Source organism: Squalius cephalus, assembly GCF_949319135.1.
Source record: "Squalius cephalus genome assembly, chromosome: 16".
NCBI lineage: Eukaryota > Metazoa > Chordata > Actinopteri > Cypriniformes > Leuciscidae > Squalius > Squalius cephalus.
The window spans coordinates 4,593,002-4,701,888 of NC_137137.1; the positions used below are offsets into that span (position 1 = coordinate 4,593,002).

Consider the following 108,887-nt stretch of genomic DNA (forward strand, 5'->3'; position numbering starts at 1 on the left):
AGATAGATAGATAGATAGATATTGACCAAAAGTCAATATACCATTCCCATATTTTATTTATTTACTTATTTATTAGTACATGGTAGCCTACTGGACATCTACCATACCATGGTATAATTCATGATACATGAATTTCAGTACTATAGTATTTCCATCACTAAGTATCCAAGTACCAAGTATCACCAACCATACATCAGGTACCTTATAGTATTACTATTTTATATAATGTAAAAACTACGATTCTGCCATACTCGTGGCATCCAAAACGTGGCATAACCATGGTACATGTAGTAATACTATCATATAGTAATACGATTGTGGTACGTTTTCTTACATCTAGTACTAGCTATCGATGAATTCATAATTGCCCTCCCACTCTCTTCTCTCTCGCACACACACACACACACACACACACACACACACACACACACACACACACACACACACACACACACACAGAGAGAGAGAGAGAGAGAGAGAGAGAGAGAGAGAGAGAGAGAGAGAGACTCTCACGATCCTTGGCTTCAGCCATTAGAGCTTCAGGATCGTCACTCGAGAGAGATCATCCATCGCGCGAGTCATCATTTCATCACAGAAATGGGTTTCCATCGGTCTGTCGGGTGGACGACGGGATCGGCTGATTTCTACACGAACACCGGAGAAATGTTCGGATAACTGGCATCTGTTTTCATGTACAACATCTTTCTGAAGTGCTTCAGGTAAACGCTACAAGTGAACGCTATCACTGTCGCGCGCTTTAATTGTCTGTTCTGTTGATACAGTGTGACAAACCTAAAATCGTGATTTCACCTGAGACAAGGTGGATCTCACGAAAATATGTTTAGGTCACATGAAAAATGTTTTTGTAGCATTAACATTTCTGAGTTGTGACATTATTTTAATGGCAATTAAGCACATTTTACACTTTTGGCATTGCCTAGATGAGTAGATGTTTGATTCTGAGTGATGATTCTCATTGTAATGCAGTAATGAGAACTATTGTTTTAGCTTTACTAATTAAACATAAATTAAATAATTTATGCATAGGCCTATTCTACCTTTTACATTATTTATGTCTATAATATAAATATAAATGTAATTTAAATGGTAAAATAGGCCTATGCCTAAATTATTTCATTTTATATATATTTTGCATTATGTAAATAGGGGTGCTTGCTTAATTATCATGTATATCATGCCAAAAATGAATGCAAAAAAGAATGTAATGTTTCTTTTCTTTCTTTTTTTACTATTCTTTTAATTGTGGGAAATACGTCATTTTGATTTTGAGTTTTTCTTGTCAGTTGGATGATAGACTATAATTAAACACTATTGGGAAGTTGGCGAGGACAGCAGATTTTCCTCTACATGCTGTCTACGTGTCTGAACTATATGGTACAGAGAAGGAACAGAGATCTAGGGGTGTTGCATTGATGTACAAAGTCTTATAGGCCTGCTTGTACATTACATTTCAATTTTCTACATTTGGAAATGGAACATTTATCTGAACTTGTTTGAGATCAAACAATGATTGATTTGTTGAAGACCCCTGATATTGGGATATCGCAGGAGATGTTTTTAGGGAGATGACAAGATGAACTTATGTTTGATGATTAGTAATTTCACTTAAAGGGATAGTTCACCCATTAATTAAGCACCAAAGTGTTAGTTGCGTAGCTGTCAAAGGGACAGAAAGCTCTCAGATTTCATCAAAAAGATCTTCATTTGTGTCCCGAAGATGAACAAAAGTCTTACGAGTTTGGAACGACATGAGGGTGAGTAATTAATGGCAAAATTTAAATTTTTTGGTGAACTTACCTTTTAAAATCTTAAAACTGAGAAACGTTTTATTTCTTCAAATAAAACTGGAAAAATATTTAAATATTACATTGAAAGAAAAACTTAAATTAAAATAAGAAATATTGCAGTAACACTGTCAAGAACAAGTAATGACATTTCATAGATCAACCCTTGTGGGGTTTGAAGTTACCAGCCCAGCATAATGTTGGCATGAGACAGAAGTTGGGTTTCTTCCCTATGTATAACGAGGGAAAAAACTTCTCAAACAAGAAAAAATGTAGGTCGGGGCTTGATTTTGTAGAATGGAAATTGATTGGATGTTTGTGGTTTGCTATTGGTGGATGTTATGTGAGTGACAGGTTGCTCCGCCCTCATGCCAGTAAACACGTCATCAGAGAAGAGAAGAGATGTTGCTGTGAGTGGGAGGGGAAGTTATTTTGATCATGAGGGCACATTCATTTTTTTTAAATAATGATGTGCACAGATAAATCATTTATGATAATAATTACTGCAATATTCCATAAAAAAAGAAGAACTGTCCATTCTGATTTCATGTTGACTTTAACAGAGCTGCATCCCGAAATGACTTTACTGTATGATGGCTCATTTATGGCCACAGGAACTATGGAAATAAAATGTGTCTTTCTGTGTTTAATGTCTTAGGGAGAGTTTCACAGCTTTGCATTGGAAGACCTGTGCAATGAAGACATCAATGATGGATCTTAAAGTGGAACCTATGGACATTGATTACGACCAGCCGCCTCCGCTGCAAGTGTTCGCTCACACCTCGACTCTGCATGGCATCTCTCATATCTTCTCTTATGAGAAGATCACGGCCAAATGCTGCCTCTGGCTGGTGTTTTTCCTCAGCTCTTTGACCTTTCTCATGTACGTCTGCGTCGATCGGATTCAGTTCTACCTGGAATACCCTCACGTCACCAAGCTGGACGAGATCTCGACGCCCGTGATGGTCTTCCCCGCAGTGACGATTTGCAATCTCAACTCCATCCGCTTCAGCAGGATCACACGCAACGACCTGTACCACGCGGGGGAGTTGCTGGCGCTGCTGAACTCGAGGTTGGTGAACGCGTGCGTATCAGTCAAACGGCTGTGGTTAAGTTTTAAAAATGAGCATGAGTCACTCGCTCAGTAGATTATGCTCTCGTATTCCCCGCATGAACGCACAAGCACATTGGAGTGTAAATGATTAGCGTGTTTTTATTGAACTTGAGGAGCGGAAATGAAAATGCAGAGCTCCGGGGAGTCCCTGTTACTGAACTTACATATTTCCTGCATCTCCCTCTTGTCGTATGGAGTCCATAAGTGCTTTTCTGGCTAATTGAAAGATGCAGTCTGATTATTGTTCCATTTTAATCGAGGAAAGTGACCTGTAGATTTTGAAATGGCAGATGTGACAGGTCTTTTTTTAGATTGTGGAGGTTTAACATTATTAAAAAAATGAAATCTTTGGCTGTAGGAACAGGATCTGTTTCCATCTGGCATCAGGAAGTCGTGATTTAGTTACTGCAGTGTTGTAACACCCAGCAGCTGTGATGTGATGTGGGTTTGAATTGGACTTCAGTCATTCCTGCTTCTGCATTCCAAGTGCTCACACACACACACTGTCTCTTTCTCGGTTTTATTCTGTATTCGGTCCAGTGTGGCACTTTTCGACATGTTTACAGGGAATTAACCTTGACTATTCATCATCCTGAAAAGAACATGCACAGCTGTGCTGCATCAAGGGCACAAAATAAATATTGACATTGTGCCATTATTTGGGCTCAGTTATGAGTGTAGTCAAATTGAGATTTAATTTTGAGATTTTGAGTTATGCATGTCTTTATATGTTGACACTGTTGCTATTATAATTTTTTTTAAAGGTAGGGTAGGTCATTTTTTTCATAAACACTTTTTGTTATACTGCTTGAAACTCTCTTCACATCCTGATAGCAATCAATCATAGAAGTGGTCTTAATATTAAAAAATAGGTACTAAATATGTTTGTCCAATCATTGCATTCAGTCCGAATGCAGTGATACGAATATGATGTCCTACCTGCCTGTTAACATATGTATTTCCATAACTCCACACACACTGCTCACGCAGACATCACACGTCATCAGTGTGTTCTGTAAGGCTATGCAGAGTTGTAGACAGCATCACAAACAAACAGCAGCCACCTTTTACAGTTTCTCCTGAACCAAAACAAGAAGCATATGCTGCATTCATGCCATGTCGTAACTGTAACTGCAAGATGGCAACCGGTGATGTTCTACCCGGAGCTGTTCACTTCCTCAGACTCAGATTTATGTATTTCAGTGTCAACATTATCAACGTCGAAATTAATCTGCAGCAGTCAAGTGGTACATGTAAGAGCTCTGTAAGTTTTTTATGTACATTATTATTGTAATGTTATGTGCTTTGAGACATGAGGTAATTTAACGCCATCTCTCGTGACGCTTTGCAGCCTCTGCTGTGTGTGTTCATGTGTTTTGAAGGAGGCGTGGCTTTGCGTTCACTCTGAAGGGAGGGTGGGATCTAATGCTATTAATGATAATAAGTAAATAATACATTAAAACATTAGCATGTAGCCTTCAAATATAGTTCAGTTAAATAAACATTGCAAAAAAAATTGCATGAAAATTTAGTAAAATGAAAATCAAAAACACACATTACAGGTAACAGAACAAGTGGCAGGTCTGTTTAAGACTTAATGCATGTATCTATTTTCAAACATCACAGTTTCAGATTCAATCCCTCATTTTAATAAGGTTTTATCTCCCGAAACTTTGCAGTGTGTACTTTTATTCAAATTATGAATGGGTTACACCAGAAAGCAATCTAAGATATAATCAATGAAGCTGATATCTTTCCAGTTCAATGAAAAGTGTTAGAATTAAAAAAAATCTGTCTGTACTGCACAATGGATCTCTTATTTACATCGTCTTACATTTTTGTACTTTGTTGTTTATAACGAAATGATTCGCGAGCATGCAGAGCTAACGCTGAACTCTGGCGTATTGAGCAGATTCTGACTAACCTAAACATCTCTAATTGGGCATTTCTGGCAAATTCACACGCTCAACAAACATGTCTGTGATTGGCTGCAGAAACATGTTGTAAATAGAAACATTTGCAGAGCAAAGCACTAAACAGACGAGAGCTCCTCTTTTCAAAAATATATTTTGAAAAATGCCTTTATGTCCATACAATAAATTCAATGTGATCCAGTCTTGTTTTAGACTCCATTGAACTTCCACTGTATAAAAAAACCCCCAAAAAAACGGTTCACTGATTGGTTCTTTGGGGAACTTGAAATGGTCCTTCAAGGCATTGCTGCAATAAACCCTATTTGGAACCTTTATTTTTAAGAGTGAATTCTTGGTATTTTTGTGTCTGTCTCTTTAGGCATGAGATTCGGGACTCTCACCTGGTTGAAGAAAGCGTGATGGAGGTTCTCAAGAGCAAAGCAGACTTTCGCCAATTCAAGCCACGACACTTCAACATGTGGGAGTTCTATAATAGAACAGGACACGACATTAAAGACATGCTGCTGTCCTGCCAGTTCAGAGGCTCGCCGTGCCGACCCGAGGACTTCAGCGTGGTGAGAAACTCTAGGAATGCACAGTGATAGATTTCTTTGAGCTCTTTTCACTTCAAGCCCCAATACTGCAGCCCTGGTGTATTTATTTGATGCAAAGATTTATCTGGTGTACTGAGAGAGCCGGAGGCTTTTTCTAGGTTTCATCCAAATGCTGGGGTGTGATATTTGACAGTCCAATCATTTACGCTGCTGGAATGAAGTTTGTAGTTCTCGAGATTTCCCAGGGTTCACATTGTGCTGTTGAGTTGTTTTATGGCTTTCATTTCACAACACTAACAAAAAGTACTGAAAAATACCCATTTTCTTCTATGTATCCGGTAACATGGTAAAGCCAGGGCTCAACTATAATGATGGCGTGATGGCCTGAGGCTAGTGTGTGTGAGAGGTTTGGGCCAGAGAGCTGTCAATTCATTTGAGTTTGCATGCATTTAGAGCGGCTGTTGTGTGAACGGGGGAGTCTACACACAGGACATGCATCCAAAACATTATAGCAGTTTAATTTATACACTACGGTTTACTAGTTTGGGGTCAAAGAGTCTCTAATGCTAACTGCAGCTCTTATGCTGCATGTTTTGATTTTAAAAAAATACAGTAAAAACAGTAATATTGTGAAATATGATTCCAATTCTTTTTCTATTTTAATATATTTTAAAATGGAATTTATTCCTGTGATGCAAAGCTGAATTTTCAGCATCATTACTCCAGTCTTCAGGGTCACATGATCTTTCAGAAATCATTCTAATATGATGATTTGCTGCTCAAGAACACATGATCCTTTCTTTATAATCAGACAAGATGTAAACCTGGCATTGCAATATATATATGTTGATTATTGTAGGCTTACCATAGTGAATTGATGTCAGGCAAGAACACAGGAGAAAAAGAAGGATTACTTTGAAACAGTTTTCACTCATAAATTGCTATTACAATACATTTCATGAATAATTACAAAGAAACGCAAGTAACATTGAATTAAACTTGACATTTTTGAAGTAGAAAGTATGTAAAACATTCCAATCCTTTAAAAGAATGATTTTTTTATGGAAAGTATGGAAATACCATGATACATGCATGTGGTAATCATTCATGATATACAGTTGCAATCGAAATTATTCAACCCCCATTGCAAATCAGGTTTATTGGCAAAATGTACAGACTTTCTGCTGTTTGCAATGAACAAATAAAACAAAAAGTATTTGAAATAGCTCAACACAACAAATGTTTCAAGTGGTTTCCCCAAATTCAACCAAAAATGCAACTTTTAATGACTTCTGCAGCCTCAAAAATATTCAGCCCCATCAAGGGTTATTTCACCCAAAAATGAAAATTCTGTCAGTAATTACTCACCCTCATGTTGTTCCAACCCAGTAAGACTTTTGTTCGTCTTCAGAACACAAATTAAGATATTTTTAATGAAATCTGTCAGCTGGCTCACTCCTGCTAGGTAATCATTATCTGCCATCCCAGAAAAGTTAGTAAAGACATCGTTAAAATAGTCCAAGTGACTAGTGGCTCAACCTTAAGTTTATCCAGTGCTGAGAATACTTCTTGTGCGCAAAAAATAAATAAATAAATAACGACTAGTTACAATATACAAAAAGTATTCTCGCCACTGGATAAACTTAAGGTTGAGCCACTAGTCACTTGGATTATTTTAACGATGTCTTTACTAACTTTTCTTGGATGGCAGATATCGATTACCAACGGTGTCTCTAGGAACATTTAGTGCCTTTGCTATCTTTTTGTATCATGTTCCTTTGTGAATGGCGATGATATCTTCTCTTAACTTTTTGGACCATTCTTTTGACTTAGCCATATTTCTAACATGAGGTCAAACGTGACACTCAACAAACCTAGCCAGTTCAGATATTTCATGTGTTCTAGCTCAGGCACACCTGGTGCAACTAATTAAGCCCTTGGTTTGTTGCATCAGGTGTGCTTGAGACAACACCTGTTTTGCAGATTCGTGCTGTTGTGAGGGATTCTATTCAGGGGGTTGAATAATTTTGAGAATGCAGTCATTAAGTCATTAAAAGTTGCATTTTCAGTTGATTTTGGGGAAACAACATTTGTTGTGTTGAGCTATTTCAATTTCTTTTGTTTGAATTGTTCATTGCAAACAGCTGAAAGTCTGAAAATGTTGCCAATAAACCTGGGCCCGTATTCTTAAAGCTTCTAAGAATCCTCTCAGAAAACTCCCAATTTAGCTTAAAAACTTCCACGTAAGAGTCTTTAAGAGCAATTCGGGACCGATTTGAGAGCAACTCTGAGCAAGGAAAAGATAAAAACTTTCATCTTAGTGAGGAGGTGGGGCTGACCCCGTTGCTACGTATGACACAATCTTTTGAAGACTGTGATTGGTTGGTTGTCCAAGAAGGGGAAAAAAAATGTGATTTTAGGGTCTTCTCACACACACACACACACACACACACACACACACACACACACACGCACACATTATATATATGTATATAAATTTTTTAATTTTTAATTTTTTTACCATGCTGTTAATTTCATGTATTTGATTGGCTTAGAATGATAAATCGTTCCACTCTTTCCAATTACACTGATTGCTGGCATATCTATTAAAGTGGTGGTTTGAATGTTGGTTTTAATGTAGCAAACATGGAATCAAAAACAAGAAGGACGAGAAAGCCCAACGGAGGAACATGGTTTACTGTTAGCCCAGTTAGTGGATGAACACAAGGCCATCCTTAAAGGAAAATTCGGGCCGGGTGTCACAGCATGGGGCAAGAAGCAGACGTGGGAGCTTATAGCGCAAATTATTAACGTTTCATTCCCCCTCATTGTGCGCACCAGGAAAGCCTGCTATATTCATAAACGCAGTTTTTTGAGCCTGCAAGGTGGGAATGTCCAGTGGAAACTAAATGAACTGCGACACAATAAGAGGTTCTGAAAGTGCTGTAATTGTTTGTGTGATCACTCTGCTTACAGAAGGTTGTGACAGACCCAAATCATCAATGCTGCATTGTTGCATTTTCCCAGTTGCCAAATATCTTAATGTAGTGATTACTTTAATTTCTGGCGCTATTGCATTTCTGCTCTGTGTCGAAGATGTTAGCGTGTCTCTAATAAGATCTGTCACAAACATGATCCCTATACGATCTAATCTATAGCGTCTTGTTAACTCACTGTCATCCATTATCTGCAACACATTTCTTCTCCCTCTTCATCTTTCTGCCATTTTCTCCTCTGCTAAAGAAACTCTTAAGCCTCTTAAAAGTCCTCGTCCGTACTCCAATTTTGACCTTAAGACCTCTTTTAAGGGTTAAGATGCTTTCTGAATTACTTTTTTCTTTAATAGGATTTTTATTTAATTTTAAGAGTAAACGCCCACATTCCTAAGAATTTTCTTTGAATTTTGTCACTATAGGAGCTACTCTTTGCGTTAAGATTTTTTATGAATACAGGCCCTGATTTGCAACGGGGGTTGAATAATTTCGATTACAACTGTGTATCATGGTTGTACCGTCTGAAACCACTGCTACAGTATTGTTTTTGCATGAGAAGCCAGTGACTCAGACCTACAATTTTAACTGTAAGCGATGAGAGCAGATGTGAGCAGCAGCTCATTACTGAAAATGAGCATTGGAGCAAGAGTTCACTATGACACTATAAGGGCTGTGGTGCTGAAAAGGTTACTTGATGATGTAACCATGTTACTCTCCAAGTTTCCATGGCGACATGTTGAACTGACTCCCCCATCCCCGTCGGAAGCATCTGAAGTCTTTTGTGTGGTGTATTGGTGATAATGGCCTACTTACCCAAATGCCAACATGAGCGTATTGTACAGGGATTTTTCCATCTCTAAATATAAATGCTTGTATAACAGCATTAGTAGTTCCCTGATGTGCAAAGAGTCTCCCAAAAAACCTCTGCATGTTTCTTATTCCCCGATGATTTTATCTTCACCTTCATTGCCAGGCTTTTGAAGAAAAGCAATCCCATTTGCTTCAGGCTGCTTTAAACTCCCACAGAAGGGAAAACTCCAGCAGGCTTTAAAATAGGTCAGTGTTAAATATTAGATTTGGTGTGATGTGTGAGAGAGCGTCTGGGACATTTTATTCTTTATCTCTGTCTTCACTGACTCAGTGCTTTGGGAAAAAATAGCCCTGTGAAGTGCACCAGACTTTTTGTAGGCTAATTGTTAATGGAGTTCGAGGGATGGCTCTCCTATTCACGGCCAGCCTGCTCTTATTTTGTGCTTTTGATTTTTTTTCCAGACCTGTGTGGCTACAATTAAATGCTTGGTGGGATTCGTTCTGGGAGGGGAATTGCTTGCTTCATTGGCCTTGATGACTGAAGTCATTCGGCTCGAATGCTGTTTATACACTCTCCAAACTGCTTTATTTGGCACTTTCCACAGATAGGATGTGCTTGGTGATGCATTACTTTTTTCTGTCGTGAGACCTATTAAAAAGTCCTCGCACAAGTAGCTACTTTTAAAACAGTGGATCTCAACCTTTTTGACTTGAAGGCCACAACAATATTTGAAGGCCGAATAAGAAAAATCTCGATTGTTTGTTGGTTTTAAAACACATCAAATATCTGGTGAGTTTTTTTGGCATGTCAGAGGTCTTGACTTTCTCTTCTGTGTCCAGCATGTCATAATTTTTACATTTTATGTTGAATTGATATTCAATTAATTGTAGTATAAAGCTATTTTTAATTATTATATTTTGTATTATTTTAAAACAATATTTAGCTGCACAATATTTTGTGCACAATAATTGATCTCTGTTATATAACACACATTTCCCTCCATTTCAATAACTGTAAAATGATAACCTCTTAAAATTCTATCCCAACAATTTACATAATTTGGACTCCATTGTCTCAAATTCTCACATATATTGTTTTCTTAACCGAATTTGTCAAGCTCAATAGATCAACCCTGTTAAATCAGTTTAATTTATCCTTAATTTTTTTATTTCTTTTTTTTTTAAGAAATAATCCTTTGATTCAGCAAGGATGCATTACATTAATCAAAAGTGACAGTAAAGACCTTAATAATGTTACCAAATATTTCTGTTTTAAACTTTCTATTCAGCAAAGAAAAAATGAAGCAGCACAACTGTTTTCAACATTGATAATAATAATAATAATAATAAATGTTTCTTGAGCTGCAAATCATCATATTGTCATCGAATGATTTCTGAAGGATCATGTGACACTGAAGACTGGAGTAATGACGCTGAAAATTCAGCTTTGATCACAGGAATAAATTACTTTTTAAAATATATTAACATAGAAAACAGTTATTTTAAATTGTAATATTATGTCAAAATATTGCTGTTTTTACAGTTTTTTATTATCAGATACAACCCCAAATCAGAAAAAGTTGGGACACTGTACAAATAGTGAGTAAAAAAGGAATGGAATAATTTACAAATCTCATAAACTTGTATTTTATTCACAATAGAATATAGATAACATAATATGATTTGATATTGATATTTGATATTATCAAATGTTGAAAGTGAGACATTTTGAAATGTCATGCCAAATATTGGCTCATTTTGGATTTCATGAGAGCTACACATTCCGAAATAGTTGAGACAGGTAGCAATAAGAGGCCGGAAAAGTTAAATGTACATATAAGGAACAGCTGGAGGACCAATTTGCAACTTATTAGGTCAATTGGCAACATGATTGGGTATAAAAGAGCCTCTCAGAGTGGCAGTGTCTCTCAGAAGTCAAGATGGCCAGAGGATCACCAATTCCCCCAATGCTGCGGCGAAAAATAGTGGAGCAATATCAGAAAGGAGTTTCTCAGAGAAAAATTGCAAAGAGTTTGAAGTTCATCTACAGTGCATAATATCATCCAAAGATTCAGAGAATCTGGAACAATCTCTGTGCGTAAGGGTCAAGGCCGGAAAACCATACTGGATGTGTGATCTTCGGGCCCTTAGACGGCACTGCATCACATACAGGAATGCTACTGTAATGGAAATCACAACATGGGCTCAGGAATACTTCCAGAAAACATTGTCGGTGAACACAATCCACTGTGCCATTCGCCGTTGCCAGCTAAACTCTATAGGTCAAAAAAGAAGCCATATCTAAACAGGATCTAGAAGCGCAGGCGTTTTCTCTGGGCCAAGGCTCATTAAAAATGGAAAACTGTTCTGTGGTCAGACGAATCAAAATTTGAAGTTCTTTTTGGAAAACTGGGATGCCATGTCATCCAGACTAAAGAGGACAAGGACTCTTTCAGGGAAGACCTTGCATTTTCCAACATGACAATGCCAGACCATATACTGCATCAATTACAATATCATGGCTGTGTAGAAGAAGGATCCGGGTACTGAAATGGCCAGCCTGCAGTCCAGACAAACATTTGGTGCATCATAAAGAGGAAGATGCAACAAAGAAGACCTAAGACAGTTGAGCAACTAGAAGCCTGTATTAGACAGGATTGGGACAACATTCCTATTCCTAAACTTGAGCAACTTGTCTCCTCAGTCCCCAGACGTTTGCAGACTGTTATAAAAAGAAGAGGGGATGCCACACAGTGGGAAACATGGCCTTGTCCCAACTTTTTTGAGATGTGTTGATGCCATGAAATTTAAAATCAACTTATTTTTCCCTTAAAATGATACATTTTCTCAGTTTAAACATTTGATATGTCATCTATGTTACAATATTGAAATTTGAAACTTCCACATTGCATTCTGTTTTTATTCACAATTTGTACAGTGTCCCAACTTTTTCTGATTTGGGGTTGTAAATGCAAACTTGTTGAGCATAAAAGAAACCACAATATATAAGCATGCAACAAAATATAGAGCTGAGTGAGATAAAGAAAAGATACAAAAGCACAGTCACACAAGTCCTTCAATAACCACTGCCAATGTTTCAGATCTTAAGTTGCCGATGAATAAATTATTGTGCAGTAAATAAAATAATCACACATGATAATGAGACCGTGATTAAAGTGCCTTTGCATGCCGTCTGTGCTCCCACCCCACGTAAATGATGTTTACAGCTAATCATGACGGCTAATTGGACTCCAGAGTGTTGCCGAAGGAAGATGGTGGGGGGTCGTACGCATAAAGAATGAAGACCGTTGAGAAGACCATTGATAGTCTTTCAGTATTTGAAAGACTATCAAATACTAACTGACTAATCTAGGCATCTTTAACTCAGTTAGCCCATTAAAATGTTTCTCAGACGTACTTTAATTTGTTGATAATGACAAAATAATAAGGCAAAGACAATGTTTGTTTCTTTTTAGCATGTTTTATGCAGTAATTCACGCAGAGTTTGCATTTTTTCAGATATGAGTGCTGCTTGCTTGTACTACATTGTTATAGAGTTGCTAAGATGTTCTGAGTGTTGATATGTGTGTTCTGAGTGAAAATATCTTGCTTCCGGCAACGGTCGACGCGTTCACGGGAGATGGATGCCGGTGTATGACGTAGGACGTAGCATAGGAAGCGTCGTGACGTAGAACGAAGTATAGCTAAATCAAACGCTACTTCCTACGTCATACACCGGCATCCATCTGCCGTGACCGCGCGTCAACCGTTGCCGGAAGCAAGATATTTTCATTTATAAAGTTTTAAATATGTATATTTTTACGACAAAACCGCACGGATTACCCTCAGAAGGCCTTCGTTTATCCCCCTGGAGCCGGATGGATTACTTTTGTGAAGGATGCATGCACATTTTGGGACTTGAAGGAGGTGGACCCCATAACTTCACATTATAACCACTGAAAGATCTAAGACATTTTCTAAAATAACTGAAAATGTGTTCGTCTGAAAAAAGATTGACATATGCATCTCGAACGGCTTGAGGGTGAGTAAATCATGGGTTAAATATCATTTTTGGCCGAACTATCCCTTTAAATACAATCCTGTCATGAAACTCTTGCTGGCACAGGCTGATAGGTCAATCTCAATCTGCTTGCAATCACATCATTCTCTATAGGGCACTGCTGATTGGTTAATGCTGTGTCAGGAACCAATGAGCTCGCTGCTCAAACTTCAAATAATGTACTTGGTCAGCATTTTCTGTAGCAGGGCAGTGCTCTTTCAGAAACCCTCCACCTTCCCCAGCTCCACCTGTATAGATCTGCTACGGGTAATTCATGTATCCTATATTGTACATAGCAGCATGTCCCACTTGTTCACAGAAGCGTGTCCTGTACTTCCTCTGCAGCCGCAGCAGCGTAGCAGATCTATTGCACCAAGACCAAACATTGTCATATCCATTACCATGCCAGACAAGTGCTGTCATGACAGAACTACATTTACTTAGCCTGGAAATCCAGACCTAAATCTGAAAGATTAATGGTCTGGCATCGAGTAATGAAAATCGGCCAGCTCGAGGGGCGGCACCAAGCATGCATTTGAAAATCTCACTGCATGCAACTGGATAACACTACGACCAATCACAACAAGCCCCATACGCTTAGCTACCAGCGGAGCTAACTGGTAGATTAGACTCTTGCTGTATCTGGTCGGCAAAACAGCAAAAACGCCCTTCTTGCAAAGGAACGATTCAAGCGCCGTCTTCTGTTCCTCTTTTAGATAAAAAGCCAAGTCTAACTCGTTCATTGTAGCGGCCAAAGCCGTTTCAAACAACTGGTGTTCATCCATAGCCATCTTACAATTTACTAATGACTTCGACGTCGCAGCGCTGTTGTCTTCTGTTTAGCTCGCCTCTGGCCCGCCTATATCAGATAACCCGATGTGATTGGTGCAGCTCGGATATAAGGGCATAATTAATGAGCATCGTTACTCGATGCCAGAGTAAACTCGTTGAGCAAATTCAACTTGTGCTCTCGCAAGAACTCTGGATTTCCAGGGTAACATTTACTAACAGTGATCAAACATAAGTTAGTAAAAATACATTACAAATACAAATACATAAGATTAACTAATATTAACAGGTACAACTTTTGATTTTAATGTTGAAATTAACAATAACTAAGTTTAATAAATTCAGTGTTAGTTCATGTTCACAAATGTAGTCAACTAATGTTAACAAATGGTACCTTATTGTAAAGTGTTACTGAAAAATCCCATAGAGCAACCTAGTATCAAGCAACACTTAACAACCACCCAACTGTATAACAACATGCTGGCAACTTTACTGAATCAGTTCTGACATGCTCTGATTTCTGTGGATATTCCCCATGCTTTTATTTATGACGCAGTGTGTCGTATTTTCCGTTAATCAGCCATAGGACATGATTCAGTTCAATTCACATTTATTTGTATAGCGCTTTTCACAATACATATTGTTTCAAAGCAGCTTTACAGAAAATGCACGTCTACATTACAATTTAGAGTGTTATCTGCTATCAGAGGTGACTGTGTCCAAGTTAATGTACATATTCAAATCACACAGTCAGCTAATAATGTATTCATTTAAACAATGTATTCATTTAGCAGAAAGAATTAGCTAACTGACGTAACGAATACACATTTTTTAACAAATTATTAGGATATATAGAAAAATGTAGCTTTGGCTCATGTTGATTCAGAGCTTGCTTCATCTGAAGTCCTCGCAGGAGTTGGCACTCTCTCTTCACAGGTTTTGGGGCGTCTGAAGTGGATCATCCAGATCAGACTGTTTTTCTCCTTGCCGATGTCCTCCATTTATCTTTCTCTCTCTCCTGATGGAGTGGTACAATCATTTCACCTCACAGCTCCTGCGGCACACACATCTGTCATGCAGCGGAGACTTAAATCAGGCAGATCTGTCGGGCAGACCTGCCCTCATGAGGACCCGCAGATCACAGCTAGCCATGAGTCAGTCACAGATTGGAATGTGAAAGGGTTTGTGGCTATATATGAATGACAAAGCTGATTCCCTTCCTGGTGAACAAAACTGCCTACAGTGGTTTGTGCTGGTTTTGCTGGTCTCCCAACCTAGCCTAGCTGACAAGTGGCCAAAACCTTCTTAAAGTCACCATGAAATCAAAATGGACCATTCTTTTTTTAATGGAATATTGCAGTATTTATTAAATGATTTATCTTGTGCACATCATTTTTTAATTAATGTACCCTTGTAATCTTTAATCAAAATAACTTCCACTCCCTCTTGCAGCGACTTCTCTTCATAGACTGTAAAAGCTTCTCTTCTCTGATGATGTGGCACGAGGGCGGGGCAACCTGTCACTCACATGAGATCCACCAATAGGAAACCACAACCACCCAATCAATTCCCCATGGACAAAATCAAGTCCCGCCCTACATTTTATTTAGTTTGAGAAGCCGTCATCTCATCTCCTTTTTTATGCTGACTTTAAAACCAGCAAAACAGAGCAGTTTTTCAGAAACTATCATGAGGTAACCACCTTAGGCTAATTTTTTTTAGGATGATCTAGTCTAGAAATCAGTTAGCTGACGTTTTAAGATGTTGGTATACAAAGGTATGCAAAACGTGATGATCTCGCTGTCTTCTGCAATGAATGCTGTGTTTCTAGATGTGTCTGTAGAGTTAAAAACACTGCTGTTTTGCTCACTGATTGCTGTCAACTTTGTTCATGTTTCCCATAAAATTTCTTAGTAAAAATAAAAATAATTTTGATTTTGAATAAATTGAGTTATCAAATAAATGTGGATACGATAGAAGCTCAAATCATTTTGTCTTGGAGAGATCTCTTAAAATTGATTGCTGGCATTAGTTTTTTTGAAAGGGCTGGGCACAGTCTGAGATGTTTTTGTTTGTGACACCAGAATACTGGGGTCTTTTTCTCTCCAGAAATGCTTTCATACACTAGCGTTCAGAAGTTTGTGGTCGGTAAGATTTATAATGTTTTTGAAAAAAGTCACTTATGCTCAATAAGCGGTTCTACAGGGTCATTGAGGCTCGGTGGACGTCACACAGGGATGTTTTTGTGGCAGGATTTGCAGTATTGATGCAGAATGTTTGTGTAAGGCACACCGGAACACTAATGGATGCTGATATGGACAGCAGGGTGGTTTGATCAGATCTGACGGGAAAAAATCTCTCAGGATCTCTCCCTATGTTTTCAACACAAACAGACAGATGCAGTTGTGCTCAAAGGGAAATGTCTTGAAAACACTTTAAATGTTTAATTAACGTATCAAAGAGAACACAGCAAGAGGACAGAGCCTAGTGTGTGTGTGTGTGTGTGTGTTTGTGTGTGTTTCCGTTTTTTTCACACTTGGGTCTTTGTTTCCATAGGAACAGGCTCCCTTTAATAACTCTCAGCAGGTCTACAATGAACTTTTCTTTTTTTTTTATGCCTCTCTTGCTCCGTCATTGTTTATGTCTCAAGTCAATTTGGAAGAATAGAGATTTTTACTACTAAAGAATTGCTACAGCTCTTGTAATATCACTTTATTTCGTTCAGATCATTTCAGTCTGGCTGCACGTCTCTTCTGGCAGCAGGGAAAAGAAAACTGAATGAAAATAATAAAATGCTACCATCTGTGCCATGTTAACAAGCTTTAAATAATACATATTAATTATGCAAATATGAATGAATTTCAATGGTTCACAAAATGAGAAATATATATATATATATTTATAAACATCTCAAACTGTGCCCAGACCTTTCAAAAAACTAATGTCAGCAATCAATTTTAAGATATATTTCCAAGACAAAATTATTTGAGTTTCTATATAATATGTATATATATATTTCAGCAAGGATGCATAAATTCAATTGATGCAATAAATTGCACAAATTTTAATATTTAAAAAAGTGCTGTTCTTTTGAACTTTCTATTCATCAAAGAATCTTGAAAAAGTGTTATAGGGTTTCCACAAAAATATGAAGCAGCAATGTACTAAACTTTGTGAAACTAAATTGATGTCTCTGCCAATACTTTTGGCCACGGCTGTATGTATGTTAAAGGGTTAGTTCACCCAAAAATCAGTTCACCCTCATGTTGTTCCAAACCTGTAAGACTTTGTTCATTTTGGAACACAAATGAAGGCTTTTTTAATGAGATCTGAGAGCTTTCTGTCCCTTCATTCTCATGTTGCGCAGCACGTTTGAGCTTCTGCAAGAGGTTTGTTCTCACACATTAAGCAGGTTTGGTTGAGCTTCTGTGTATGTTTGCTGATCAATGTTTATGTGTGAGGTCTAAATTCAACCTGTTCATCATATAAAATGATCATGTTTCTTCAGAAAATTTTGACTAAAATTTCAATTCATTTGGATTAGTTTTACATTCTCTTTATGAAATGTTTGAAGTGTCAAAGTGGTTGTTGCGTAGCTGTCAATGGAGGGAAAATATCTTCATTTGTGTTCTTAAGATGGTCTTCCGAAAGTCTTATGGGTTTGGAACATGAGGTTGAGTCATTTTCATTTTGGGGTTGAACTATCCCTTTATTACACTATGTTTATGTTCCTCCTAAACTGATGTGACTATTTCACAGGCAATTCATATCCATTCATATTATTTTCAGAGTATGTATGTAAAAAAACATGTAAAAAATGCTACATTGAACACCGCATGGGTCTGGTACAAAGCATCTGCGCAGTAGAAATAAACAGCACATTTAGATACAAAACAGTTTTCTTTTATGTGTGTTTTCAGGTGTTCACGCGTTACGGGAAGTGTTACAGCTTTAACTCTGGTGACATCAGCCCACCGCAGATCAGCGTGAAGGGAGGGATTGGAAACGGCCTGGAGGTCATGTTGGACATTCAGCAGGATGAATATTTACCTGTGTGGGGAGAGACAAGTGAGACCACATGATTAAAACACCAGGTACGCGCCACTCTCATTCTCGATCTCACTCTCGGTCGTTTTCTCACGCAGATGAGTCGTCATTTGAGGCGGGAATCAAAGTTCAGATTCACAGTCAGGACGAGCCTCCGTTTATAGATCAGCTGGGCTTCGGAGTTGCTCCAGGATTCCAGACGTTCGTTTCCTGCCAAGAGCAGCGAGTAGGTGTGGTGTTAATATGCGCTTTAAATTGATCTCTCTTTTTTTGACTCGTGATTTTTATTTTTCAGCTGGTGTATCTTCCTGCTCCGTGGGGGAGCTGCAAGTCGGCCCCGCCAAGCTCGGATTACTTCAAAGCGTACAGCATCAGCGCCTGTCGAACAGACTGTGAGACGCGCTACCTGGTGGAAAACTGCAACTGCCGTATGGTACATATGCCTGGTGAGTCACTGCACCAATTACAGCAGCTCTTGACATTCACTTTGCATGGGCAGTACAAAATCACAAGTATTTTACTCTAATGCCGCAGTTACTATAATGACAGATCAAAAGAGTCCATCAGGTTTATGAAAAAGTGAACAGGATCCTTTATTGCCTGTGTTGTGAAATGAAACGTTGTAATTGCTTTATCCACTGTCTATCAGTGTTGTAAGGGATATTGCATAAAAAAGTGGATAGAAATGGCGAGATGTGCATTAATTCTACAAATGTGCATAAAAACGTATGCGCTCAATGGAGGTGGATAATTTTTTTATCCCATAAGAAGACTATTACCATTACAGATTTGCACAAAACTTTTGTGTTTGCCTTACCTTGATTGACTATGGTAAGCCTATTACAAGATGTCTATATTTTAGACCTGACGGGATGGTTTTTGCAGGAAATTGCGTACATGCATCAATTGTCCGTGCGTGTCTCGTCATATTCGTAAATAGAGAAAAATGACTCCGGCTACTGGTGTGGGAGAGGCAGAGGTTAGCTGTCACAATGAGTGTGAAAGGTTGACAGCCGCTAAATCCCCAACCTCCGGAAAATCACCCGTTTAAACAAACGGCGAACAGAGGAGAGTCTGCTGGAAAAAGAGAACGAGACAGAGCTCGTAATAAAACAAGAAGCAACATCGGTTTGGCTTTTCTGAGATGGCAAGTCTGCTGGAAAAAGAGAACGGGACAGAGCTCGTAATAAAACAAGAAGCAACATCGGTTTGGCTTTTCTGAGATGGTGAGAACTGAGGGATCTGAAATGTAAAAGTGACGTGGAGATGATGGTGTTTTTATTACTCAACAGGAGAATAAGGTATTTTATTGAACAGATAAATTCCCATATGTAGCTCTCTAACAGAGTTCATTGTAAAGCGTTATCTATTGTGAAGGCTCATTTCATTTACCGCTGTGCTGGAATTTATTTTAAGGAAGTACCGTGTCTATTGGGTAATATGGGTAAAGCTACAGTAACTTCTTCAGTGAGTCATCTTGGGATCCTTTCCATCTAAACTGGTTATATCTCTTAAGCCTAGAAGTGAATGTTTTATGAGCAGTAGGGTAATCATATTCATCCGCACAGTCACGCAGAGCCGAAGCACAGCCAAAACAAGGTTCTTCCGTAAAATGCATGCAGTTTTGTTTTTTAACCACTGGAGGGCCACTATGAAGTTGAAGTTACATAGTGTACCTTTAAAATGAGAATTGAAAATATAAAAATAAAAGCTAATTCCAAATATGAACACATACTAAATAATACAAAAATAACACTGATGTCTATCTTTTTCCCATAAGGAATGAGCACTTGATAATACCAAAGTTGATTTTCAGTCTCTTTGTTGTGTTTATAATGGGAGTGACACCACAGATCCTCATTTTCACGTTACAATTTACAATTACAATTAATCGTCTTTAATGATTGTGCATACACTTGATTAAAGTTACTATAATTGTGTTTAACAGTCACATTTGTAACATACTAGCAGGTATTTTATTGGTACTTTAAGTATCTCCCTCTTGAAAAGTTAATCAAGCCAGTGAAACCAAATGAAACCTGCTCCTCTTCAACCGCCACTGGCACTGAAATGTAATTTAGTTAATTACAAAAGGCTAAATGATCAAGTGGGATTTTAACCCGAGGCAATTTATATCTGCCGTAAGGACTCTGGCCATTGAATATTCATTATGACGCACATGAACATTGTAAGAGAATTTAATAAATCTGAGTGCTTGAGGTTTTTAATATTAAAAAGAAATTAAGCAGGATTGTGTGTTAATAAAGTTTTGATCTTATCTGTAATAATCACCAGTGAGAGTGCCCGGGGATAACCATCAGAGGGCACTTCAACCCGGACCATCACCACACATCCACAAACTACTTCTCCCATAATTCTCTGCCTGGACTCATCAGCACTCATTGTTTTCACCTGTGTTTCATCTTCTTGTTTGCTCACCCTATATAAGCCTGGTTCTTTCAGTCATTCCCTGCAAAGTCTTGTTTAGTGTTTGTACCGCAGTTCTGAGTGTGTTTGTATCCTGTTTCTCCTGTGTCCTGGTTACCTTTATTCTCTGCCTGTTCCCTCGGATTTCTCTCCTTGCCTCCGCCCTTTTCTGTTGTTGTTTGGATTGCTTGTTTGTGTATGACCCTTGCCTGGATTTGGATTACATCTTTGGATTACCCTTTCAAAATAAATACTGCATTTGGATCCTCAACCTTCGTGTCTCAGAGCAGTCCGTGACATTATCGTTTTACTTAGCATGTTACATTGAAGCAAAATTTCTAAATGTATTTGATTTTTCGTGTGCATTTATCAACCAGTGTTATTTTAGTATTATTTATAGTAAAGTATTTATTAATATTTTGAGTTAGCTCTTATATTGTTAGGTTTCATTTTAATTTCAGTTTAAATTTTTAGCAATTTTGCATTGTGCTTTTGTCATTTTTTTTTATTAGATTATTTTTGGTTATATTTCTATTTAGGTTTATTTTTATACCAGGTTTAGTTTTAGTAAATTTAGTACTTCAATTTATTTCAGTTAGTTGTCAAGTTTAAGTTTTTCCATCTAATATTTATATTTTATTTTATTTTATTTCAGCTTGATTTCAATTAATGAAAATATTTTTTAATAGTTAACAATAAAGCAGCCTTTGTCACCTTTCATATTTCACACAGAAATAAAAACTATCATCGTTTAATCATCCTCATGTCCTTCCAAACCCATATGACACAAAGAAAGCCCAATAAATACATTACTTCTGAAGTCTCACAACATCTTTGTGTTGGAAACATCAATTATGTCTTAACATTTCGTTCTTGTGTTCCACAAAATAAACAAAGACATACAGGAGGACATGAGGGAGAAAATGATGATAGAATTTATTTGTGGGCAAACGATCCCAATAATGATGCTTAGATATTTGCTGCCCCCGCAGGTGATGCGCCTTACTGCACCCCTATGCTCTATAAAGATTGTGCATATCCAGCACTCGGTGAGTAACTTTTATCATAACGCAATGTCACTTCATTAAAGTGTCCCTATTAGGCTTTTTTTTTTCATGTAGTGTGTATTATAGCTGTAAAAGGTCTGCAAAGTTTCAAAGATCAAGCCTTATCACTATAAATGATTTTATCCCAAAAGGAAAAAAAAAAAAAAAAAGATTCTAAACTGCCTGAAACGAGTCTTCAGTTATTCCAGTCTGACGTCCTGCACAAACCTACGTAGGTTTGTAACAAATTTGCATAATGCCAGTCTATGGTCTTCATTGGCTGCCCGTGAATGTCGTCTACTTGGACCCTCAAGCACTGTAGTTGTAGCTGAGACTGGTAGGGAAGGGAAGAAGACGCTGTTTTCGATGCTGCGAAAGTAAGTCCACTTTCAAAGAAAGAGGACTCAGGTTCGAATTGATAAGGTCAAACTGACACCATTGTTACTGTTTGTATCACTGTGTATACAAGTGCTGATCCCTCCAAATCTGAAATTCACGTTTAATTTCGCGTTGTAAGCGGTCGACCAATCACAAGAGACTGGGCCATCTGACCAATCAGAGCAGAGGAAGCTCTTAGAAAGGAGTTTAGAAAGACTGAATCCTTGATCGAACCATTTCAGAGTGAGAAATGAGCTGATGTCGCAATGTATATTATTCGAAAATGAATGTTTTTTTTGTTGTTGTTGTTGTTTACCTTAAATGCATGTAAACCTAATGTAGGAATCCTCCAAAACAAAATTAGCAACCTCTAAAATAGCATTAAAAATCTTTTTAATGTTTGCAATGCTATTATTTATCTTGTTGCGGTTGCAAAGATTTCCTTGTGGACACGGACAGCGACTACTGCTCATGCGAGACTCCGTGCAACATCACACGCTACGGTAAAGAGCTGTCCTTCGTCAAGATCCCCAGCAAAGCGTCTGTCAAATACCTCGCAAAGAAGTACAGCAAATCTGAGAAGTACATAACGTGAGTGTTCAGTTAACATTGATCGCTTTGTTACGTCGGTACAGTAGTGTCTGGTCTCCATCACAGCGACGGGTGTTTGAACATTTATTAATTGATTACCTATGTAGATGCCAGTGACTGCAGTGTGTGTTTTTTCTTAACGAATGATAGAGAGTTATGTGATTTTAGCATTATTTAATGGATAATCTGCCATGCTGGAATGCCAAACACATGCTAAACTGTGTTGTGTGTGCTGTCAGTGACAATGTCCTGGTGCTGGACGTGTTCTTTGAGGCTCTGAACTATGAAACCATCGAGCAGAGGAAAGCCTATGAGGTGGCTGGTCTGTTGGGTAAGTCACATGTTACTTCGTTCTTATTAGCAGCGAGTCCTGCATCATTTGTACTAATGATATCTCAAATCTTGCGGCTTTTTGACGAGAGATGTGCTGTTACTTTTCTAAGTGATCAGACTTACACTTTTCACCTTAAAACTGGCAAAAAAAAAGACTTAAGATAAAGACTGTTGATGTTTTTGAAATAAGTCTCACCAAGGCTGCATTTATTTGATTAAAAATATACAGTAAAAAAAATCTATTTGAATATATTTTAAAATGTAATTTATTCCTGTGATCAAAGCTGAATTTTCAGCATCATTACTTCAGTCTTAAGTGTCACATCACATGATCCTTCAGAAATCATTCTCATATGCTGATTTGCTTATTATTTATTATTATATACATTAATGTTGTGTAATGTTGTGAAATGTAAATGTCTGTATCTTTTGCACTTCCGCTCAGTCTCTGTGTGTTTGTGTGTGTTGGTAGGTGATATCGGAGGACAGATGGGGCTTTTCATTGGAGCCAGTATTCTTACGATTCTGGAGCTTTTTGACTATCTTTATGAGGTAAGGTTTATGAAGTATCTGTATAAATGCTCTATCCTGTCATAAAGATTTCTGCTGGGTTTTGGTTTTTATTTGTCTAATGACATTTTTACACTTTATTAAAGGGATATTTTAACCAAAAAAATAATAATCTACTCATGTTCATCATGTTAATCATTATTTACTAACAATATCTTGACACAAAATGGCAAGCTTAAAAATAGCCTACACTACTGTTCAAAAGCTTTAAGAGTTTTTTTTTTAAATAAGTTAATACTTTTATTCAGCTTTTATTATCAAAAGTGACAGTAAAAACATTTATAATGTAAAAAAATAAATAAAGCATATTTTGTTACCTTTTAAAACTTTGCGTTTTTGTTGTTTACACACGAGACAATAATGTTATCATTTTCAAAAGTTTGCGTTTTCAGGCCCTTAAAACACGTTTTTGTGTAAATGAACGGCCAAAACGCATACAATTTTTCTGTTTTAAGTTGAAAACGGTGTTGTGTAATCAGCCTAATATTTAATTGCATACAGTACTTGCTCTGCAGTAAATCGCTGAGCCATTTCAAGTTTTGCTAAACCTTGAGGATTAAAGGTGAATTGCACGTACTGAGTCGTCAGAGATTCAATTATTGTTTCGGCGAAAAAATACACTTGCACTATAAAATATGTTTAAGGGTTAATGACAACACCTCAACATCTTTTTCACTTTTTGTCTGTCAAGGTAATGAAATACAGGTTGTGCCGCTGCTCCGACAAGAAGCATCACAACAACAACAACACTGATCACGGCACTGTACTCAGCCTGGATGACGTCAAATGCCATGTCAGTAAATTCCATTAACATTCCCGCAATATTCCAGCTGTTTGCCTGCCAGTCATATTGCGATTATGTTCTACATTTTAGCAGATGGCATCGCGACACCAGCACGGTTGTTTTCTACAGATTGTTCTGGCATCTTGTGGTTGTACTCTCTCTTTCTCTCTTATGCCTATGAATGAAAATTTTCTAGTATTTTTCCAAAAATGTTTTGTGGATTTCTGAACAAGCCGATTTTGATTTTGTCTCTATAAAGCAGGAATGTCAAAAACGTGAAATATGAATTAAATGGTCGGATCTTTGTGTGCCTGGCCTTTTGCAACAGAAATGCGTCTAGCTTGAGGGGTTACTGTGTCATATTTGATTAATTCTGTGTATCTAAATAGCTATGGCTGTAAATGCATTGTGACAGACTATTCATTGCACAAGGTGTTGAAAGAGGGAACACCAGTTTGAAGGCCTGTAGTGTCTATGATATGAGCATGATATCATCAGATCAGAGAGACTAACCCTAGATATTCCCAGGGGGTGCATGTGAGCTTCTGTCTGCAGTGTCACGTTTGTTTCGGGAGCTGGAGTGTGTGTGCATGTCTGTGAATGTGTCTGTTAACGTTGTGTGCCATTGCTCTGTGTGTGCGCGCGTGTGTGTGTGTGTGTGTGTGTTTGTGCAAGCTTGACTGCAAGTGCATGGATGTGTTTGTTTGTTTGTTTGTTTGTTTGTTTGTTTGTTAGGTTCACACAGAACGAGTTTTTGTTGTTAAAAATGAAAAAAAAGTGCAAGGTCTAGAGATGTGTTTTTTAGAGACTCAGTCAGTCTAGCACAAGTTTACATTGAAAAACAATGTAAAAGTAGCGCAGTGGAATGGAAAAACGTGTTCTGTGTGAACGGCTGTCTTTCTGCATGTATATATTACATGTGATTATTTCTAGAATGGATGAGGAAAAGTTGGAGCAACAGGGTGTCAGGAATTTTTAAAAAGGAAATCAAGTATTTTTTAGTCTCTGACGCATTAGGTAGATGTGTCAAATGCGAGCAGATAGAATGCAGTGATTTGTTGTGGAATATGGTAGTTTATGGCTATTTTTTCATGTCAGGTTTACATTTGAGACACTATATTAATCTCATATACAGCAGACATCTGTCTGGTGTCTTTTCAGAAAAACCACACCATCAGTTTTCACTATTTCCTTAGTATGTAAATCATTTCTGTATTATTTTGATGTTTATCATGTGGCTGTAATAAAATGTTTTTGTTTTTTTATGAATAAACATGCATAAAATGATGCCCTGTAAATTTTGTGTGTGTGTGTGTCCCCACAAAGATGGCAATATCCTAAATTATTTTCCTTGTGAGGACATTTTTTAGTCCCCATGAGGAAAGCAGCTTATGAATCATACTAAGTGATGTTTTTTGAAAATGTAAAAATGCAGAAAGTTTTCTGTGATGGGTAGGGTTAGGAGTAGGGTTAGTGTAAGGGTTGAGAATATACAGTTTGTACAGTATAAAAGTCATTATAGCTATGGAAAGTCCCCATAAAACATGAAAACACAACAACTTTGTGTGTGTGTGTGTGTGTCGCGTGCGCGAATGTAAAGTTGTGAAATAAGTACTGGAAAAAATAATTATAATATCATGTAAATAAAACTAAAATAACACAAAAGTTTTAACTCCATTTCAAAAATCCATAAGCTCACTGTGAATTGAGGAATTCCTCCCCTGAGCCGCATTGAACTTTGACCTTTCATCCCGTGAGCTGTTCTGGTATTCAATGTATTCCCTAACAGAGGATTCTATTGTTCAAAGGTCATTTTGACATCTTAAGACACTCAGATCCTTTGTTAAAGTCCCATTCTTATAAATCAGTTGATCTTTTTTTATCTCCGTGTGTGATTGGATCACACATAAACATCTCACATTTCACCCCAATCAAAACATAAAGAAAAAACATATTTTAAGACCATTACAATATAACACAATTCCCATTCTTGACAGGCTTTGCATGTCTACTTTTTACTTCTCATCTCACTATATAACTTATTGATTGCTCATATTAAAAAAAGATTACAAGCTTTACAGCTAGTAGACAAATCCAGCATTGTATTCCAACACTGTATTTTTTGCTGAGTGTCAAGTTACAGCTTGGATTTGAGTTTGTCCTTATGCCAACTGAGACTATCATTTGTGTAAGTGCATAACTTGCTATATTGTATTTTTTGACATTTCACTTTTTACTTGCAAGTTCTAATGACTCACTTGTTTTGAGATTTCATAAACACACCCACGAGCTGATAGTGGGCGGAGTCGACAGAGCTGTTTTCGCCTTCTGAGTGGCCAATAGCACAAGGGGGCGTGGCCTATACGGACAACACTCAAGTGTGCGCTCGCTGCGCTGCGGTTTGATTGACAGGTCAGAGTGACTGTAACTCAACGAAGGAGCCGGTGAAGATTCTCAGCGCAATGTCAAGTCCTAAAAGAGTTTGCATCGTCGGCTCTGGCAACTGGTAAAAAAAAAATATTTGGATTTTCTTTAGAAATGACTGTTTGAGCTGTAGGGGTTCTGGATTAGTTGACAGCACATGACTATTAGTTTAAACATTAAACAAAGGCACACAAGCCGTTCATTGAATCACATGTTATGAACAACGAACAAGTGTAAGGTTATGACATTTGAAAGGGCATAAAAGAAAACATGTTAATATGAAGGTTATAGGTATATACAGTGTAGTTTTTGCTACACAATATGAGATCCACTTAAGAAGTTCTGCTCAACAGCTTTGAATGTGCTTTTGGACTAACTTGAATACTATGTATCACTGTTTGCATGAGCCATTTGTAACACTGCGGCAATGCAAAACAAGTAGAACACATGTTCCAGTCAGTCACACTGGTTAGGTTCAGTATTTATGCTTCATAAGTTTCAACTATCTGTCCTACAGCCGTCTGGCCACATCTGTGGTTCAGTATAATGTCCATTTCTAATGTTGATACTGACGGCTGCAGAGTATTAGGCTATATCATACAATGCATGCAAATGACATTGTTTTGTTATTGAATTGTTTCCCTTGAGCTTTTAGGGTTTTAATAATTTTACTCATTCACATAGACATATTTATTAAACGTATCTGCTGTTGATGACTGAGGTTTTCATGAGCTGGAATCTTTGAAATGTGCTACTGTTCCTTTAAAACCACCCTATTTTTGGTCACACTAAACAAGACTCCAAAAGTAGATGTTTATATAACAACAATCCAAATTTATGTTTATGTATTCAGTTAAGAGCCATATTAAATTTCTCAAACAATACTGCAAAAATGATATGGTTGTGTATTTTGTAAATAAAGTGCCCAATCAGCAGACTAGTTAACTAGTTACCCCACTGTAAGACTGAACTGACCCTCTGATCTGACACAACAGGCTTTGATCACTTTCTTGGAATGCAAAATCTCCATTTTGGTTAATATATATATATATATATATATATATATATATATATATATATATATATATATACATATATATATACATATATATCGGGGGTTGTGATGGGAGTAAATTCCTTTGTTAATTTCCTCCTGCAACCTTTCACATGATGAACTCTCACTCTCTCTCTCTCTTTCTGTAATACACAGGGGTTCTGCTATTGCTAAGATAGTTGGCAGAAATGCCAGGAACAATTCGAAGTTTCACTCCACGGTTAACATGTGGGTGTTTGAAGAGACGGTGAATGGGCGTAAACTCACAGAGATCATAAACACAGACCACGAGAACATCAAGTATTTGCCTGGACACAAGCTTCCAGAAAATGTTGTAAGAAACACATTATTTTATTTTAATCATATAATTTATTAAATATAAATATTATTGCATTAAATAATATATAATAAAATAATTGCAAATATAGTATAATAAAATAATATATTTTGTTATAAATTAAATTAAATATTTTTTGCATACTTGTACAATAAAATAATAAATAAACGGTTTAAGAAACTGTATTTAAATAAATTAAAGTGTGAAATCCTTATTCATATTTTCAATGTAACAGAAGCAAATATGGTAACTTTTTATTTGTGTATTTAAATTTGTATAATATTTGCATACATACACCAAAATATATAGAATGTATACTATTAATGTATTATATATAAATTGTTATGTATTATATTATTTTAATATTTTAATATTACAGGAATAAAAATAGTTGCTTGTTTTAATTGCATATATATATATATATATATATATATATATATATATATAAAAATCAAGAGAAAATTGTATTACAAGAAAAAAAATAGTTGCTTGTTTTAATTGCATATATATCAGTAAGTATATATATATCAGTATATATATATCAGTATATATATATATGTATATATATATATAAAAATAAAATAAAAATATAATAAAAATTGTTGCTTGTTTTAATTGCATATATATATATATATATATATATATATATATATATATATATATATATATATATATATATATATATATATATGCAATTAAAACAAGCAACTATTTTTATTATATTTTTATTTTATTTTTATATATATATACATATACACAAACATTTATGTTGGATGTGATTAATCACTATTACTAATAGTACAATAGTATAGTAATAGTATAGTACTAATATATACTGTATATATATATATATATAGTATAGTATATAGTAGTATATAGCATATAGTATTTTAATTTTATTGTGTGTGTGTATGTATGTATGTATGTATATATATATAGATTATATAATGAAAAAATATAATAAAAATACATATTCACCTTCAAGATATATATATATATATATATATATATATATATGTATATATATATATATATATAAATCAAGAGAATATTACATATATATATATACATATACACACACAAACATTTATGTTAGATGTGATTAATCACTATTAATCAATTTAACCGCACTAATATATACTGTATATATATATAGTATAGTAGTATGTAGCATATAGTATTTTAATTGTATTGTGTGTGTGTGTGTGTGTATGTATGTATATATGTGAAAAATATAATAAAAATACATATTCACCTTCAAGATTCAACCACACAGATCAGTTCACTTTTTTGCTTGGGAAATTGTTTCAACAGCAAATAGTTTCTCTGCTACAGAGGAAGTTAACACAATCCAGAAGTCTGGAGAAGAGTGCTGAGCCACTCGATTCTTCTCCAAAACCTTTGGGAGGCACGTGCTGCTTTGCGAAGGAAACCATCCATTTGTACTCAAGCAACTAATAAGAAGCTGACAAAGCTGCATGTGGTTTCTCCTTCATTATGACCTTAGACCAAATGTTTGAGAGTCAGCCAAATGGTTCAGCTTATAACTAGGTTCAGGGGTCACAATCTCTGGACGGGGCTAGAGGCCTTGAAAACCATTGGCAGAGACTTGATACATGGATTTATAATGTGAACAAGGTGGTTTTGGCTTGACATGGACATGTCAAAATAATAACAAAACAAATAGGCCAATATGTAGGTCACATAATAAAAGATGAAACAGGGCACCTTAGGTGTAACCAATCATAGAGTGAATATGTTGAGTATGTATGTTTCTGCAGGTTTCATCATTACGTATCAAACTGATTCTTTTCCCTTCTCTCTATTCCACTCTCGTTCTCTCGCTCACAGGTTGCGGTGCCAGATCTGCTCGACGCTGCCAAGAGTGCTGACATCCTGATCTTTGTGATTCCACATCAGTTCATCGCTCGTGCTTGTGACACCATAAAGGGCAAAATCAAACAGGACGCGCTTGGAATGTCCCTCATCAAGGTCCCGTACACTCATGAAAATATGCAATGTGTGCGGAAGTCATTTCTTTGCCATTTTCTCTCTAACTCAGCAGCAGAAAAAAAAGAGGACAGTTGCTTTTAAAGATCACAAGACTGTCACATTTGACACCGATAGCAAACCATGACTGTGCTTGTGGGTTCATTTAGGGGGTGGATGAAGGACCGGATGGACTGAAGCTCATCTCAGAGGTCATTCACGAGAAGCTGGGCATCAAGATGAGCGTGTTGATGGGAGCGAATATCGCCAATGAGGTGGCGGATGAGAAATTCTGCGAGACCACCATTGGTGAGGCTGATAAAAAGCAATGTGAATATGTTAGATAGGTCACTTTGTGTTTGGGGGCCCTATCTTGCACCCAGCGCAATTGACTTTGTACACCGACGCATGTGTCATTCCTGTTTTGCACCCGACGCACAGCGGACTTTTCCCTCCACAGACGCACGTTGGTAAATTAGGGAATGAACTTGCGCTCCCGGAGCCGGTTCAGCGAAAAGAGGAGGCGTGTCCTTGTACAAACGTTCCCTGGTGCTATTTTGCAGTTTCAGAAAACAAGTCCGCCACAGACCAGGAAAAACCTAGTCTAAAGTCGGTGGCGCGTTATTCAGATGCTATTTTAAGGGCGCATGCTTGTCCATTATGTAGTGTGTGCAAAACGCGCATACACTTTGCTTCTCTCATCTACACAGACGCAGGCAGCAGTTCCCATTTTTGCAAACCATACATAATTACAAGGAAAAATATTACCACACAAGGGAAATCATTGTGGTGTCCGTGAAGATGTGAGAAAATAGGCATGAATCTAGCTTACACATTTACCCAAATTATTATACGCCTGTTTAACCGAAGCTAATTTGGGTGGGTTTCTCCATCCCCATTCAGTGTCACTTCTCTGTGTTTTATGGCCCTGACGAGAACGTCGGTCTCCTCGGCTGTGAACCGCTCCTGGCGTGCGCCTGGCAAATCCACCGTTATAATAGCAATCCGCCATGGAACAAGCGCGCCTGCTCTTAAAGGTAATGTGAGATGCTGCTCTGATTGGTTTATTTCACGTTAAGCCCAAACCACACCTATGAATAATGAAGCTACTTCAGACCAACCCATTTTAGATTTGCGTCGGGCGCAAAAGTCATTTATCCCGCCGGTATAATAGCAACAGCGCGAGATCCGCCCACAAAGTTACAACTTGCGTTTCGCGCTTGATACTTGCGTTCCAGATTGTTAAAATAGGGCCCTGGGTTAGTAAATGCTTTTGTGTGTTTAATATTTGTCAGGCTGCAGGGATCAAACTGAGGGGGCGTTGCTGAAAGAACTCATGCAGACGGATCACTTCCGGGTCACGGTCGTACAGGAAGCAGATGTGGTGGAGATCTGTGGTGCACTGAAGGTTTGCTTATTCACACTGTCTTCAACATTTTACACCTCAAAATAGGACAGTGCATATGTGACACAGTTCAAAATAATGTGATATCCAGTGTGTTTAACAGGTAAAATTATTTTTAGGTTGACATTGCATGTTGTTTTATCAACAGCAGTAATAATACTGGTCTGTCTTGATATGGCAAGTGTGAGTTGTCCGTTTTACAGTCTATTACATTCTCTTTTGCTGTGAAGAGGTTTTTTGAAGCATGATGTATAAACACAAAACAATCAAACCAGTAGAACTATATACATTGATAAGAATTTGGACAGTTGCACCACTAACTTAGAAGTGTTGTTATTGCTAACTGAAACTTAAACTTAAAAAATGTAGGCAACTAAATGAAAGAAATAACCTGAAGTACTAAAATTTATATAAAATAAATAAATAATACATTTGACAAAAGCACATAACAGAATTAATAAAACCTAAACTAAAATTTTAGTGAAAACATAACAATAAAAGCTACTTCAAAATATGAATAAATACTATAATAGTATAGAAATAATACTAAAATAACTATAATAAATGTATTGTTGTCAAATGTCTTTGCCTGAAAAGTGTGCTTTGTACTGTCTTTCTTTAAAATAAACACTAGTTGGTTTGATAGTGTAGCAAATGTCATGATTTTCAGACCAGTGTTTTTTACTATCATTTATATATTTGCAAATATTATGAATTAGAGTTTTGTTCATTTTTATTAGTTTTTGTATTTTTTTTAAATAAATGTCTATATAGTATTATTAGTCTTTATTTATTAGTTTTACTTTTAATTTGAGTTATTTTAGTACGTCAACTTAAACTAAACGAAAATGAGAAATGTTGCCAACTAGCTGAAATTTAAAAAAAATCTATATATGTGTGTGTGTGTGTGTGTGCTACCTTCATTTATATTTTGTATTTAAAGGCTATAGTTTTCCTTTTACAGAATAGAATCGCTGTATCTATTGTTTTATAAATACATTTACATTGATGAATTTGGCAGATGCTTTTATCCAAAGCAACTTGCATTGCATTCAAGATACACATCTTTATCAGTTCAAGAATTCCTTGTGAATCAAACCCATGACCTCGGCTAGCTACGGTTTGAGCTATAGGTGAAAACACTTTGCTTCAGAAATTTGTTAGGTTGCAAAGTCAGATAAAAGTCTTAAAGTTGTAGTTCACCCCAAAATGAAAATTCTGTCATCATTTATACATCCTCATGTCATTGCAAACCAAATGTTCATTTGGGTGAACTATCCCTTTAAGACTTTCATCTGACTGCAACATAACAAACTTCATAGTGCACAGCAAGAACACAAACACCATAAAAATATAGTGTCAGGGGATCTTAGCATTTCCAAACAACACGTTTCTTGTTGTAATCTAGAATCTGCTCAGAACATGTCAGACATTTAGACCCTCTTTGTCTTCCTACAGAATATAGTGGCAGTAGGAGCAGGTTTCTGTGACGGCTTGGGCTTTGGTGACAATACAAAGGCTGCGGTGATCAGACTGGGTCTCATGGAGATGATCAGCTTTGCTCGGTTGTTCTGCACCGCCGGCTCGGTCTCTTCTGCAACTTTCTTGGAGAGCTGTGGCGTTGCTGATCTCATTACCACATGTTACGGAGGACGAAATCGGAAAGTCGCGGAGGCCTTCGCCAAGACTGGCAAGGTGAGACACCAAGAACTTAAAGGGATAGTTCACCAAAAATGTGCTCACCCTCGTGCCATTTCAAACCTGTATGACTTGACAGAAAAAGCTTCAAAAAGACAAAAAAGTAGTCCATTTAACTTGTGCACTTTATTTCAATTCTTTTAACTTCATACAACTGATTTGTGAGGAACCACACACTGTTAGTATTTTTACACTGTAAATCTTTCCCACTGCAGCTGTCAAATCTAATACATTTATATTTGGCATGTCACAATAACTAAGCCCAGAATGCAATCTGCTGACCCGTTTTTTTTTTGATGGATTTAAAGTTTCAAAAGTTACAATTTTGTATGTATTTGAAAGAAGTCTCTTAGTAAAAAGTAAAATCAGTAATAGTGAGAAATTTGATTAATCATGGATTATCAATCCAGGTCAAGATAGTTTATATGAGACAGAAACAAAATAATTTAAATTCCATTTTCAATTTAGCATAACAAAAAACGAAATATTTTTAGCTTTGCGTACAATGAGAATAGTGCAAAACAGGTGATAATAGTAGCAGTAATATTAGTGCAAATACAAATCTTTGGCAGCATTTGTAGTCATTAGATCCTCTGTTTCAGTCTCTCGAAGAGCTTGAGAAGGAAATGTTGAATGGCCAGAAGCTGCAGGGTCCAGCCACAGCCACTGAGGTCCACACCATCCTCAAAAACAAAGGCGTACTCGACAAGTAAGTTTCAATTTCACTGTGCATGTACTTTAAGACCAAACACAATAAAGTTAGTTTATCTGAAAGTTTTTTCTTCCCACAGATTTCCCCTTTTTAATGCAGTGTACGAGATCTGTTACGAGGGTCGGCCTGTTACTGAGTTCATCCTCTGCTTGCAGAACCATCCAGAACATCAGTGAAATAAGGACAGAGCTGTAATACTGAGTGTGTGTGTGAGCCCTGCTGAAAAGAATGGCATTGCTGTTGTGTTTTAAATACTTTAACCAGCAAGACAGCTTCAACTTCATCAAACAGAAGCAGCATGCAAATCCATGGTTTCAGCGGGGTGTGTGTGTGTGTGTGTGTGTGTTACAATGAGAGCGAACAGGGTCGCATGAGGACGCTCTCTGAGTGCACAATCAGGTTTTGTCATTTCTAATGAGTCCATCCTTTCAGTCACTGTTCTGTATAAAAGCCTCAAATGCCAGACTGAGCTCTCTTTTATAAGTGCCACTAAAACTGTGTGAAATAGTTCTCAAAATCACACTGAATTGAATGTTCTCAATATGTAATGTGAAATAAATCACTGTCTCTGTGAGTTCCAGCTGTCCATTTCTTGAAGACAATCATTTTGCGTATAAATTGCATTTATTTTGAGGGTTGTCTGGTATGTGTAAGAACCAGACATAATATACAGTGGCCCAAAAAGTATCACAATTAAAAATGAACAAATATATATAGTAATGAATGCTTCACAACCAGAAAGAAATCACTTTTTTGCACTGTATCTATTGTTTTATTATTATGAAACCTGACAAGCTTCTTTTTGTGATCTGTTTCTGCTTGTAAAGTGTGTTTGTGATATATTCCATTACTTCAAGTAAAAAAACTTTATAATATTTTGTTACAAATGCAAAGACATTCATACTTTTGGGGGCAACTGTATAAAACTGTCTGTAAAACAGCTAGGCATGCACCGATATGAAAATGTTTGGCCGATACCAATAACTAATAATTCTTGATATTTGAAAGCCGATAACCGATATATTGGTCGATAAATCCAAATTTTTAGATAATATTTGAAAGCCTGATTACAAAAACAAAAGTCTCATCATTAAAAGCCATGTCCCAAGCACACCATTACAATGTTCTCATTATAATTTGATGTAGCCTATATGATGTAGACTTATGCTGCACATTGCACTTAACAATCATATTTCAAGGAATTCTAACCCATTATGGCAAACAGTGCGCATCTGAAGTGTCTCAGCTAAAGGAAATAATCCATTATTTACCGGCTTTAACATATCAGCCAAATTTTCTTCAGACCGATAACTATAACATTAAAAATGAATATATATCGGCCGCTACCGATATGGTGACCGATATATATTGTGCATCCGTAAACACAGCCACTAGAGGGAGTAACTTTGTCTCTTGCTCCTAAGGAATAGATGGAAAAGAACATGCATTAATAAAAGCTTTTTTACACTTTAAGCATGCATTTCATTTTAAAAGCCAAGATATGCAGGTGTAAACTGCAGATGTTCCAACCTGAGATGAATCTTCTAGTAAACGATATTTGGGCACGTTTCCAGCAAGTCAAAAACATCCTCACTGAAGTTATTATACCTCAGACTGGAAAAAAATATGAGAAAAATAATACATTACTTTTCACATACTGTATAGTACATACTGAATAGTACATATTGAATTAGTAAAGTATTTAAGTGCAATCATACAAAAAGAATTCCTGGCCAAAATGTATGCAGAATATATGCTAAAGATGCTAATTTAAAATATATTTCATAAACCTTTAAACCTTTCAATTACAAAATATATTAGAAAATGTACTGCAAGGCAAGAAAATGCATTTACTCTATTAAAATACATTTTGGGCTAAAACAAACTAAAAGTTACATTTATTTAAAATGTCTATATGTTTTTTTTTTGTTTGTTTGTTTGTTTTTTTAAATATATTTTTGGCAATTTTAGTGATTTAGGTGATAAAAAGTGATTTATACTTTTTTCTGTATGGGCATGAACATTACATTTCTAGCCTGAACTTACTTTAGCTCGGTCATTTGAGGACGGGCCAGCATTAATTTGACCAACTGTGGTACGGCGGAGTCCGTCATCGTGTTGTTTTTTAGGATGAGAGTTGATAAAGTGCTGCTGGCAGCAACAGATTCACATAACTCCTCTACGCAAGCGTCTGTCAGAGTAAAAATCTCCAGACTGCAGAAGACAAGACAAGACAGATATTTCAATCATCAGGCGCGCTTTTGTGTTTCAAACGATCTCTAATCATGCTAGTTTCTGTTGAGGATATCATATCACTCACTCCAGGTGCTGTAGTTTGCAGTTTTTGTGTCTCAGCGCCTCCCACATGTGTTTGGCTGCACTCTCGCCCACATTATTCATTCCTACAGAGAGACTGGTGAGCCTTGACACGCCAGACGTCAGAACAGTCCCCAGTGCTCGAAACACCTCCTCAGTCAACTCACATCTTGTCAATCTACAACAAATACACACATAGCATAGATTACACATCGGGAACGTTTTTCAAGTGATTTTATCATATAGGGTATGATAGATTGTGTTCATAACCTTTCATCAAAATGCAATAACATTCTCGACCTCGGAAAGAACATTTGCACTACCGTACAAATATTTGGGATTGGTAGCAATTTTTAATGTTTTTAAAGAAGTTTTCTGCTTACCAAGGCTGCAATTATTTAATCAAAAATACAGTAAAGCAGTAATATTATGAAATATTATTACAATCTAAAATAACTTTTCTATTTGAATATATTTTAAAATGTAATTTATTCCTGTGATGCAAAGCTGAATTTTCAGCATCATTACTCCAGCCTTCAGTGTCACATGATCCTGCAGAAATCATTCACATCACATCCTAATAGAAATATTTCTGATTATTATCAATGTTGAAAACAGTTGTGCTGTGTAATGAAGTGTGTAAACATTTATACAGGGGTTTTTCAGGATTCTTTGATGATGGAATAAAATAAATAAAAACAGCATATTTGAAATAGAAATCTTCTGTAACATTATAAATGTCTTTACTGTCATTTTAATGCGTCCTTGCTGAAAAAAAGTATTGATTGCCTTTTTAAAAAAAATTGTTATTATGCCTAACTTTTGAATGGTAGTTTATGTTCAACTGATCCAACCAAGAAAAAATAATATTCACCAATGATATTCATAACACGCTTCAACTCTCTGCCTTTCTCACATGATCATCATCAATGTGATTAAAAAACAACTCATTTGCATACATACTCCAGTATTTCCAGTGTGCACTTAGGAGCCATCAGGGCTTCACATATCTGCATCCCTCCTGATTGGCCGAGATCATTTACGGACACGTCCAGCTCAGTCAGACAGCAGTTTTCTGATTGGAGGACAGCTGCCAGAGCGGGGCAGCAGAAGCCAGTCAACTCGCAGGCAGACACTCTGCGGGAAAAAAAAAAGGTTTTTATTAACCTTGTGCAATTAACCTTAGGAATTTTGTAGCTAATTGCAACCATCTCAAACATTGAGCCACACTCTGTTTCAATTTGCTGCTAAATATATTCTAGATATATTTTTATTTTCAAAATGTATTGCATTTAGTTCCTGTTTCCCGTCATTCATATATATATATATATATATATATATATATATATATATATATATATATATATACACACACACCATTCAAAAGTTTTGATCAGTAATTTTTAAAATAAATACTTTTATTTAGCAAGGATGCATTAAATTGTTCAAAAGTGAGAGTAAAGACATTAATAATGTTACAAAAGATTTCTATTTTAAATCAATCCTGTTATTTTTAACTTTCTATTCATCAAAGAATTCGGAGAAAGGTTTGTCTTTTCAACACTGGTAATAAGAAACATTTTTAATAAAATTGCACTATTTGTTTTATTTCACTTTATCTTTGATCAAATAAATGCAGCCTTTGTAAGCATAAGAGGCTTCTTTCAAAAAATTAACTTTTGAACGATAGTATACAGTATATAAAAAACACACTTTGACGTGTGTAAAGACAAAGATATTTGCTACTTAGATGTGTTTAGACCTGACTTTTTATCCATGTATGTTGGTCACCTAAACACATAGCATGTATATGCTTTACTTCAATGTGTTTAGACGGCGTTTCTGTAACGCTTGTAAGATCAGCTCAATCCCATCATCCTTCAGTGAGTTCCGGCTCAGGTCTAGCATCCTCAGCTCTGAAAAACCATTGTTCAGAGCTGAAGACAGTGCAGACATGGACGCCGCTGTCAGTGAGCAACTATCCAGACTGCAGAACACATGCACACACAAACAACAAAACAGCAGTTAATTGGTTTCATTTCTAGATTTCTGCTTCCAAAAAGAGTGAAGTAGTACGAATAGTGCAAGTGTACTTGATTTCCTGAAGTCTGCAGTTCTCCAGTCCACTGCTGAGATGAATAAGGCCTTGATCCTCTAGTTTATTCCCATAGAGACTCAGCACACGCAGTCGAGAGCCTCCGGAGAGCATCTTCGCCAGTTCTTCACAATCGGCTGCGGTCAAATGGCATCCATTCAGCCTAAACATGGTGACGACATTTCAGCAAGTATTACAGCAAAAGCAAGCACCAAGAAGGATGTAAACCAGTGTATGAAAAGTGATATTGCTGGTGGAGCACACAAGCCCATTCCTAATATGATTCTGTCCTTTCTAATAAGGGCACATGCATAAAAAATGATCTTACATGAGAGACTGCAGCACAGTGTGTGTAAGTGCATGGCAGATGGTTTTGAATGATTCTTTTTCCAATCTGGAGCAGGAAAAATCCAGCGAGGTCATCCGGCCCTCGGCCAGCGCTGTCGCCAGGTGGGTGATGGAGGCTACATTGAGACCACTCTGTGACAGACTGACGGGATAAAAGACACATTGGATTTTAATTGTATGGCCAAAAAATACTTTTTGAGAGGAAATGAAATACTTCTATTTAGCAAGAACACATTAAATTGTTCAAGATGTTTATATGGTTACACACGTTTATTTCAAATAAATGCTGTTCTTTCGAATTGTCAAATTATCAAAGAATCATAAAAAAATTTATCAAACATAATAAACAGCACAACTGTTTTCAACGTTGATAATCAGAAATGTTTCTTGAGCAACAAATTATCATATTAGAATGATTTCTGAAGGATCATGTGACACTGAAGACTGGAGTAATGATGCTGAAAATTCAGCTTTGCATCACAGGAATAAATTACATTTTTAAATATATTACAGTAGAAAACAGTTGTGATGTTAATAAAAACATTTATAATGGTAAAGAGGCTTTCTAATTCAAATAAATGCTGTACTTTTAAAACTTTCAATCATGGTTTTCTCAAAAATATTCAGTAGCAAGCACAATTGTTTTCAACATTGATTATGTATCCCTAAGTTCAGCGTGAGGTGCTTTCAGAGGGATTAAAAGTTATAATCTGGTAATGCAATGTAAAAATCTAAAACGTCAGACTCACCCAATGTTTTTCGACAGCCTTAACGCTGGAATAAGTTTCTCGACCTGCTCGTCTGTTAGTTTGGCTCTATATAGGTTCATGTACTCCATCTCTCCCATGCAACTCACTACATATGACAGCGCTGCGCAGTCGGGCTCCTGCATCTCGCTGTAGCTGACATGCCTCCATTGGCTCTTGCTGATGCTTTCTTTGACCAGAGACGAGTTACGTGCATGTTGCAGAAGCCGGAAAACAAGAAAGTGCTTTGTTGCGCAAAACATACCTGGCAACACTGTAGAAACATATCCCATCAACCACTGAGAGAACTCAGAAATCCGGCTTTCGTCGAACCTGCCCACGGAGTCTTCCATTGGTTTACGCTGGACTGAGTCCGACAGCCCTGCTAGAAATGTGTAGTACAAATCCGAGCGCTCGTCCGAGATCTGCACGGATTGGTCGAGATAAAAGGATGCGGCCGATAAGAACTCTTGCATCAGTGGAGACAGGAAGGAGAATGTGGTGTCAAGGGAAGTCACATCGCCATTGAAGCACAAGAAAGTAGAAAGCACAGGCTGGTGCAGAAAAGAACGCAGGCCACAGGAAGTGGCGTCATTGTAGGAGAAAACCGGATTGGTTAGTTTGCCCAAACCTAACACAAGCTCTCTGGTTTCTTCAGCGTGCGTCTTCTGTTTCTGCAGGAGCATGTGCGTTACGATGCTGAGGAGGTGAGTAAGAGTCTCAGGTGGGGTGTTTTTACTCTCAAACTGAGTTTTAAACACACTGCAAAGCGTCCAGCAGAAGGCCGGACGAAAACACTGCTCATTCACTCCCAACGCTTGCTCACTTTGCTGAAAAAGTCTCTCTGATAGGCCTACGTCATCAAAGAACTCCTGGAAGAACGTTCTCCTTTGGGTCTGGGAGAACCCGACCACCTCGAAAACTCTCAAAGACTCGAGCTTGACTGGCTCTCTGGAGGTGATCAGCATTGAAGCTCCAGGAAGCAGAGAACCGTGAAGAAGACTGCACAGCAATACAGGGCCGGTCGCTTCTTGTTGTACGTCACAGACGACACTAGAGGAGGACGATGGAGTGCATAGAAGGTCCTGCGATTGCTCCAGCCCGTCGAGCACCAGAAGTAAAGACTGAGGACTCTGTAGAGCGATGGAAAGAGTCTCTGCGGAGATCTGAGGGTGCACGCGGCCCAACATGCTCTGCAAACTCTCAGCTTTCCCTCCAAGAGCGGCCAGCTCCAAAACAGGCACTCGCAGAAGGAGTGCATAATGTTGCAGGCGCGTGCCAGTCGTCCAATCCCAAATGACCTTTTCCATCACTGTAGTCTTACCCATCCCAACTCCACCATGAAAAACCACTCTGCGGCCTACAGATCCTGGAGGAAACTCTCGAGATATGACATCCTCAAAAGCTTCCCAATCGCCTCTTTTCACCCCACCACAACCATCGTGATACGAGCACACTGAGAGGGGAGTGTAGTGGCCTCTCCGGATCACTTCTCCCACAGGCTGACCTCCCAGAAGAGAGTTGGGCAGAGTGGAGTTCAGCACAGAGTTTCTCAAGGCCTCTTTATGCAATTGCTGCACGTCTGTGGAAAGAGAAATATACACTAGAAAGGAAGTACTTGATTACATCACACTATCTATCTATCTATCATTCGCTCGTTCTATCTATCAATCACTCTTTCTATCTATCACTCATTCGTTCTATCTATCTATCTATCTATCTATCTATATATATATATATTTGCTCCTTCTACTGTATCTATCAATCATCTAATTACTGCACATCTATCTATCTATATATCTATCATTCCCTCGTTTTATCTATCTATCTATCACTTTTTCTTCCTATCTATCTATCTATCTATCTATCTATCTATCTATCTATCACTCATTCGTTCCTTTTATCTATCTATCTATCAATCATCTAATTACTGCACACCTCTCTATCTATCTATCTATCTATCTATCTATCTATCTAACTATCATTTGCTCGTTATATCCATCACTTGTTCTATATCTATCTATCTATCTATCTATCTATCTATCTATCTATCTATCTATCTATCTATCTATCTACTGTATCCATCATATAATTACTGCGCAACTCTATCTATCTATCTATCTATCTATCTATCTATCTATCTATCTATCATATAATTACTGCGCAACTCTATCTATCTATCTATCTATCTATCTATCATATAATTACTGCGCAACTCTATCTATCTATCTGTCTATCTATCTATCTACTGTATCCATCATATAATTACTGCACAACTCTATCTATCTATCTATCTATCATATAATTACTGCGCAACTCTATCTATCTATCTATCTATCTATCATATAATTACTGCGCAACTCTATCTATCTATCTATCTATCTATCATATAATTACTGCGCAACTCTATCTATCTATCTATCTATCTATCTACTGTATCCATCATATAATTACTGCACAACTCTATCTATCTATCTATCTATCTATCTATCATATAATTACTGCGCAACTCTATCTATCTATCTATCTATCTATCATATAATTACTGCGCAACTCTATCTATCTATCTATCTATCTATCTATCATATAATTACTGCGCAACTCTATCTATCTATCTATCTATCTATCATATAATTACTGCGCAACTCTATCTATCTATCTATCTATCTATCATATAATTACTGCGCAACTCTATCTATCTATCTATCTATCTATCTATCTATCTATCTATCTATCTATCTATCTACTGTATCCATCATATAATTACTGCACAACTCTATCTATCTATCTATCTGTTGAATGCCTTAGAAATGTCATTCCTGTAATTAAAATTCACACTCCAGTTCAACTTCCTGTAGCATGTCTATCTGTCTATCATGTAACAGCTAAACATCTAACAGCCAGAGGTTTCAGTCTCAAAACTGAAACTATTTTTGCTCACCATATGAAATCTCGCTCTGCATGACTGGAGATGTTGATATCGTGGGGAATTCTGATGTTATACGAGCGGTAGATGAGTCTAGAGTTGTGTCTCTGACAGGCTGGTCAGTCGTTGCTCTCTCATCAGTGGAGAATGAGGAAGTGAGTTGTGTTTGTTTAATAGACCCTCTGATTACAATGAAGTTGTAGTTGTGGTCACCTGATATTTGCCTATTTAATGGCGCTGCTGGTGGTCAGAGCAAAGTTTTCTAATGTCTCTGTTATCTCGGACATAAACTGATCAACAGAAGAAAGCCTGATACAAAATAGAACTTGTGTGTATAAAACATTCAAGCTTTTAATCTGTTTGTAGAGCGTCAATGTGGCGCTTACGAGCGCGGAACTAAAAAGAAATTAAATAGCGCCATCTAGTGACATATTACATTAACACGTCATTCGTTTTATTTATATGCCTCAACCATTTATTTTAAATATTTATTTGTATTTTGTTAATAGATATTTTTTTCTTTTTGTTGGGTTTAGAGTTGCTTGATGGTTGTGTGTTTATTTATAAAGGTGCTTGAATAAGGTGTTGATTCCTTTAGTTACTTTCCTTAAAATCATATCAAGCCTGTGTTAACACCTGTCTGTCTCTCTCTCTCTCTCTCTCTCTCTCTCTCTCTCTCTCTCTCTCTGAAAACAGGATGGCAAACTTTGCTTCACCCCTTTATTACTGTTAGACTATGACATGAGTAAAGCTGCCTGGCCTCTGGTCACGCTCTTCTTTGATGTGGAGTAAAAAGATCATTCAGATTCTTCAAATGACACTAATTGTAGGACATTTAAGGACAGAACATATTAAGGGGATAATTCTCCCAAAAATTAAATTTTTTGTCATAATTGACTCATGTCGTTCCAAACCTTTGTGAGTTTCTTTCTTCTGCTGAACACAAAAGAAGATATTTTAAAGAATGTTGATAATCAAACAGTTGATGGTAGCCTTTGACTTCCATAGTAGATGGTAGCCTTTGACTTCCATAGTAGGAAAAAAAATACTATGGAATTCTTCTTTTGTGTTGAACAGAAGAAAGAAACTCAAGTTTTGAACATCAGGAGGGTGAGTAAATGATGACAAAATAAAAAATTTTGGGTGAACTATCCCTTTAATACCCGATTTAGATTTTGCGCTCAAAACAAATGAAATAATCCTTAAGTTTATTTATTTTATATTTTTTCACATTTATAATGGAATTGCAGACAAAAAAAAAACAAAAAAAAACCTTTACATAAATGGCATTTGGAGAATTTATATATGGCCTATATATATATGACCTTTATATAACAAAAAATGACATTTGCTGCTTGTAATAAAACATTGCGGACATAAAATTATTTATTTTTGTAATGCCAAATAATACTGAGGACATTATTTTCTTCTTTTTGTCATTTGCCCACTCTTGAAGTCTTCGCTCAGCAATGACAAGCAGGGATTGTTTGATTGACATGTGATGTAAATGTGTAGACAGTGGGATTCTTGCTGTTCATTAGCGTTTATGGACTGGATGAATGTTTACGTTATTCCAGTCCAAGCCTGATGGGAGAGAGGTCGGATTTGAGTTATTAGCTGAAACCACTTATTTCAGGTCATTCATAATTATTGAAATAATTATTTATATGTGCGTATTTATATTTCATATATATATATAGACACACACACACACACACACACACATTTTCTAAAAAATAAAATTATTAATTTATTACAATAAAAATAAAAACTATTTTTTCAAATAAAAAAAACATGTAAATGTATAATATACTACTAAAACAATCATATAAAAATAATAATTTAAATATAATCATACTTTATATTAAGCACTCGGTTAATTGCTTAAGCTTTACAGTTTCACCTGTTCTCTTCTCCTTCCAGTAGTTTTTTGTAGGTGGCGATCTCAATATCCAGAGCCAGTTTGACATTCATCAGCTCCTGGTAGTCATGGAGATGTTTGGTCATTTCCTGTTTGGCTTTCAGCAGTGCGTCCTGCAGTGATCTGATTTGTTGTTTAGCGTCAAGCACCGCCTCCTCACCACAACGCTCCGCCTCTTTAATCTGCCTCTCCACATTCTCACACTGTAATGATATCAGAGAATTACAGTACAACTCATTTAAAATGATCTTGCATGCATTTACAGTCCTGGCCTTTAAAGATCCCGTCTGCCATAGCACAGAAAGTTATCAGTGCGTTTATTGAGGATGCTCATGGTTGCCCTAGTGTTCAAATGCAGACATGATCAGTTGCTATAGTAGAGTATTATCTTGATCGGTTACCTGTGATTTAGCTGAGGTTAAGTCATTTTGCAGTCGCATGATCTGCCTTTTCAAATCAGCTATTGCACTTGTATTGTCTTTCAGCTCATTGTTGCACTTGTCAGCCTCCGATGAGATAATGTGAAACTGTGGATGAAAACACAGGAATATGCACAATTATTAAGTTTATGTAATATATATATATATATATATATGACAAAGCTCATGAAGATGAGGAATACGTAGAATTAACTCTGACGATAACGGACAAAGACTGTAGGAGAACACAAGGTATAAATACACAGGGACTAACAAAATAACTAATGAGGTGATTGACAATGCACAGGTGATAGACATGACTAATTAGAACAATCATGGAACACAAGAGGCTTGTTCGACTTGAACCGGCGCTGCACAGACCGATCGGTGAATGACATCAAAGTACCGCGAGAGCGAATAGAAAATAGACGGCTCCTTATGCTTTTGAATTGCTCTCGCGGTACTTTGATGTCATAAACCGGTGGGGGTGGGGTTAACAAAAAACAAAAAGTCCAGGGCACAAACAAAAACAGTCCATGGAGGAGTGGATGGTGAGAGAAGCCAGTGGGGAGCAAGGAGCCGGAGGAGCCAGATGACATGCCAGAGACAGGACGAGACCCCAGGGCGGAGTCGAAGGCGGGAGGAGCCATGGTGTAGATGACTTGCTGGAAGGTGACACCCTGGGGACGACCGACGGAGATGATGCCACAGAGTGAGACCCTGGTGAAGCTGAGTAGCCGATGAGCCTATGCGAGACCGCCAGTCCTGGAGACTGAGGTGGAGCTGTGGCGACGAGCGTCCGAGGTGGAGTCAGAATACCAGAGGACAGAGGCGAAGCCGGTGGGACCGAGGACGAAGGCGGAGCTGGGGGAAAGGCGGAGTCAGACGGAGCCGAAGGTGCAGGCAGGTCGACGGCTGACCAAGGCGGAGCCGGAGGGACTAGGGAGCCCGGAGAAGATGTATGGCCGATGGTTTCCGGTGGAGCCGAGGGAGGGAGGAGGCAAGGTGGAGTATAAAGGCACGTTAAAAAATAAATACGACCTCAGTTATGTCAATCACGGTTGCACACTGCCTCCGAAACTTTGGTCCATCATAAAAAAATTCGGATCAGGTTCGATTTTCTGCGTTTTTCGCATCCGTAGCGAGCATTTTAAATGGTGTTTTGACAATTCAGAGCCACCGAATCACGAATATGAAAAAAACGCATGTGAAAATTTCGGACTCAGTGTGCAAGGACCTTAAAGCTACACTGTGTAATTTTTTTAGTTGATTCTTAGCAAAAAACACTTCGTTCTTTCAAAAATATATGTGCTCATTAATGTATATTTACTTCTTTCAAGTAATAAAGTATTCTCGTAAGTTTATAATCTGCCATTGAAAGTACATACGGGTGAGGGGTTCGAATGCCGGTCGCCATGTTGCCCCTCCATCTTGAAACTACATTAGCCAAAGAGGGACATACCAGTAAATTCAAGCTTCGCCTTTCGTGCTTTACACTCAGTGACAGAGACGAATGCGAGGGGAGATTACTCGCGACTGCCGGCAGATTTGAAAGATTGCTGATGGAGGATCACGCCTATTTTCGAGGACATGTAGCAGAGTCGCCAAGGAAGCGAAAGAGAGAATTAAAACGTCAACGCGACAGGCAAATCAGCAAGACCAAAGTCAATATTGGAGTAACTTCTCCCAGATGGAAAGAGCTCATGAGGAGCAAAGATTTTAAAACGGACGCCGATGTTCCCTGCTTTCTTCTCGGCAGGTAATTCAGCCTATTTGTGTATTATAGTTGCTTGTCTAACCATAGCATGGTTGTGCATAACGCCAGAACGACCTCTAGTATAACTTGCGTTACTTTTCCTCGCGTCAATGGTGAAAAAGTATTGTTTACCTTGTAACATAAATCTGTGCTGCGACGGATCACAGGTGATGAATAAGTTTTAAAAGGCGCAATTGGACGAAGTCGAACTGGAAGCCATGTTAATCTTGGAATAATACGGCCACCGTAGGAGTTAAAACGCCCTCGAAATTGAAAGGAACAGAAACTAATATTCACTGGGTAGTCATATACAATTTCACCGCTAGATGGGGGAAATTATCACACAGTGTAGCTTTAAGTGTCGACAGGACAAGGTGGAGAGATGGGCCCAAAGGCTGGAGGTGGAGACAGGGGATCCTCCAGGCTAGGTGGAGCTGGTGGCCTGAAGACACTGGGCAGGAGGGGTTGAAGGACGGCAGCGGAGGCAGGGCTGAGGAACTGGCTGATTGAGGAGGTGGGAGAGGGAGGCTGGGCGGGCATTCAGGTAATACAAGGGACACTGGAGATACATGGGGTGCTGGAGATACTGGGAACTCTGTAGATAGAGGTGTGATATGAGGTTCTCCTCAAAAATGTCCCTCAATTACTCATAATATATGCCAGAGGCCACTGACATCTCATCCACAGCAGTAGTGGTGTGGACGGGGCTCTCCTCCCAGCCCTCGAGCTCCACAAGCACTCACTCTGCGACACACGATGTTGCCGGCTCACGCACCTGGTCAGACTCCGTTTGTGGTCCGGGCTCTGTGGCGATGACACACTTTTTTTTTTTTTTTCTTTCGCGGGAATGCGAGATCCGATCTGTTATCTGTTAACGCACCGTGTCCTGATTGGCTTATGATCCGATCTGCTTGATCGAATCACGGTGATCACATGTTCATGCCAAGTGTAAACACAGCCTAGGTCACAGGACTGAACCAAAAACACAATGAAAGGGGGGAAACACAGATCATACATCCAACTATATATATATATATATATATATATATATATATATATATATACACCAAGGCTGCATTTATTTGATCAAAATAGGGTGAAGGATCGTGTGACGCTGAAGACTGGAGTAATGATGCTGAAAATTCAGCTTTGATCACAGGAATAAATTACACTTTAATATATTTAAATAGAAAACAGTTCATTTAAATTGTAATAATATTATATATTAATATATTAAGAAATATTTCACAATTGTACTGTTTTTACTGTATTTTATATATATTTTGTGACATTCCTTTTTTAACGATAAATATATTATATGTAATATACACATTGTTTAAAATTGTTTTAGATGTGTGCAGTAAAATAATATTTTTCTTATGGACAAAACATTATGTACCTCATAGATACGGTGGCAATAAGTTGAAAAAAATTGTTTTAGATTAACTATAACATGCCACATAATAAAAATAAGTTTACACACTGAAAAAAATGATTATTTGAAATTAATACTTTTTTATCGTAAGTGGTTGCATTCAACTGATTTTATCTACATTTAAACAAATGCATTAAGTTGAACTTAATGCATTTGTTTAAATGTAGATAAAATCAATTGAATGCAACCACTTACGATAAAAAAAAGATTAATTTCAACAAATCATTTTTTTCAGTGCACTAAATAAATAATAGAAATGAAAATAAAGAAATAAAAACGTTTGATTTAAATAAATAATACATAGTAGCACACAAGGATTGTCATATTTAGGTGGCCGTGGCAAGATTGAAATGTTAAACCACTTGAAATTTCATGTCAACTGCTTAGAAATAAATACACACATATTTATAACAGGCTAAATGTAAATATCAGCTGTTTCAAAAGTCTAAAGTCTGTAATTACAATAGTTTAAAACATGAGAACCTCCAGGAAATAACAAATGATATCTCAACTGCTGTTCACGGAGATTAAATGAGGCGTCCTGTAAATGGAGTCTTTTGTTTAAGGCTTCAGCTTCTCAGATTTTTTCTCATGAGAAACAGCCCCAATAATCTCATGTTTCTCCTCTAGCGTTTCAGATCTCAACATTGTCTCGTTCAGATTTGCCAAGGTACCGGATTCTGTAATGGGAAGTCGGAGATCTGATCTTCACCTTGTTCTTATACCAGGCCTCCGCTTCCTTTCGGCTGCATGCTGAAATCTCCTCATACTGGCTCTTCACATCAGAGATGATCTTCTCCATGTTCAGCGTCCTGCTGTTGTCCATCTGCACTATAACAGATGTGTCCTTCACTTCAGCCTGCAGCTCATGTAGCTCCTACACACACACACAGAGAGAGAGAGAGAGAGAGAGAGAGAGAGAGAGAGAGAGAGGGGGGGGGGGGGGGGGTAAGATTAATCTCAGGACGTTTAGGACACCTCATTCATGTGTCTTGAGTTTGAATTACCTGTTCATAGAAGCACTTGAAAAAGTTCAAGTCACCCAGGATTTCTGCTAATTTCTCTTCCAGTGCATTTTTACACAAGTACGTTGTGTCCACATTCTGTCAGGGCATTTACACTTGTTAGCTTGGCAGATGCTTTTTGCAACTAAACGACTAATGTAGGCAGAATTAGACACTGTTGTATTGACCATCAGGGCCGTCGCCTCAGTTCACGGGGCCTGGGACGTTCCTGGAGCTCATATAGTAGAGGATGATGGCGCTAGAAACGCCTCGGTCATTTAGTCGTTTTGGATAGAAGTGTCTGCCAAGTGCAGGCAACAGCCCTGATGATCAGAGGTTTTTCTAGACATCAGACATTTATTATCTTCTGTTACTAGATTTGTCTTACCTTCTTCAGAAGAACAAAGTCATTTTCAGTTTTGTTTCTGTTGTTAATCTCATCTTCATACCTGTAAAAGCCTACATGTTAACTTCACTCAGTGTTTTTGTTGTTAACTAATACTATTCCAAATAGTTTTCATTTATTGAAACTGAGCTGAAACAAAATATTAATCTATATAAATATTAATGAAAAACTTAAACTTAAAAAAATGGCAACAAAAATTTGAAATGTTGCCTTGGCAACTAACTGAAAAAAAAGGTTTTAAAATTATTAAAGCTAAACTTAAATAAAAATAAATGAAAGCTAAATAGATATATATATATAAAAAAATAGTAAAAAAGACCAAATCATTTAATATAAGCTAAAATTCTAATTAAAACTGAAAATATAAAAATAAAAGCTAATTCAAAATATTAATAAATAATACTGGGCTTATTGTAAATCATGCTAAATAATAAATAAATACTAATAAAATAAAATGTTTGCTCAAAAATAATCACTACAGTTGTTACTTTTAATTAATGTTAATTAATTAATAATAAAGTAGTATGGGATCTTCAACAATGTTAAGAATGTTTCAGAATCTTCCTGTTGTTTTAAATCATTTATCTTTTTTGACGACAGTGATGGTTAAATTACCACTTACTGCGGTTAAATTACCACATACTGCGGTTAAATTATTATCATATTTGGGACAGGTTCATGTTTGTACTAGTTACATGAACCTGTGGTATTTTGGCTAAAACTCCATGGTAAATGATTGTTAGGAATGTTGTTGTGACACTCTTTCAAATAAAGGTTCCAAATTGGGTTTTCACAGCAATGCAATAGAAGAACTATTTTTTGATTGTTTGATATTTCAGTGAACAGTTCTTAAAATAACTTCTTTTTTTTTCAGTGTAAAAAGCATTTTTAAAACATTCTAAAGAACGTTATCCATTTTTGTTTTTGGATGTTAAAGGTTCATATAACCACAGATGCCAATAAAGTGTACATGATTTTACATTTGAAATGATATTGAATGTAAGAATGTTGAGACTCTTATTATTAAGCATTTTGAGACAAATACTCCGCTCTGCTTATGATGGTTTAAAACTGAACACTATAGTCTAGTTTCGAGTGGGAACTGAAGACTGAAGATGAAGTGTCTGATTACAGACCTTTGTTTTTGTTCCTCAACCTGTGCGAGAGCATTCCTGAGCTCGTCATCAAGGTGTTCCTTGTCTTTCTTCACCCGCTCCAGTTGTTCTGTCAGGGAACTGATGTAAGACTTCAGCATGGGCCCCAGTTTAGACTCGGGTTTAGACTCTCTCTGTAGCAGATGCCATTTAGTCTCCAAAAGCTTGTTCTCCTGCTCCAGTTTACGAACCTGCGTGTGTTTATGAGAACATTTTAGTGTTTAAATGTCACTCTTGCAACTATTTTGTTTCATTTAAGGATCAACTCTGATGTTTCTTTAAGAAAACGAAATAAATATAATGCAAAATATTAACAAAACAGACAATAATTGTCACACAGTAGAGTTGTAAAATGAATATGGATAGCAGGTAGCTCAGTTCATCTGATATTGTGAAAAAGTTTGACTTCATATTGAAATCTCATATTTAGGTTTGGCCAGTCTGAGCACAATTTGAGCCTCTGCAGCTGATATTCTATCAGAGGCACTTGAGATTATTTGAGTCTTTTTCTCAGAAGACTTATTGAAAAGTCTGTTTGAGCTCATTTTTATCTCATTGGCGTCTAGGAGAAACAATTGAGATATTAAATAATTTTGTGATTTTTCTCTCCAACAGGTTATTAATAGATCTGGCTCAGATTGAGGTATAAAAAAGAATTAAAATGAGAAAGAATGTAAGTAAAAAAAATATTTAAAAAAAAATTCCCTATCAGTTATCAACACATCTGGCTGCTGGGATTCAGATATGGAAAAGAATACAATAAAAAAAAAGGATTAAAAAAAACAATTAGTAAAAATGAATAAATATTTATTTCCTACAGTTTATTAACAGATCTGGTTGCTGAGATTAAAATAAGAAAAATAAGTATAAATACTAGGCGTACATACAATAAATATCAATAAATTCGGTAGTTTTTAATATTTTTTTCAGGTCCATAAATTGTATTACAAAGCTGACCTTTAACAATCTCAGTGTGTTATGAGCAATTATAGCAGCGTAAAGTAGGCAGAGAAATGTCTCACCTTGTCGATGAAGGAGGCAAAGCGATTGTTGAGGATTTTGATCTGTTCTTTCTCCTGGATCCGCACAGCCTGCAGGCCGGGGTCCAGCTGGAGATCCACGGGGGTCAGAAGACTCGTGTTAACGGACACAGGCTTGATGGGGACCGGTGGCACGTTCCCATAACCGAAGTACGAGTTGCCCTGACGGGGGTATGAGCCCACTGAGCGGCTGCTGAAGCCGTTATTAGCGCTCATGGCCAGACAGACAGAGATGGAGAGAGAGATGGAGAGTGTTGCAGAAGGAGGACAGGTAAACAGACGCTGGTTCCTGAGAACTCGGCTACTTATCACTGCTGACAGGTGGGCGTGTTTGTGTATAAATGAGGATATATACCAGAATTCTTTACTTTGAAAAACCTGTTCAGCCCATTCCCCGTTCAGAGCAAACATACTCCACATTCATGCACTGACACACACTGAAATGACAAGCAGAACTGTTGTTAACTAACCTAGGCCTACAGTACCTTCAAGAGATCTTTGATTATGACAATTTTTCCTGTTCCTGATTGTCTAAAATATGTGATGGGCTGCAATATTAGCTAAATGTGTGTGTGTTTTTTTTTTGTGTGTTTTTTTACAAGAATTTCTTTATTTAGTGTGATTTTTGTGCTATTTGTTCATAAACAATTAGATAATTTAAAGGGGTCATGCCATGAGAAATCAAATTTGCCTTGATCTTTTGACATTTATTATTAATATCTTAAAACATCCTCTTCATTATAAACAAAGATGAATATTTTAATCAATATATTTTTGATATTGCGGGACGTCTGTGACGTCACACGGGCAAATACATTTGCATATTCCTGCCTCCAGAGCAAGACGATCGACGAATAGTTTTACATCATCGCACCATAGCCCCGCCCACTGACATTCAGTCGCTTAACTTCTGATATTTGACATTATAAGTGAACCTCAAGGAACATTAAAATAATAATCCATGCCAAACAATCCATGTCATCGTGACCCCTTTAATTCAATGTAACAGTTTAGATTTTTATTTTTTATTTTGCTGTGCACATAAAAATACAGAATATTGTTTTCAAAATATATTTTATATGGCCTTTTCTGTTTTTTATGATGGAAGGCTATGTGCACACAGTCATGTGATTTAACACAAATTAAAAAAAATTTGTCTGCACCATTCAAGCCTCATATTGAGTTTAATGACAAATTAGTTCTCAGCACATATTAAAATAAATATCTAAAGGGGAAAAAAAATAGTTTTTTAGAATGAACTTTTATAATTAACTTTATCTATTTTTAATTTTGTATATTCTTATATTTACAATATATTTTTTCTGAACATAATTTAAATGATTACGTTAAAATACTTAAATAATAAATCAAATGCTCAAAATTAGCGGAATTACAGAATTATAACTATTTCAGAATTAAAATTGAATATAATTTGTGTGTGATTAACATGCAGTTCAACGCTGGCGCAACAGTCAGTATGTTCCAACACAGTCCATAAGAGGGCGCTGTTGGGACGCACGTAAAACTCAGCTGTACGTACACAAATCTGCTTCCTGTTTACGTTTGCTGAGCACTTTCAGTACGAGAATAGACAGCAGACATCTCGAATCTCACCTGGAAACAGGCTCCGCGTTAGCTTTTCCACAACCGCCTCTGACCGTGTGCCTGTAGCCGATCCTGTCTGTTAGACAGGCCGTTTCAATGCATTTCAGAGAAGCTTTACCGCCGCGCAGATGGACGCCGTTGATCTGTTTTCAAGCTGCAGAAAGGGCGACATTGCCAGAGTGAGGTCAGACAGCTGATGGGTTGTTGTTGTTGTTTTGAAGTTTTTCCATGTGAACACATATCCACGGCCTATTTATTCTCAAGATATTTTATATGCATATATAAAGAGCAAATATACACTACATATAGACACTGTAACGTTACATACAAGTCAATATGCACAGCCTAAGTTACCTAAACTCTAGACTTTGATTTAATTGTAACCAAGTGTGCATGGGCTATATAGTCTGTAGATACATTTTAGTCATACCTAAACAAATATACATGACTTGTATAGTCTTTAGATATTAATTATGCATATCTAAACAAAAGTTCATCTCTAGGTATCTAGACACTACATATGCTTATCTAAAACAACAGTGTTGTCTTTAGAGACTGTATATGCACATGGAACACAATGTGCAAATCCAAGGCATATATATAGTGTTTGGATTCTGTATATGCCTATCTAAGCAACTGCATGGCATATATATATTATCTAGTATGTGCATTCAGTAGCTACTAGCTAAGATGCTGTTTCATTGCAATATAGAATTACGCTTGACTAGCACCTTTGATTGAAATATACGCTTTGCTTGTAACACCATAATATGCCAGGGTTGTTTTTCAGTGTCATTCAGTCGTGAAATGTTGTGAAACAGTGAAAGACCATGTGTGGCCTCAGAATTAGAAGGAAAAGCATGTGAGGGTGACAGATAACATGTCACTGTATTGGCCCAGATACAGTAAAGAATTACTGTACTTAGTCTTTTCTAAGTACAGATTTCTTAAAGAGATAGTTCACCAAAAAAATGAAAATTCTGTCATAATTTACTCACCCTCATGTTGTTCCAAACAAAAGTTTCTTTCTTCTGTTGAACACAAAATAAGATATTTTAAAGAAAAATATGACAATTTTTATTTTAGGGTGAACTATTCCTTTAAAGCTCTGTGTGTGATTCTCTCAATTATTATGTTGGTTGGTAATAATGTATCTGTTCACTCATTTTTCATCTTCTCCAGATACCTGGTTGAACAAAGAGATGTAGAGCTGAACATCAGAGATAAGTGGGACAGCACACCTCTGTAAGACTGCTTGCTTATTTCCATTGACTGTCTGTCATGTCTGTTTTGATGAAGCCACTGATATCTTTCTGTCTTTGTCTTCAGGTATTATGCATGTCTCTGTGGACATGAAGAGCTGGTGCAGTATCTGCTTGCCAACGGTAAATGCTAGAACGATTATTCATAACTAACCAGGGAGTTGTAATCTGCTCTTTATAGTGAGATTTTAATGATTAGGATACAAAATAAAGCCTGAAACTATGGAAGCTTGTTCCTGCCACGTAATAAAAAAGGTAATTGTGACTTTTAATCTGCTGACTTTTTTCTCCAAAGTTTATATCTTGCAATTCGGACTTTATAACTAAGCTCACAATAAGCAATTGTGAGTTTATATCTGATAAAAAGTTATAATTTGCAGGATGTAAAATATACTGGATATATACCCCCGGTTTCACAGATGAGACTTAAGTCTAGTCCCAGACTAAAATGCATGTTTGAGCTGTTTTAACAGAAAGCAACTTGCTTTTGTTTTGTTGTTTTTGACATTGTTTTGTCTCAAGATGCACACCAGTAATGTGTTTTTCTAAGGCGTTTAGAAAAGATACTTAAATGTCCTAATTGAACTAAGGTCTAATTCTGGTTTAATCTAAACCCTGTCTGTGAAACCAGACCATAAACTTTATGTATCTCACAATTCTGACATTATATTTCACAATTGCTACTGTGAGTTTATATCTCACATTGCAGAGAAAAAAAAGGCAGAATTGTGAGATATAAACTCGCAATTGTGAAAAAAGTCAGAATTGTGATTTTATTTCTCAGAATTGTGAGAAAAAAGTAAAAATTGTGAGATAAAAAGTTGCAATTAACTTTTGAATTATTTATTCCTTGGCGGAAACAAGTTTCCATATAAACCCAGGAATTAAAGGGGTGGTATAATGCCCTTTTCACAAGATGTAAAATAAGTCTTTGATGTCCCCAAAGTGTCTATGTGAAGTTTTAGCTCAAAATACCCCACAGATATTTTTATATAGCATGTTCAAATTGTCACTTTTTGAGGGTGAGCAAAAAACGCACCGTTTTGTGTCTGTCCCTTTAAATGCAAATGAGCTGCTGCTCCCGGCACAGGGGGCGGAGCTTCAACAGCTTGCACTCACACAGACATGCACTGAAAATTAAAAAAACTTTTAGTCTTTTATGTTCAAACCGAAGTCAGACAATGATGGAGAGACTCAAGAAGAAGTGACAACATGTAGACAACATTTCTGAATGGTTAGTTGATGAATTTATGTAGCTTATGTGTAGTTCTAGTTCTAGCTTCTAGTCATTGATTAGCATATTCTGTCTTGATAATCTATAAATCGTGTCCCGGGGGCGGGGTTTATGTAAATTTTAGGGTTAATGATGTCACTAACCCGGGAGGCATGTCGTGTAGTCTCTACCAGCCGTTTGTTGTAGTCCTTAAAAAGTGATTTCTAAAAAAGCAAATATCTCCCTTTGCTTTGAACTTTGAGCATTGTAACTTTGCAGATGTTGTTTAATCAACCACCCCTTTAAGAAAATGTTTTAAAAAAATCAACAAATAATGAATAATGAGTGAAAGCAGGTATGTAACCTTCCAAAAACTTTCAGGTGGTAAAACAACATTTTATTTTACTTAAATTAAAGAATATGTCCCCTTTAAAAGGTCACACCAGGAAAAAATGAATTTTGTGTCCTTAATAATTTTTTTTAAGAATTGCACCATAAGTTTTACTGATATTTGTGTAAGTGCATTACATCTTTGTTGTGGCAGGAGCAAAGTGTGAGGCGAACACATTTGACGGCGAGCGATGTCTGTACGGAGCGCTGAGCGACCCCATCCGCCGCCTGCTCAAAGAGTACAAGCGCATCACAGCGAAGGCCATGCAGAGAGACTACTACGACCAGTTCCTGCAGACGTGAGGACTATAAACACACACAAACAAAACCCAAACCACAGTCACTTTCACAAACTGACTGCTGCTTTCCCCATCGTAGGCTTTTGGAGCAGGGTAACTACAGTGACGTGACGTTTATGGTGCACGGTGAGATGTTCAAGGCCCACCGGTGTATCTTGAGTGCCCGATCTGAATACTTCGCTCACATGCTGGAGACCAAGTGGAAGGGCAAGAGTGCGATCGCACTCAAACATCCACTGGTAGGCGCTGTTTGACTGCACAAAAATTATTCTATTATAAAACTATTCATCCTGCCTGGAGCTGAGTGATTATATTACTACACTAAAACTCAAACTACAACCATAAAAACAAAAGTGTTACTTGAAATAAACGTTATATGAAATAAAATTAAATATATATATATATATATATATATATATATATATATATATATATATATATATATATATATATATATATATAAACTTATTTCAGCTAGTTGCCAACGCATTCATTTAGTTTAACTTGATGTACTCAAATAACTAAAAATAATAACAATAATTAATAAAAACTCTATAGACATTTAAAAATTGACACAAATACACAAAACATTTCTAAAACTTTATCTGAAATTAAAATGTAAACGGAATTTTTAAAAATAAAAACTGATTCAAAATATTAATAAAAACTATAATAGTATCTCAATGATACTAAAATAACACTGGCCTGTAGTTTGTGAGATCATGTCTAAGGAGTTGTAATTATTCATAGCATTACACTCTTTCATACCCTTATGAAAAGTATGTTTTATAAAAGTATGTAAATTTGGAAGGTGTATGTTCATAGTTTTTTCAGAAAGTGTTAATGCTAGTGTTCACATCTTGTGCTGCTTTAATTATCTTCTCCCTAGAGTTGTGTTAAATTAAGAAGCAGCTCTCTTATAACCTTTTACATCACCAGCATGCTTCAAACTTTCATGATCCTAATGTGTCCATTTCAATTTCCTTTTTTTTTCCAGGTCAATCCTGCTGCATTTGGTGCAATCATGCAGTATTTCTACACTGGTGAGCGTCAGACCAAGACCGAGAGTTAAGTTAGCAATCTTCTTCCAGACACTATTTTTTTCCTCACCCTGTGCTACCCTTTTTTCTTCAGGTCGTTTGGACATAGATGTGAATTACGTGGAGGATTGCAAGCGCTTGGCGAAACAGTGCAAGATCAGCGAGCTGATTGAGGAGCTGGAAGTGAAGTGCAAACAGGTTTATGAGTTTGGTGAGGAAGCACACAACAGTGAAACTGTTTAGCTAATTTGAAACTTGTAAATTAAAGTACCTATTGTACAGTCAAGCTGTCATTTTTTAAATAAAAAAATTAGCTACACTTCAAACTACCAATAAAAAGTTGCTGACTGCATCGAAGCGACACTAACGTTCAAAGGTTTGGAGATGGTACGATTTTAAAGTCTCTTCTGTTCACCCCTGCCCTTACACATTAAATAATATTATACCATGGTCTGGGTGAATACTCGATTCTGATTGGCTGCAGGGTGTCCATTAAAAAGTGATATAGGACACCTAGTAAAGGAGTTCTGGTGAAACTGACTGTTTACTGTTTGAAATTAATAAATAAATGCGCTGGCTACATCAGCTGTGAGTAACCATAGCAACAGGCAGTCAAAATATCCGTTTACAATTTATTGTATCAAAACAAAACTGAAGGATTCTACGAGCTGAGCGGACTATAAATATCTCCGAAACCAAGTTATTGTTTGTAAAAACTTTAGATTTCGATTGTAAAACTAATTAAAATATAAACTAATGTTTTAAAAATGTGTTATTTGGCAAGTGACCGTGGTATAAGCGGGTTAATGCCCTTCGAGGTGTCCATTGTCAGGTATTACACCTCGTCGGGCATTAACCCTTACTTAATCTATTTAACAGTTAAAACAGTGCAATAATAGCAGAAGAATTGCATTTGTGAATTTTTTTCTACAAAAAAAAAACAGTAATTTCAGGACTTTTTTTTTTTTAAAACTGTTTATTTATGATTTGGTAACTCAGTTGTTTCATTGCAGTGAAGCATATGACCAACCCTCTCTCTCTCTCTGTCTCTGTCAGTGTCTAATAAGCCCGGGACGTGTGTGAAGGTGTTGACACTGGATCCTCATGACTTCCAGCTCCAGGATGGAATGGCTCTGCTGGCTGACAGCGCTCTTCCCGCTGAGCTCAGGGTGAGAGGACGCACACACACGCTTACCTTTATCAGGAGTTCAGCTCTCACTTTCAACACCTATAGCCTCTTATCACCAGGGTGAAGATTCGTGCCGGTTTTATAATTATGGGATGTGTGGTTGCCTACCAACTGGTGGTTAAAATAATTCGTTCCTCATCACAGGAATAAATTACATTTTAAAATATTTTCAAAAAGAAAACCGTTTATATATTATATGTTAATATTTCACAATATCATTGTTTTTTTGGTATTTTTGAGCTAATAAATGCAGCCTTGGTGAGCAGAAGAGACTTCTTTTCTTTTCTTTTCTTTTCTTTCTTACCGACCACAAACATTTGAAGGGTCTTGTTTGTACATGTGCAAGAATGTTGAGCTGCAGTATTATAGACTAAAGTCAACCACTCCTGTTTAATGAAAAAGTCAGATTGTCACATATAGATTATTTCTATACACTGCTTGCAGTGATATTTTGTTTGATATCTGCTGTTTGATTTTTAGGTTGGATACGGTCAGCTTCCTTTCGATCTAACTGACAGCTTTCCGAGTTATCCTGATATCTGTTTCCGGGTGGAGGGCAATGACTTTCTGTGTCATAAGGTCAGTGTTTGGTAATACTGATAATCATAATCCCTGGCTGTTGTATTTGGGACGGCATTAGTTGCAACCCAAATGCAAATGAAGACATCAGTGTACTGTCTGTCTTTGGTTATATTTTTAATCACTTAGAATCGATTATTAGAATGACAGTTGTGCTTTAATATTCTATTTGTGGTTGATTAAAAAGGGCATTTTTGCAGATTAAACGTGTGTGTGTACGCAGGCGTTTTTCTGTGGTCGAAGTGATTATTTTAAAGCGCTGATGGAGGATCATTTCTGCGAGGGTGAAACTCTACAGGCTCATCCCAGTATTCCCGTCATCACCCTTCATGATGTGTCTCACGATTTGTTTACAAGAATCCTTTACTACATCTACAGTGACAACACTCAGGTACACACACACACACATGTGCAATGAACACTACACACAATCAAGACATGTCTCAACAGATGCTGAACATTTTCTATTGACCGAACGCTTCCAAATACAAGTTTCGAGTAGCTCTAGCATAAAACAAACTGATATTTATTAGTGTTGTTATCATTAACTAAAACAAATAAATTAAAATAGAAATATTATATATGATAAACCTAATCTAAAAAAAAAAAAAATCTTGGCAGCTAACTGAAGGTGTAAGTTGTACTAAAATGACTAAAACTGAAATAAAAATGAATTAAAGCTAAATAAATAAATACATTTATTTACAAAAGCACAACTTTCATAATAAACAGAGTGAAATACATGGATGCTGATGTTTTAGACGTCACCTACGGGCAATAACCTGTTTTTTTAATACAGTCTTGTAAACGTGGTTTATTTGCATTGCCAGTTTATTGATTTGCACGTAAATCGGGTTATTGCAATAAACTGATTTTTGGTTGTTATCAGCGTATTGTTGTGCATGTAAACGTGCTCTCAAAAAATACAGACCAACAGCTGAAGAGTAATATTCAGAGAAGAATGTGTTTTTAAGAGGTTTTTGAAAGAAAGAAGGTAGGATGCTTGACGTATGTCTTGAGGTAGAGCATTACACAACCTGGGAGATGTAACACTAAGACCTGGCACCCATAGGGACCCAACTAAATTTAGGAGTCATTAGCAATCCCGCACTAGAAGATCTTAAGGAACGAACAGGGGCATGAGGTTGAAGTAGATCAGATGAAGGACCAAGGTTATGAAGAGCTTTGTGCGTGAGGGTTAGTACCTTGAAGATTATGCGCAAGGAAACCGGAAGAATTGGAGTAATGTGCTCGTTCTGTCTTGTGAGAGAAATCAAACGGGCTGCAGAGTTTTGATCATGTTGTAATCGTTTGATGTTTTTAGCTGAAAGGCCATGAATATGCGAGTTACAGTATTCAAAGTAAGATGTGACAAAGGAATGTATGACAGTTTCAGGTTTCCTGCTGACTAGAAGATCGAATACGAGAGATATTACCACCTTAACAATGTGAGCAGTAAATGAAAGAGTGGAATCAAGAAGTACAGCAAGTACACCAAACTCACTATCCAAGTCTAAGTTAGGACACAACAGATTTAGAACCAATCAGTGATGGATGGATGGATGGATGGATGGATGGATGGATGGACTGACTTTATTAATCCCACACCGGGGAAATTCACCTATTACAGCAGCTCCACAAAAAAAAAAAAACAAGTACGGAAAAACACATTGAATACAAAATATGGTTGTAATAGATATAATAAGTGCTACATAGTGTCGTTACTGCAATTAAAGAGTCTAATTGCTGTTGGAAGGAAGGGCCTGTGGTACCTCGGTTTTGTCTGAGGTAAATTTAAGGTGATTTGCCTTTAGCCAAAGCTTAAGTTCCTTGATGCAAATTGTTAACCCAGGAGGAGGAAACACTTTGAACCTTAAACCGTCATAATACACTGTAGTTTTTTAAACTAAGTAGTAAGTCCTTTTAAGGCAAGTCATATCATTTAGATGCTAATAATGCCCCTGACAACAATGGTATCATAAATTGTACTTGTTTAGCTGAAATCATGTTAAACAGCTTGATAAATGCTTCAGTGTCAGATGTGCTAGTGAAGCCTCTGTCATTGTTTTCCAGCTCTCTCACGAGAACGTGTATGAGGTCCTGTGTGTGGCCGACATGTACCTGTTGCCGGGTCTGAAGCGTCTGTGTGGCAGAACTCTGGCCGCGCTGCTCAATGAGGAGAACGTGCTGCACATGTGGAAGACGGCAGAACTGTTCCGGCTCTCGCGTCTGGAGGACCAGTGCACAGAATACATGGCCAAGATCATCGAGCGGGTACGGCACGTACAGCAGCTGTGTGTTCGTTCACGGTTATGCTGCGTTTGTGCTTATCAAAACTCACATTATTTACATTCATAATGAAAGTCCCTGGTGTTATTGTGGCCCGCTCGTTCATTTTAATATTATTGTAAAAAACAATTATATAAATATATTAGGCTATATATTTTATATTAATGTAAAATTGAATTATATAATATAAAATTATAATTTATTTTAGATTATTATACATTTATATTAAAATATTTTGTAATATTATTATAAAATATTTGTAAATATACAATTAAATGTAGTATTAAAAATAATAATTTGTACATTTATATTTATATAATATAAATATATAAAAATAAATGTTTATAATATTATTATAGAAAATAAGTATAAAATTAGTTATTTAATATAGAAATAATATTTGATTTTATATAAAAATATACATGTATGTTTATATAATATAAAAAAAGTTTATTGTATTTTTAAATATAAATAAAATCAATTTATTATAATACATTAAATATTTTATAGAAAAATACATATTTAAATTACATTTAAAATATACATTTAATATAACTATATAAAAGTATTTTGAAATATAAAACATTTATTATCCAATATACAAATGATATTTAATTTTTATAAATAAACATTTGTAGTTTTATATATATATATATATATATATATATATATATATATATATATATATATATATATATATATATATATATATATATATATATATATATAATTATACATTTATATTAATACATAATAAAAAGTAATATTTTTTAATGTTATAAATTTTATATTTTGTATTATTTGTTAATAAAAAATAAGTGTAACAACTTCCACCTGATAGATAAACTTAAGTCCTGCCCTGTTTCACGCTTATTATTCAGTTTCACTGGGAAATATGTTAAAGTTCATAACACATTTAACACAAGTTAAATGTGTTATGAAATATGAAGGTCATGTTTTAACTATTTTCAACATGAATTAATCCTGATGACAAAAATACCATTTAATACTCAGGATTAAATTCAGTTTCTTAGAACTGTTCTGCTCTAGAAGCCTTATTATAAAAAATTTGCGTGTGCATTTTTTGGAAGATTTTGCTCAGAAAGGAAGTCATGTTTGTTTCAGCTGGTGGAAAGGCCAGAGTTTGCCGATATGATCAGAGAGGATGCTGGGAATGTGGCGGCCAGACAGGAAACTGATTCCATCCCTCTGGTGGACGAGATCCGGTTCCACATCGCCAGTAACGTTCAGACGTACAGCGAAATCGAGGAAGCCAACCAGAAACTCAGCGCCCTGGAGCTTCTGCTGGCCAGCATTGGGCTGGAGTGCTGAAAACAAAAAGGAACTTGAGGTCGAGAGAGAGGGAGCGGGACGCTGAATGATTTATAAAATGCTTTACATGCACAAATACTCTGTAGCAAACTAGCATCACATTAGCAGTACCAAACTAATATGGTCGATTTTAACCAAAAACATACTTGCAGATGCGTCATATTGCAGTGGCCTGTTGTGATTTAGTGAAGCTTCCTTTATTTAGCTCTTCCTTTTGTTTTCCATGAACGAACAAACGAACTCACTCCAGAGAGATAAAAGCTTGACATTTTGATTTTCACGATAGTGAGTGTCGCGTTTCAGTTGATATTAGCGCTCTTCATGATGTTCGGGCATATACTGTTCATTCTTCCAGATGTAGCAGAATATTGAACTAACTCTACAGGAAACTCTTTGTGAAGTGTTGTGGATGCAGAGTCAAAACAATAATAAATAATAAATAGGTTTAGCTGTTACATCGCTGAACATGATTTGAGTCAATATTTAATCAAAGATGAGGCATTTCCTTTGGAAAGAAAGATTTTATTTATGCATTTATGAATAGGAGTGCATAGAACATGGTCGGAAGAATCTGAAAGTGTTTTGAAAGGTGTTGTCATGATGGGACTGAGAGTCACACAATCGTGCATATTTGATCCGAGAATTGAATTACAAAAGGATTTCCCTTGTTTTCTCTGGTGTTTGTGTGACAGCGCCATTTGTTAAAGCGAATGATTATTTATGCCTCTAAATGTGCGTTCACTCACAAATGCATCTTCCAGCACTGATATAGAAGTTTCTCTGCTTTGCACCCACAGGAAAGACTTCTGCTAATGTGCATGCAATATTTGCATTTAATATCAATATTACAATCAGGAAACGTGCTCCTAAACCTGACTGTCCTTAATCTTTCTCAACCTAAACATTTTTGGCTTGTGCTTTTCTTTTCCCTGCATTGCTTTTATTTTATTTTATTTTATTTATTCTGTTTTATGCAGGTCTTAAAGTGACATGTCTACACGATGTGGTTTAAATCATCAGCATTATCCTTTGCTCATTTTCATAGCAGCACTTGAGTTTGTGTGTGTTTATGTTACTGAACTGGGTGCTCAGGAGAACATCCCACAAATGAGACTTGTGTATGAACATTCATAAATGTCAAAGTCATGAAATATCCATTTATGATCGGATGCGTTGGCATTGCAGATTCCTTTCATATGATTTATGGGTGGGATACTGTGACTGAATGAGATGTACTGTACATAGGTGAGAAAAAATAAATATTATTTAATAATGTATTACTTGTGGCTGTTTGATTTGACTTTACAAAAGTATTTCTCTGCATACTGAAATCTGAAATCGCATACTTACCTACAATAGTTGGCGAAAAACAATATGTGACAAAAGAAGTATGTCCCAAATTCACAGTACTCATAAAACAGTAGGCAAAAAGTACCCAGATGAACCACTACTTCTGGTGAGGACACTTTACTATCCCATGAGGCCACGGGAGAGGATTTGTGAATGGAGGTGAAGCGAGGCAACTGACGCTGGTAGGTCACATGATAATGACAACATGGCGAATGTAGGACATCCAGATTAAATTTAAACTATATAGAACATACATTTTTTAGCAATTATGAAGTAATTACTTATTCAGAATAATTACCTATTTAAGAGAGCATGCTATTCTGGACGGAGCCTGTGTTTTCTGTCCTGTGTTGGTTCATTGTGTTTTTTTTAGGGCTGTCAAAAGATTAATCGCGATTAATCGCATCCAAAATAAAAGTTTGTGTTTACATAATATATGTGTGTGTACTGTGTATAATTATTTTGTATATATAAATACACACACATGCATGTATATATTTAAGAAATATTTGCATACATATACTGTATATATATATTTTTTTTTTTATATATATATATATATAAATAACACATTTTTCTTAAATATATACATGCATGTGTGTGTATTTATATATACAAATTTAATTATACACAGTACACACACATATATTATTAAAAACAAACTTTGATTTTGGATGCGATTAATCGCGATTAATCTTTTGACAGCCCTAGTTTTGTGTGTGTTTTTTAATACCCAGTTTAGGTGTGTTCTTGTGTTTGTCGGTCAGTTCTGGTTTTTGTTCTGTTTTGTTTTTTGACGCGTTTGAGTCCTCGCCATCTCTCCGCACCCACACCTGAAAATTTCATTGCCTTTTTGTTCTATTTTATGCTGGTCTTTTTGAGACCACTGGCAAAATGATTCTGTTTTTTTATTCAATACAAATTATTATTATAAATTGTATCATCAGAATACTTTAAGCGAAAAGTTGAAAATATTTTACAAATTACTCGAAAATGAACAATACTTTTACAGCATTCATTAATCTCAACATTTACTAAAACATTTTTAAGATCAAAAGTTGCATGTGTTAACATTTGTTAATGCTCTGTGAACAATGGTCAATAAATGCTGTGTAAATATATTACTCATTGTTAGGTAATTCATTAAGTAATATTAACATAGACCTTATTGTGTAAAGTGTTACCAATATTTCTTAATATTTATGTCAATATTTATTGATTTTTGTCCTGCAGGAGGCGCTAAGTATTAGTGCAGGACTCAAACAGGGATCATGATTTCACTGAAGGACAAGCGTTGTTTTAAACGATAACTTTTAGACATTGTCTTAAATATTATCTGGTTTGCATCACACGTTTATGTTATATAAAGAGTCATATCAAATGTTTCGTAACTGAATGTCCCTAAAGTGCGTCTAGCAGGATTGCCATTGTTTTTAATCAGCTCATAGAGATAAAGACGCGTTTGTTTTTAGTGCGTTTAAAACTACCAGGGACGAAATGTGGAGATAGCATAGAACAACATGGAAATTGTCACCTCCCATTTATTATAGCTTATAAACCTCTGAAACCCCATTTAAATTCTCGTTTGCTGGAGTTTGGTACTTGTCAAAGGATGGCACGAAGCTTCATGTTTCTCCAGGCAACAGGAGGCAGAATTACCATGACAACCGACTCAAGTGAAGGATGAAGGCCTATCAGTGCAGCGTTTCTCTGACATCTATCATATAAGAACTGTGTGTGTTTGTGTGACTCAGATCCCTGAGTCACACTCGATAGAGACATGCCATGAATCTGTAACTAACCAGGCAGCGGTGGATCTTTAATGTGAGGTATAACTACTGTAGGTCTGCAGTGATCTCACTCACCGCTCGGTTTAAACATACACCCACAAAGATCTCAGAACCAGTACAACTCCCACTTCACCCACAGCACTCGCTGAGGTACAGCCAGATCTGATGATGTAATCTCCCATCATGTGTTTTGATCAGGAGGAACAATAAAACACCAAACGCTCTAGACAAGCCGAGGAAGGCAATGCTTGTAAAATATGCTTCTTTTTTGTCTTTTGGCTCACCGTATAAACTAGATGAGTAAAGTTTGATGACAAACTTTGATGTTGACTTGACAAAGCTAGGTCTGATAGTTTAAATAAATAAATAACTTTGAACAACTTGACCTTTGAAGGTTTTAGCACATTGTTGGCACGAATTAACATGTTGCTAGCATGATTTAACATGTTGCTAGCATGATTTAGCACTTCGCTAAAGTGAATTAGCATTCTGCTAGCATGAAAAAGTAGCATGTTGCTAGCATGTTTTTGATGTTGTTAACATGAATTATGTTGCTAGCGAGATTTAGCATTTTGGTAACTGAATTAGCATGTTGCTTGCAACACTTTACAATATATTCAAATAGAAAACAGTTATAATAATATTTCACAATATTACTGTTTTTTATTGTATTTTTACTGTGTTTATGTATTTTTGATCAAAGAAATGCTGCCTTGTCTTACAGACTCAAATCTTACTGACTCAAAACTTTTGAACGGTAGTGTGTTCTTCATTTTTAGGAGTTTTAATTTGTCCAAATACTTCTTGGAATCACTGATCAAAGCAGGGTTGTAGATTTGTTGGGTTTCTCTAAGCCTGCTAGAGTATTTGTGTCAGCTGAAGTTTCCCTTGCACAAAATTACCATGGTAACCATGTTTTCTGCCAAAATGAAAGGAGAATGGCATGCAGGTCAAAGTCTGACAAGTAGGCAAATATCCTACTCGGATATTAAACAAATATATTCGGAGTGTTGCATGTATGTTCTCCAGCAGTTTAGTGTGGGTTATATAAACAATGGCTATGTTAATTTAACACCGGGAGTTTTGCTGTGATATTGATGTTTCCACGGGCAGAAAACTGAGCATTAAGAGCATCACATGTTTCCCACACGTAACAAGTAACCTTTTCAACTAATCTTACAGTGGAAATCATTCAGCATTATCATAAATATCAAGTCACTCAATAAAATACTGTGGGTCAAAAACAGTCGCACATATGTACACACATTTACATTTTCATTTACAGCTAGTTTTAATCTGTTAATTTTCTGTTTTATATGTTTAATCACACATCTGTACCCCTGGGAATTACTTATTTAGAGTATTTCCAGGAATGAGGCCTATTTCCTGCTGCGATCACAGCATTGGTGGAAAATTGGTGAGGCTTAGTTCTCCTGCATTGTTTAAATCAAGGGCAGCATGTGTTGGTCATGTGTACACTCTTAGAAAAAAGGTTTAGTGTGGTTCGAAACAGAACTCAAGGGTTCTTAACTCAATTTTAAAGAACCAGAAAGGTTCTATATAGGGAGAAATTTCTTAAAAGGGTCCTATTATGCTTTTTACATTTTTAACTTTCTTTACTGTGTAATGTTGCAGCTTGAGCATGAAAAAGGTCCTTGAAAAAAAGGCTTTGAAAAAGGTCACTTCAAAAGGAGTTTTTCTCTAATGAACACCTCACAATATTCCTCATTTAAATAATTCCCGCATGAACAAAAAATGGGCGTGGCCTGGTTGAGTTGAATAGTTTCTGCATCCCAATTTGCATACTATCCGTCCTAAACATATAGAGTCCTAAATAGCCTTCGAAATGAGAATTAGTGTGTCCCAAATTGTAGTATGTTGAAATTAGTATTCCAAAGATACCCGGATGTCTACTTTTTCCGGTTAGAATCTGAAGTGCAGATCCATGCACACTAACGGCTAATACTGCCCACAACCCTTTGCATTGGATGAGGATTCGATTAGAACTACAAACACGAATAAAAAGAGTTAAAAAACAAACATGGCGGATGTGCAAGTCCGACAATTTATGTTGAGAGGTTTAGATAAAGGGGTTGAGTGATTAAGAATCAGTATCTAACCTGACGAAAAGATATTTATTCATTGTTATCCACCATGTACTTTTGTAAAGATACATTTGGCAATTAACTTTTAAATGCATCATATTCATTATGCAAATTGCAAACACATGAGGAGAGTTCTCCGCATGAAAGACCCACGACTGGCAGATCAATGTGCTATTACATTTCTCAATGAAACGGTATGAAATTAAATTGAATTGAATGTGGAGGATTTTAACTGTGACAAGATGATTGACAGGGCAGTTTAGAGTGACAGGAAGCACGTAACTAGCGACAGAGCTGTCAGTTAAATTAGTTTGTTTCAAAGCTTGCCTACTTTTCTGCTATACACTCAAAAGTATGTACTTTTTCTTCACAAAAACAGTACATACTTTTAGGGCACAGTAGCCTATAAGTAGACGAATTGGGACGCAGCAAGTGTGTTGAAACCTGGTTGAAACTCACAGTTATGGTAAGGGGCGTGACATTTCCCAAACATGCTTGAAGCGGTTGACCAATCTCAACACTCTGGTGAATCCGGCCAATCAGAGCACATTGCGTTTTTTGGAAGGAGGGAAAACTGAGGAACTAAACTGAGCGTTACTGACAGCCTGGGAAGAGAGGGGCTGCAACAATAGGCTCGTTTTCATTACAGATTTGTGCAAAACTTTTGTGTTTCTTTTTTCTAAATTTCGACAAAAAACGTTTGCGAAATGACGGCGTTTCCATTAACCGATGTTATGCGACTAAAACTTAATTTTTTCCTTTCGCGATAAATCATTCCAAAAATCATGGCAACGGACGGTGGTAGGTTTATGAATATCTCAGCCACCGCACTGGCCATTATTAGTAATAGAAGGAGACGTATGTGTGTTATCCAATCATTAATGGCAAGGAAAGACCCTTATACTTGAGAGCGGCACATATGAGGTGTTTCTGGGTGTTTCTCCCTCATATCTGCTTCGAGGTCTTGATTGTGGCATTTCTTTGAGATTTAGAATACAGTATTCCCGTAATTCTTTTGTCTTTTATGAATTTAATAAAGAACTCTGTCTCGTATTCTGTCCAAACATACCCCGTCATCAACGTCAGGTGACCAGTAAATGCGCAAAAACTGTTTCCACTGCAAAATATTTCTTTTTCGAATTATCCTCATGCGAGCGTAAAAACTTTTTTGCGATAAATGGGAGTTTTTGCGAAATTGACGCGTTTCCAATATTTTCAATTCGCTATTTCAATTTGCGCAATTTGAAGGGTAATGGAAACGTGGCTAATGTCAAATTAGTAAAAAATAATGTGTTTTTTTTACTTTCAAGCATGAAAGCCTATAGTAGACCCAAAAAGATAATTAAGACTTTGAAAAAGGTTATAATAGGAACCGCTTTACATAATATTTTCATGTTTCAACAGTGATAAATTATGTTTGCGAGCTGTTTAATTCATAAAATTTTATCAAAATAAAAATGAATTAAATCAAAATGAATGATTTAATCCATAAAATGATTCTATGATGGGAATCCCTAAAAGGTTTATTGAAGCCCCTGACAGAACCCTGCAAGGTTCAGAGCCTTTTCTTCTAAGAGTGAACACAATCTCATGGCAGTTCGGGAAGTTTTGGCGAATTGGTGGTTTGTGTGTGTCAGCATGTGAATGAAATCTTTCAGTATCCCCCAGTTGCCCTGTGACACAAACAGTGCATGTGAGACTGAAAGAGGCTTACTGTGGCACCACATGACTCTTCCCATAGTCCACCTGCTACACATGTCAGTAAAAGTAGAGCTCAACTTCACAACAAATCTCTTTATCAAAATGACTAAAGCAAATCCATGCAGCCACATGACACTGGGAATAAAATGCACAACTAATGACAACATGAATAATTACCAAGTATCAATAAGCGCTTTGCAAAATGCTGCTTATAATTCAATTAAATGCAAGCGAACGCTGCACAAGAGATCTCATCACATGGAAATGTCAGCGTTACACAACTCTTTAGAGCACCAAATACAGCTGGACTCAGCACTCTGGAGCTGAGCTGATTTACAGGTATTATTTTGGCATGGATAAAAAACAACCTGTTCCATTGCCTCGCTCTTTAATCTCCTCCTGGGTGAGCGGAGGCTCCAGAGACCAGCGAGGAAACCTGGCAACACGATACAGACACGCACACAGAGAAGCACTCAAATGGGAACTATTAGAATTCTTGTTGACTTCAACATTGTCTTAATGCGGGTATTCAAAGTGCCTCACTTGGACATAATGAATAAAAGGAGAAATAATGACATAAAAGTCAAGTTTAACATCATATAAGAACATAAAAGTGAAAGGGGATTTCAGACCTCTCAGATTTCAGAAACTATCCAAACAAATATTCATATTGTAATAAGATCCTCTGCGTTTTGCTGTACTGATGTCTTGATGAGCATTAGCATTATGGGGATCTGAATTAAAAATAATAATAATAAAGCAAATTTTGCATTCGTTTTTAATTGCATAGACATATGCTTTAAAAGGTTTATTGGAAAAAGAATATAAAATACAACTATAAACATGATGATGATTGGTTACCTTTCCTAAGTTACCTTTCCAGTGAAAATTTGCATTTAAAAAAGGCAGTGCATGTCATTTTACGTTGGTTGAAATACTAATATGATTTAAATATGAATACAAGCTATATAAAATCAGTGTATTTTGACCATTCAACAACCTATGTTAGATATTACAGTAGACATTTATATTTTGAAAGACAATGCATGTCATTGTAAGTTGGCTGATATATTAACATAATATAATTTAAATATAAAATATACAAGCTAAGCTGTATAATCAGAGTAATACATAAAAAATAAAAATTATATTAATATATCATTTAAATATGGAGTACAAATATTAAATATGATAAAGTTTTCCATATTATACAGTATATACACTATATTGCCAAGTGTTCCAATCACTTCCATGGCCACAGTTGTATAAAATCAAGCACCTATAGGCAGAGTGCCTCTACAAACATTTGTGAAAGAATGGGTCGCTCTCAGGAGCTCAATGAATTCAAGCGTGGTACCGTGATAGGTTGTCACCTGTGCAATAAGTCCATTTGTGAAATTTCCTCACTACTAAATATTCCACAGTCAACTGTTAGTGGTATTATAACAAAGTGGAAGCAATTGGGAACAACAGCAACTCTGCCATGAAGTGGTAGGCCACGTAAAATCACAAAGCGGGGTCAGCGCATGCTGAGGCGCACAGTGAGCAGAAGTCGCCAACTTTCTGCAGAGTCAATAGCTACAGACCTCCAAATTTTGTGTGGCCTTCAGATTAGCTCAAGAACAGTGCGTAGAGAGCTTCATGGAATGGGTTTCCATGGCCGAGCAGCTGCATCCAAGCCTTACATCACCAAGTGCAATGCAAAGCATCGGATGCAGAGGTGTAAAGGACTCTAGAGCAGTGGAGACGTGTTCTCTGGAGTGACGAATCACACTTCTCTGTCTGGCAATCCGATGGAAGAGTCTGGGTTTGGCGGATGACAGGAGAACGGCACTTGCCTGACTGCATTGTGCCAAGTGTAAAGTTTGGTGGAGGTGGGATTATGGTGTGGGGTTGTTTATCAGGGGTTGGTAGTTCCAGTGAAAGGAACTCTTAATAATTCCACATACCAAGACATTTTGGACAATTTCATGCTCCCAACTTTGTGGGAACAGTTTGGGGATGTTCCTGTTCTAACATGACTGCGCACCAATGCACAAAGCAAGGTCCATAAAGACATGGATAAGCAAGTTTGGTGTGAAGGAACTTAACTGGCCTGCACAGAGTCCTGACCTCAACCCGAAAGAACATCTTTGGGATAAATTAGAGCGGAGACGGCGAGCCAGGCCTTCTCGCCCAACATCAGTGCCTGACCTCACAAATGTGCTTCATTGTATTGTGCTAAACCTTGTGGAAAGCCTTCCCAGAAGAGTTGAAGCTGTTACAGCTGCAAAGGGTGGACCAACTCCATATTCAACCCTACGGATTAAAAATGGGATGTCTTTAAAGTTCATGTGCATGTAAAGGCAGACGTCCCAAAACTTTTGGCAATATAGTGTAATTACAGTGACCATTCAACAATCATACTGTGGTACCTGTATTTTTTTAAAGGCAATGCATGTCATTTTAAGTTGGTTTTATATTCAATATCACATCACTTTATAAAGAAAAATACAATTATGTGCTGCACAAAATGACCATTCAACAAGTATATGAGATAAGTTACTAAATTCTTACATTGATTGGATATATTGTTTCAAAAGCATGTAGCTTACATTTGTGCTTTGGCATTTAACAATGCAAGGCATGTACAGCACCAATGTGCATGTATGTGTGAAAAATAATAAAAGCAGCGAGAGTCGGTAGCCCGCAGCTCACACCCTTTGACTAACATCCTGGACAGACCATCTGTCTGCAGACAATCTCACACACGTGTCGTAGTAAGGCATGGATTTGGGTGAGCAAACTCTTTATTATACTATAGCAAGGGCAGCGATGTAGCTTCAACTTCATTTTTCAAATGCCAGAAACTAGACCTTGATATCCGTGACAATGTGTGACCTTTGATTGTGATCATGCTGTCATAAGATTTTATTAAAGCAGATAATAAAAGGAGAGATGAGGACATGTGAAGGCATCAAGGCACACTAGCCTTATGGAAAAACACCACGAAGGATCACAATCCTTTGGCTTTGCTGTGATTGGCAGACACGTTTAGCTCAGCAGTGTTGCCATATCAGAGTTTGGACACCTACCCCCTCTTTCTTTTTCTTCTTAAGTTGATCCCAAAGTTTTGAGTCTAGGAAGATTATCCCCTCACAAGGCCACTGACCCATATGTGACCTCACTTTAGCACTAGCTATATCTGGAGATTTTGCTTGAGCATGACAACCATGGGACTGAAACTTAAAAAACACCTGGGAGAAATGATTTATTGTTTGTGTCAGTCATCGAGGTCTTTGATGGAATGGCATCCATGCACGACTGTTTGCTTTCCAATATAGTGGCGCAAACAGCAGTCTCTGTCCTCCTTATTCACAATGCGCATGCGCAAGATCAAATTCGCGATGAGATGTAGAAATGAAAAAGAGCGTAGAAGGGCAATCAATTTGAAACGTATATTTATATGGTCGGGGTTTAATGTCAAAAAGCTTGCATTGCATTAGTTTGTTTGAATAGGTCTAAATATTAAATCTTATTTTTTAAGATTTAACTGGGTATATTTCTGTGAATTGTGTAATGTTTTTCAGCACCATTATTCAGGAGTAAATTAAATTGTAGTACACACACTGCTGAACCATCCTTTAAGCAGTCACGTGATAGCTGTTACTTTTTTCTTCGCTGGTAATCATGGACTAATCACAGTCGTTTGTGATTAACTGGATGAGGATTTTCGCGAATCATTTTATAGAAATTGCTTGAAATAATTTACATTATTATGCCAGGTACCAATCATTGAAAGCTAATAGATTTAAGCGTGTTTAAAATGAGACCAAAAATAAATAAAACATGATGTTTTAATGAGACTCGATGTAGGTTACAGCTTTCTGTGCCCCCTGGTGGTGTCTGGTAAACTCTTATTACCAAGCAACATAATTGCCGCCCAATGGCACGACGCTCGCGACGCCGAGCGATGTGAAGCGAGCGTGTGCTTGTCTCTTTAAGAAACACTCCTGTTGCACGAGAGCCTGGTGTTTTTCCACTCTCTCCGTTATTACATGCGCTCCCATATAAGACAGAAGTCGGGGGGAGAGGGCGTAAAGATTATTTCCCTTGCATTGTAGCCTCACCACAAGAAAGAAGACAAAAGAACAAGAGACTCGGACAGACTTGAGCAATAAATTCCATTGTCAGGTGAGTGACACCTTGCAGCCATCATGACAGTGGAGGCTGATTAAGCGCATCTTTATGTGTACATCTTATTTATGTTTCAAGAACTCGTTTATTTTTGTCTAAGGCAGAAACACAGTCTTTTTTTCAATTAAAATATATATTTAAAAATTCAGTTTGATTTGCATCTTTGAGAAGCACATTTTTATGTGTAGATTTATTTTTATTTTTAAACTAACTCATTTTTTTTGTACAATAACGACACCTGGTCTCTGCTTTAAATTTAAAAAGACTTAAAATATTTTCCTATTCAACAGTTCTAAATAGAAAATAAGATTTTTTTTTTTTTTTTTTTTTTTTTTTTTTTACACATAGCCTACATTATCCCTATGTTTCAGGTTTCTGGCATTGTATTGAAGCTTTGTGTCTTAGTTGCGCACAAATGTTCTTTCTGCCTAAGTGCTCTCACAGGCTTTGCAAGATCAATGTCATTAAATATTAAATGCATATCAATTTATTTTAGATGCACCGTAATTAAAGCTTAATTTTAAGTACTGGTTAACAGTGTACCAGTCTAATACATCTCAGGTGACTGACAGCACCCTCAGGACCATCACAGAGCATCATCCTCATAGCGCGTGCTTTAACCGGTCAATAAAATGTAGGTTAATGTGAATTTATTCGGCACTGTTCGTGCATGTAAACACTGACACCGCCTGGAGATGGATCGCTCTCAAACCTGTCATGTGGGTTCGTCAGACACAATGTAGGTTATTGGGACATAGTCACGATTTTAACTTCTTATGTCCATTGGCCTGGTGGTGTGGTAAATGCAAAAACCCTCGTTGATGGATAATGCATTAGAGACATAATTGGTTCACAAAAGCATGTTCATCTTTTACTCTGGCTCATGCAATGTCGGGTTTCCAAATTAAACACTCACAAAAATGTAATTTCATTAGGAGCGCGCGCCGAAAAATTAGGGCACGTGCGTGATATTATTCAGGTTTCATTTTGAGACCAGACAGGTTTAGATTTAAGCATGATATGCCGTGCTTGTCTTCACTACTTGATATATTTGTGCCACCATCAATACCTACTGTGGCAATGTCATACACTTGACTATGATTGTCATATTCATGAACTTCAAAGAGTACCAAGGTATGTGGTTACACTTTATTTAAAGGTATCACTGTTACAGTGTAGGCTAATTATATATTTAACTACTGAATATAATAAATGAACAACATTACTTACTATAGGGTTAGGTTAGGGTTTGGTTGCATGTAATTATGCATAATTTACTGTTATTATGGTAAGTGTATGTAACATATGTAACAAGGACACTTTAAGATAAGGTGTTACCAATATGCTATAGAAGTGCCATTGTAAAAAAAAAAAAAAAGTAATATAATTGCACCATGTTTTACAACTGGTTCTTTTTTAATCCCTATCCTTTACTGATGTTGTACATAGTTGGCAACGTTTTCTGCTCATACTTAAAAAGGTAAATCACTGTTGGAATGACTAGACAACAGTGAACTTCATAGTGTCTGACCTTCCATAATTAATGATGTTAGAGTAGGCTAAATGTTGTCGTTTGTGTTTATAAAATCTCATTTGCTTTATGAGGTTTGGCGTTCGAATACAAATGGACATTAGAGCATTAAAGCTTTTATCCCCATTCCTTTGTGTATTTGAATACATCCAATATTATGTTTCACATTTGATAGTATAAAGAGTGTAATTTATAACCTTCAGGGGTTTTAAACAGCTGAATATCCAGACAATGTTATTTCTCAGCTTGTGGCCTTCTGATACGTTGTCTCATTCTTCTCTGCTCTTGACACTGGTTGATTAAACATGCATTTGCATAGCTTGTTTTGATAGTGAGCTATCATTGTTTATCTATATCAAGGCTAATGAGAGGTCTGGGCATGTTTAGAAGGTCATTATTGGGGTCAAGATTGAAAGCTGAATGTGATTGAGATAGCGGAGCTGTGAACCTGAAATATGTCTTTGCTCATGGCCAAATCTACACTGGGACAACAAAGGGCATTTAACTAGTAGAGTTACTAGTTGAGGATCTTATACAACTGAAACAGTTTCAAAGTAGCTTAACAACATTAACAGGAAATGAATGATGCTGCTGTATTTAGACAATAGTTTCATTATTCAGTGTGAGTGTGTGTTGAGTGTTCACAATTGTATTTCGGTTCCCTTGGTCCTTTTGGTCTGGACCAAAAAAGAAAATTTAAGATACAAAACAAAAAAGATGGCTTTTATTACGTATATTTTGCGAAGGGACTTGTCGAACTTCCAAAACAATGCTGTGTTTTGGGCTAAATGCGCTTTCTGTATGTGCGTAGTCTACATATGATGGTATTTTGACCAGCTGAGAACTCGTGAAGAGCTTATAAAATGTGTGAAGGAGTCAAAACACACACACAAATGAAGATTTGCTGCGAGGAGATGCCGTTCTGATGCCTGTACCGAACTGTGATGGGTAATATCGCGACTATGATGAGAAAAAACAGATATGCTTGAGCATTCTGTCCTTTTTAGGGTTGCATCTTGTGATATCATGTCCTGTTTTTGGTTCGTTTACATGTCTTTGGTTCATGTTGAGTTCATATTACATTCAACTGTGCCAGAGTTCATTTGGAAGCGGACGAGACTCATCTTTTCAGCGTCTCAGTCCACTTGTTTGGTGCGCATCAGGGATCAGATGGAAAGTTCACACTTATTCATTTGAACTGCACTAACAGAGCAATCACACCAGGGTTCGTTTTAATCCATCCAAACCTGCCAAGTGTGAACACACCCTAATGTTCATTCATTATGAATCAAGTTCAATTCAGCTATAAGCAGCTCTACTGAAGACAGTAATGTCTTTATTCAGCTCGTCAGTTCAATGGCACTTCAGTTCAGTTCAATAACTTAAACTTAATCAGTTTTGAAAAACTTTCAGCTATAAAGCAGAAGACAATAGTGTCATTATTCAACTCAATTCAGTTTAAGTTGAATTATTTTATGGTGTTTTACTGATCTAACTTTTCGGGTCAGAGGAATGTGAGGGCGCACATCTCAGTGTTTGGCTCGGTCGTTGACATCGCTTACAATAAATAATGACACACTGCTTGTTGTTCAGATGAAATAACAGAATTCTTTGTGATTTTATGGTTTGTCGGAATCTCTAAAAATAACACAAGATTAGTCTACATTGGGATTCAAAATCGAATTTACAATCAAAACAAGTTTTAGCAATTTTGAAAATGTTAAACCAAGAAACAGAATGAATTAGAAATATTTAATATTCTGCACTTTTTCTAGATCACTAATAAAATCTAAGTAAATTTCAGATCAAGATGCTCTTTGGATCCTCTTTTAAATTATGCTGGAGAACCCGATCATCAGGTTTTGTTCATGTCCCAGACAGCAACATAGTGTCGGCCCAGATCCGGCCCACATCTGGTATGTGTGGATTCCACGTGTGCCAGATGTGGGCCCGGATCTGGGCCGACGCTATGTTGCTGTCTGGGGTAGCTCCATTGCTCCTGTAGGTAAAGCAAAAGAGAGACCAAGAAAAAACTAAGACATTTTCAAATTCATATGCATTTTCAACTCAACTTTGCATTATGCTGATCATATAATTTGTAATAAAAACAGTTGTATTAACCTGTCTTATCTGTCTAGGCTTCATCAGAAGGTTGTTCCATAATTCGGAGTCAGTGCGCTTAGATAAGTCCTGATACACTCTTAAAAATAAAGGTTCCCAAAGGAGAAATGTGCTCTCCTTTGGCAATGCAACAGAAGAACCATTTTTAGTTTAATTCCTAATGAACCTGTCAGTGATCCAAAAGAACCATTTTTTCCCTTAATATAAAGAATATAAAAAAAAATCTAAAGAACTTTCTCTACTATAAAGAACCTTTTGTGGAACGGAAAGGTTCTTAATGGAACCATCAATGCTATAAAGAAGCTTTATACTTTAAGAGTGAAGGAAGATAAAAAGCAGGATGCTAGTAAGTCATGTGCTGACCTCATACTAATAAAAATATATATTTGCAAATGGTATCAAACCTCCAAACATATAGAGAAAAGGGCTCTGGCTAACCTGGACACGTGTACTGGAGTGAGTTAGTTTATCAGCATCTGTGTTTGAGTTAGTGTGAGTTTCAAACAGGATATCAGACTGCACCAGCTTCCTGCTAGCCTGACTCGCATTACTCTGATTAAAGACAGGCTAGGAACACTATACTGGTGTTTGTGTGAAAACCACAAGCACTGAAACGTTTTCTGTATGTAGCTGCATCGTTCACTTTACCTGAAATGTAATCTTAGTTGTATACGTGTTTGATTTTGAGGCTACTGTGTTCTTTAAATAATACCTAGGGATGTTTTTGCATAAGCTTTGAGCAATCAGCATTGAGATTTGCAGATTTTTCGAGCTCTGGCTTCTAGATCTGTCTTATATAACAGTGCATGTTTTGCAAAGTCTCAGAGGATGTCATTTTTTTTATAGCTCAAACTTTCTGCTTATTTACTTATTCTTTCCTTGTGGGTCTTCATAAAGCTGAATCCAGATGAATCACACACATTTAAACAGACATTTATGATACACTACTGTCAAAAGTTTGTGGTCCGTAAAGTTTTTTAATTGATTTGACGTCTTTTCTGTTCCCCAAGGCTGCATTTCTTTGATCAAAAACACAGTAAAAACAGTAATTTTGTGAAATATTATTACAATTCAAAATAAGTGTTTTGTGTTTTCTATTTTAATATATGTTAAAGGTGCATTGCGCAACATTTCATGTTAAAAATACCCGTTTTTCTAACCCATACATGCTTAAACAATTGCCTGATGGGCTGAATGAGCCCTTCTCTGATCACTGCGATTGCCTCTATAATCCTGTACAGTAAAATAAATAAGAGGGATTCGGGACGGAATTTGAGACTGGGCGTGACGTCATGTGCGTTCACGCTCACCTGGCTATGTCTGGCAGGTTTGTGTATTCGCCGCCATTCTCCGTATCAGCGAAGACAACTCGAGCGACAAAAGTAGAAGATGGATTCAAAGAGACCGGCTTGTAGTCCATTCCAAACCCCAACGCAAACTCCACGTAAGACAAAGACACATGCGTGTGGTCCATGAGCGTGCACACCTCTGGTTGCAGTTTTGCTTGTCGCCAGAGGGGGCATAGTTCTGCAAAAACTCAGAGACTTGCGCAATGCACCTTTAAAGTGTCATTTATTCCTGTGATCAAAGCTGAATTTTCAGCATCATTTCTCCAGTCTTCAGTGTCACACGATCCTTCAGAAATCATTCTAATATGCTGATATGCTGCTATAAATGCTATGCTAAATAGATGCTAAAATACTCTATCCTGATCATTTTCAATACTTGCAATTCCAACTCCTGACTCGCTACAGTGGTTTTGATGAAACAAGATGGTTTTTATACTGCCAAGGGCGTGGTGAGCTGGAACCTGCTTACGTCACTTACCTCCGCTTACGTCACGTACCGCAAACATCCAATAGGAAAATTCAACTGCAGTAGCCACCGTTCAACCTGAAGAGGGCAGCACTCAGACGTTTTTACACCATATACTGTAGAATTAAAACACTTTATACCCAAATGTCAAAAAAGTTACTCGAATCAATGAACAGCTCTAATAAAGCCCCATTCTTACAGATCATTAACTAAAAAAAGTTGGTTTAGGGTTTAGTTACCCTTTAAGAAACATTTCTGATTATTATCAATGTTGAAAACAGTTGTGCTACATTATATTTTTGTCGAAACCGTGATTTTTTTTTTTTTTTTTTTTTTCAGGATTCTTTGATGAATAGACGGTTTAAAAGAACAGCATTTTCTTTTGTAAAATTATAAATGTCTGTCTTTACTGTGACTTTTGATCAATTTAATGCATCCTTGCTCAGTATTCATTTCTTCAAACGTCTCTATCAAACCTTTTGATAGGTACTGTATATCATTCTCAACCCCTTCCGCTCTCTCTCTCCTGTACTCAGTATGGCACAGAAGGAGAAGTTGCAGTGTCTCAAAGACTTCCATAAGGACACATTGAAGCCGTCTCCTGGCAAGAGTCCCGGCACGCGTCCGGAAGACGAGGCAGAGGGCAGAGCACCACAGCGGGAGAAATGGGCCAGCAAGCTGGATTTCGTGCTCTCTGTGGCCGGAGGTTTTGTTGGTTTAGGCAACGTTTGGCGTTTCCCGTACCTCTGCTACAAGAATGGCGGAGGTGAGTGTTATATGTGTAATATGACAACAAAGATAACACTTTTCAGTCTTTGTGAACTGTAAATATGTCACATGCAAATAAGAGCTTGTGACATTAATACCTTTGAGCTCATTGCAGAATATTGTTTTGCTGGTTTACTTAGTATTTCACATATTAATGTATTATATTCTGTACTGTGCTAATGAATATATGTATTAAAAACTATATAGTATCATACTATTTATAGTATTTATTATTATATTTATTAATTTGAATTAGCTTTTATTTTTACATTTTCAGTTTTAGTAATTTTATGTGCTTTTGTCATTGTATTATTTTTTATCTATTATTTCTATCTAGCTTTAATTTTTATTTCAGTGTTAGTTGTAGTAATTTGAGTTCTTACTTTTTTTTTTTTTTTGTTAGTTGTAAAGGCAACATTTCTAATCTTAATAAGTTAATATTTAAGATTATACCATGGTCTGTCTGAATACTCGACTCTGATTGGCTGGAAGGTGTGCAATAAAGGTAGTTCCAGTCAGTTTAATCCCCATTCTATATTAATGCGCTGTTTTCATTGAAGCGCACACACACATATGTTGCTGTCAATCGCACACAGACAGCGAAGATCGCACTGCGCACACACAAATAGAGCTCCTGAATGTGCGCAGTGCGATTTATTTATTTATTGCAATTAATTAAAACAATTTTTAATAGTTTTAGTTAACAATAACAACACTGGTTTTAGGTTCAATACAAGTTAAACTACCAATAACATCTGTGACACTGTTGATTACTATAATTGTAATTTAAACTGGTATCTTAAAACCTGGTCTTACCTGTTTTCCAGGTGCATTTCTCATCCCCTACTTCATATTTTTGTTTGGCGGAGGGTTACCTGTCTTCTTTCTGGAGGTGGCGCTCGGCCAGTTCACCTCTGAGGGAGGAATCACCTGCTGGGGGAAACTCTGCCCCATTTTCACTGGTGAGACAAATATATGGATCAAGAGAGAGATAGAGAGAGTGAGGGGAGGACGAGACAGGTGATATTTAATGACTCATCGGGCTCAAGCACATTTTAATCAGCATAAGTCATATTTCACATTTCGACCAATCAACATGGCCGTTACTGTGATGCGCTTCGAGTCTGATTGGCTGCTGAGGTGGCTTGTTAAACCGATCTTCACTCTGACCTGTTTTCAGCATCTGCTGTGGTTTCTGAGCAACACTGGAAGACGCTGTGTTCTTTTCAGATGCGTCGTCGTGTTCCGATTCTGCATGTGTGTGAGCAGGATGCGGGTCACTCGTACACACACACTACATGTGCGATTAATTCCCCATCATTTGTTTGCTTTCCGCCGCTCTCTGCTTCAGAGTCCTTTCCGCATTTGGACATGTATTCTGATCTCCATGGCAACAGCCGTGAGAGGTGACTGAGATGCTTTCGATGGGATGTCCTCCGGTGCCGCTCAGAGATATTCTGCTCGGGAGCCAAAATGGAGTGGTTGTGTTAGGATGAGAAAGAACAGGGCAGGAGGAGTTTCTTAGAGGAGGGCTTTTCAATTTTTAGATGCCGTTTTCATGTATTAGGACCTAATTAATACTGTGAAAAATAATCTTATAATTTTTTTAAGTATTTACTTTCTAATAAATTACATTATTTCATTTTTTCGACTTACTCTAGACTAGTACTGTGTAATGCATTAGTTTATTATTTATTTAAATCAAATTCATTTTAATATTTTTTTATTTTAATACATTTTAATCAGTTTATTTTTTTAGTGACTTATTTTTATATGACTTATTTAAGTCAAATGTTTTTATTTCTGTAGTTATATAAAAACATTTGATTAAAATAAATAAATGAAAATGATTAAAAAAAAATTAAAAAAATTTAAATCAATTTATTTATTAATTTTAATCAAATGTTTTTATTTATTTATTTTGATTTAAATAACAATATATTTATTTATTTTAATCAATTTATTTTAATGTAATGTATTAATTTATTGTCCAGTTATTTAAATACAATTTTATTTATTTATTTAAATTAACTTTTTTATTTTATTCAAATTTATTTAGTTAGTTCGTTAAATTAATCTGACTTTTCCACCCCCTCATTTTGATAACCCCTGTCTTAAAGGATATTTGAATTATTTTGGTGCCTGACCTCTATATAGCTACACACATGCACGGACATCGCTCACGTGGATGGGTTTTATTTAGCACATACCAGTGATATTTCTTACACCGTGAGCCCATTGTCCCCTTTCACCCAATGATTATGTTCTTAGCATCAGCGGCAGCTGACCGATCTCTGTTGAGCACACACACACATCTACAAATGAAGTCCTGCTCTTGCATATACTCAAACGCACGTTTGGCATTCTGTTGTCAGCTGTCACAGTGAGCTCCTGGCACCGCAGAGCGAGCTTGTGGCACTTTGTATTAATTATAGCATAAAACTGGCATTCAGCCCTTTGACTGCCCTCAACCCTAGAAAAATACAATTTCAGACGCAGATGTGTCAGAGCCAACAGGTGAAGGTTCATTGCTCTGAGAATAGAGTCGTTTCAGCTGTGTTTGGCTCATTAAAAGAATGAGAACACAGTGGGTCTGTCTCATAAAGTCTCACACTGTGCTCCGGTCTGCTTAGATGTGGCACCTCTCCTTTAACAAGCCACATGATTTGAGACATCACTCATGTCTGTAACACAAAGAGTGGCAAGTTACATGCTGTGCAAGTAGATGCTTGTCTTATCATTCATGACCAGCTCTAATCTTGGCAGATTAATGTTTTAATGTTAATCTGTGTTGTTAATACACTGTTAGTTCCAGTACAGCACTACAGATTGCTTAGAGAGTAAGTTAGTTAGCTGGTAGTCCAATCAAAGTGTAGCTTCACCAATTTTCAACCCGCTTTGTATTGTTACAATGTCATAGCATATGTAAATGAAAAATGTGTACTCGTTCTCCATAATGCTTGGACCGAGAAATTCACTTTATTTGTCAGCAAAGTCCACCAGATGATAGTGTTATTAACAAAACAGTTATTGTAAGGGTGTTTTATCACTGAAAATTGTATCTTACTATGTCTACTCTTTAAAGGGGTGGTATAATGCCCTTTTCACAAGATGTAAAATAAGTCTTTGATGTCCCCAGAGTGTGTATGTGAAGTTTTAGCTCAAGATACCCCACAGATATTTTTATATAGCATGTTAAAATTGTCACTTTTTGAGGGTGAGCAAAAACGCACCGTTTTGTGTCTGTCCCTTTAAATGCAAATGAGCTGCTGCTCCTGGCACAGGGGGCGGAGCTTCAACAGCTTGCACTCACGCAGACATGCACTGAAAATTTCGAAAACTTTTAGCCTTTTATGTTCAAACCGAAGTCAGACAATGATGGAGAGACTCAAGAAGAAGTGACAACATGTAGACAACATTTCTGACTGGTTAGTTGATGAATTTATGCAGCCTATGTGTAGTTATCTTCTAGTCATTGATTAGCATATTCTGTCTTGATAATCTATAAATCGTGTCCCGGGGGCGGGGTTTATGTAAATTTTAGGGTTAATGATGTCACTAACCCGGGAGGAAGCTTGTGTAGTCTCTACCAGCCGTTTGTTGTAGTCCTTAAAAAGTGATTTCTAAAAAAGCAAATATCTCCCTTTGCTTTGAACTTTGAGCGTTGTAACTTTGCAGATGTTGTTTATGCTCAAACAGCAACATTACACACTAACTAAAGTTAGAAAAGTGAAATCATAATCAACCACCCCTTTAAACAGCATAGTGGTAAAAACTGAACACTATGGCAACAGCTTTCTTGTACGCGACAGCTTTGTTTCGGAGGGTTGGGGGTGGAACTGACAGAACTGCAGTTTCTTTCAGTTTTTCCCCTCCGTTTGGCCTAAAACATTGTGTTTATGGGCATCCAGTTTGAAAATGTTGGCACAGGGGTTTTTCAGATTTTCCGTTGCAGTGTTCTCTCCATATTTCTGATTCTTTGCAACCTTTAGTCACTGGCTACAACACGCTGGATCCTTCACTGGAAACTGAAAATAACTCACTCCCGCTAAACATTTACTCTTTGAATTCTTGCACCCGGGAACAATACAGTCTCCATTATGACTAAAAGTTTGCTAAGGATTATTTTCTACTAAAGCAAGGAGTTATTTGACTCTGGTAGGTGGGAGTGGCCTTGGATGGCAACATGCCCAGTGCATTATGGGTAGTTCTTTCTCTTTTTTTCTCTTGTCAGGTAGCACTGATTTACATTTTTTCACCTTTCTACTATAAAGGCAGCCACATTTTAATGAAATTAAAATTTCATTAAAATGAAATTTCTCTTTCTTTATAAACATGAAGTCATACTCATTTTACTTTCATAATGTGACATTTCTTAATGAAATAAATGATTAATTGAGAAAAAATATAGCGATACTTGATTTTATCCATTGGGGTATGGTTGCACTAGCTGTGCGTAAGTTAGCTGTTGTGCTTCTAAATATTTGAGCATTGAACCATACGTATAAACTAAATATTTAAAGAAGTAGGAGTAAAATAGCAGATCGCTTAAATTAGATCAGTGAGCTCATGTTTTACCCAACAGACTTGTCTTAGGACATGATTGATTATGTTGACATTTAACATCATTTACAGTACATTTTATAAGAGAGAATATTATAAATTATTACTTAGTGGCTCTCAAGCATGAAACCAGACTAAACTAAACACTTAAATCAAAACAAAATAGTAGCAAATTTTTTCCAGTTCAGGGTATTAGTATTATAGTAGTAGTACATATAGTTTATATAAACTACAATTCTTTCCAAGTTTTTTCCAGTTTTGTTATTTATTTGAAAGAAATTGATGCTTTTATTTATCAAGGATGCATTAAATTTGAACAAAAGTGACAATAAAGACTTTTATGTTACACAATATTTCTGTTTCAAATAAATGCTGTTCTTCTGAACTTTCTGTTCATTCCTGAAAAAAAAAATGTATCACAGTTTCCACAAAATATGAAGCAGCACAACTGCTTTCAACGTTGATAATACTCAAATCAGCATATTAGAATGATTTCTGAAGAATGGAGTAATGAAAATTCAGCTTTGATCACAGGAATAAATTACACATTAAAATATATATAAAAAAGAAAACAGTTATTTTAAATTGTAATAATATTTCATAATATTACAGTTTTTACTGTATTTTTGATCAAATAAATGCAGCTTCTGTTATCATTAATTTAAAAGTAAAAAAAAAAAAACTCCAAACTTTTGAAAAGCTAGTGTAAATAGGTGGTGCAACCCTATCATTTAACAATTTCTTTTTGTTTGTATAATTTTGACTAATCACTGAAGAACTGTGAACAGTAAGTGAATACCATGTGTATTAAGAAAGTAAATGTTGCTTTCACGTTGACAGGAATCGGCTACGCCTCAGTGGTGATCGTGTCCCTGCTGAACATCTACTACATCGTGATCCTGGCGTGGGGTCTGTACTACCTTCTGCAGTGTTTCCAGCACGAGCTGCCCTGGGCCCGCTGCAAGCACAGCTGGAACACGGAGAACTGTGTGGAGGACACCGTCCGCAAGAACAAAACCCTCTGGCTCTCCACCAACACTGTCAACTTCACCTCGCCGGTCACCGAATTCTGGGAGTGAGTATCGCGCGCGGGTGTGTGTCCGGGACGGACGCTCTACGCCCGTTCTCATCACTCTGATATCGTCTGTAGGCGGAACGTCCTCAGCATCTCTTCAGGGATCGACGAGGTCGGCGGTCTGAAGTGGGAGCTGGCGCTGTGTCTGCTGGCCGTCTGGATCGTCTGCTTCTTCTGCATCTGGAAAGGAGTCAAATCCACCGGCAAGGTGAGCGAGAGGACGAGAAAAGTGACTCATTTTCAAAAAGCAAGCATTACACTTTTAGAAGTGTCAAAGTTTGTACCCCCACATTTTTGGAAAGTGATCATTATATTTTAAGAGCGCAAATTGTAGCCGAACACATAAAATGACCAAGTAGAAGCTTGCAGCCAACCTTATCCTTTAAAATAAATCAGACTTTGCATCATTCATATTATATTTATTTATAATATTACCCAAATTATCAGGTAGTCCCTATAACCTTGCTGTAAAGCCTTGGTTCCTTTGGATGTTACCATATATCTGATTACAGAAGTAGCTGAGAACAATAACATGGTCAGATATAGTACTGTATGATTTATATTAGGGCAGCATGATATCATTTCAGCATCAACATGGTGATAGTAGGATAGTAGGAATCGTAGTTGATCCGTGATCCGTATGGACCAGGCCATATGGCTCAGAATGCATGTGATTCATGGATTAATAGCAAAGTTTATCCATCATAGAGTGAAAGTTTATCATTTGCAAGTCCTGTCAGTTTAAACATTCAAGCGACTTGAAAGCATTCAAGCGCAAGACGTGAACGAGAACTCAATTCGGAACAGCAAATTCAGTTCTTATTATCTTCTTTTTCATGCAAAATTGTCTCAAAACGTCTGTCTCAGCGAGTATCCTCATAAACACAGTCACTTGTGTCTTAAGTGAACGTAAACAATTTAAAAAGAAATCGGATGTGTATCATTATATTTGATCAGTGCATTAGCTCTTAAAGTAACAGTAGCCTAATATATCTGCTGCCATCTGTGTCATTAATGTTAATCACGCAACAAAAGACAAAAACAAAATCATTCTTGTAGCTTTAACAAAGAATATTATATTTAATTTATGTAATTTTGTGTTATTTTACATTTAATTTAAAGTTCTGTACCTAAATACTGTTAGACTTGCCTGAAAAACATAAAGCACAGTTTATTTCATTTGTATCTTTGTTCTGTTGTATGTATCTATGCTTGTAATTTGTTTATTTTCTATGCAGATACACTCCGCTACAAAATCATCTCAATCATTCTAGAATGATTCATTCTTTCCAAATAGAGCTATTCAAGTCATCTGGTAAAATTTTCATATCTCAATATATATAGCAGAAAAACAAAATATTGCAATGTCAGTTTTTTCCCCAATATTGTGCAGCCCTAATTTATACGAGATTATCGGATTCCTGTTTACTTGGAATACTCCAGATTTAACATGCTAACATACACAATGCAACATGCATATTTGCAGTAAGCAAGCTAAAATATGACACACAACTCAATAGATACTTGCACAAGCACAGTTTTCTTTTGCTATTGGTCTTTTTTCTATTGTAACAGAAAGTAGGAACAGGACATATTGAAGAGCGAATGTACAATAAATAAAAAATGATTTTTGGCCCATTTTCCTGGAAGAGAAAGCCTGTATATTTTAATTGCACCTGCTTTGCTAAATTAATTTTGTCTACTTTTTTATACCATTCATACACCACCATTCAAAAGTTTGTGGTCAGTAAAATTTCTTAATTTTGAAAGAAGTCTCTTATGCTCACCCAAAGGCTGCATTTATTTAATAAATAATACAGTAAAAACCAAAATATTGTGAAATATTATTACCATTTAAAATAATGTTCTATTTTCTATTTGAATATATTTTAAAATGTAATTTATTCCAGTGATGCAAAGCTGAATTTTCAGCATCATTACTCCAGTCTTCAGTGTCACATGATCCTTCAACTAATTTGCTTCTCAAGAAACATTTATTATTTTGATCAATGTTAAAAACAGTTGAGCTGCTCAATATTTTTGTGGAAACAGTGACTTTTTTTTTAAGATTCTTTGATGGATAGAAAGTTAAAAAGAACAGCATTTATTATAAACAGAAATATTTTGCAACATTATAACGTCTTAAATGTAAAAATGAAAAAGAAAATATTCATATTTATTTTGAATAAAACTATTAATTTCTTTTAAAAAATCCCAGACCCCAGACTTTTGTAAGATGGTGTATAGATTTATTCAAAGCTAATGGACATGAACTAAAAACCACAAACAAATGTTTGATTTTATGGGTTTTTTAAAAGATTCAAGGTTTTCTAATTGAAATACAAGTACATCATGTGAAACACCACAGCTGTCATAAGACATCCCAAGATAATCAAGGCTTTGCACAGTCATCTAAATTAAAAGAAAGGCATTTTAGTGGTGCGCATGATCTAGTAACTGTGTAGGATTATAATCATGGACACACACTGAGCCTCATTCATTAAACACGAGCAGAACGGATTTCTGTGTAAATCAAAGAATGACTAATGAAAGAATGATTTTGTGGCAAACGAATTACACAAAAATCGACTTGTGTTTCATGGAAAAAGGTCCAATGTGCACTTTCAAGCCTTCATTTCAGAATTTGTAGCTATGTGGGTTTCATTTGTGAATATGGATTGCTTTCCGTAGGTGTATAATTATTTTATTTTCATAATGGAAATCCATGAACGCTCTGCCCTTTTCTCTCTCTGTCTGTAGGTGGTTTATTTCACAGCGACGTTTCCCTTCCTCATGCTGATTGTGCTGCTGGTTCGTGGTGTGACTCTGCCTGGTGCCGCCGAGGGCATCAAGTTCTACCTTTACCCCGATCTGACCCGCCTAAAGGACCCTGAGGTAGAGAGACGGAGAGAACAAAATCTCTGTACATTGTTATTTTTCATTTGAAGCAAACTGCAATCTCTCTCTCTCTCTCTGTGGACTGATTTAGGTGTGGATTGATGCAGGCACGCAGATCTTTTTCTCATATGCTATTTGTCTCGGTGCAATGACATCACTTGGAAGCTACAACAAGTACAAGTATAACTGTTACAGGTGAGGGCCTGCTGTTGTGTGTTACCAATTATAAATGCATGTTTTATATGTTTATAGCTATATGCTGTGTCTATTTATTGTTCAAACATCGCGCGTGTGTGTGTGTGTGTGTGTGTGTTTAGGGACTGCATGCTGCTCGGGTGCCTGAACAGTGGTACCAGTTTCGTGTCAGGCTTTGCCATTTTCTCTGTCCTGGGGTTCATGGCACAGGAGCAGGGCGTGGCCATCGCAGACGTGGCCGAGTCAGGTAATCCTCAGGGTCAAAGGTCACCAAATCTTTTCACAAGGAATACTTTCAATGAGAGGAAGATGTGAATATTCATTTAAGATTGTGATCAATCTAATGTATTATATTTTATTTGAAGCTCTTTTAGCAGCATTTGTGGCTGCTAAAAGTGTCACTATATATATATATATATATACAATACCAACTGTTTTCTCGCTCTCTCATCTATCCGACAGAGAACTGACACACAAAGTTACCCTCAGCCACTCGTTTTATTTGCTCCGGATGAATATTGTTGGTGTTACAAGGCTTGAATTTCGGCGACAGATTGCGCACATTGCATATAATTTTACCCATTCCCGCAGATTTTATGCTCACACCTAAAGTGCACACACATAAAGCCGCCTCTCAGTACTAAATTTATGTTTTTTTTCGCTGCTTATTGCCCTTAAACAGTCAAATACACACAAAATAATGTCAAAATGCCGGTCTTGGCGAGTATTCACGTAAACACAGTCAGTTATGTTTTAGGTGAAAGTAAACAGTTGAGAAAGAAAACGTATGTGTAACAGTATAATGGATCTGTGCGTCAGGTCTTAAAGTGACGGCAGCCTAATAAACCTGCTGCCAAATTATGAGATAAAATTAAAAATATCTATATGGCAATTTTTTCCCATGGAATTGATGTCAAAATTGTGGCCAGTGAAAATGTTGAGTGGCTAGTAAGTTTGGAAAACCACTAGCCACAGTGGCTGGTGAGCAAAAAAGTTAATGACAAGCCCTACATATATATTATATATGTATGTATATACACTCACACACTCTTTTAATAATATATGAATTACTTCTGTCTCTCAGGTCCTGGTCTGGCCTTCATCGCGTATCCAAAGGCCGTTACAATGATGCCACTGCCGACGGTCTGGGCGATACTTTTCTTCATAATGCTTCTGCTGCTGGGCCTAGACAGTCAGGTTAGATCAACACAAACACACACCTACACTTTCCGTTGCTCTTAAATTAAAGGGATAGTTCATCCAAAAATAATCATTTAATCCCACTAATGACTGACTGACTGAATGACTTTCTTTCTTCTGCATGATAAAGAATATATTTTTCTTTTTTATTTCTTTAAGAAAAACATCTAAGACAAAGTTAACACCAAAACATAATTGAGAACTCCATTAAGTCTCCAGAGCTAGAAAAGAGCAGTAAAAATGTCCTCTGCGTGGTGTGACATATGAGTGTCTTGGTGTTGGAATGAAAGACCGCAAACATTGAGATGGTTAAGCCAGAAGATCATAAATATACAGCATAGTGTTCAGTCCTGATGTGAAACATCATCTTTCTGCGGCTGTGAGCCAGCGTTGAGGAATTACACTGCTATATTTCGGGCTGCCTCCCACAAACACACCCTCACACACACATATCACGAGACAGTGAAGTTATTCCAGTCTCATATGACTTGCTGAAAAGCCAATGTGTGATGGATCACATTTCCTTTTGCATATGTGTGTGTGAAATTACACCTACATCACACAAGCAAACACACTAAGAGCAACAACAGGACATAAATAAGTTTGCCATTGTTATGAATGTCATTTACTCTCCAGCGGGCAATAAAAAGAATTATAAACCCTCAGATTTTCCACAGTTCAGGGTCAAATAAGGTGGTGACCTGATGCATAAGCTGACACCATTGTTCATTCATTAAAACACAACCTCAGATGACTCCAAGAGGCTTGTCCCTGTAAAGCAGTGTTTCGAAATGCTCGAAACGGTTGACCAATCACAACAGTGGTCCAGCCGACAAATCAGAGAGCTTTTCGGAAGAAGGGGCTTCATAGAGACAGGAACTAAACAGAGCGTTACTGACAAACTGGGAAGAGAGGAGCTGCAACAATGGAGAATATGTGAAAATGTTTTTGAACATTCAAGCATGAAAACCTGTTCTAGTAGATCCAAAAAAACAAAATCAAGGCTGCTTCCCAAATTGCATACTCTCTTGAGGAGTAGTAATAAGTGTCACTTCCACTACAAAATTTAATTATACAAAAAAGATACAACAAAACAGTTAATTAAAAAAAAAATCTCAAGACTAAACTAAAAACATTTGAAAAACAAATTGTTATTATGCATTTCCCCCCCTTCCTACAGTCAAAACTATGATTAAAACAAAAACTGTGAACACTAACAATGCTGTACTGTTGGTCACTAGTAGGCGTCTGTACTGGACTGCAGTATTCAATGTATCACATGACCTATGCTTCACAAACATTGGTATTGTCCAAATAACATCACTTCTCATTTGCATTAGGTTAAATGGTCGCTTTGTTCTGTAAATCACTTGTCAGTATGAACACATCTTTATAATTGTATTGTCACTCTAGGCCTTAATTAGACATGATATAGCAACAAGTGACAAAAGCTATCTATTCAATGTTTTTTGTGGAATAGATAGAATAGTTAAGTTAGTTTTGTTGTAACCAAACGGTCATTTCACCTGCTTTTACATGAATATATATTCTATATTAAATAAATAAATTGAAATTAAGCTGAAATGAACTTACATAAAATATAAATATTAGATGAAAAACTTAAACTTAAATGATTTTTTTTTTTTTTTAAATAGGACTTCTAAAATAAAAGTATTTAAATAGAATTAAACAAACAAATACGTTTTTTTTCTAAACAAAATAAAATGTCAAAAGCCCATAACAAAATGACCACATTGAAAATGAAAACAGAAAAAAAAAAAAACAGACTCAAAATAACTTTAAGTTTAAGTACTAAAATGACTAAACTGAAATATAAATGAATTATATAGAAAAAGATATATATATATATATATATATATATATATATATATATATATATATATATAAAATGACAAAATTACTTATTATAATTACAAAAATATCAAAATAACAGGAAATAATAATAAATACTATAATAGATAAGTAATACTAAAATAACACTGTTACTTAATTCCAATTCCAACATGTTTGTGTGGGTTTTCTCCGCACAGTTTGTAGAAGTGGAGGGTCAGATCACCTCGCTGGTGGACCTGTACCCATCCCTCCTAAGGAAGGGATACCGGAGAGAAATCTTCATCGCTGTTATCTGCGTCATCAGTTACCTGCTGGGACTCACCATGGTCACTAAAGTAAGTGTCAACGCTGTGGATTTCACCCCTCCTGCAGTGTCTGAATGCTGAAGGTCCATATGTCTCTCTCTCTCTCTCTCTCTCAGGGTGGCATGTACGTCTTCCAGCTGTTTGACTACTATGCCGCCAGCGGTGTGTGCCTTCTCTGGGTTGCATTCTTTGAATGTGTTGCAGTAGCCTGGGTTTACGGTAAATACACACTAGATAAGGTTTCAGTAATCAATGTTGGCCTCTAGAAAGAAATAATGGCAAAATATTTTGAACTAATGTATTTTTGAACAAAAAATTAAGTGGTGACCAGTTACAGGATTTAAAAAAAATCGTATTGCTATGGTGTTTTTGGTGACAGAATGAATTCTTAATTTTAAAATATACTAAAATAGAAAATGGTTATGTTAAATTGTTGTCATATTAGCGTTTTTCACTATATTTTTGATCAAATAAATGCGTCCATGGTGAACATACATTTCTAAAATCATCATGTTGATACATAAAAGAGCTCATTAACATGTTTTGCATGACATACTCAGATATACAAATCATCACAAAATAACTGAGGTTAAAAGGTAGTTGAGTGTGAATGTGACCTTTTAAGAGCCATTTAATCAAACACACTGTAAACAATCACACACACACACACACACACACACACTATATGCTCTACTTATTATATGGGTGTCTGTCTCTTTAAAAACAGATGCTGCTGTCACTTGTGTTTACAGCATAAATACTGAGCTCATGCGTCTTATGATCTGTGCATTAAGCTCATTGAGGTTACTCAATCAACAGTCTAACAGTGTTTGCTGAGATTAATTTGATATAATCTTATTTAGTCTTATATAATCACATCAGTCCTCTGGGCTTATATCAGATCTCTCTTTTTAGTCATGACTGGCCCCACATGAAATCAGCATGTTTTTCAGTGCTGATTGTTGGGAAAAATCGTTTGGCCAGCTCAATATCATTTAAAGTTGCTGTATGTAATTTTTTGACTGTACTAAAGCATTAAAATATCATAATGTTTGCAGATATTTAGGAAACATGCTAAGTTCACATACTTGTTTCTCTGAAAATCAATGCTACAGACAGTTATTTTACTCTGAAATGTGCGTTCCGTGTCCGAAAGTTTTTGTTTTGATCTGTGTGAATCCGCCCACTGCCAATTTACCCAATAGTATTTTGACACCCAGGGTTACCAGTTGGTGGAAAACACAATGCATTGCAGCCATGGAAGCCAGCAAATGAACTGGCTTACCTGACCTAAAAAGCCTTGGCATTGATCTAAAAATCTCTATGAACGGGAGCATATTAAAATGCGGATGAATCAAGTGATCAGCTTGCGTAGTAACTTATGTAAATCTCTTCGCCCTTCCATTGTCAATTTTGCTCACTCCTGTTGCATGTCCTCAATCTGGAAACCCGCGTGAGCATCAAGTCTGAGCAGGAGGGGGCGGGAGAAATAACGATCTCCGATAGTTTGAATTTGGACTGCAGTACCCATTTCAACCACTAGCTGTCAATATTACATACTGCACCTTAAAACTCTATTGGGCCCTATCATACACCCTCGACGCAAGTGTTTTTTGCTAGTTTCAGCCCGACGCAGTTATCATTTTCATGTCCTGCGCCACGTTGTTTAAATAGCAAATGCATTTGCGCCCATCTGTTCGCCCATGGGCTGCTGGTCTGAAAACAATTTAGCTATTTTGAGGCAACTAAAATAGACTGCGCCATTGACCGACTGAATCCTGGTCTAAAGTCAATGACGCAACAGAAAACATTATTTTTGTTATTTAAAATGTGCGCCTATAGGCACACTCGTACACTCTGCTTATACATGCCAAATATTAAAAATAAAAGGTTTACAATGTAAAAGATTATTATTGTGTACATAAAGATATGGTGGAATTGCTTTAACCTCGCGCACGAGCAGATCCGTTTGCTCTCTTGAGAAGCGTTGAGTCTTTCAGCTAGCAAATTCCACCATGTAAATAGCGAATCTGCCATGGCGCGAGCGCAACTGTCTTTTGGGAATGGGAGATGAGACTCTGATTGGTTTGTTGCACGTTACTCCCAAAACACACCCATTCCTCATTAAGAGAATAGAGACAACCCTTTTAGACCATGCGCCGGGCACGCCGACCATTTTTCCTGTCGTTAAACTAGCAAAAGTGGATTCAGATTCGCCATAAGTGAACTTGCGCCACACGCTTTAGACCATGCGCTTAGATCCTTAAAATAGGGCCCTATGAGTTGAGATGTACAGTTACTAATGATCAATACACAACTGTCAATTCTGACTGCATGTGTTCATTTGTAGGGGCTGATAATTTCTACGATGCTATAGAGGACATGATCGGCTACAGACCCAACAGCTGGATGAAATGGAGCTGGATGCTGATCACACCCGTCCTGTGTGTGGTAAGTGTGTGAACGCAGTTTATGCTTGAGAAATATGGCCAGCAGCAAAAGGTTGTGACTATTCCCATCTTTCTATTTCAGGGTTGTTTTGTCTTTTCACTGGTGAAGTACAAGCCGCTCACCTATAACAAGCTTTACAAGTATCCTGATTGGTCTGTTGGATTGGGTTGGGTTCTTGCACTGACTTCTATGATTTGCATCCCGATGATGGTCGTCATCAAAATCATCCAATCAGACGGCTCCCTGATAGAGGTGAGAAGGTCATATACTGTATATAAAACATGTCAGGTTGATTTACTGTTATGCAAAGCAACATAACATACACATCTAGTGGCATTATTGATCATTCTTTTATATTAGGAAAGTACAATATATCTGTGATGATTAGGGAAGTTAGGGAAACATTTGTGTCCCTTAGAATAATTTGAAAGAAATTAATACTTTTATAGAAAAATATTTGTAGAAATTTTACATATATATACTGTATATAAAGTAGTGTGATTTAAAAAATAACTAATTAATCGCACAAGTAATTTTTGGAAAAATAATTGATAAAATATATAAAAAGTAATTTATATATATAAAAAGTTTTTATGAAATATTATAACTTATTTTTTATTTTAATTTTATTTACTTTTTAGGAAAAAGTTCATATTTTCTACTTCCCCTCTATAATAAATGTATAAAAAATTGGCAATTTCAATTTTTTTCAAGAAAATAAATGTATCAATCATATTTTAATTCATTTTCGTATTGTATCCATAGATAATTTATAGAAAAACTAGTCATTCTAGTTTTAAAGATATAATAACTTTCTAATGTACCCATAGATAATTTATAGAAAAACTAGTCATTCTAGTTTTAAAGATATAATAACTTTTTTATTGTAATTTTATTTCACTTTTTCTTAAATATTCTCTTCATTTTTAAGAAAAAAGTTAATTCAGACTTTTCTACTTCCCTCTATAATTTGAATTCATAACCTGTATTTCTTCTTTTTTTTGTTTTAGATTTAATGTTTATACTAAATCTGAAATAAAAAGGCATTTTTAAAATAGATTTATAATATCATCCATTGCTCAAATTCTAGGCCATAACATAAAGAATTTAACATGATAACTGCTAGTTATTTTTATCACTGCATTTATCATTTTGATAATAATCTTGAAAATGCACTCAAATCAATGAATGCGCTGTGTTTAGCGGATCAAAGCGGTGGCGGCGCCCGTTAAAGGAGGCGCGAGCTCTCGTCCGAAGGAGTACGGCCTGAAGAACAGCGAGCTGCTTCACCCTCTGGACCCCAACGGCATCCACGTCTTCACCAAACACACACACACCATCGTAGAAACTACTATGTGAGACTCTCTAAGAGAGATTCCCATATTCTCCTGCTCCTGTCCTCTCCTATGGGAGATCCCGTTTTCCTGTGTTGTCCCTCTCTCTTCCTCTCTGTTCCTCTCTCTCGCTCTGCACTAGTGCGTTTTTACGAAATGATCTTATATCCATATATCTTTTTTGCCATGTAGGATTTGTATTCTGATTGTAATCACTGGTATTAGCATTAATGCTGATATTGTAATAACCTGATGTGAGCTTTAGCTGTCTGGGGCGGTTTGTTTAATCTGTAGTGCAGTTTCACATTAAACCGTGTCCTAATCAGGAGCGACACCGGATTTACTATCATATCAATCGGAGTTTTAGTCCTAAACAGCCTCGATGAGAGATTTTGCTTTCGGTCCTGTCACTCACAGCGAAATCCCATTGGTCCAAAATCTTGTTCCACATAGATTTACATAAAACATAGGTTATATTCTTATTGCATTTCACTTTCTATAAGGAGTTTTATTGTGGAAATCGTGTTGCACCTGTTTAGGACACAATTCATCAGCAGAGAGAGCGAGTTTTAGCTTCATTTTAGGAAAAAAAATTAAAACAGCAGCGAACTAAATGTGACATTTAGCTCCGTCCGTCAGTGGTTGTGGCTGTAACTCTTGTACGATGAGGTTCTTAAATGTTCTTGAAGAAAAATGAATGTACCTCCGCTTCGGGCGGATGCTGTGCACAGTCATGCACACTCACATGTAAGACATAAGCAAACCTTAACGCTCTGTCCTTTCAGTCTCTCCTTGAACTATAGTGATCACTGCCATCGCACACATCGAGTTCCTTTAACACTGTAGGCAGCTCTGTTCACTAATATAAGTATCATTTGATGCACTATTATGAGCGTCATTCACTGTAAGCTGATCCGAGAGCTGATGATTATCAACAGCCGTTTGGAAGCACTTTACTAGCTCTTCATGTACAGCGAGATCCGAAAGTCTGAGACTATGGCTGTGTTCGAAATCGCATTCACTATTCCCTACATTACTCCACTAATATAGTCCACTTGAAGGAGTGAGTGAAGACGAGGACGACACTGAGTGCGACGGAAGGGCTGCCGCTTTCGCAGTTTGTGCTTGCTGTTTAATATACAAAACTAGCAGCTCCAGTAGTAAGATGAAAATAAACCTTAACTAAACAGTTTAATCATAATTTTAAACCGAATTTATACCTGTATGATATTATGCTGTACCCACATTGGACCAGCGGTTTAGAAAATGGATGAATGGAAGCTGCGGCGCCATCTTCTGGTCAGACACGGGAATTCATTCAGCGCTTGACTCTCGCAGTGCATTATGGGTATTCTCTAACCGATGAGTGCACATCAGTTGTACACTCGTTATTGTGGGATTGGATGAGTGCACTATGGTTCCGGACACCACTTCAAATGGCTGTCTCCTCAAATAGTGCACTTTTTAAGGGTATGGGAGCGATTTCGGACACAGCCTATACAAGTCAAAATGCTTCTATATATTTTATTTTTATTTTTATTTTAACATTTTTTTAAATCTTAAAACTTTTCTACTTCCCCCTCTATAATAAAAAACTGCTAACTTCAGGGAATTTCTACTTTTTTCAAAAAAAGAACTTGATCAATCTTATTTTAATCATTTGGTATTGTATACATAGAGACTGGTTTTCCAAAAAAATATTTGAGAATTTCAATTCATAAAAAAATGATTTTTTTTGTTTTTAGATTTAATGTGAATGCTGGTGAAATGTGTGTATATTTATTTATCAGATTGTTTTCATTGTGAATTGTACTAGGCAGACTTAACCAATAAGCAAGGTAAGCTTAGGGCCCCAACAAATACCCAGAGGCCCGTATAAACCAATTTGACAATGAATATTTGACCTTTTATTTAGAAATGAAGAAAAAATGGTTGTTTTGACTGCAAAAAAAGGGGTGCATAGTTTGGCGTGTTGGGGCCCCATACCAGGAACTGATTAGGGCCCCCAAATCACTGCCCCTGATCAGCATAAAAATTTGAGGAAAAAAAGCTGACATGAACAAAACCTGATGAGCTAAAGCACCTTGTGCTACAATGTACAAAGAGTCACATGATCAATGTCACTACTAATGAACTTGCTAAGTTAGATTTTGATTGCCACACGTTTCAGACTTTTGGAGGCCGCTGTATATCACATGATTCAACACAGCCAAACCGCTCGTCATCATAAAGCCATCAGCTTTCAGAATGAGCGCAGGAAACCTGGGCTTTATGTCCTTGCACAGAGACACTGCCATTTCCCTCTCTGGACTAAAAATGAGATTGTTTCTTTAGCCTTAAAACGTCTAAATAAATATTCAAGCTAATCACCAACAGCAAAGAACTGCCCCTGATAATGCCTCTGTGTCCTTTACCTTTGACCATCCAGCCCTCCATAAACACCATCCTCAAGGTCGACCCTCTCCGACCCCAATGTCTTTGTACACATCAGGGCTGCGTTCGAAATCACACACTTCCCTACTATATAGAAGGCAAAAAACAGTATGTGACATATGAAGTATGTCCGAATTTACAGCACTCATAAAAAAGTACCCAGATGACCTACTAGTTCCGGTGAGATCCTGAAGTGTGCTTACAATGGACACTTTACTATCCCATGAGGCTACGGGAGAGGATTTGTGAATGGAGGTGACGCGACACAACTGATAATGACAACAGGGCGAATGTATGTACGTCCGGATTACATACTATATGGACCATACTTTTTAACGCTCACAAAGTTAGTATTTATTCAAAATAAGTACCTACTCAAGAGAATATGCGATTTCGGACGCAGCCCAGATCATCCAACCTGACCTATGACCCCTGAACCCTCACCGATCTTGAGCTATCCATTAACTAAGCAAGTGTTTGCTCATTTGTAGTATTTTCATTTATCTGAAATTTGCCTTTTTGTATTTAACCATTTTATACTGTACCTGATGTGATTGGTCATTTGCCTATATTTTTTCTGAACGTATTCAGAAATTTATATTTAAACGTTGATTAGTTGTCAGCCTAAAAGCAACTAGCAGTGTGCAATATTTGTAAACAACGGGCTTTGTCCATTTTTATTATAATTTCAGCTGGAAAATACTGTAATATGATGAAAACAAGAAGTTTAAGATGAAATTTTTCATTCACATTTTGCTGTACTATAAGGTAACTTGATTAAACAAAAACAAACGAAAAATCTTGTAAAACCAAAGTAGTTTTGTGACAGACCATTCTAGATGCATATTGCATCTTTCAGACAAAATAAAAATGTCCAATCTTGGTATGTGTTTGTGTAAAGTCTGTTCAGAATTGTGTTTACCTGCTTTGTTGATGATCTGGACCAGGACAAGCTCACATCACAGTGAACCCCAATGGAATTCTTCTTTTTTCATATCAAAGATTAAACTTGGCTGATAAATCAAGTGTGTGATTATGACTTTGAACACAATGAGCTTAAGCGACTCACTCTTTTACAGCTGATTTAACACATAAACAAGAGTCATTTTTAACAATATATAAATTCGACATTTTGGAAGTCAAATCCTCCGCACTCTCGCGCTCTCGAGCTCGTCATTTAGTCAGGTTATTTGAACATTGATTCAAGATTCATTTCGACCAGACCTTTGAATCAGCGAGTTGTATCTTGATAAACGAGGCAATCGGATTATAGCCCAGTTCACGAATAAAACATTCAGTGCAATTAGTGAACCAATTCAACGGGTTAAAGAATTAGATGTCAAATGCTCCGGACGCTCGAGCTCCGAGTCTGAACCGAGGTTGAGCTCGAGAGTGCGGAGGATTTGACTTCCAAAATGACGGATTTTTATATTTTTTTACTGTAACCAAGTAATATTTAGGTTATAAATGACTCTTGTTTATGTGTGAGAAATTCTCTTGTGAGAAATGACCAATTCTGAGAGTTGATTCAAGACTCTTTCCCACTGGATCACCGAGTCCTAGCTTGAAAAATCCAATTCATGATGATTCATTCCTTGCAAATCTATTTGTGAATGAGTTCAACAGGTTCATTAAAAATAATTGACTCATCACGAATCGGACATCAACAGTCACCTCTCGGAGAGGAATGTGTATTTTTCTGAAATGTAGAGGAGTAAAAAGTAGCCTAATATATTTTTAAAATATAAAAAGCATTAATATACTCTATGTACAAAATTAAATATGTACTGAAATACAGTAACAAAATGAATGTTACTGTCCCAGGGAGTGGAAAAGTTAAGGAGAAAAATATATATATATATAAAAAAATATTTTATTTTAAAAAACATGTATTTAAATAAATTGATACATTAGATTAAAATAAAATGATTTTATTTAAATAAAAACAACGTTTGATTAAAATGAATCAAATTTGATCTAAGTGAATAAATGCATTTGATGAAACTAAATAAAACCTGATTTAAATAAAAATAAAGCAAGCATAGTATTAAAAAGTCAAATAAAATTGTATTTAAATAAATTTGATTAAAATAATTTAAATGAATAAAATACATCTAACAGTACAGTACTACAGTGATGCACAATGATTTAATAGAAACTAAATATTTGACATTTATAATATTGATTATTCAAAGTATAAATAGGGTCTTTATACATGAATATAGCTGTTACATTTTAGGATAGGGGACTCCCACAAGGATGCATGGCATCTAAGAGATTGAAAAGCCCTGTGTTAGGCCTAATATTTCCTCAAATCAGAATCCACCCTTGGCCTAAATTAGGAGTCGTGTCAAGCGGCTTCGGCTTCCAGTATCTGACAGCGCGGTGAGGTGTGGGACAGCTCATCTCCACCTCGTGACAACACTGTCGACATCCTGACAGGCACACGCGGTGGAACCACAGGACAGCTGATATTCTTACCAGAGAGACAGAGCTTTGGTTTTTATCCTTTATTTTCTTTAAAAAAGGAAAAGATCGCTTCAAACCCAAGAATATTAAATGTACATCTTATTCATGGCATTCTACATAATTAACATCCAGGAAATAGAGGATTGAAGGTAAACAATATACAGACAAGGATCTCCTTTTAAAAGTTACACTTAAAATAAGCTCCTTGGAAGGACTTCAGATCACTTAAAATCAGAATTTATTCCTGGATTGTATCAGGACGTAAAGCCTTAAAATCCTCGTGAAACGCCTTAGGGTACACAAAAGACATCACATGCACCTGAAACATTCACCTCTATACAAACTGAGCTTTTCATCAGAGAACGTCAGTGTTAAAAAAAATCGATTGTCAGACTGTCACGGTTTTGATCTCACAGAAAGATTTTTATCTGTCTAAACTGACAACATGGTTTGAAGTTTCTCTGTGTTTTGTAAAAACCTGCAGATCTGAATCATCAAAGAGTTCTCGTGGACGGGAGAAACCAAACGAGTGCATCATTTATTTATAATAGCAACAAAAGTGGCGTGTGTGTGAAGATGAACTTGACATGTTTTGTGTAACTAAAAGTGAACATAAAACTCACGTGCCTCTGTGAGCGTTCAAATTAACTTATTTGGTGGAACATAAAAAGCAGCGGTGGATCCTAACTTGTGACAAAAACATTGAACTTAGCTTGAAAATGATCAAATAAATAAATATTAAAATAATAGTGCTAATGTGTCCCCTGTGAAGGTGAGAGACAGAACCTTTTGTGTGGAAAAAAATTTGTGTTTGTGTTGCTCATTTTTGGGAATCAGAGGTCAACTCTTCTTGGATTTTGTGCAGAAACCACAGATGATTCAGAAGGGTCCTGACAGTCTTTAGGTGGCCAAATGTTTGCCTGAGCGAGAGGGTTTCTGCTAATGACCAGCTGCAGATGCTCTCCGGCCTCTGTGATCAACGGCACAGCTAGACAACAGTCAAAGTCACGAGTCCGTGCGTGATTGACCTGTTAATAAACAAGCAAGCGAAATCAGAAGGTTTAAACTGTTTTCTTCGGCGTTCAATTATTGTCCACAGCCATTCAAAAGTTTGGGGTTGGTGAATTTATTTAATGTTTTTGAAACAAGTCTCTTCTGCTCACCAAAGCTGCTTTTATTTGATCATAAATATAGTAAAAACAGTAATGCTGTGAAATATTATTACAATATAAAATGACTGTTTTCTATTTTAATATATTTTTAAATGTTATTTATTCCTGTGATGGCAATTTTCAAACATTTCTTATTATTATCAATGTTGAAAACAGTTGTGCTGCTTAATATTCTTTGATTCTAATGTATAGAAAGTGCAAAGGCATTTTTTGTAACATTGTAAATGCCTTTACTGTCACATTTTAACAATTTAATAAATCCTTGCTGAATAAAAGTCATTAATTTCTTTCTGACCCCTTAGGAAAACTGTCAAGGTTAGGAAGGAATAGTTCAAACTTCCAAAATATCTGTGACATGAGGGTGAGTAAACAGTGAGATTTTCCGTTTTCGGGTGAACTATCCCTTTAAGAAAAGGTCAGTTGTTTGAATACATCACCTGTAGAATACGATCATAAGGCCGTAACCCAGCTTGGTCCGCAGGCCCATCAGGACGGATCATGTTCACATAAACACCCTTTTCCAGCAGACCATCGGACACGCTGAACCCAAAATCCCTGCTGTCAACATCCTTCCGTAAACAGATCTGAGAGAGGAGGAGAGAATAAAGATCTGTCCGGTAGAGAATAAGACATAATTCAGACCCTGGAGCTGCTGGGAGAGTGAACATCACCTTATGAAGCTCTAATGGCATGGACGGGCTGTTGTCCTTCACGTCCTCGGGTACAGCTGTGTTCTCTGAGGTCCTCTCCGGGCTCAGTGCTAGAGCTTTGGTCCTGCTTTCATTCTGCTTCTCGCCGTCTTCGCTCAAACTCAGTGTGCTGCCTGACATTATAGTAGCCTACAGAGGAAATAAAACACACTTGTACACAAACTGCACTACCTTTGATTTGGAACAACATGAGGGTAATAGAGAATTCTGGAATTTTTCAAGACAACTCAAATGTAGCGCCTTTCAATGCACAGTCAGTGTTTTGAAGCAGATTTAGGGTGTGTTCACACTTGGCAGGTTTTAGTGCGGTTCAGTTGAATAAGTGTGACCACTTCCATCTGAAAAGAAAAGGCCGCTGAAAAGATGGGTCTCGATCCGCTTCCAAACGTCCTCTGGTGCAGTTTGAATGAAATATGAACGCAAGATGGACCAAAGACATGTAAACGAACCAAAAACAGGACATGATGTCACAAGATGTGACCCTAAAAAGGACAGAATGCATACCAGTTTTTTCTCATGATGGTCACGATGTTGCCCATCACAGTTCAGTACAGACATCAGAACCGCGTCTCCTCACAGCAAATCTTCATTTGTGTGTGTGACAGAGCGATTCCTGCAGCCGTTTTGACTCCTTCACACATTTTATAAGCTCTTCACGAGTTCTCAGCTGGTCAAAAGACCATCATATGTAGAGTAGACCATACACATACAATGAGCGCATTTAGCCCAAAACACATCCCTATGCCTTTAGGTTTGGTGTTCAAGTGCCAATGTGAACGCTAAGCAGAGCAGGACTAAATGTTTTTTTTTTTGGTTTGGTCCGGACCAAATGAACTAAGCGAACTGGACTACAAGTGTGAACACACCCATTAGATAAAGGCCGGTTTCTCCTTACTACAAATTGATTACAAGTCTAATCCAGGTTTATGTCTTCTTAATGATGACTTCTGTATAAGTTCACAGAACTGGTTTACTCCGCACATGTGTGCAAAAACATATTGGATTCATAGCCTCCATAAAATAGTGACTTGTGAATGTACAACAGCACGAATTAACAAGGCTAAACCTAGTACCATTGATGCATGGCAATGTTTTTCTTCCAACATAGTGGACTATATAAAGGAATAACTATATAGTATTTTTTCTTCTTTCATATTGTTAATTTATTGATAATATGTCTGTTGCTCCCCCTTCCCTGTCTGTATGTTTGAATGAATGTTATTTTGTTATTTCTAAAGACAATAAAAAGTTGATCACAAAAAAGAAAGATAAAGGCCGGTTTAGTTGTAAACAGGAGTAATCCATTCTCAGAAAGCATCAGTGAAGATACCAATGGTCTCAAGTCAAAAAGTTTGTCAAAGAGTTTGATGCGAGTTTAATAATTTCCACATGTAGAGCAGTCATTTAAGTGAAAATGTTGAGAAATATAGGGTACGGCTTTCATGTCAATTAGTGGCATCTCTTATTTCAGGCAGAATTACTATAATGTGATGCTGTTCCTTACTGTGATTGACAATTACTTATAGTGTGGGGGGAAAATTGGTTGAAAATGACTTACATTGGGTTAAGGATTTTGGTATAGATGCTGGTTAAGTGGCCAAGTAATTTAAACAGGGAGACATAATGATTAAATCCTGCACAATTAACAGACAAGCAACACAGATCGTTTGAGTTGATCCCCAATTGCATTTACCTCAAGTTCCCGCAGGATTTCCGATTGGCCGCAGGTCTCCAGATCCTGAAGAGCTTGTGACCAATAGTTCTCCTGAGCGTCTGTATTGTGGTTGTGACAGCATGCTGGACTGACAGATCTGTGTCAATGCAAAGCAACCTGGGTAATGTAAGGCCAGGTGTACTATTGGAAACGGAGCTATCTCTCTCTCTCTCTCTATAAAACTGTACTGTATGGCATAACTGAAAGTCACCGTAAAAGATCCTTCTCAACTACAAGAACACGGCGGTTAGAGAAAGAGAAACACACAGATGTGTCTGAAGAGGCCGTGAACTAGTTCCAGCGATAAAAGAATAGAATTATGAAAATGAGCAAAAAAGAAGCACACAAGGGCAGATGACAGCATGTGGCCGACGGATGATTAGTAAGGCAGACGAGAGACAGAAAACCTGAGAAAAAATAGAAAAGAGAAAAGTAGGACCATACAGAGACTGTGGAAGCAAACAGGCTAGCAGACAGTGTGCATGTTTAATGAGCGTTTCGCCACAGAAACAAAAACAGCAACATTACGTTCAAAAACCTCATATTGTTTTATCTAGGCATAAAAAAGGCATTTCACTTTCCACTGGGATCATCACAGTTACTTATAAAATCACAGACAAACGGTTAACTTGTACAGGTGAATCTCATTCTGTAAAAAAGCGAGTGAATTCACAGTATATTCCTTTTTTAGCAGCTTACAGCTCAAATCTCAAATATTTGGGTCTGTATTATAGTACATTAATCGCTTGTTTATGTTCGGATTAATTTTTACTACTTACTGCTGTTTGTCACTTTTAGTTACGTTTTGTAATGTTTATCTAGTTTATCTAAATATGTGCATACATATGAATATACCACTCAAAAGTTTAGAGTCAGATTTATTTTTATATGAATACCTTTATTCAATAAGGATGCATTAAATTGATCAAAAGTGACAGTAAAGACATTTATATTGTAACAAAAGATTTCTATTTCAAATAAATGCTTCGATTCATCTGTTCATGAAGACTGGAGTAATGATGCTGAAAATGTAGCTTTGCATAACCGGAATTAAAATATGAAAATATTAACTAATATTATTCTATTTAGATTCTCAAAAATGTAATATAAAAATACTGTAAATAATACAAATATTTTTTTATTTAAATCAGCATAGCCCAATGATGTACGAATGTATTACAATTCAAATAATATATCTTTGAAATATGACCTGGACATGTTCTTGACAGATTTCATGAGGTTCACATGAGGTTTCATTTTTTAAGCGCATACATTTGTATTATTTTAATTTAATACTGTGAAGCTGCTTTGATACAATCGGTATTGTGAAAAGCGCTATATAAATAAACTTGACTTGACTTGACATTTACATGGGAAATAATAATTGACAGACCAAGAGAAAAAATAACAGCCACATGATTGTGTGTTAGTAACAAAAGCTATAAAACAAACTGAAATGTTCTTATGCACAAATGTCCTTCTCATACAAAAAAAATCAGCTGTTATGCTTCTTTTAATCTTCTAGTTCCTGACTAGTATCTCTAAGATAATACAGACTACCTATTGTAACAGAAGAATCAACAAGCTGTGTCCCTGAACCAACTCACCCAGAGTACGTCCAGTCCTCTTCGCCCAGACTCCCATCATACATCGCAGTACGGTGGGCGTGTCTTCTGGAGATCAGCGGGCTCCTGTGATTGGCCTGTCTCCAGTCATTAGGGTGAAGAGTGAAATCAGATGCTCTATGAATATAGACACCTGAAAATAAAGGTTTAGGTTTGCTTATGAATAAACATGAATAAGATTTGAGAGGTACGGTAAAGGGGAAGATTGTGCACAATATTTAGTGCTTTTTTTGTCCTTTTGGAGCTTAAAAGCACTGTATGCTAACATTGTGTGGAACAGCAGCTTGAAAATTCTGCTAAATTTCTTCTTTTGTGCTCCACGAAGAAAGTCATACAGATATGGACATTATGAGGGCGAGTAAATTATGACATATTTCATTTTTGGGTGAACTTTAGTAAGTTGCCATGTCATTACACCAAATTGTTATAAACCTCACAGATTTCATAATCCTCAATATCACCACATAATGAATTAACTCAAATTAAATGAATAAATTATACTACTAATACAAGTAAATCGAACATTACATACAGTACACTCATATTAAGTGAAATATACTACTTAGCAAATGTCAACTGCTTGATTGTTATATTATCAAATAATGTAAACTATATTATCATCCAGTGATACAAGTTGGATATATAGTAGTTTTACTTCACCTGCGTACATACAGTATCCTCACGTAAATTTACTGATCGTTTATACTGTTGCAAAATGTTACTATATTATTGCCCAGCTCTTTATATAAAGTTGGATATTTATTATTTCTATATACATGCAGTATACTCACGTAAAGCAATATATACTATACATTTAATCTCAACTGCCTGATTTTTTGTTGCAAACTATAAGGGTATGCAGCCGTAAAGGCATGAAGAAGATATTAAGATATTATAAACATTAACATCATGATTTTCTGTAAAGCTGCTTTGAAACAATGTGTACTGTAAAAAAAGTGTTATACAAATAAATGACTTGAATTATATCTTTAAATTTCCAAGGATCCTTCAATGACTCTCAGGACATATTCCACATTTCACTTTAGCCAGCCCTTGGTCACATTCAATTACGTTATTCTTCATCTAATCCCAGGGACTTCTGTACCTTGACTTCCATAGCCGGCGTCCAGGGCCGAGCTATCCCATGAGTCCATGGCTGAATCTAGACTGGGCGGTGTGGTCAGACGGTGAAGTTCAGAGTATTTACCCCGCCTGAGAGAATCTGAGCGATCGTCCTCCATGTCGCTCACGCATGAAGCCGTCCTGGACGGGCTGCCCCTTTCCGACTCATAGAGTGCTGGAAAAGGCAGATGGGGGTCGCGAGGACAAGCATTGATGCATTATTCATTGAGATGCTCTTCCCAGTGGATTATATGTCGGAAATGTTTACATGCATACATACATCTTAATTCTGACACTTACGATCAGATCGTTTCTTGATCTTGAGCGTAACCGTGTCTCCAGCGGTCTGCAACAGGTGGATGGCCTCGCTCAGAGGTTTCCCCTTTAGACTCATGTTATTGATGGCCAAGACACGGTCACCGATATGAAGAGCGCCAGTCCTTCACACACACACAATCTCATGTATTAGTCAGATAACACTCACTGCACTGCAGTTCCCACACTACCCACTAGATATCAGATGTGAGCTTGCTGTTCACGGTGTCAGATGATGTGTGTTATGAAACATGCACATTTGAGAGTGTGTATTATTCATGTACTGCTGCACGAAGCACTAGATGAGGTTGTGAGTGTTTGTGTGCACCTGTGCGCAAGGCCGTTGCGGGTCAGGCTGGAGATCAGGATGGGATTGAAGGGCTCTTCAGTGCCTGAAATGGTGATTCCAAGAGGACCTCCGTGTCTCTTGAGCTCTACTGTGAATATGACCGAACCTGACGACTCTAATTCATCTACAATATACAGAGACATACAGAAGTTAAAAGGGCATAAATGAATAGGTTAAGAAACTGTAATTTTTAAGATTTAATTACAGTGTTTTATTTTAGTGTTACTAATGTAATATTATATTATTTATTCATATTTTTAATTAGAACCAAAAATGTATGCACCTTTTGATGGAAATAACATCACAACATTTATTTCCATCAAGAGGTGCATCAACCTTTGGTCAAGATCTTGAATTGACAGTGCAAGAGTCTAGCACTTTTTGGTGCCCATTAATGTGCATTTCTTGCACGTTAGCATTTCTTAAAGAATACACACATAAACACACATACTCACTCACCCAGGTTGTCTTCATCTTTCTGAATTCGCAGTTTGACCATCCCTTCGGCCTGCTGGAGGACCATCATGGCCTCTTCCATCCCACAGTTATCCAGCCGAACATTATCAACGGCCAGCAGACGATCACCTGGCTCCAGGGTTCCTATTCTATTATAAAAGGCCATTTCACATCAATCAGTGAACAAGAAACATCACATCTATCAGTTTGCCTCTTTAAAAGCAAATGAATTGGTTTAATGTGTTGTACTGCAGGTTTACCTATGTGCAATACTGCCTCTCTGTATCTCAGAAATGATCAGAGGTTTTCCTGGCTTCTTGCTTGCTATAAATCAGAATTATGCATAATAAAACTTATGCAATTACCACCTCAAATATTACATAGACAGCATTGAATGCTAGGTGCCGAAATTTCTATTACAGACAAAAATTGCATTTAATATTCATATAAATATTTATATCTTATTTATGCATTTGGACTGTAAAATATTATGGATCAACAGCGCCCCCTGTTGTTCAACACTCACCACTGATCGTAATGCCAAGCTCCACTCCGCGTCTCTTGGGCAACTTCACCTGAAATGTGCCACTGCTGGGAATGACTGATTCTGAGAGAGATACACAAGATCACACAGAATTATACATCAAAAATCTGTGTGTTCACATCACATTTAAAAACAACTTGAATTGCTGA

At 36.7% G+C, this 108,887-nt stretch overlaps 7 protein-coding genes across 14 annotated transcripts in view; 4 read left to right on the forward strand and 3 right to left on the reverse strand.

Moving 5' to 3' along the window:
• Window positions 1-526: 526 nt before the first annotated feature.
• Window positions 527-25,855, forward strand: asic1a (acid-sensing (proton-gated) ion channel 1a). Its single transcript, XM_079897833.1, has 11 exons — window positions 527-719; window positions 2,464-2,877; window positions 5,212-5,407; window positions 17,959-18,106; window positions 18,184-18,311; window positions 18,381-18,531; window positions 21,505-21,561; window positions 22,374-22,527; window positions 22,767-22,858; window positions 23,333-23,412; window positions 24,122-25,855. The coding sequence occupies exons 1-11, from the start codon at window positions 691-693 to the stop codon at window positions 24,239-24,241; spliced, it is 1,569 nt and encodes a 522-aa protein (XP_079753959.1). The 5' UTR covers window positions 527-690; the 3' UTR covers window positions 24,242-25,855.
• A 724-nt stretch (window positions 25,856-26,579) lies between these two features.
• Window positions 26,580-34,593, forward strand: gpd1a (glycerol-3-phosphate dehydrogenase 1a). Its single transcript, XM_079897743.1, has 8 exons — window positions 26,580-26,720; window positions 27,849-28,026; window positions 29,881-30,021; window positions 30,189-30,327; window positions 31,314-31,426; window positions 32,882-33,118; window positions 33,724-33,830; window positions 33,913-34,593. Exons 1-8 carry the CDS (start codon window positions 26,677-26,679, stop codon window positions 34,007-34,009), a joined length of 1,056 nt encoding a protein of 351 aa, XP_079753869.1. The 5' UTR covers window positions 26,580-26,676; the 3' UTR covers window positions 34,010-34,593.
• On the reverse strand, window positions 33,731-42,600 carry LOC307174074 (NACHT, LRR and PYD domains-containing protein 12). Of its 5 annotated transcripts, XM_079897741.1 has the most exons (11): window positions 42,280-42,422; window positions 39,604-40,920; window positions 39,342-39,528; window positions 38,573-38,734; window positions 38,243-38,407; window positions 37,969-38,136; window positions 37,113-37,286; window positions 36,154-36,327; window positions 35,880-36,047; window positions 35,364-35,447; window positions 34,089-35,252 (listed from the first exon to the last, which is right to left on the reverse strand). In XM_079897741.1, the coding sequence occupies exons 1-10, from the start codon at window positions 42,299-42,301 to the stop codon at window positions 35,378-35,380; spliced, it is 2,607 nt and encodes an 868-aa protein (XP_079753867.1). In that variant the 5' UTR covers window positions 42,302-42,422; the 3' UTR covers window positions 34,089-35,252; window positions 35,364-35,377. The 5 variants fall into 5 exon arrangements, with proteins under 5 accessions (XP_079753865.1, XP_079753867.1, XP_079753864.1 ...); XM_079897739.1 differs by lacking the exon at window positions 34,089-35,252 and adding an exon at window positions 33,731-33,804 and having other exon boundaries at window positions 39,342-40,920; XM_079897738.1 differs by having other exon boundaries at window positions 39,342-40,920; window positions 42,280-42,600.
• A 782-nt stretch (window positions 42,601-43,382) lies between these two features.
• On the reverse strand, window positions 43,383-51,819 carry LOC307174080 (keratin, type II cytoskeletal 8; the record flags this gene model as incomplete). The annotated part of the gene is made up of 8 exons (XM_079897749.1): window positions 43,383-43,848; window positions 44,168-44,388; window positions 44,587-44,712; window positions 48,508-48,672; window positions 48,803-48,898; window positions 49,188-49,248; window positions 50,342-50,550; window positions 51,382-51,819. 8 exons carry the CDS (start codon window positions 51,817-51,819, stop codon window positions 43,833-43,835), a joined length of 1,332 nt encoding a protein of 443 aa, XP_079753875.1. The 3' UTR covers window positions 43,383-43,832.
• Window positions 51,820-52,967: 1,148 nt separating this feature from the next.
• On the forward strand, window positions 52,968-63,874 carry abtb1 (ankyrin repeat and BTB (POZ) domain containing 1). Its single transcript, XM_079897748.1, has 12 exons — window positions 52,968-53,188; window positions 54,187-54,249; window positions 54,334-54,389; window positions 56,024-56,168; window positions 56,248-56,407; window positions 57,166-57,211; window positions 57,303-57,419; window positions 58,265-58,377; window positions 58,878-58,976; window positions 59,200-59,367; window positions 61,050-61,250; window positions 62,391-63,874. The coding sequence occupies exons 1-12, from the start codon at window positions 53,133-53,135 to the stop codon at window positions 62,595-62,597; spliced, it is 1,431 nt and encodes a 476-aa protein (XP_079753874.1). The 5' UTR covers window positions 52,968-53,132; the 3' UTR covers window positions 62,598-63,874.
• Window positions 63,875-73,578: 9,704 nt separating this feature from the next.
• slc6a6a (solute carrier family 6 member 6a) lies at window positions 73,579-99,144 on the forward strand. The gene is made up of 14 exons (XM_079897747.1): window positions 73,579-73,716; window positions 79,723-79,952; window positions 80,782-80,916; window positions 85,358-85,592; window positions 85,668-85,800; window positions 88,353-88,487; window positions 88,582-88,685; window positions 88,808-88,932; window positions 89,770-89,882; window positions 91,937-92,074; window positions 92,161-92,263; window positions 94,395-94,495; window positions 94,577-94,747; window positions 95,699-99,144. Exons 2-14 carry the CDS (start codon window positions 79,724-79,726, stop codon window positions 95,852-95,854), a joined length of 1,878 nt encoding a protein of 625 aa, XP_079753873.1. The 5' UTR covers window positions 73,579-73,716; window position 79,723; the 3' UTR covers window positions 95,855-99,144.
• Window positions 99,145-100,783: 1,639 nt separating this feature from the next.
• The window catches only part of grip2a (glutamate receptor interacting protein 2a), a 30,782-nt gene continuing 22,678 nt past the window's right edge, over window positions 100,784-108,887 (reverse strand). For 2 of the 4 annotated variants that reach the window (XM_079897745.1, XM_079897746.1), the window contains 11 exons: window positions 108,721-108,801; window positions 108,455-108,518; window positions 108,198-108,343; window positions 107,718-107,862; window positions 107,375-107,514; window positions 107,058-107,249; window positions 105,935-106,085; window positions 104,307-104,424; window positions 102,575-102,742; window positions 102,341-102,487; window positions 100,784-101,759 (listed from right to left, as the gene is read on the reverse strand). In XM_079897745.1, the coding sequence (XP_079753871.1) occupies window positions 101,565-101,759; window positions 102,341-102,487; window positions 102,575-102,742; window positions 104,307-104,424; window positions 105,935-106,085; window positions 107,058-107,249; window positions 107,375-107,514; window positions 107,718-107,862; window positions 108,198-108,343; window positions 108,455-108,518; window positions 108,721-108,801 (1,547 nt within the window). In that variant the 3' untranslated portion in view covers window positions 100,784-101,564. Of the gene's footprint in view, window positions 101,760-102,340; window positions 102,488-102,574; window positions 102,743-104,306; window positions 104,735-105,934; window positions 106,086-107,057; window positions 107,250-107,374; window positions 107,515-107,717; window positions 107,863-108,197; window positions 108,344-108,454; window positions 108,519-108,720; window positions 108,802-108,887 lie in introns of all 4 variants that reach the window. The other 2 variants (XR_013823945.1, XR_013823946.1) reach the window with 2 other exon arrangements.

Coding starts and splice junctions, on each gene's coding strand:
- slc6a6a (XM_079897747.1), top strand. CDS start 79,724: ATGGCACAGAAGGAGAAGTTGCAGTGTCTCAAAGACTTCCATAAGGAC. Junction 80,917..85,357: donor ACTCTGCCCCATTTTCACTG/GTGAGACAAATA, acceptor TCACGTTGACAG/GAATCGGCTACGCCTCAGTG. Junction 92,264..94,394: donor TGCAGTAGCCTGGGTTTACG/GTAAATACACAC, acceptor GTTCATTTGTAG/GGGCTGATAATTTCTACGAT.
- abtb1 (XM_079897748.1), top strand. CDS start 53,133: ATGGACGCCGTTGATCTGTTTTCAAGCTGCAGAAAGGGCGACATTGCC. Junction 56,169..56,247: donor TACGACCAGTTCCTGCAGAC/GTGAGGACTATA, acceptor TCCCCATCGTAG/GCTTTTGGAGCAGGGTAACT. Junction 58,977..59,199: donor ATGACTTTCTGTGTCATAAG/GTCAGTGTTTGG, acceptor GTGTGTACGCAG/GCGTTTTTCTGTGGTCGAAG.
- LOC307174074 (XM_079897739.1), bottom strand. CDS start 42,301: ATGCAGAGCGAGATTTCATATG. Junction 38,408..38,572: donor ACTGTGCTGCAGTCTCTCAT/GTAAGATCATTT, acceptor CACCATGTTTAG/GCTGAATGGATGCCATTTGA. Junction 36,048..36,153: donor TGCAAACTACAGCACCTGGA/GTGAGTGATATG, acceptor TGTCTTCTGCAG/TCTGGAGATTTTTACTCTGA.
- asic1a (XM_079897833.1), top strand. CDS start 691: ATGTACAACATCTTTCTGAAGTGCTTCAG. Junction 21,562..22,373: donor TTGTGCATATCCAGCACTCG/GTGAGTAACTTT, acceptor GCGGTTGCAAAG/ATTTCCTTGTGGACACGGAC. Junction 23,413..24,121: donor TTTTTGACTATCTTTATGAG/GTAAGGTTTATG, acceptor TTGTCTGTCAAG/GTAATGAAATACAGGTTGTG.
- gpd1a (XM_079897743.1), top strand. CDS start 26,677: ATGTCAAGTCCTAAAAGAGTTTGCATCGTCGGCTCTGGCAACTG. Junction 30,328..31,313: donor ATTCTGCGAGACCACCATTG/GTGAGGCTGATA, acceptor AATATTTGTCAG/GCTGCAGGGATCAAACTGAG. Junction 31,427..32,881: donor AGATCTGTGGTGCACTGAAG/GTTTGCTTATTC, acceptor GTCTTCCTACAG/AATATAGTGGCAGTAGGAGC.